Source organism: Vulpes lagopus, chromosome 8, assembly GCF_018345385.1.
Source record: "Vulpes lagopus strain Blue_001 chromosome 8, ASM1834538v1, whole genome shotgun sequence".
NCBI lineage: Eukaryota > Metazoa > Chordata > Mammalia > Carnivora > Canidae > Vulpes > Vulpes lagopus.
In genome coordinates, this window is record NC_054831.1 from 30,870,535 (window position 1) to 30,985,735 (window position 115,201).

Sequence of the window (115,201 nt, forward strand, 5' to 3'; positions counted from 1 at the left end):
CTGCCTGGAGTGCTTATTCTCTCTTAAAAGAAGCAACAAGAACCCATCTGATGTTGTAAAAGCGTATTTTGAACACGTACGTTTGAAGTTTACATTCCATGACTGGTTTTATTTAACCAATCTAATCTCCCTTTGTGATCTGTGGAAGGAGAAAGAAGATGGAATCATCTAGGATTAGGGTTGTCCAGAGGCAAGGGGATTGAGAGTGATAGTTAGCTGAGGTAGGGGGAGGGGAAAGGAAATGTTTTCATTAGGCACATTTTTTATTAAGTAAACTGTTTACCCTCCTTAATGTATATTCACTTACTGTCTTGTCTCTCCCTTAATATGGGTGTGCTACAAATACTTGAGGCTAACAACAACATAGTAATGAGACAAGGTAAGTGTTCAAAGCTCTAATACTGCCCATGAGAATACAAAATAAGAAACAGCAGTATGTTTGAAATGTAATCAGTGGTAAATTTAGGAGAAAATCTTAAATATAAGTGCCACATTTTCATTGCTCTGATTTTTCATTGAGTATGACTGATGTCTTCAAATATAACTGAAGCTCTTTTACTTTGGAAGCTCTTTTTTTTTTTTTTTTTTTTTTAGGAAAGTTGCTTAGAAATCGTTTACAAATAAAAGACCTTATTTCCTATCCGCCTTCAGAAAGTTATTGTCTAAATAAACTTACTTAACTTATAGATTCACTTTACACAAGCCTTGGACTTCAGTTAGTGGGTCCTTATGATATCCTTGCCGGAAAACATAAAATGAAAAAATCAGCAAGCCTGAATTTTAACCTTCACTGGAGATTTTACTATGATCCTCCGGAGTTCCAGACCATTATTATTGGAGATAATAAAACTCAATTCCACATGGGATATTTCAGGTAAAGGATCTTTTCTTCTCTAAAATGCAGCTACCAAGCCTTCTAATGAGTATAAATAGGCATTAACTGGACTCATCCAAGATGAAGGACATATTTTCTTTTGATTGATGGATACATAGTATCTGATGTTCTTGATATTGCCATTCTGACCTACCCTAAGATGAGTGGATTATTTAGGTTGAACCTCACTGTTTTTTTTCCTTTCCTTTTAAATTATGCTTTTTCCCTTTTTTGTTTTTTTTTGTTTTTTTTTGTTTTTTTTTTGTTTTTTTTTTGTTTTTTTTGCTTTTTCCCTTTAAATTAAGCTAAATTTTTAATATCTTTTGCTTGAACAGGGATTCTCCTGATGAACTTCCTGTATATGTTGGTACAAATGAAGCAAAGAAAAACTGCATAATTATTCAAAATGGAGATAATGTGTTTGCTGCAGTCAAGTAAGAAAATATTTTAATCTCTCATCTATAATATTTGGTTACAATTTTTGTACTATTATATCAGTCCACCTTTGAGGTAACTCCAAAACTTTAGATTTCTAAAAATCATTTCCAGGATTTTTGCAGATACTCTTATCCACATTACTGTTCTACTTTTTACCAAAACCAAAACCAAAACAACAACAAAAAAAAATACTCTTATGTAACTAATTACTTTAAGGAAAATATTAATCTTGACTTGATTTCATTAGTCACATAGCAAAATCAAAAGATTTTTTATACATTTTAAAAACCATCATTAAGAGTTTATTATAAAAAAAAAATAAAAAAAAAAAAAAAAAGAGTTTATTATAAGAACCCATTGGGTACAGTTCTAACAAAGATTTAATGCGGTAAAAGCAGATGCTCATAAATTGTTGAATCACTATATTGTACATCTGAAACTAATATAACACTATAGGTTAACTATACTAGAATTTAAAAAAAAAAAAAGTCAGGTGCTCATAAAATTCTTGGAAGGGCCAATGGAGCAGACCAAGCCTCCAGGAATGCCAGTTGTGTGGCAGAACTGGCTCACTCTGCCACTATGGGGAATCAAGATCTTCTGACATGAGTGGCTTTGGGATCTCATTGTCTTTGATTTAACCTGTGGTAGTAAAAGGGATGCCCTGCCTCTGCCTCAACTGTGATGGAATTTAAGGACCAGGCACTGAAATCTGCGCTGCAGTGCTATAGAACCATCAGGTGCCCCTAACTGTACTCACTAGTAGAAACAGATACACAGTGTCCACCTAGTATCTCTTCTGCCTTTTGGTTTTCAAGGGATTGTATCTGAAGCTAGGCCCCACATAGAGCCTGAGCTGAGGAGTAGTGTGGGAAATGTAGCAAGCTCTTATGTAAAAGGTGCTTGGAATGGAGTTGAGTGAGCCCGTCCACACTATACCAGCCACAGACTGTGACCTGAAGCCATCTGGCAGCAGCTATGCAGTTCACATTCTAATAAAATGAAGAAAGCACTCTTTGTCACCTTATACATAAGTAGATCATGTTTTCTGTGACCTCTTTTAATAACCTTATTTTTTAAAGATGTATTTTGGGACGCCTGGGCGGCTCAGTGGTTGAGCATCTGCCTTTGGCTCAGGTTGTGATTCCGGGGTCCTGGGATCAAGTCCTGCATCAGGCTCCCCACAGGGAGCCACCTTCTTCCACTGCCTATGTCTCTGCCTTTCTCTTGGTGTCTCATGAATAAATAAATAAAATCTAAAAAAAAAAAACAGAACAAAACCAGATATTCTGTGCGGCTTAATAGTGTAAATTTACAGTAAATAATTTACACCACATCAACCAGTGCCCCTTCTAGACTGCTGCATACGTACTGATGTATCTAAAAGAGCAACTATGTGGTAGATGTCCAAAACTCTGGTCTTCTGATACCTCTGAGTTTTTTATAAAATGTTTGTTATTTATAATCTATATACTTTTAAGCTGTTGAGATTTATTCCATTTAATTGGTGGTATCTTTATTAGAAACTGTAGTTGTTTACTTGTTTATTGTCTCTCTCTTGCATTAACATAAGTTCCATGAGAGCAGAGATGCTTTTCCTTGTGCACAATACTTGCTCTGTAATAGATACTCCATAAATCATTTATTTTTTCCACAAATACTTTGGGCATGCAAAAATGCCTAATTTTTCATTAGTCTTATTAGTCTTACTAAAAATCTCTTTAAAAAAGAAAGATACAATGGTTGTCTAAGATAGTCCAAGACTGTTCTGATAATTAAAAGAAAAAAATTTAAAACTTCTGGGAGAACACACACACAAAAACATTGGTAATAAATTTATAATTTAGGTGAAAACCAGAAAGTATTTGAGTACCTAATTTTATTTCTTTCTTTTACTTAATCAGCACACTCAGTTTTTTTTTTTTTTTAAGATTGTATTTATTTATTCATGAGAGAGAGAGAGTGAGCAAGAGAGAGGCAGAGACACAGGCAGAGGGAGAAGCAGGCTCCATGCATGGAGCCCGACACAGGACTCGATCCCGGGTCTTCAGGATCAGGCCCTGGGCTGAAGGCGGCGCTAAACTGCTGAGCCACCCAGGCTGCCCAGTTTATTTCTATATCAACCTGAGGAAGGTCTTTATAAGGAGGACCATTTGTAATAAACAAGTTATTTTTATGCCCAGAGAAACTAGTTTCTTTGTGCAAGATTTAACGATAGCTAAAGAAAGGGACGCCAGGGTGGCTCAGTTAAGTATCAGTTATGCTCAGGTCAGGATCTCAGGGTCCTGGGATTGACCCTTGGATCAGGCTCCCTGCTCAGCGGGGAGTCTGCTTTTCTGTCTCCCCCAACCCCTCCCCCCAGTGTTCTCTCTCAAATAAGTAAATAGGGATCCCTGGGTGGCGCAGCGGTTTGGCGCCTGCCTTTGGCCCAGGGCGCGATCCTGGAGACCCGGGATCGAATCCCACATCAGGCTCCCGGTGCATGGAGCTTGCTTCTCCCTCCGCCTGTGTCTCTGCCTCTCTCTCTCTCTCTCTGTGACTATCATAAATAAATAAAAAATTAAAAAAAAATTATAAAAAAAAAAATCAAATAAGTAAATAAAATCTTTAAAAATAATAGCGAAAGAAATGCAAATTCAGCCAGCAAAAATTAGTAGATTAAATAATGGTAATACTCAGTGATGGTTAGGATGTAAGAAATCTTACTGATAGAACTGTTAATTGGTAAAGCCTTTATAGAGAGCAGTTGGAATAGGTTATTTAAATATTTTTCACAGGGATCTGTGGGTGGCTCAGTGGTTTAGCTCCTGCCTTTGGCCCAGAGCGTGATCCTGGAGTCCCAGGATCAAGTCCCACATCAGGCTCCCTGCATGGAGCCTGCTTTTCTCTCTGCCTTTCTGTCTGTCTCTGTCTCTTTGTCTCTCTGTCTCTGTCTCTCTCTCTCTCTCTCTCTCGGTCTCTCTCATGAATAAATAAATAAAAATATTTTTAAAAAATAAAAAAATAAATATTTTTCACAGATTTCTTGACAAATAATTAACGTGGCCAGGTATTGAACTACATAAACCGTTATACTCTTAAATCAGCAATTTCATTTCTAGCTGTTTATCTTTTTTTTTTTTTTTAAGATTCTATTTACTTATTTGAGAATCGCAAAGGGGAGGAACAGAGGGAGAGGGACATGCAGACTCCATGCTGAGAATGTAGCATAACATGAGGCTTGATCCCAGGACCCCGAGTTCATGACCTAAGCTAAAATCAGGAGTTAGTGGCTTAACCACTGAGACACCCAGGCACTCCTAGCTATTTTTCTAAAGAAATTTTGGACAGGTACACAAATATGTGTATATATTAGAAATTATTTTAAAACAAAAAATTGGAGAAAACATCCAGCAATAGAGAAAATTAGGTAAATTAATATAGAATGTCAGTACACTTTAATGCCAGGTTATTGATATATCTATTTGGAAAGATGTTTAATACATTATGTGAAGAGATCAAATAAGAGTAGTGTGGGATGATTCCATTTTCCTATTGTCTATAAAATATAAAATATTTATCTTTGGACCAAATTTTTTAAGTGAGATTGATGGTAACACTGATGAATATGATTTTTTTCACATTGTGATATAATGGAGAGAATATTTTATTTTATTTTATTTTATTTTATTTTAATTCCTTTATAGTTAACACATAGTGTTATATTAGTTTCAAGTGTACAGGTCATTCAGCAGTTCCATATATTACTCAGTGCTCATCAAGATAAGTGTGTTCTTGGGGCAGACCAGGTGGCTCAACGGTTTAGCGCCGCCTTCAACCCAGGGCCTGATTCTGGTGACCCAGGATCGAGTCCCACATTGGGCTCCCTGCATGGAACCTGCTTCTCCTTCTGCCTGTGTCTCTGCCCCTCCCTCCCTCCCTCCCTCCTTCTCTCTCTCTCTCTCTCTCTCTCATGACTGAATAAAATCTTAAAAAAAAAAAAAAAAAATGTGCTCTTAATCCCCACCACCTCCCTTCTAGTGACCATCCATTTATTCTCTATAATTAAGGATCTGGATTTTTTTGGTTTGTCCTTTTTTCCCCCTTTTCATTTGCTTCTTAAATTCTGAATATGAATGAAATCATGGTATTTGTCTTTCTCTGAGTGGTTTATTTCACTAAGCAGTATACTCTCTAGATCCATCCATGTTGTTGCAAGGATTTCATTTGTTTTTGAGAGCCAAATAACATTCCATGGTATCCTGTACCACATCTTCTTTATCCATTCTTCTGTCGATGAACACCTGAACTGCTTCCATAATTTGACTATTGTAATTAATACTGCAATCAACATAGGGGTGCATATATCCCTTTGAATTAGTGTTCTTTGGGTAAATACCCAATAGTGTGATTATTGGATCAGATAGTGGGTCTATTTTTAATTTTTTAAAGATCCTACATACTTTTTTCCACCATGGTTGTACCAGTTTTCATTCCCACCAACAGTGCATGAGGTTTTCTGTTTATCCACATCCTAATACTTGTTGCTTCTTGTATTACTGATTTTAGCCATTTTGAGTGTTGTGAAATAGTCTCTCATTGTAGTATTTATGTATGTATACGTGTATGTATGTAAGTAAATCTCTACACCCAGCGTGGGACTCAAACTCAAAACCCCACAATCGAGTCACATGCCCTTCTGACTGAGCCAGCCAGCAGCCCCTCATTGTAGTTTGGATTTGCATTTCCTTGAGTGATGTTGAGCATCTTTTCATGTGTCTGTCGGCCATCTCTGTCTTTTGAGAAAAGAGATACTGTGTTTTAATTGGATTATTTATTTGTGTTTGGGGTGTTGTATCAGTTCTTTATATATTTTGGGTATCTCTCATGAATAAATCTTTAAAAAAAAAAAAAGTATGGGCAGACAGCTACTAAGTACCTTTAGTGGTGGAAGCCTTCATAGACAGGATATTTTACCTAGACGAATGTATAAGAACTTACTACAAAGACTGGGAAGAAGGGTGTTCAGGGCAAGGGTATAGAATATGAATGGAAGTATGAAAACAAATGGCACAGAGTACTTGAAGCTCTGTATCCCTATATGCCAGACAGGGTGAGGAAGACTTTAGAAAGATTGATTTATGTAGGCTTGATACGATCAATCTGCTTTTTATGGTTAATGTAAATACATTCTCTTGAAATCCAGCTGGTTAAGATTGAAGGTAATATTAAGTGTAATATATGTACTGTGATCTGAAGACAACGATTTTGGTGGTCTTTGGCTTCTGTGCACTTTAATCTACTTATACTAATTCTATGGTTTTGGGTAATTTGATTATGCTATGTGTCTTCAGTTTCCCTATTTGTAAAATAGGGATAAGAATAGCACCCACTCTATTCTAAGCTCTTTTACAGTGCCAAGCCTGTAGCAAACTGTCAAATATTAATAGTGAAGAGAAGCAAGTTTCCTCAGAGTCTGGAGGTGGCTAGAGAGGAATGGGATTAAGTTGTGTGTCCCAACTGAATGCTGTTGCAAGCTCTCTGTCTTACACTTGACCTTCTCTGCTGGCAGAGTCTTTTTTTTTTTTTTTTTTTTTTTTTTGCTGGCAAAGTCTTAACTTGGTTATGATAAAACATGAAGTTATTTCTATAAGTGGCATTAACGTATTCTACTGTTCACATGTTTAATTTTGGGGGTGCCTGGGTGGCTTCAGGTGGTTCAGCATCCAACTCTCGTTTTCAGCTTGGGTCATGATCTCAGGGTTGTGAGATGAGCCCCACATCAGGCTCTGTGCTGGGCATGGAGCCTGCTTGGGATTCCGTCTTCCTCTGCTCCCTGTGTGCTCTCTCTCTCTCTCAAAAAAAAGAAAAAAAAAATTAGATTGTGCTTTTGTTTAAGCTTATAAATTAGCTTTGATTTCTTTTTAGTTTATAAATTTGTCTTACAACAAACCTGTTAGGTAACATTTGAAAAAAAAAATCTGATCTTAAGTATTGTAAGTATCCTCTGGTTCTTTTTTAAAAATTCTTTTTGGTATGTACATACTATTTTCCTCTGTTATGCTACACTTCCCCAAAGCAGTATGCGATATGTGAATGTCAAGTGATACGGCTTAAAATTTATTCGAATGTCAGCTTTTTAAACATCTTTTATATTTTATTATATTGCTTTTCTCTTGTTTGAAGAAACCTATTTGGGATTTTGAGAGAGCTGTTGATAATTATTCTGCAGTCTTTTTCTTGCATGGAATTTGATGTCTATAACACATTCCCTTAACTTCCCGAGATCTGTGTACTTAGTATAGTGGCCTGCATAATAATGAGGGCTTTTACTTCTTTTTCAGATTATTTCTGATGAAAAAACTTAAGGAAGTAACAGATAAAAAGAAAATTAGTCTCTTGAAAAACATAGATGAAAAACTCACAGAAGCAGCCAGAGAACTGGGGTACTCACTGGAACAGAGAACCATGAAGATGAAACAGAGAGATAAGAAAGTATGGTTTAAATCTGTTAGTCTCAGACTGTTTTGCTATTTAATAGTCCTTCCCTCCTACACTTTATCCCTCTCTTCTGTTCCATCCTAAGAAAAGCTAGATGTGACCCCTCAAGGGCTCCCTCCAGGACTGCCCAGTACTGGGATTGCTAGAAGGATGCACCAAAGCAGGGCTTGGGTGGCTCTCAGAGGTGGTTAGCAGGCTGAGTCACTTGAAGAGACTGTGCTGCTCTGGTTGCTAGCTTATGCCAGGACTTCCTACTCTTTTAATCTTGTTTTACAGTTACTCATCTCATAAAATTGAGTGAAAGCATAGTATTTACTTAAATTTCTTTTTTTATGGCTAAGAATGGTTGTTTTAGCACAGGTGTTTTGGGGGAGTAGTTTTATGAAGTTGTGCCTCACTCTTTTGGAGGACGGTGTGCATTAAGATTTGCTCATTTTCTGCAGCAAATGTGTGTATAAGCAGTCCTGTCTCCTTTTCCCCTGTTGATCCTATTAGCATTTCCTGTTGCATCTCTTCTAAAACCTAGTATGAATGGAGTGTTTTGTAAACAGCAAAGACTTCTGGATCTTGGTTCCTTTTGGTTTTTCACCTAAAAATTTCAGAATAAGTTAACAGACAATATAGAAGAATTCTGCTTTGGGGCAAATAAGAATTCTATAGGATTTTACCTCTGGTAAAGAAGGATATCTGTCACTGTGGAATGAGGGCAGCCCAGTTTCCCACCATTATGTACTGTGGCTGGTTCATCTGAAAGTTCTAGGCCAAATTAAGTACTAGTTATTCCTGGGTAAACTAGCACTGGTAACTAAGTAGTTAGTGTATTTGGTTATTGAAAGTCACTGCGGGGGCGGGGGGGGGGCATTTTAAAATTACTTCAAGGTGTTATGTTGCCATTTACCTTCCTAGTTTCCAAAAGGAGCCTCTCCCACCCAATGAGTAGAAAGAATGGTAGCATTTCTTGCCTCATAATTATGTATTCCTAATTTATCTTAACTAAGTACTACACTTCTGTGGACAAAATAACTGATAGCAAATTCTTTCATCAGAGTCTTATTTTTCTACCATCAATTATAATTTATTTCAGATGAGATTTCCTCAGTTCTTCCCCGTAACTATAAGATGACATTGGAGTTTAAATTTCATACGTATGTTTGGCCTGGCTCCCTTCCCCATGAGGTTTCTTTTTAGTATATATTTTTTCTGTCCACAAAACTAACTGGTAAAAACATAAAGGGAAAAAAAAATAACTTAAGAAGACAACCATGATTTTATTCTCCCAGAGACAACAGGTTGATAATTTTGCTTTTTGTTCTTTTTCTATTAAAAAGTTTGTTCTTTTTTGTTGGATATTCATTTAATTCATATCTTTCTAGTTCTGAAAAATTCAGTTCCACTTGTATATGTGAGTTAGTGACTTTGTTCTTATGTAGTATTCTGATGATACCTTATCATGCTTTGGAATGCAAAGCCCTCATGAGTTACCTCATGTGACCTCTCCAACAAATCGCAGAGGAAGAATTGTCATCCTGTGTCATAGATCAGTAAATCAAGGTTTATAGAGGCTTTGTTTCTTGTTTAAACTTGTAAGTGACCTCCCTGAGACCAACATTCACTTCTTTGATATTTAGCTTTCTTTCCACACCATCTTACTGATTGCCTATATGCGCTTTACCTTTTTTTTATACCTAGATTTCATTTTTAAAAATGAACACTGATTTAATGTTGCTATAAAATGAGGATACATCATTCCATCATTCTGTCCTCTGATTTTGATGCCTTAATTCTAAGGCATCATCAAAATCCCCCACCTTTGCACAGGTTTTTCTGAATTTGTAATCCTATTTTTCATAATAAAATTAGGATTCTGGCACTTTGCTAATATCTCTTTATGGAAAATTAGGACAGTTAAACATCTGAAAAATACGAAACTATGTACAGCCCATGGTTTTGTTGTGTCAGCCTGAGTGGAAGAGAAGCTAGGCCAGTAACTATATCACTAGTTTTTTCTTCTGTCATGATCAATACTGTTCTGTGACCTGCCTTTTTTAGGCTTCCAATTATTATTTCATTTTAGAATGGCTACAGGGCACTGTGCTTATGTTTTAGCTTAGGTTGCTTAAAACTTGTCACAAATAGGGCAGCCCGGGTGGCTCAGCAGTTTAGCGCCGCCTTCAGCCCAGGGCGTGATCCTGGAGACCCAGGATCCAGTCCCACGTCAGGTTCCCTGCATGGAGCCTGCTGCTGCTCCCTCTGCTTGTGTCTCTGCCTGCCTGCCCCCCTCCCCCGTGTTTCATGAATAAGTAAATAAATAAATCTTAATTAAAAAAAATTTTTTTTTTCACAAATACAAATCCTGCCATATATAGCCTTCTGTACCCTCCTTTGCACACTTATTTCCTTAGAAGAAATTATTAGATGTAGTATTGCCAGGTCCAGAGTGATTTAGAGTGGCTTTGTGTGTTGTTTTTCTTTGCTGGTATTTCATTTTGTGGAGTTTTTTGTTTTCTTTGTTTGCAGAACTACCATGTATGAGTTAAGCTAGTTTACATTCCTACCAGCATGTATGAGTGCCTGTTCTCCCCATACCCTTGCCACTACTAGGTATTAGCAGTCCCTTTTAGTCTTTTCCATTTGCATAAATATAAAATGATGTGTCATTATTTTAATTAGCATTTCTTTGATTATAAAGGACATTAAGTATTTTTCATTTAGTTGTATTTCTTTGGTTAACTGCCTGAAGTTTGAACATTTTTCTGTCAGGGTTAGAACTCACCTTTGTTACTTGGGTTTTAAGTTGGATGTTAGCCTTTTCCTTGTAAGACTTCTTTTAGTTTAAAGACATTTTTCCTGTTTTTATTGTGATATATATTGCAGGTATTTTTTATCAGTATCTTTTGTTCTTGATTTTTACTTGATTTTTAAAATTTTTTCTTGTCAAGTCTATAAGTCTTTTCTTTGTCCAATCTAAAATTATTAAAAATAATTTGTCTTCTAGTAGTTTCATTGGTTTTATTTTTACATTTAATCCTGGTATCCAGCTGCAAATTATTTTTGTATAAAGAGTAAGATATGACTTTTTTCCTCCAAATGGTGGGCTATTGTCTGAGAACTTCTTTTGAATAATTTGTCCTTTATTAAAGAGTGAAAGAAGCAAGAGAGTGGGGTCATGTGAGTGAAATAGATTTTAAGATCTAGAGATTTAGGTGAGAAGACTTTAAAACAAAGAGATGATTTTGGGCTTTTATTTTTTTGATTTTTTTGATTTTGGGCTTTTAGCTAACTTTGAAGAAATAGTATTAAACTTTGTGGGTTCCAGATTAAATAAAAAGTCATTAAATGTTACATTTTGACAGAAGTATTGCAAGTTTGTGTGTGTGCATATATTTTGGAGAGTTTGTCGTTTTTATCTATCTACCATGTCTATTTTGTTTACCAATAGTTATATATATGTATATATATATATTTTTTTTAATTTAGGTCGTGACAAAGACCTTTCATGGTGCAGGCTTGGTTGTTCCAGTAGATAAAAATGATGTTGGGTACAGAGAACTCCCTGAAACAGATGGTAATGTATTTCTTATGTGAACATGTGAGGAAGGTCTTCTTTGTATGTATTGAGAAGATAAGTATGCCTTTTGTGGGATAGTCACTAGACTTTAGGGATAAAGAGCAAGCTCAAGTTTTAGGGTCAGTCAGGCCGTACTTTTACTATTGGATTATTCTCATGGAAGTAGCTTGTCAAAAAAGAAGTCTAGAGATACTGTTCAATATCTTTATATGCATCCTGAGATCTGATGTACACTGGCATCCAGAAAGTAGTGGGGGAAAAAAAAATACCAAAAGCCAAAACAAAAATATTAAGCCACTGGCTTTTTAAATCTAGATAAATGCTGAAAGTTTTCTATTTGTTCTTACCTCAAATTGTACTTTACTGTGACCACATTTTGGTAAAGATTTAACTTGGCAATGATCTCTTATTTCTTATATTGTCTTTATCTCTGTGTGTTTTTAGTACAACAGGTAGGACAGGGCAACAAAGAGAAAACTTTATGGTCTGTTTTGGAGGGTTTGTTTGTTTTAATCCAACTCCTAAAATGGACTAGCCCAGAGATGGACTACAAATGATCTCTGTTGCCGTATTTTTTGTTCTTTTCCAGCCAATTAAAATGGAAACACATTCTGTGAGTTCAGTTAAAAACAGAGGGTGGGTCAGATTTGGCCACAGTTTGTTAATGTATGGACTAGCCTACTAAAAACCTTTAAAAAGCTTATGTATAATCGTGATTGCAACTATATCTATGGTAAAATAGTCACCGTTTGCTAATACACAAATCTTTTTTGTTAAGTCATTTTTCTTAAATTATAAGTTGCCATTCTAAATTCTAGTACCACCCAAGGTGGCATTTGTTGCAATAGTTACAAAAATTGATGAGGAAAAACCCAACTTAGAATCTTTTTATCTTTGATGATGGGTGTAGATCATCTTTTTATATCCTTGGTTTCTTACAGCCAACCTCAAGAGAATTTGCAAGACCATCGTTGAGGCACCTAGTGATGAGGACAGACTAAAAGCTTTTGCTCCCATCCAGGAAATGATGACTTTTGTGCAGTTCGCTAATGATGAATGTGACTATGGTATGGGGCTTGAGCTAGGAATGGATCTCTTTTGTTACGGCTCACACGTGAGTAAGAAAAGAACAAAAACAACTTCCCAGCCATCACCAGACCTTCTCTTCCCTACTTCACCCCACATACAGGCATACCAGAATATGAATATTTATGCCCTCAGTAGCAGGGGTAGGATATAAATTCAGCTTTTGTGTTCAATTAATTTTTTTTCCCCAAAATGAACTTTTTGATAAGCAGATGTCTGAAAATACTTGAAATTAACTTTGTATTCTGCCAAAGGTAAATAACCAAGATTATTTGCCTGCCTTCAGGTTTACATTAAAGTGAATTTCTTATTAGATGTATTATAAGATGTGTGTTATAGGATTATAGGATATAATATAATTATAGGATATTATCCTATATCCATATATAGGATATATGCCCCTTTAGTTGGATGTGTGTATGGGTATGCACATACAACTTTCACAGGGCTCCATTTGGCTTTCTGTTGTGGTGGGGGGGTATTTGTTCTTATGTTTGAATTCCTAGATGAAAAATAAATACTACCTAGTAGTCCCACCTCCTTCAGCCCCCTACCGCGCCTTATCCATGGTTTCACTTCCTGTGGTTTCAGTTAACTGTGGTCAACTGTGGACCAGAAACAGATGATCCTCCTTCTGAGATACTGTCAGAAGAGCAATATAGTGACCTAACGTTGTATCACAATGCCTATGTCATTCACCTCCATCATACTATGTAGGCATTTTATCATGTCACACTGTTATATGAAGGGTTAGTACAATATTTTGAAAGCCACTACATTCATGTAGAACACTTACAACAATATACTGTAATAGAAGCTATCTTAGGTTCCCACTAATCTCTTATTTTGCTTAATTTATAAATTAAACTTTATCATACATATGTATAGGAAAACAGCATAAATAGGGTACTGTCCATGGTTTTAGGCATCCACTCGGGGTTTTGAAGCCTATCCCTTGTGAATAGGTGGGAGCTACTATATCTTAAAATAGGCTTTAAGTGAAATTATTTAAAATACAGTTTTTCAGGACATCTGGGTGGCTCAGCAGTTGAGCGTCTGCCTTCGACTCAGGGCATAATCCAAGAGTCCTGGGATCAAGTCCCACATTGAGCTCCTTGCATGGAGCCTGCTTCTCCCTCTGCCTGTGCTTCTGCCTCTCTCTGTGTCTCTCTCATGAATAAATAAAATCTTTTTTTAAAAAATAAAATAAAATATAGTTTTTGTTTTTAATCATCATGACCTTTGCTTATTAAATAGGAAAAACCTACCTAACAGTTAAATCAGTGCTTATTCACTATGGTTGCCTCAAGGTGTAGAGTCTGTAACATGTTCCTGGGGCTACATTGTTTGGTTTTAAATCACATCTTCCCCACTTAGTAGCTGTGTAAGATTGGGCAGTTTTTCCAACACCATTGTACCTGTGTCCTTTAACTGAGATGTCTGCATGTGTGCGTACATGCGTACGCGCGCACACACACACACACACACACACAGTTTCTCATTTATCCTATGGTGTCACCTACGAGGCACAAGAGGTAAACCATCTTGTTCAGGTTCACAGGCAGACAGTTCCAGAGTTAGTGTCTAAATCAGTAATTCCCAAACTGTAAACTATATAAAGATCTGAAGATAATGTTAAAATGCAGACTGCTTCAGTGCATCTGGGGTGAGGCTTGAGACTGCATTTGTTGTACTCCTGGGTACTGGTAATGCTACTGCCTGTAGACTAGTGTGAGCAGCAAGACTAAAGCAGCTGCTAACTTCAGCATGTATCACAGTCATGTGGATGGCTATTCAAACAGATTGGTGTACTTACCCCCACTGGCCCCCCCCCCCCCCCAAGGTTTGAGTTCTTGGGGGACTCTTAGGAATTTGGATTTCTGACCTGTTACCAGGTCAGGCTAATTAGAGCAGGCTATTTTGAGAACTCTGCTGTAGACCATGTTACAATATTTTTCTGCCTGCCTTATATATGGCTATTAGGAAAAATAGTCAAAATGTTTAACAGCTAGAATAAGTCATTGACCAATCAGAATAATGCTGGGCCTGCCAAAAACTGAATCAGTTTAATTGAAAATAATTGGCCTGAGTACTAAACAACATATGAAAAGACTTAGCACAGTACTGAGCATCTAGTAAGTGCTAAATGTCATCAACAGAAGCGTTCCCAGATTCTCTTCAAGTATATATATATATATAAATAGCAGTAGTCTATGTCACTTGATAAAACCAAGGCAGTGACAAGGGATGGAGCCTGGGTTACATGGTGGGTCGGGGACAGAAAATTTGAAGATAAAAGGGAATAAATGTGACTTGATAACTCAAATTCCGCATACCTCTTCATATAGTATCAACTAAGGAAAATGATGATTAAAATCTTAACTGGGGATAACACTAGAGAAGAAAAAAAGCATTTGGGCATATAGTTTGGGGCAAGTAAAAATGATGATCCTTATCCAAGGGAATTAAGGAAGCTTAAAATTTTAACTTAGTTTTCTTCAGAATTTTCTTCAAGATGTACCATTAAGTCTTTTAAAACTACAAGTTTGCCTCTTGAACAGAATGTGTCAATTCACTTCCTAACCAATTGAGAAAGTAGCTAAAATGATTTGGACAGTGCTTTGTTAACAGCTTTTTCTGTGTATTTTTTGCTACTTACTAGGGCATCTGCTATGTTCTCTGCTTAATGTTACATTCTTTTATTTTTCAGTATTTTCATAAAGTTGCTGGCCAGCTTTTACCTCTTGCATATAATCTGTTGAAGAGGAATCTCTTTGCAGAAATTATTGAAGAACATTTGGCAAACAGAAGTAAAGAGAACATAGACCAACTCGCAGCCTGAGAGTCGGCTTCCTTTCAGTGTACAGTACTTTAAAGCATTAGTATTAAACTTGTGATTTTTTTTGTTTTGTTTTTAAGGAATACAGAAAATAAATTGATGGAAACATGTACCAAAAACTTTTATAAAGTTCTTCTAGCCCATTTCTTTCATGTGCAGATAAATGGCAGTCAGTCCTCTGAATGGTGATGTTCTAATCCCATCTGAAAGACAACCAGAGTCTCCTCTGACATGTCACAGGAAGTCATGGTCTCCTGCCCGTGGATAACTAGACTGTTCTCTCATGAGGGAATCCTGTTTCAGTATTTAACATATGGGCAACTAAATATTTATTTCTCAGACTTGAGTTAATAATAGCTATAGCTTGGGACACCTGGGTGGCTCAGAGGTTGAACGTCTGCCTCCATTCGGCATTGAGTCCCACATCAGGCTCCCCACCGCAAGGAGCCTGCTTCTCCCTCTGCCTGTGTGTGTCATGAATAAATAAAAATCTTTTAAAAAAATTGCTATAGCTTTAGAGACTGGATTTATAGGCAGTGGGGAAGGCATACGGGAAGTAAATGGGAGGTGCCTGACCCCAGAGGTACCAAAGCTGCATTTTAACAGCAACTCCAGGTGATACATATGTAGTCCAAGTATCCATTAGGTATATTCTTTAAAACAGTTCCTTGACTCACTACATTTACTAATCAATATAGATGAGACTATTGATAGTATAGTGTACTACTATACCATTAGTTTAGATATTAAAGTTTTCTGCAAATTATATCCTTGGATTTCTAGCACAAGTCCATGATTACAGCTGTGTTTTAGCAGATTCACATCCTCCTCAAGCCTGACAAAACGTCCTTCATCTTAAAAATAGCAAAAACAAAACAACAAAACAAAAAAACCCCAAATGTAAAATAGCCAACTCTGTGGATTATGCTGAAGAGCATATAAAGTTTTTTTCCTTTGTATGAAGTTCAACACACACACACACAAAAAAGCCCTAGGTCGTCTCGTAAACCCCACATTTTGCAGAAGATTGACCTGAGTTACCCAAAGAACTTCTGTTGAATTGTCAGTCTCCAGAGTCACTTATCCTGTCAGCTGTCTCCTTAAAATAGTATGAGATTTTTATTTTTTATTTTTTTTAGTTTTATTTATTCATGAGAGACCCAGAGAGAAAAAGGCAGAGACACAGGCAGAGGGAGGAGCAGGCTCCATTCAGGGAGCCCCATGTGGGACTCAATCCCAGGACTCCAGGATCACTCCCTTGGCTGAAGGCAGGCGCTAAATCGCTGAGCCACCCAGGGGTCCTGAGATACTCTTTTTGATATAAAGTATGAGTAGACTATCGGCAAACACTTCCAGCCAGGATTTTTAATTTGAGCAGCTTGTCTCATCTCCCTAGTTAAGCTGCAAGCTTTCTAAGATGATGAATTTTTTCAGTATACATATCCCCCTCAGTAACACCTTTTACTATTTATTTGTCGAACAAAATGACCCTATTACATGCTGCTCACTAACTGCCAGAGAAAATCACACCAGTGATTTGGGAAACTTTTGAGATGCCCTTAAGGTAAGAATTCTCAAACAACAGAATGTCTTCTGGGGTCTAATATCCCCCAGGCTATACCTAGAATGTGTTCGTCCCACGGCCCATGCTCCCAAGGCCCATGCTGCCCTCATAGGCCAGAAGGCCCTGGGCCTTTCTCTTGAAGAAAGCCTAAAGATGGCTTTCTTCAGTCCACAGTCTGCTGAATATCTTCTATCTACCCAGGATGTGGCCATCCGATGGCTAGAGTAGCTTCCAAACACCACTTCTATACTTCTGAGAACACATTCTAAGGGCCTAGACTCCCAAGTGAAGTGTACCTTAACCCGGTAAGAATTGAACAATACCACTACCCTCCTCAAATTTAGCTAAGCTCATTCCTGGAGCTTAATAACGGAGTTTCTGTAGGACTTCTCAGACACGTAAGTAGAAAGATACACCCTAAAGATGGCTTTCTTCAAGAGAGACACTACGTAACAGCTTAGCCAAACTAAACCAAACCATCCTTTTGCGTTCCCTTTCATTACTGAACTGGAACTTGCATAGTGATAGGGAGGTCTCAGGAGATTTTCAGGAATTGCCCCATTTCAGGGTGTAAGCATCTGCAGCAGGTTCTGGCCGCATCTGAACTAAGCTGTAAGCTTACAGTGACAGTGATATTGGCTGCATCACACAATTCTTTGATTAGAAATGGTGACCAAATCACATTTGATCTTAAATTTTTGAAGCTGAGCTTTTTTCCTCAGATTTCCTTAGTTTCTAAGGTACTTAATATTGGGGTCAGTATTTAGAAATAGTTAACATCTTTTAAATACTGATGATTCGAATAAATCCACCTATCTTATATTAAACCAATCTGCTTAGCTAGAAATACTAGCCATTTAATACTGCCATCTCTTGATCCAACAGTTTCAAATATAGTTCGTAACTTTTTAAAAATCTACCTCCTTGTAATCAATAAAATGGATTCTAACAGGATTTCTTATCAAGCAACAAATTAAAATGAAGGAGGAACAAAAAAAGATCAGCTTTTCACCCATTCCTTACACAAACCTAACACGAATGTGTATTTTCAGAAAGCTAGGCATATGGTAGCCAAGACCGAATTGGAGACCAATGCCAAGTATATGGCCATTATAATCTGGATACTGTGGATTTACAGTCTCAAACTCCAAGCTGCATCAGAGGGCTGGAAGCAGGTGTCAGAAGGTACTGAACTTCCAACTACTGAACGTTTTTCATTAGAGCATGGTCCATACATACAATACCAAACCTTTCTTTTTCCTTCACCCACACACGGGCTGCTGAAACCTAGTTTGCTGAATATCTTCTATCTACCTAGGATGTGGCCATCCGATGGCTAGAGTAGCTTCCAAACACCACTTCTATACTTCTGAGAACACATTCTAAGGGCCTAGACTCCCAAGTGAAGTGTACCTTAACCCGGTAAGAATTGAACAATACCACTACCCTCCTCAAATTTAGCTAAGCTCATTCCTGGAGCTTAATAATGTAGGACTTCTCAGACATGTATGTAGAAAGATACACCCAAGGGAAAAAATTAAAGTTCTAAAACTTTAAGTGCTACAAACCACGTTGCCACAATGACAGGTACCCACTCTATGCAGATGATCCTTCTGATACCCTAAACCTCACAGTTTATTCAGTGATCCAGACCAGGGGTCAACAAACTAGGGCTATTTTTGTGAACAAACTACTATCCAGGGGATCCCTGGGTGGCTCAGTGGTTTAGTGCCTGCCTTCAGCCCAGGGCGTGATCCTGGAGTCCCGGGGATCAAGTCCCACATCAGGCTCCCTGCATTGAGCCTGTTCCTCCCTCTGCCTGTGTCTCTGCCTCTCTCTGTGTCTCTCATGAATAAATAAATAAAATCTTAAAAAAAAAAAAAAACTACTATCCAAAATACCACCACCCATCTTTTCACCTCTCTTCCTCTAGCCCCCGCTCCAACTGGTTCTCAACCCCACCAAACCCCACACCAATTCAGTGACCTAAACTGCCTTTTTCACTCTTCTTCCCTCACTTCATATTCTTGCTTCTTTACCCAGCCCTTATATTCCACTCTCCATCATTATAATCACTCCCACATCTACTCCACTAGCCCTCTTTCCATTAGTTGTACTTATGTTAGAACCTGAAGCCTGATAAAAAGCTGCCTACTCCTACTTCTCAGTATCAGGTGGTTGGGGAAAAAAATAAAACCATGACAACTGGTCTCCTCTTAACCTCAAGTTGGTCATACTACTGCCCATTAATCCTGCTTTCACATCTTTCCTCAAACATGCAACAATACCTCCCAGCCCTCTGTTCATTTCACTAAGAAAAACAAAGTAACTTCCACAAAATCTCACCTCACACTACCAACTACTCAATATGCTCCGCCTTTCCCACATTGCTAGGAATGTTGCTTAATGTCCCAGTGTGCGCCTGAGATGCCATTCCCTGCTGCCTGCTCAAAGACCTCTCTCTCCTCTCTTCAATTTTCCCTCTAAAGTATTCCTATCCACAACAAAAGCTATAATATCCTGCATCCAAAGACAAAACACCCTTTATCACACATCCCATTTCTGAAAAACACAGCAAGAGTTGAAATAACTGCCTTCAGGGGCACCCGGGTGACTTGGATCATGATCCCAGGGTTCTGGGGTCGAGCTCCCCGCTCGGCGGGAAGTCTGCTTCTCTCTCTGCCCCTTCCCATGTTCTGTCTCTCAAATAAAATCTTAAAAACAAACAAACAAAAAACTGCCTTCAATTCCTTTCATCAATCTCTGTCAAACCCGCTCCAGATTTTTGCCTGATCTCACTGAACCTGCTTTAGTCAAAGCTACCCATTATGTCTACACTGGACAATTTTCAATCCACATTTACTTCACTGATCAGCAATACCTGAAAAGTTGATCCTCTTTGAAACCTACTCACTTGCCTCAGGGGACCCACCTTTCTCTTAACGGCACCAATCTTCACCCTACCTCACGGTCTGCTCCCTCTTCTGGCCCCTCATCTCCTCGAATCTAAACATAGATGTATGTCAATGCTCAGGCCTCTGTCCACTCAATCCCATAGGGATCTCATCCTGACTCAGGATGGGACCTCCCATATTCCTTAGGTCTCTTAGGCTGGACCTTTCTCCTGAACTTGAGTCTTGTAAATACAACTGCCCAATTGACGTCCCCACTCGGGAGTCAGAAAGTAATTTAAAATTTCATGTTTAAAACCAAGATTTCTCTGTACACAACCTCAAATTTAGTCTTCCTGGAGTCATTCTCAATTTATTCGATGGCCATTGGAAACATCCTTTACTCCTATCACTCTATATCTGATCCATTAGCAAGTCATGCCTATGCCACCTCCAAAATGTCTAGAATCCAGACACTTGGAATGACCTCCACCTGCTCCAGTCAGGTTCAAGCCCCTGTCTTATCTTACACCTTGATTATTCCAAGAGCCTTCTAATTGGTCTTCCAGCTCCCACCCCTTCACTATTATAGTCTATCCCCAAAAAGACAGCCAGAAATCACATTAAGTCAGATCATGTCACTTTTGTCTGGTTTCCCATTTTATCCAGAAGTCAACTCTATCCCCAACCTCTTTCCTCCTCTTATACCCTACTCTAGCCAGTGACCTATTTGATATTCCTTGTACCTGTCAGGTGTATCCTACCTCAGGATATTTGCATATACGGTTTCCTCTTCTTGTAACATTCTTCTCACAGGTAACTGTATCATTCCCTGACATTTTTCAGGATTCTGCTCAAATGTCACTTTATCCCTGAGGCCCTTTATCATCACCTTCTATATAAATAGCAGCCTCCCCATTACTGGTTTTTCTCCATCAGAATGGGAATTTTTGCCTAATTTATGCATGCCTTGAACAGCGCATGGCACACAGGAATTAAAAAAAAAAAAGAACTAGTTTGTGATACGTACCACCATCTGACATATGATATATGTCTCTGTCCCTACTGGAGTGTAAGTTTCAGGAACACAACACAGTGTCTCTCACACAGATATTCAATAAAAACTCAGTGAATGGTCAAATGAAATGGATGATAAAAATCTATTCTGGACTTTTAAGTCAAGTGCTTTACTTTTATACTAAGAGTTTAATATTAGACTATTTAAACTGTTTAACAATTCAAATGTTACCACCTCCTTTTAGGCAGTCCTATTAGCCATTACAAAAATGTGCACTGTGGATATCAAATGTACAAAGTAGTATTAAAAAAAAAAAAAACATCTAGGGGCACCTAGGTGGTCCAGTCAAGTGTCTGACTCTTGGTTTCGGCTCAAGTTGTGATCGCAGGGTCCTGAGATTGAGCCCCACATTAGACTCCACACTCAGCGCAGGGTCTGCTTGCGATTCTCTCTCCCTCTCCCTCCCTCACTTTCCAAAATAGATAGATAAATCTTTTTAAAATGTTTTGAAAGTAAACTAAAGTGAAATCTTTCGGTAAACCTGCAGCTTTCACCAACAAACGGAGACTTTACTATTGCTGGTAGTATTTACATCCTGCTGTTCAACCCGGTATCTATTCTTTTGTTGCCCCTTGCCTGCAAAGTATAGAAATGGCTTTGTAACCTTAGAGAAACATTGTATTTATCACCCCTTTGAGGCTGCATGTGCCAGGCATGTTGGCCTACACTGCATAGAGCAGCAGAAGTGGGAGGACTATTACAGATATAATTAAAGGCCAAACCACACATTGTCATATAGATTTTAATAGATTTTCTGATTAACTCATCACAGTAATCATTTTTACTGTAATGATATGCAGCTTTACTACACTAGTATAAATAAAAACAGATAAATACAGCTCTAGGCAACATCACAGATTAACAAACTAAGCATTCTTCATGAAGCAAAACTGAAAACAATTATTAATAAGAGATGCTGACACCCTTGCCCATTCTCATCATACCTTCTCAAAAAGGGTACTCCAATAAGGCGCTCCACTTATTGTATTGGTCAATTAATTTGCCAATTAGCCAGGCACATATATTTCATGGTCTCCACTATTTCATCATTTGGTTGAAAAGCTGACACACCTCAACATATCAAAAAGAAAAGTGGAACAGGTAGTATTACTGAAGAAAACCACTGAATGCAATTAGAAATACACTTTTCCTGTATTTTAGCAGTAAAACCTAACAAGGGATAGAAATATACCAAGGAAAAAATTAACATCCGCTGTGAATATCCACCCTGAATTATCAGTCTGTGAAGCAGGATGGGCAATGAGAGGACGTGAAATCAAAAAGGAAGCACGGAAAATAAAATCCAGGTGATGTTTAATGTTATGAAGCTATCTGCAAAGAAGCTGGTTTCTTCTCTGAAGGCTTGTAACTCAAGACAAACAAGCTATTCAAGAACCCACGATGGAGTTCACACTGAAAATGCACTTATGACTAGATGAAGACAGGATATATCGAAGCATCATTAGAAAAGATTTCACTCCGGATGGCCAGATAACTTTAAAGGGGTTATTAAGAAAGCCCAAAGTCTGCCAGAGGGAGGAAGTAAAATAGGACAAAATAGTCATTTTAGAAAGGGAAGATAGCAAAATGAAGAAATGTTTCATGAAATTCCTAAAATGTTGCTCAACTTTGAACTGTCATTCTAATATGGCTTCATGATCTAATAAAGCTTCAAGATCTTATAGGTATATCATTTTTAAGAAAAAAAGTGGAAGTGAAGAATCACTTCCAAAATGTAAAAATGGCTCATTGCTGGATATGTTTCAGGAAATGCCTGTCTGCTAAATTCATTTCCTACCAAAAATGCATAAGCACAGAATATTCAGGCCAGTCCTTCAAGTAAACTGTCTTTGCTGATAGTGAATTAAGACCATGACTAAGACAGACATTTCCAAAAACAAAAATCCCAAACTCACCCCAGTACATTTTCAACTCACTCTGCAAAAATGTACACTGTGGATATTCAAAACATTAACTGAACACTTATGGATGTGACATACCCAAAGATTCAAAGGTTATGTTCAGATTAAAATTTTAACTGCTACCTTTGCAATTGTTTTCATTTGATTTTTTTTTAAAAAAGGTTAACGCTATTTAACTTTTGGTTTTAATCTGCAAAGTGATTTGTTGTGTTTTAACTTTCTAATTAATGAGTCAAAATGTACAGGTCAGAAGACATAATCCAGAGGATGGCAGTGAAAGATCAGAAAAAGATTTATGTACACATTGGATCATAGACAAATAACCACAACCTCTTTTTAAACCCTTGTTCCCAGTGTAAACTTTGTTCATATCTCCATAATTTTAAGTCTGAATTAGTCTATAAAAATCACATTAAAAAGGTAAAATTATTTAAGCGCGATATTAACTGATCTGTATTTTATAAATTTTAATCCATAAAAATATAAATAAGAATGGTAAATTTTTAAGAAAAGAAATATACATTTAGTGCAAGTTATGAATTACATTTCTTCTTCAGTGTCAGCAATAAAATATCTTGAGGAAAGAAACAAAAAATGATCTAATTTCAAGAAAAAAAAATTCCAGTGTTTAAACATGCAATTAATACCAGATACAGCTAAACAGAATACTTCCTTCTCTTTACTGTCAAAGCAGCAGCATTTTGTTTCCTTACGCTGAACAGTACGTGTAGATTATAGTTTTAGAATAGAAAATTTGCATAAGACCAGGTCACATTATCCATAAAGTCTGAGAGGAAAAAAAACAAAAAGAAAACTCTGTTTATCCTTACAAGTCGAGTTTCATTGTTGCTGATTCTGAACCACAATGCGCACAAGCGGAGAGATTTTGTTCACGCTTCACTCGAGATTTTACCTGTTGCGGTGCATGTGACTGCTCCAAGCATTTAGTGGTGGTGCCAACTACAAGGTTAATGGCACAAGAAACACTCCCTTCTTGTGATGAAACATCAGTAAAATCACAGTACATCTCAATATGAGAAAGGACTGTTTCAAAAGGGCACACCAATTTACAGAGGCTTTGTTACAGCTCAAGAGAGAAAGAAAAAGAGAGAGGGAGGGAGAGGGAGAAAGAAAAGCTCTTCTGGAATGTAGAAAGACAATGCTTAACTATAATAATTCATGAATTAAACAGAACAGTTTTGATACAAAAGGGCAAGACCTTGCAGTCTTATAGATGGCTCAATTCAAAGTAATCCCTCCAGAAATAGGGACTGCTAATGTGTCTTTGCGATGTCGGAGTAACAGGCCAGGTGCTCTGGGTGCTCCGGGGCTGGGGCTGTGGCACCCCTTCTGCTGATGCTCCACCCTGCGCAACTGTGGCACATCCTCAGCTGAATGCATCCAGTGCAGAACAGGAGATGATTTGCTGCTCTCAGTTAGATGGGGAAATACCTCACTCATTTCCTTCTCGCTCCTTTCCCTCCCCAAACAACTCCTTCATTCCACCAGCAGTATTTGCAAACTATGTTGCAAAAAGCCTGGCTTTTAGATTTTTTAAGGAGAAAAAAAAGTAGACGACTCCCTCAAGTTAAAGAGTTGTGCTATTCAACAAATGAACTTCCTCTTCTGTTTCCTCTCTCTCATCTATAGGATTCAGTTGAACATTATTGAAGCGGGGTCTTGGTTTGCCGTCTGGGCCATATGACGGAGGATATCTTTTTTTGTTATAATGCCAAGGAGGCGCCTGAAAGGAATAAACATAAGATTGCTATTAAAATAAAAGGAAAAGAAAAGGAAAGCTCAATCTATAACTGAATCCTTTTTGTTGACAGGAATAGAGCAAAGCAAGCACCGTGATTGTGTATTTTCAAAAAGTATTTTATTGGTAAAGATAATTAAATTATCCAGCAACCATCCTTTGATATGAAAGTATCATGGTCACTAATAGTACGATGTCCTTTCCACCAAGACTCTGAGGACCACATGCCACATTGAAGTAGAGGTATTTTGATTCGTGTATGCCAACAAAAAAGTAACAAAAAATGGGAGGATGTGTGAACAAGAAATGATACTGATCCAATGTAGAAGGAAAATTCATTCCCATGATATCGAGAAAGCAGTAAAATGTCTGATGACCAAATCTCCTCAATATTCCATTTTTTTTAAACCAAACTTAACCAACTTTAAGTAACTTAAGGATTGCCCAGTTGTATGCAGAATCTTCATGAAAGCACATACAATTGAGATAAAATAGTCAACAAAGAACTCCAATCCCAAGCTTCAGAGCCCTAAGAATAAATTGATAAAACAATCCAAGTTTCTAGTGCACTCATCAATATTTTCCTCTTTTGATTTTGGCCAAAAAAGTTAAGATACAGTGCTTTTATGAAAGTCTTAGTTGTTAATGCTTACATTAAAAGAGAAGTGAAAAATCAAGAAGCAGTCCTAACAGATTATTATAGATGAAGCAGAAAGCAGAATGAATGAGTAGCTACTTATTATTCTGGTTAGTAGTTTTTTAAAAAAGGATGCATGAAACACTTGTGAAATATTAGCTTACAACAGGAATACATAATCAGTTGTGTACTTAAGCAAACTGGGACAGGTTTTTTATAGAAGTATGACAATTGCAGGGCAAAATAATTTCAGGAATTGCTAAAGCCAGACAATTTTTAGGTTGTAAGGTACAGTAAGATAATTCAAAATCTATCTTTAGTCATGAAACCACTAGGACATAAAGCCAGTAAAACAAATGCATTTGACCCCAAAAAGCTGCTCACAGCATTCTGGACATACAAAAGGGGCACACACATAGTCTAGGTACAGTTCACTTAGTCTAGGTACAGTTCACTAATGAAATGGCAGGACACACATTCTTGACTATGAAGGTATGTGAGGTGTAGCAGAAAAAGATCTAATGCTATGATAACAAATATATCCAACATTACACTCTAGTTAAGTGTGCCCATAAAAAATATTCAACATTTGGCAATTCTAACATTGCTAAGCTCGGTTAAAATCACTTATGAGCTTAGATTTACTACAAGAGTACCGCAAGATTAGAAAACATAAAAAGAAAAAGGGTTTGGGGTGGGGGTTGGGGGCAGACATCTCTAACCAGTCAGGCATCTTCTGAGACCGGTGTATCCACTAAGGTAGACAGACTTGTGTTCACTTTAAGAACATCCGACAGTATTTACTCATTCAACTACCAAACTGTTTACAGTTCTTAAATGGCAACCAGTGATTCTGATGAGAGACGTTAACTTTTGCTAACTTCCTGTGAATGCGATTTTACAAATATCTAAATTTATCTTCCAGAGTTTATGAGATAAAATGGAATTGGCAGCATGTAAGGTTTTTTATTCAGCAGGCATCTGGGCCTGACAGAACTGAACAGTTCACAAGTTTCATGCTTCCTGACTTGTACGGGGTCTACTGAGGAGATCTGATATATCTAATCACCAAGGGTTCGACGTGCTGCTTTACTTGCTCGAGATGCTCTAATATGTTCTTCTTTGTGATGATCCCCAAGACAATCCTGAAACAGATCATGTTATGCTAATAACTGTGAGAAATTAAATTAAAAGAGGTTCCAATCATAATGATAAAGAATGAGAGACAAAAATAAAAACATGAACCATAAGAATGCTTTTAATGAACTTTAGAAAAACAGAAACAAAAATGGTTCGAAATCCCAGGTCCCATTTGCATCAATTTTAGTGACTTTCATAAGAGACATGATACTATCTTTAAATATCTGTGAAGTTTTTTAATTAAACATCAAAATTATAAAAGATCCCAATGAAGGTGACTATAAAGAAAGGTACAAAAGGAACAATATTAATACACAGCTATAAACCTCTAAGATTTAGTTTCATATCAGCGTTCCTTTGTTAGGGGAAAGTATTTTTCTCATCTCTAAAAAGCTATTATTTGGATCTACTTCGGAAGAGCAAAGGTCGAATAGCCTTAATGGCATTAATGAGGAGACTTAAGACATTTACTTTACTATTACTTGGGATTAAAACGAAAGGCAACATGCACTTCAATAAATAATGCCAACTCAATACACATGCCACCCCCCCCCCCCGAATTTTCCAGACCTTCTGAACACTACTTCTTAAAATAAACTAGTAAGATATTTATGACTGGGGATCAAAATGACTTTTACGTTATGCATGCTTTTTCCTAAATGATTATTTCTCAGTTAACCTATCACTATTATAGGCAAAGTGAGGGGCATAAATTCTCACAAGGATACTTGAAAATAATTAGATTTATTAGAACAAAATCCTGGGTACTGGTTTATAAGGGAAGTCAATGAATTCAACGGCATATACGGCAATATGTATAGTGAATGATTAAAACCTTAAAAAGCCTTAATCTTCAAACTCTAGAAGCCCATCCTGAATGCCCTTCAGGGTAACTGGACATCTCCCTGGTGACCTAGTTAAGTCAACTTTACTACTCAACTGCCTTTGAACATCCTGACTTCTTAATGAACATCACTAGGGCGCTTCACTTAAAGTAGTCCAGGCCTACAGATACATCGGTGTTAAAAAAAATTAAGGCTGACAACTGGGTGTGGGGTGGGAGAGCACAGAGGGCAAGCAGCAGGAAAGGCAGAAACAGGTTCTCTGCTAATGTTTTCTCATTATTTAAAATAACACACCGATCCTTAAGAATGAAGATAAATTGAAAAGTTGTCAGAGGATGTGAACAAGTTCTCCCTCCAAAAAGGCTCAGAAAATGCCCTCATGAAATAAAAAAAAATGTGTACCTAAAATAAGCACAGAATCACTCAATGGATGTTCTTCTCTAAGTGTGTGAGGGAAAACAAACAAAAAGACCATCAATTCACTCTATAGTTGGGAGTCAGGAAATGTGAAAAATCTTGACAAATAATACCACTTTAATTCTTATTCATTCTTTTCTTTCTAGTTATATACAATGATTAATTTCAGTTAGTATATTAGTAATCTCTGCCAAATCACAAGGTACAAAATGAGGAAAGTTACAAATTGATTAAGGACCAAATGGCAAATTTGGAGATTTATAAAGTAATCTCTATATTACAAAATAATGGCCCTAAAAGGAGGAAATACATATATTTCCTCTCTAATGGAGAAGAGTTATTTGAGAATAAAGCCAGATTCAGTGCTACTTTATTAATTTCAGGAAGTACAAAGAAAATCAATGCAAAATATAACTTATGTAAAGAGTAATTTGCTGTTTCTTTGTGGGGCTAATAAGCAATGATATAAGAAGTTAACAGACTATGGCCCAAGGTTTTCCCAAAATATGTTCCAAAAAACACCAATCCCAGGAGTTCTTCTGCCCTCTTTACTCCATCCAAAAAAAAAAAGGCTTCATGTTCAAACAAAACTTGGAATGTTTCCTATTGTCCTCGAGACTCAAATAATATCAACATTTTATTTTATTTTATTTTATTTTTTTAATTTTTATTTATTTATGATAGTCACACAGAGAGAGAGAGAGAGGCAGAGACACAGGCAGAGGGAGAAGCAGGCTCCATGCACCGGGAGCCTGACGTGGGATTCGATCCCGGGTCTCCAGGATCGCGCCCTGGGCCAAAGGCAGGCGCCAAACCGCTGTGCCACCCAGGGATCCCAATATCAACATTTTATAAGTTTTGAGACATTTCACAATAGAGAAACCTCAACTATATACAATCCAATACTTCCCAAACGTATGTGGTCATAAAACTCTTTGTGAGCAAATGCCTATTAACATCCTGTTAGTTCCATCAAGACTATAAAGATTTTGAGAAATTCTGCTAATTAAACTATAAAACATAGGAAATCTATAACTGACATACTTAAAATTTAGACACACTTCTCCTCACGTCCCTATTCTCATTTGCTCCTTGCAGCTAACAGTCTGGCCTTGTATCTCTCCCCCCAAAAAGTTCTTTTCCACCTCTAAGGACCCACTATGACTAGAATATGCTCACAGTTATCCAGAATTTCACACTCTCCACTAAAAGCTAGTAAATATGGCTTCTTTTCTAAGTTTAAATCATTTTTTTTTTTTTTTAATTTATGATAGTCACAGAGAGAGAGAGAGAGAGGCAGAGACACAGGCGGAGGAAGAAGCAGGCTCCATGCACCGGGAGCCCGATGTGGGATTCGATCCCGGGTCTCCAGGATCGCGCCCTGGGCCAAAGGCAGGCGCCAAACAGGTGCGCCACCCAGGGATCCCATTAAATCATTTAATTTAAAGTGAGAATAAAACATTCCACTTCCTTATATACTTCCAAGAAAATGAAGACCCAAGAGCTACCGTCCCAAATGATCTTTCTTTATATATATATATATATATATAAAATCAGTTTATTTTCCTTGAAGGACAAAAATAAGGAAAATATAACCAAGAAAATTAAACATATTCCTTTAGAAAAAGCTACCCCCCACTACAAGCTATCTTATAAACGGGCAGTATGAGGTAAGATTTTAGTTATCTATCCTCCTCCTCCCCTACATTTTGTTATTTCTACACTCTTTTAAATATTTTCCTTTTTAATATCTGTGCTGCCAAAAAACTGGGAATTAATCAGCAAAGTGAAATACAGTAATTGACCCATATGGCTTTGTGATCACAGGTAATCACAGGTAATCATAACTAGGGAATGACATATTTGTTAGCACACAAAAGGCCAAACTATGACAGGCACAGAGAATAACTCAAAACAAATAAAAATTGTAACAACTCAGCTTCTAATTGAGCCACTTATAATTTAAAGGGCCCTAAAACCTGTATCACTTCATAAAAAGTTACTCTATTTAACATGTACTTACTAACATTTTAAACAATAAAGTTTGGTAACTATTATTTTTTAATTAAACAATATTAAAAGAAAATATCTATTTTATTAGACACATCCCTTCTCCAATCAGTATTTATGATGTTTAATAATTCCAAACTTCCTGCCTTTCATCAAGGATTTTTGTCTTTGATAATTTATTTCACATTATTTAGAGTGGTTTTAACTGGTTAGGTTAGCACAGTGAAAACATTAAACATGGATCTAATTCTCTGTATTTCTATTCCTAACCCAACATGGCATAATATTGTTCAAGAAAATAAGAAATCACAAAGAAAGAAGATATGTTCTATTAGTCAATCACAGTGTAAAAACAGTAGCAAGAGATTGGGTTCTAAAATTAGAAAGGTATTTAATCCCCTGATCTGAGTTACTGAGGGACTGGGCATAGTATTAAACTCTTCCAAGTTTCACTTGTTATATCTGTGAAGTAAAGATGCTACCACCTATTTCGCAGAGGTACTACAAAGTTAAGTGAGAAACCTGAAGAAGGTGCTCAAGAAAACAAACCTCCTTCCCTTTTCTTCTTTTTTCCTCCTTTCCTTAGGGGTCATGTGTTTTGTCACTCAAAAGTCACTCTAAGCGTTTAGCATTTCAACCAGCTTAGCACTGAGCAGGGTTAAACCAGCTCATTTATGCACAATCCAGAATACCCTTTGCTTCTTATTTCCAGCCTTTCTGTCCTCAGCCTTCAGAGAAAACAATGTCCTTAAGTATTTCAATGAGGAACAGTCATAAAATGGAAATAGAGGGGACTGACTAGAGAGAGAACGGGCAGGGAAACAGATCCCAAGTGAAGGGACACAGGGGAGCAATGGTAATGAAGCAGGGGATGTTTGCAGAGGCATACTGTGCATCACAACCCCACTCTGTCCCTTGGACATCTGCCAAACAAAACTTTTCTATATTCCTATCCTGGAGAAACACTGGTAATTCATGTGCAAAGGGCAGAAAAAAAATCAATTTACACATTTTAAACACATGAGTGTTTGTCATTAGCAGTTTATATGAAAGATTTATGGATGGAAAAGGTTGAAAAGAGAAAAGAAAAAGCATTTGCTAAAGGAGGATTTTAGCTAATTTACAAATTTCATTTAATTATATTATTTCCCTTGATACATAAGTTAAAAATTGCTGAAACAGTAATCAGCAAAAACTCCAGAGAGTTATTACTGAACTAGAAAGTTATATTCAAAATATGAAATACTCACAAAAAGAAAACAGGTTTTTCTCTCTACTCCATACAGGTTAGGTCCATTACACCTCTTTCCCAACTCTGAAGTGTTCCTGACCAGTGTTACTTTGTTTTGGCAAAGATGTGGTAGTTGATATATATTTTTTTATTCTTAAGTGTCAATCTGATCAATACTGATCCTGGTTTTATACTAAAAGACACTTTCCCACTTGAAAGCTTACACTTTCCCCTAATAACTGAATATAAATTCCACTAAAAAAGTATCATAAATTCTGCTAAGTAAACTGATTTCTTTCACCAAACTTACCCATTGTGAGTTACAAGGCACTGCCTCAGACCCAGCTTTCGGAAAATATCCACCACGATCTCCATAGGTGTGTGATCTGTCACTGTAAAAGGGCTCATGTCAAGAATGCTCCGAAGCTTCAGTGGCCGTGGACTTTCTGCTGGAAGAGACGGGGTGTGCTGTGCAAAACACACACGAGAACTGCCCACAATACCTTCTTGTTTTTTTCTGGCACTTTCTGAAAAGAGAGAAGACCAAAAGTTGATTTAAGGGCAATCCGTTTATTCAGAGACTTTAAAAAAAAATAAACAAATGTATCCCATGAATTTGGTCCTTTCACTTTTTCCTACCTTCTTAACCAAGAAAGGAATCAACTAAAAGCTGATTTAGTCATTTCTTATATTTCACAGAATCAGAATACATCAACAACAAACCATCATCATGTAAATAAAATATTTTTAGTTTATAAATTTTCTTTAGTGAGGCTGAAGCTGTTTTCTAACTTTGGGGGACAAGGAAGTATGTTTAAATATGGGTTTTTAAAACCTGCACAAATTTGAGCATGGTTTATTATAGGAATCCATCATTGAATGGCACCTGCCCATGCTAAATGTCACTTATCCTGCAGAGGTAGAGTTAAAGAGAGCTTCATTCTTGTTTTGACTATGTTGTATACACTCCCCCTGTGAATTAGCTAGTTCTCTTTTTAATGCTAGGTGAGTCATGAGCATTAACAGGTGAGCATAACTATGATTATGCCAAAACAGACACAGACTTATTTTTCAGGTTTTATTTATAAAGGCTCTGTTAATTTCCCCTCTCTGGTGCATTCTGCTTCAAGTGCTTCTGTTTGCTGCCAACTACCTCACCTACCTTTCAAAGTACTAGACAAGTGGTTAAAGATGCAAAAAAACTGCAGAACACAGACCACAGGAGAAAGGAAACCCATGAAATGGAGAAAATAAAAAAATAAGTAGCTTTATGTTTGTATTTTGAGTTAATATGTATTCAAAACTGTGCTCACAAATATGATTTTTCTATACTGAAAATATTTTAAATATAAAATTTGCTATAAAAATATTTAAGCTAAAATAATAAGCATTAGTCCTCAGGTGAGCAGCAGATAAATATATACAGCTTATAAACAAACACTACAATTCTTTTTGCTCCTTCTGATCTCTAAAGCCTTATTTAACTGTTCTGGACCATTCAGGTAAGGAAGCACTAACTGAAGTTCTAATGACTAGCATTAATTAGGCCACTTTAAAAGCATGATAAAAGCATAGAAAAGAAGAAAGCCCATTAGCAAGTGATATACATGGTTTTGAAAGATGCTCCTTAAGGTGTTCTGAACCCACAGAAGCATCTGGCTAATGATCTATGAATGGTGGAGTGTAAATACTGTTAGCATGACAGATATTCTGAGTTAAAACTAACCCTACACATCAAACTTAAATACCTTAAGATAACAAATATTTTATTGATGAAAATATGCTGAGACTGTTTAAGTCAACACTTAATGCTTTAGAGTTTCAGAAAATTTTAGAAAAAGTTACTATTTATTATAATGTTCCTTTGATATACAACGCACAAGGCTAGTGAACACCCAGCCAGACTTAAATTTGTCATTTATATGAATACAGTAACTATTCTAATAAGCATCATTTATTGAGTACTTACAAAGTGCTGAGACATCTTCTAGGTTTGTTTTATTTGAAAAACAATTTCTTTGAATGCCATTCATTCAGAGGCTTTTAAAGCAGAATATATCATCATAGATTTCATTTTCTGATAGGATTCAGGCTTTTTTTTTTTTTTTTTTTTTAAAGTACACATGTAGCAATAGAGTTACACTTCCAGGAGAATGGAAATGGTTCTTTTCTCACATAAAATCCGAATGTAAATAATGACCTTTCTTCCCCTAAAGTTTATGCTTTACTTTTCCTGCTCATGTTAATATACTCTTAAGAGCTTGACTTCTCAAAACTTATCAAAAAAAAAAAAAAGGTTGCACAGGCTGTCCCCTCCATTTTTGACTATGTGAAACCTGGTAGTGACAGATGGCAAAAATATTCTCCAGGGCTCCAGAACTCTCATCACTTGTATTAATCTTAGAAAGCTATAAAGTCTCTAACTCCATAAAATGGTATTTCATCTAACAAACCAGCTATAAAGTTTACTACAAAGATAAACAAAAGGCTAGTGCACTTACTTGGAATACATATTAAGTACACTCTATTTTAGGGTTTTAAAATATTGATATGGAAAGAAAAAACTATAACAAATTAGCTCTCCTAGGTATGCAAACTAAAGCTTTATTCTGAACAAAAGATCTTGAGGGAATAGGAGATTAAGTACAGTTAGAGTAGCCTGTCACTGTGTCACGTACCTTACTATTATGTTCAATATGTCAATGATATTTAGGTTTTCATACACTAAGAGTCTCCCTGTAAAACTTACAGCTCCTATTATATAAATAGAAGTGAACAAGTATACTTTTATACCTTAAATTGGAATATAGGAAAGACAATTCAACTCACAATATAAATGTTAAAAATGCTTCATTTTAAACAAATCTATAAAACATTCAGCCTCACTTTTAATCTTGACATAAAATGCAGGAAGAAAAACAAATGCAGGAAGAAATGTCTCTCCATTTGGACTACACTTTAATATAGTAAACTGTCATTAACTGTTGGTGGGAGTACATGGTGTAATCACTACTTGGTGTGATGTGAAAAATATCTTACAATATTATAAATGCAGCTACCCTGTGATCCAATAACTCCCCTTCCAGTAATTTTTGTACATTTGCATGTAGGCAGAATGTTAAATATGTGAGACTATGAAATATATGAGGGAGCAATTTCTGTAACAGCGGAAAAATAGAAACATCTTAAATGTCCATCAATGAGGAACTGATTTTAGAAACCATGACATATCCCATGGTATATCTACTTAATAGAATACTATGTAGCTTTAAAAGAATAGAATAAGAAATTCATTGGGAAAATGTCTAACAAAACACTGTTTAGTGAAAAAAAAAACATAAAACAACATGTATTGGATAGCCTGATACAATGTTTAAATAGAGAAAAAAACATATGTACTTACTTATATAGAATAATATCTACAGAATACATAAGAAACCAGAGATGTCTACCTACAGACAGTTAAACTGATAACTATGAGGTCATGGGTGAGAGACATTTTTCACTGTATACTTTTAATCTTCTTGAATTTGAACTATGTCAATGTACCATCCATAAATAAACTAAAATTTTTAAATCATGAAATGACATAAAAATGTAGACCTTATAAATTAAGAAAACTGTGCTTTTAAAATCTTGAGTTTTCCCATTCCTGGATATGGTATACAGTTTACCAGTTACTCAAGCATTCTTTTTTTGTCTTTCATAAAGTATTTTATATAAATACATATAAATTACATATTTTATATTATCATACATATAAACAAAATCTCACGGACAGATCTATTTTTCTCATTCAAAAACGTAAACTTCATAAAAATTTATGTAGGTAAATATTTAAGGTGTATTCTAAAAATCATGTGATATATTCACGATGACATGACTTGACATTTCATATATCTAAAGTATACCCATTCCTTTCTTTTTAAGATTTTGTTTATTTATTCATGAGGCAGAGAGAAAGAGAGAGAGAGAGAGAGAGAGAGAGACACAGGCAGAGAGAGAAGCAGGCTCCGTGCAGGGAGCCCGATGTGGGACTTGGATCCTGAGATTCCAGGATCACGCCTTGGGCCAAAGGCAGGTGCTCAACCACTGAGCCACCCAGGCATTCCTATACCCATTCCTTAAACTGACATTATCTGCTATCACAATATTCTCTTTCAAGACAGTAATAAAACCTTGAAAAACATATCCACAGAATTAGTTGGATTATGAATAATTATTAACTTTTACCACTTTCTTCATCTTTTAAACACCCTGCTTTTTCCCCTTAAATTTTTATGTAAATTCTAAAATTCCAACCTTTCCTTTTCTTTGGCTGGCTACCATTAAAACCTAACAAACAGGAACCTAAACAATGAAAATTCTCTGACTGTAGGTTTGGCCATGGTTAATAGTTTAGAAACTGAAACACTTAAACACAAGAGCCAAGTCTGACCACATACTTTGCCCATTCTTGGCAACTGTTCTATTACCTACAGCAACACTTACAATGATAGAATGGCTAGTCTTTAAAAGACTCTTCCAAAGCTGTAGCCTTTTACTTAACTAAACAGGATATTCTCTGTAGGCGCTTTTGTTTTGTTTTGATAGCTCTTATAAACTGAGCATTTCCACTCTGATTTGAGAAATACTTCTCTAAGTCTTCCCTCTTCAAATGGGACAATCCTGTCTCTCGTGAATAAATAAAATCTTTTTTTTTCCCCAATATTTTATTTATATTCGTTCGTGAGAGACACAGAAAAAGAGGCAGAGACTCAGGCAGAGGGAGGAGAAGCAGGCTCCATGCAAGGAGTCCGATGTGCAACTCGATCCCAGGAATCCGGGATCATGCCCTGAGCCAAAGGCAAACGCTCAACTGCTGAGCCACCCAGGCATCCCTAAATAAAATCTTAAAAAAAAAAAAAAAAAAAAAAAGTAAGACTTTGAGGGACATAAATAAAATACACCTTTCACCCCCAGAAACCCAACTAATTATTTTTGCTTTTCTTTCCTCGAGAAATCTATTATGTCTATAGTTATCTAGATATAGATTCTGACAGATAAATAGATTTATGTGTGTGTCTGTATTTTTAAAAAGGGTACCTATTGCAATCGTCAGGTCTCTTCTGAGGGCAAATCCCACTAATCTTTGAGATTCCTTTGACATTATGACAGGAAAGCCATTGTAGCTGGTTTCATTAATCATGTTTTCTATATCATCCACTGTCATATTGTCCTGTGTTAGGACGGCTAAGGGAGGATCGTTCCTTCGAGGTCTCATGACATCAGCAGCCAGAGTGGTATGAGTGAATTCTTCTTTTGCATCCAAGAAAGGGTATCCATTTAGCCGGATGTGTGCTTCATAAATGCCTTCCCTACCAAAGGCATCACCAACCCATTTACTGGTCATAACTGCAGCCATAAGGGGAACAATGTATTCCAAGCCGCCAGTAAGCTCAAACACAATAACCACCAGGGAGACAGTCATCCTTGTCACACCACCTGAAAAAAAAAAAAAAAAAGCCCCATTGGTCAAGGAGGACAGGATGTGTTAGTAGAATTCTTGTACTAGGCAGTTGAACATGAGTTGTAAAAAGAACTGAAAAGGATTATCATAAAAAACTTCTCTCAGGATAATTATCACTATTTTAATAAGATCTAGAGAAATACTGATTTTCTTTATTGCTATAGCAAAGATATAATTTCTGTCTTATAAAAGCTGATTATTAAGTAAAGAATTTGGTGAAGCACATCATTGCTACCTTTTACATCAGCTACCAATTTACAAATTAAGCTCATATGTAGGTAGAATATTAACTTAATCCACTTCTCTGTATTATTTTCAAAATAAGTAAAATATTTTGATACTTTGTGATTTATGTTAAGAAGCTAATCATATACCCTCCCTCAGAAAACTCTATTCAATTTGCCCAAATTATCATTCTGAACTGGCACCTGTATGATGCCTTATAATCCACACCTCTCCACCTACTGTTGCATTTGCCCCATGTCTATGCATACCTTCTCTTACTGCTGTGTTTGTCTCACTTCCCAACTGTAAAAAGACTGGATGATCCACTGTCACAAAAAAACACCACATACTTAAAACCAAAGTCCTCTTCATCCCCCAAAGAGCTACCAGTTCCAACTTCTCAGACTCTGGCACTGGCACTGGACTCTCCCTGGCCACCTAGATAGTCATTCCAGGTTCATCCCTTTACTTTACCTCAACATCTTGACCCTCACTCAATCCCATTTGATTTGCTTTGCAAAACAGTTATCTATGGGTCCTTTTCTCAATATTGTCATGATTACCGAACTAGTCCAGACTCTTAAGACTTTGCTCCTTAATTTTAATACTATTTTATCTTACCTCCTTGACTCCAGGCCCCATTACCTTCAATCCACTTTATAAAGTCATGTTCCCAGGTTAATCTTTCCTAAGTACTACTTTCACCATGTTGCTCCTTTGCTCAAAAACCTACCAGGGCTCACCAGTTCATACTGTATTAAACTTAAACTCTTCCTTTATGTTTTTTAACCTAAAAATAGAGGGAAGAAAGAACCTACTATGTATTACATATCTACACTATGCCAGACATGTCCCTAGTCAGTTCACAAAGGTTTTTTTTTTTTTACTAAGCCACTAATTTTACCTGGCACTGTGCTTATAGCTTTACATGCATTTGATCTCATATAATCCTGAAAACAATAGATTAGTAATTATTTCCATTTTAAAGATAATAAAATAAAAAATCAAAGTAAAGGAACATTCCCAAAGTCATCAAGCTACAAATGCCAAAGCCACAACAACTCTGCTGCAGATCTGACCAATTACAAATACAAACTGATCCTGACACAAATCACTGCCTTTTCATAAACTGACTCCTCCTCACTAATCCAACTTTCCTCTTTCAAAAGTATCCAAATGGAAAAAAAAAAAAAAAGTATCCAAAATGCACTCACTACTTCAATATTATATCTTCAAAGCCCCACAAATACTCAATTTATTCTCATCTGGATTCCTATGCCTTCACATGATTATATTCCTCTTAAATTCTAACTTTCCGAAGTAAAGCTCATGTTCTATTCTACATGAACTACTTCAGCTTTTTTTCCCTCTAGATTCCTACAATCTTCAGAGATTCCATACTATATATAATCATTATATATTTCTCACTATTGTTTTCTCAGTTTTGGTCTTGTCTCCCCAACTTGATTGTACTTGAGGTTGGGCTCATATTGCATATACCTCTTTCTGTATCACTCACTGCACACCTCCTAGCACAGTGCTAAAGACAAAGAGGGATCACTATCAAATAATTGCTACTTTGGTGAAAATGATTCTGTCCTTTACTTTCACTTGATATTATACTTTCGAAGTTCAATAATTATATAATTTTGATTTTTTGAACAAAAATAAGTCAAAATACCAATTATTAAATATCATAACCAAAATTCAGCTGACATTTGAAATATAAAAAGAAATAATTATTTTTCATATCCAAGAGGACAATACATAGACTCTTAATTATTTAATGCAGATTTTCTTTCATTAAAACAGTAGTTATCTTTTATCATTTTGCTATAAATGAGCCTTAAGTGGAGGATGGCTGGTAAAGAAATCTTTCACTACAGCCAAGTATAAATCACTGCAGAGTAAAGCTACTCTGATATTTTGATAGAATGCTAATCTCGGGAACTGTGCTACAGTCATCATAGGTAAGCCAAGATCCTTGACGATGAAAAGAACAAAAATCTTCCTGGACAAGATTCAAATTAAGCCTATGTTGTACTGAGATGTTTTCTGTCACAAAGCATTACACTACATTTAAAAGATGCTAACTACCATTAAATTTTTGGCATTAACAAATGTTTAGATAGGCAGAATGAAAACTAGTGCTACATAAATACCATGCAATAGCAGTACTGTTTCATTTCTGTGAAAAGAGTCTCTTCCCTCTGTCCTGTCCCACCCTCACCACCTCACCAACTAAACATGCTCTCACACTTGCTCTTTCTTCTCTCAGATTCACAAATGTCCATTCACAGACTGTTACATTACCTAAGCATGCAGCAGCACCAACCATGGCATAAAGGCCAGGTGTAATGCAATCAGCTCCAACTTCACACCACTCCTTAAAGATAAACCAGTCATGATGATAATAGGCGAGCTGTTCCACTGCAATCCCCACAATCCTTCCAGCAATCGCTCCAATGGCCATGCTGGGAATGAACAAGCCTGATGGAACCTGTAACATAAACAAAAGCAGAAACTGGGCAGAGATCCTCTACTTATACGTTTGGGACCTACATCCTATGAACTTCTCTTTAACGCTTTTGAGTCTTTTCAACATTTTTATTTATAGAGCAAAATCCTAGTACAAATAAAACTACAGCAAAGTACTGTTCTAGGGGTGCCTTAATAATTTCATAAATTCATAAAAATAAATAAATAAATAAAAGAAAAAATAATTTCATAAATTCAGTTATAAAGTAACAAATGACATTCTCTAGGCCAAAGAGAAAATAACTCAAGGATTATTTATCCTTTAGTTCAAGGGTTCCTTAATGCCAGTCTCTAACAAAATTTTCACTAGTCTATGCTGCAATGGGGAAAGAAGAAAAGGACAATATGAAGCATTTTTCATAAAACAAAATCAATTTGGTGTGAAGTACTGTCCTCTACTTCACAATTATATCCTTCCTATATATTTGTTTTATCAAATGATAAAAATATTAGATGCTATTCCTCTTATTTTTTTTTATGATTTTATTTATGTATTCATGAGAGACCCACAGAAAGAGAGAGAGGAAGAGACACAGGCAGAGGGGGAAGGAGACTCCATTCAGGGAAACCCCGATGTGGGACTTGATCCCGGAACTGCGGGATCACACCCTGAGCCAAAGGCAGACGCTCAACCCCTGAGCCACCCAGGCGTCCCAAGGTGCTATTCCTCTCTCTCTCTCTCTCTCTCTCTCTCTCTTTTTTTTTTTTTTTTTTTTGATGCTATTCCTCTTAAGTGGTACAGTGTGAAGCAGACAAAAATATTGAAGGTCCATATCGGGACTTTCAATATTTTTTAGCAATACATCAAAGGAAAAAAATATTTATTCATCAATTAAATTTAATGAAGAAAACAAGAATAGTAAATACCTTAAGCAAGATCATTTAAGGATTGATATACTAAGAGCTCTAAAATGTTCTGGATATGAAATAAGCTGAGCATAAAATGATGGCAGTTGAACACTGCATCAGGATGATTGAAAGGTTATCCAAATAGATGAGTTCAAAATATGTTTTACTCTATTGCCAGCTGGGATTCTTCAGCCATAGCACAGGGCAACGTGGAACTTAACAAACCCCTGCCAGCTCTCTCTAGCATCCTACAGCTCAACTAAAGATGAGAAAGTTGGGATTTACAGAAAAATCAATTTACTGTAGAAACGGGTTTTAACAGCTGCTCTAACTTGATTCACTATGAAAAAAAAAATGTGAACTACAAGGTATTTCTATCATTTAACTCGTATATACCCAATGCACTAAATAGAGAACAGAAAAGACCATATTTCAAAAAACTATCATTAAGATTTTGTTGAAATTAAGGAATCATTCCACATAATTCACACCTGGAAAAGCATATTATCACTAGTGAATATTAAAGAACAAGGATTAGCTGACATTTGATCCTCATAAACAGCACTGACAGTCATATAAGAGAATTACATTTACTGGCAAATCACTAATGAATGTCATTTTCACTGTTGTAAATTCAAGTGTCCCAGGGCATTAGGCCTAACTCCCTTAAATCCTTATTGAAAAAGGCATGGTATTCACAGGCTAGGCATTTAACAATGAGTCTGCAGTGTCCTTTCAAGCTAATACCCTGTGGTTATATAATAGGTGGAGTATTGGCTCCCCAAAGGTATCTATATCCTAATTCCTTATGTTACACAATAAGGTAAGGAGGAATAAAATGTTGCAAGTAAAATTAAGGTTGTTAATCAGCTGACTTTAAAACAGGAGATTATCCAGGATTTCCTGGGTGGGCTCAAAATAATGACAAAGATTTCTTTTAAATGTGGGCAAAGGATTTAGAAGAGTTAGTGTCAGAATAATGAGATAAAAGACTTAACTACCCATTGCTGGCTTTGAAGTTGGGACGAGGCGGCCATGAGCCAAGGAATGTGGGCAGCCTCTAGAAGGCTGGAAAAGGCAAAAAATGGACTCTCCCCTAGAACCTCCACAAATCCCTATGAACACCTTGATTTCAGCCCAGTGAGATCCATTTTGGACTTCTGATCTCCAAAACGATAATAAATTTGTGTGATTTGAAGTTTGCGATAGTTTATTATAGCAGAAAAAAAAAAAACCCTAATGTAAGTGTTTTTAAAACATGATCATGAATTCCCTGACACTGCTCCCATTAAGAGGCAGGCTTTGTGCCCAGAAAAATAGAACGCAACAGAAAGCATGTGCATAACTTCCTTGGCCAGGTTAAAAATGATCCTCTTGGGACACTTGTTTTGGAACCCCGAGATACCATTAAGGACTCTAAATGCTCTGAAGGCACTGTGTCAGAAAACCGGGGCGGGGGGGGGGTGGTGGGGGAGAGGGAGAGAGACAAAGATATGTTCCAGGAGCCCAGACATTCTGACACAGTTGTCTGAATCTTCCCAGCCCAGGTGGCAGATGACTAGCCTTAGTCATTTTTGATGGCACATATGACAGATCACAAACAAAACGTGCTCAGCTGAGTCCTTCCCAAATTACTGACTCAATATCAAGAGAAAAATAAAGTTTTCTTAAATTGCTAGGTTTTGGGATAATCTGTTACATAGTAACAGATAACCATGCTTAACAATATATCCAAAGGAATTCTTTTTTCAATACTTAAAATGGAACCCAAAAGATAAGAACTTTTTCAACCTACATTTATAACCACCTTTAGGTAAACATTTCACTGTTCGTTTCACATACAAGTTTTGAACATGCTGAGATTACTAAAACCACCTCACATTAGCACTTACCTTGATACCAAAAGTGAATACTGTCATGATAATTTTAAATATGAGTGCTAAGCATAACTGCCATATAGCTGAATATACTCCAAGGCCTGCTGGACGATCAGGAATATCGTCAACAATTTTGCTAGCATTCATGTCATTTCTGTAGTCACAGAGAGAAGAGGATTCCAGAGGACCACAGTCTGTAAAAAGCTCTTTGATCAACTCACTGGTGTTGAGCCTGGTATATGGATTAGGGAAGGCGATCACCGCAGTAATGGCAGCAACAACAATGACTTCAAGAACAGGATACTTTCCAAATCTGGTGGATTTGCGTCGACGACACCAGGCAATATTCGCTCTAATGAAAAAGGCTCCCCAAAGCCCTCCGAATACCCCGAGGAGAATAAAAGGAAATAGTTCAAAAAGGTACCATGGTGTGTGATACTCCACGTAAAAAAGAACCAGACGGCTGTTACCAAATGGATTGATGGATCTCAAAACAAATGCAGCCACTAAAGCAGCAAAAAATGATCTCCATAAAGTTTTAAGAGGAAAATAATAGCTAACCTAAAAAAAGGAAAAGAAAAATTAATGCTATAATTTTATAAGATGTTTCTGGTATGTTATAACTTGAATGGTGAACATCATAGTCTAATTTTTGCTGCAGCTAGAGTTTACATATAAAAGATTTTACTGTAGTAAGAAAAAAATTTGATGTTTTATTAACCTTGGCTATCACATCATTACAAATTTCCAATATCAATTGATCAAAAATGTCTAATAATCACTTGAGATACCCAGCATTGCTTTATTTTCAAAATGAGTTTCGTTTTTTGTTTTTTCAAAATGAGTTTCACCTCTAATTCAATCATGTAGTAAAGAATAAATGACCATCACTAACTCCTATGAGGTCATTAAAAAGTATTTAATTTGCCTCTTCTATACTAAAGAAAAAAGAAAAGAAGAATACAAACTGGAAAAGTAAATTTTAAAACATTCCTAGTCACATTTTTATGTAAACATGTAAAAAGTCTTAAGCACTAATGAGAAAACAAAAACAAAATATGCCACTGATGCAATTAAAATCATTTTCTTTAAACATCAATAACTGTCCCAGAAATAAGCATACAAGACAAACTCATAATTTAGGAATTGATTAAAAATTTTTAAATAAAAAAATGGGTGATAATTTAACAGACAGTGGTTAAATATTTTCTACTAAGCCAAATCCATTTCTGCTTACTTTTACAATCACTAATATTTATACAAGAATAATATTTTTAAGGCTTTTCTCAAGGTAAAGAACATATGTAATGTATTACTCTGTAAGAATGAGCAAAAAATAATTTTAGAAAATTAAATCCAGAAAACTTAAAAACAAAGTCTATTACACTAGCTATAAAACTGAAAAGCATGCTAAAATATATTTGTAATAATAATTATACATAATGTTGTAAGTGCTTTTTTCTTTTTTAAACCTACCTCTTCCAGGCTAAAAAGAACTCCTCCAATTGGTGCACCAAAAGCTACAGAAACCCCTGCAGCTGAGGCAGCTGATAGCACCTAAAAAGAGGATTTGTTTTATTTCATATATTCTTAAAAATTTAAATATACCAAATAAAAATTCTTCGTGTTCTTTGAATTTTTGAAATGTCTCTTCTGAATTTAACTCCCCTCTATCCCTCCTCCCCAAGCAGAGGCAAATATTTACTTCCTCTACAAAGATATTTTTCTCTTCTGCTTTAATTGAAAGGTCATTCACATATTCAATATTCAGTCAAAAAATATTTGTGCAAGATACACTAATGTAAATAGGATGCAAAGAAGAAAAGGCAATGAATACAGACAATTCTCAAGATGTTTGAGAAGACCAGTAGAGAGAGTAGTTACTGGAGTTTGGGGGGGGTGGGGAGTAGTTTATTCTTAAACAGGATATAATTTCTTCAGATTTTAAAGCTAATTGTTTCATCATTAACAATTAATGTTTTCTAGGTAAGCTCTATCCCCAACGTGGGATTTGAACTCATGACCCTGAGGATCAAGAGTTCTATACTGACTGAGCCAGCCAGGCACCCCTAATAATGACTATTTTCTAAATCCTAGTAAAATATCTACAGGACTAAAAACCTTTTGAATTTTCTTATTTTCACTACTCTAAGTCCTCTAAAATATAGCTACTGCCAATATGGAAAGCCTTAATCTAAAGCACAAACGATGGCTACCTCTTTCCAAACTGGAACCCTACAATAAAGTTAAAGAAGACAAAAATATCCACAAACAGCTCTTATATATCCTCTCTCCAACTCCCCAATCTGTCACTGGGACATTGCCCACTTCTCACCAGCATAAAGCCAACTATACATATAAATTTATTGGACCTTAATTCTGTAATAACTTTTCTAAAAGTCTTTATTCCTTTCACTACTTCGTTCCACTACATATCTGAGGGTACCAAATACATTTTCTCAAATGGCCAAGTTTTACACTTAAGGAAAAGAAACTGGAAATAATCAAAATTAAATTATATATAGTTAAGAACATGATCTCCACTGTCAGGCTGCTGCTTGACAAATTAAAGATAAGCAAATATTTATTTTAATTAAATTGTACTTGGCTAGGGGCACCTGGGTGGCACAGTTGGTTAAATATATGACTCTTGGTTTCGCCTCAAGTCTGATATCAGAGTTGTGAGATGGAGCCCTGAGTTGGGCTCTCCACTCTCAGCTTGGAGTCGTCCTGGGTTTCTCTCTACCTCTCCCCCTGCTTGCTCTCTCTCTCTCTCTCTCAAATAAATAAATAAAATATTTTTTAAGGAATGAATAAATTGTACCTGGTTTTAAGAATGCATACTCTGCTTATTTGGGAGATGACAGCAAATTTAACAATTTTGTTTTTTACCACTAACAGGACTGTAGACAACACAATTAACTGAGTTCTCTGATTCTACATTTAAAATAATTTTACAGGGATCCCTGGGTGGCGCGGCGGTTTGGCGCCTGTCTTTGGCCCAGGGCGCGATCCTGGAGACCCGGGATCGAATCCCACATCGGGCTCCCGGTGCATGGAGCCTGCTTCTCCCTCTGCCTGTGTCTCTGCCTCTCTCTCTCTCTCTCTCTCTCTGTGACTATCATAAATAAAAAAAAAAAAATTTAAAAAAAAAATGAAATAAAGTTCGTATAGCGTACATAAACCGCTTTAAGGTGTGCAATAGGCATTGTCAATGTTGTGCAACCATAACCCCTGCTTCCAAAACCTTTAAAAAAAAATAAATAAATAAAATAAAATAAAAAAATAAAATAAAATAATTTTACAATCAAGCTAACACCCTAGTACCCAAAACTCATACACATTTTAATGTTTTATAAATATAAAAGAATCATTTAATTTAAAAATGTCAATGAAGTGAACATAGGAAGAAACCTGAAACACAAGGCCTTACTGTTTTTAACTAACAATTAAACTCTAGCCATTTATATACTAAGGTGAACAAAGTTAATGTCAAAGATATCACTAATCATCATAGTATATACTCAAAATTTAAGTGGATTCTATGACAGTTTCTAATAAATTCCATCTTGCAGTTAAAATAAAAAAATAAATAAAAATCTAACCCCTAAAATGCCAAAGTAGCACGTAAAAGAACTGCACTGAAGAGACAAATGCTATAGTTTCATTTTACCCACTAATCTGCAATGCTACAACAGTACAGTTTTAGGTTAGGTTTTGTTTTGTTTTTAACATACACATATCCACAGTCCCAGTAGAAATAGTAGTAGCAGTAAGGAGTACAGACTTTGGAGTCAGAGAAAAATAAATTTCAATCCATATTCTGACACTCTGCTCTGTAATCTTGGACAGGTTAGCAGCTCTACGCTCTATTTCCTATCTATAAATGGGGATAATAGTGCCATGTTAATAGGATTATTGTGCATCTAAATTTTAAAATGCAAGTAAAAACCTTGTCACAGAACCAGATAAGACAGTAAGTAATCAATAATATTAGCTATTTTTGTTGGACCATAGTGCTAGAGTCACAATTATCATTTGGAGGTGGAACTATGATGTTCTGAGGTGTTCCACTTTTAGACTACTGCCAATGCATGAATGATGCTTTAGTAGTAACACTAAAATGAACGAGGAATCATTTCATTTGAAGAATTAAATAGTTTGATAAAAGTATTCTACTTTTTTGTTATATTATTAAAAACAACAGGATGAAAGTTCCCGTGGTAGGGCCAGAGACCTCTGAGTTCTCCATATTTAATGATATAAAAATATAATACCTTAAAAACGCAAAGTGGTTTTGACCTAAGACTAGATTGGAAGGGACTGGGCCTCAAAGTAAATACAAAAGGTCTCAGGAGCCTATTTTTCTTCTACAAAATATCTACAGCAATTTAGAAACATTAGGGAATTCTCTTAAATTTAAAGGCTGCCTATAAGATCTCAGCTGGCTTAAAAAAAATAAAAAAGTAAAGGAAATAAATGCTCCCAAAGAGCTGAATGAAGAGGAATTCCTATATTCCCTTTAATGTTTATCTCTGATTTAAACCTCAGGAGGTCCTAAGGCCCTCAGAACATCTTCATGGTGCGAAGTAGCTCTCTGTAGATGGCACACCTCTTTCAGGGGCATTAGACACTTCCTCCAGAGGAAAAACATAGCTGTTAAGACTTCCCAACCCTGGAAAAATACTGATGCTGAGAAATCAGGGGAAAAATAATGTTGCATTTGAGAAAAACTTCAGATGAATAAAGGTGTAAGGCAAAGCAAAAACAAATGAAAAGAGCTTTGTGAAATTCAACTGAAACCAATGGACACCAAGTAGTCTATCAAAACTTCTCTAAAATATAGGGGTGACTGAGCAGTACTGGGGATGTAGTCTACAAAGACATTAAAGACACTCGAAAAGGATTCCTGCTTACATTTGAATCTGAATACAAAATTTATCCAAAAAGTGAAGAGTTAAAACATGATCTTTACACTAGAAAGTTCTCACAGACATAAGTCTATGTAATAGATATTTATCTGTCAAATAAACTACAAAAGACACTTACCTCCCTTTTTTTAGCTTCATTTGTGCTATACTTTGGAAAGAGGTAGGAAAAAATATTTCCACAGCAACAGGCAACATGTACCAGAGGACCTTCTTTTCCTAAACTCAAACCTGATGCTACAGCCAGTACTAATGTGATGGTTTTAATCATTAAAGTCCATTTTCCCAAGTAACCTCTGATGATGAATCCACTTAAAATAGTTTTAATCTACAAAGGAAAGATTAAGACAGCTTAATTTCCTTCAGGAAACAGGAACACTTAATTAATTTAAGTTGCACTCTTGTTTTACTCACAAAACCACCTTGCAAATTTTTTTGGTGGACCATGGAACTTACAATTTTTCAAAAGCTTTAACTATTATTCTAATTCTCTTCTCAAGCAAGGATTGAAGGCAACCCTATCTTATAAATAAAACTAGACTATAAGGCCATGCTAAAAGGAATACAGGCCTTAATACAAGGGTTGTAATTACATAACCAGGAAAAGGTATATTTGAATATTTCTGTTGTAGAAATACAGTTAGATATATTCCAGACATTCTGTGTCAGAAATTAGGATACTTTGTCTTCTCAGACAGCTATTATTATGTGTAATATTTTCCTATATATTAAGTATAAGTGACAACAGCTAAAATGCTGCATATTACCCCTTATTAAAGACATTCTTAATTAACAGAACTTTTAAAATCACTAAAATTAACTTTCAAAAGGAAATGCACTACAAAAAGCTGACAACCTACCTAAAACAGAAAAATTAAAAGGGGAAAGAAATGAATTCCCATCACACCATTCAATCCTAAGTATATTCTTTAAATTACTGTTGATAAAAAATAAAATCCAAAAGTTTGTACTATTGACTCACTATGGTCATATGTCTATTTCAAGCATAAAGTGGTTATAATTATTATCTGCCAAATTCAAGAATTATTAACTTATAATTAAAAGATAGTCATAAAAAAGAGTAAATATATTCAAATCAGGTTAATAGCAGCAAAACATCAACTAATCCATTGAAGAATTTTTGGCCACATAACACTTTTCCAGCTTTATAACCAAGTCTTTTTTTTTTTTATAACCAAGTCTTCTGATATTTGTTTAGCCGTGTGCTAAATTAGTGGTGGAAAAAAAAAAATCAACCTCCACCGTTAATAATGAAATGACCATGGGGAAGAATTTGTTGTGATGTCTACAATCAGCTTACGTTTTTTAAATTTTCTTTTTCAGATTACAATTTCCCCAGAGAAACAACTACTTTTCCCCCTAAAGGCAAAAAGATAAACATCATAACAATTACTAAATGTTCAATGATACTAAATATTGCACAGCTTACCTCTGGAATTCCAGAGCCACAGGCATATGGAGCAAATACTTTTACCAAGGAAACAGCAAGAAAGGCAAAACCCAAGGCCCAGAAGATGTACATTATGTAATTCATGATGTACGAGCCAGGACCCTAAAAGGCAAATTGTTTAAGAGTGTAGGAATTTAATGTACAGTGCAACCCGAATGTAAGTGCTTGCCACGTAAGCAGCTTGGGTGAAACTCATAAGAGTTTCTTGGCTTACTTCCACAATAGTAAAAGCTTTATATGAACAAAATACTTGAGTAGAATCAAGAAACATATTCATATATACACGGAGGCTTAATCTGTTTCCTGATACCTAAAGCCTTGTTGCCAAAAATCTGCTATACTTTAACCTCTGCCTACCCACAAACCACAGTTTGAAAACAGCTGAAGGCAAGATTGCATTTGCACTTAGATCTCATTCTGCTGCAATTCTCCTGAAGATCAAGGGAGAAACAGCATACTGCCCATGCAAATATTCTTTTTAGCTCAAAATTTCAGCTATAACAAAATTTAAAAAACATATCCTTATATGATCATGTAACTATATATATTATATAACATTCTAATTTCTACAATGTTCATTACTGAACATCAAGAGCAATAACATAATCACTTAGATACTATAATGCCACAAAGAAAATCTGTGGATTTCTTCAAGATAGCTCCAGGTACGAGGCTTATTTTAAATTTACTGATTTACTGATTTACTAAATTTACTGATAATTTATACTTCCTGACAATTGTGATATGTTAAGCAGCTTTAATAATTTGACTTCATATTAATTTTCTATGATTATACAGATCCTACTGCACTTCTTTTCTACAATAAGAAATATATTTAATGTCATAATTGAATAGACCTGAACGTGACTATATTGTTAACTAACATAAGAGATTCTTGTAACTTTACATTTTACTTGCTGCAATGTATTCTTCTTTTCCACTCTAACCGATTACATTTTTTCACATTTTTTTATTTTAATGCAGTTGCAATCATCTAGTAGTACATGATTCTGTAATTAAATGGAGACTCATCTCCCTATATTGATTATTAATTCATCTTCAGACCCAGCAAGACTTACTTCTGCTTGACCTATGATTAATTCTGCCCATGTTTTCCACTGTGGACATTTATCCCTCTCTTCAAATGTTGTTTCATTAGATCCCCAACAACACTGTTCATGGTTGTACCACAATGCACTGAGGCAAATGCCCTCCTTTAGGTCAGTCATCCAATCAGCAGCAATGTCTATTAATCCAGCCAATGCGCCTGTAAAAACATGTTGAAGGTAGTGTTAAAAAAAAAAAAAAATTAAGTCCACTTTTGGAGTGTTGAGACTATCAAGTTAAAAGGGTCAAAGAAAGCGGGGGGACTCCCTATACATAAAGGGACACATAGGGAATATCACATAAATTTAAGATTTTTAAGACTTAGGTATAAATAAGTTTATATTACTTTTTTAAAAGTATAAAAAGCAACTCTTTAAAATGGCTATTCTTTGTTTGAAATTACAACTGGTTACATCATTTAAATTAATTGTGATTTGTAATAAAGGTGGTTAAAAGATACTAAAATATCTTTAAAAGCAGATATCTGGCAGGAGGTTCAGGAATCAGGTTATTAAAGTTAAAACTTTAATACATTTGCAAACGATGTCAGTCAAATTACTTAACACCTCTCTGTGCTTCAGGCACCTCATCTGTAAAATGGTGATAACAGTAGCACTTATACCATAGGACTGCCATGCAGTTTATACTCATCAAGATTTTAAGGCAGTGCATGATATATAGGAAACAATAAATATTAGTTACTTATTATGACAATATTAAAAGATACTTTATTGTTTAACTGGCCCAAATCATGTATTTTACAGATAAGATAATGAACTGAGAAAGATCAACCAAACCAGATTGACACTTAAAGTAACAGAACCAAGACTAGACATTGAATCTACCTGCCTCCTAGTCTTATATTTAAGATTTCTTGAAAGAAATAAAACAAATGCTTTTAAAAACCCAACAGGACCTGAAAATAAATTGTAGGGTGAAGGAGAGAACTATTTATTTTTCTGTTAACCAAAAAAGGATTACATTAAGATTTTTCTTTACCTGATGCCAATCCTGTTAGTGTTACTACTAGCCATCCTGACCATGCATCATATAAACTTTTTGTCATTTCCCATGCTGATTCTTTCTTTTTGCTGTTGATCTGAAATTAGAAATGTTTATACCTCATTTTTCAAACTATGAACAGAAGCCACAATTTAGAATCTAACAATTTTTTTTTCAGTTACTATACACAAGACAGTAATGTATAAGCTAAATAATGGGAAAGGTGAGTTTGGGGCAGAATCACTATGTTAGACAATTGTTATACATGTAAAACAGATGATAAACATTTACCCAGAGATCTGCATTTTTAACAAAAACCTCAGGATTTGAGAGCAAGGGGTTCACAAACCACCTAGAGTCTGGCCTATGTTGTTTTAAATTGAATCAAATGTAGCTGATACACATCTTTTATATTAACAGAAATAAGATATTATTGCTTGAAATGTCTGTCATTCCCTGGCCATTTTCTGGTCCTAGCAATTAAGTGGATTATGATATTCTTCATTTTTTAAACATTTTTTAAAGATTTATTTATTCATGAGAGACACATAGAGAGACAGAGGCAGAGGGAGAAACAGGCTCCATGCAGGAAGCTTGATGTGGGTCTCGATACCGGGACTCCAGGATCACGCCCTGAGCTGAAAGGCAGGCACTTAACCACTGAGCCACTCAGGCATCCCGAATGATATTCTTTAAAAGGTAAGGCCAGTTAATAATAGTACTATGCCCATAAATACAATATAGAAAAGTCATGTGAATAAAAGGCCTGCCAAAACTTGTAGGCCTATAAATATGCAGGTATGGAGAGTTCTAATTCCACTTGGAACATCTAGAGGCTCTCTTCTATCACTGTGTAGGGCAGAAGTGTCCTCTACTGAATACAGTGGAGGGAGTGAAAATTAGCAGGATAGGAATACATTTGATTTCCAGATCTCACTCGACTAAGACACAAGAAAGCAACTCTTCCCTCCGTTAGTAAGAATGCAGTTTTAAACTTATCCCTAACTAGCCCAAACCTCTTCCATTCTATTAGGATTGTTGCTTTAAAAAGCCATATTCTCAGTCTAAGACTTCAATGCTCAAACCGTCCCACAGTATGGTTACAGCTGGAATTCAAACATCTGGTCTATTTTAAGCCACAAGATCTCACTAAAAAGACTCCGTTAGGTTCTGAGTTGAATAACGCAATTTTATATCTTCTATACTATAAACAACCAATCTCAGATACTAAGTATTCTTTAAAGACTGAAGGTAGGTTCATTTCTTTAAAAAATAATCATTAAACCCCATGCTGCTTCTTAATGAGAATAACTGTAATGTTTCATATAATATGAGGTAAAAATTTGGAAATCATCTAAATATTCATCAACACAGTACTGGTTAAGTAAACTGAAGTCTATCATTTGTAATGAAAAATTCTGCACTCACTAAAAGAATGAGATAGATACGTGTTATACAGGGAAAAGAAGCAAAGTGGACAGAAGTGTATACAGTATGCTACAATTTATCTAAGAAAAAATAAGTATATAAATATACATACTTGTATTTTTTAAACATAAAGAAATTAAACCATACAGTTTTAAAAGTAAATCATTATTTTAAGAGGAGGGAGGCAAAACAGGTTAGAAGAGATGGGGACTTTAAAACAAAGTAATTTGTATGTGTGACCTTAGTGGGATAAACACTAAGAACAAAAACGATTATAGAAAAAATAAAACACTACAACTTTTCAACAAGCACATCACTAATGATAGTATTGGTAATATTTTGAAACTGCTGTGTGTTGTAAAGTAAGTCATATATGTGATGTTGAGATTTTTGGTATGGCTGAAGGATGGTACAGATTTAAGACCCAAGAGATAAATAAAAGTCTTTCATTACTGAATTTAAATTAGAAGGTTCCTATAGACTTAAGAGGCTAGAAAACAATGGCCAACCCAGACATAAGTACCTCTAGCGCCCACATCACCTATAAACCTTCTCCCTTCAAAGGAACCAGGGTTCCTCAGTGGCTGACTCCCGGTATAGTGCAGGAAATGTGTAAGATGAGCTAGGATCATCTTGTTTTCCTAGAATACACCAATCTACTACAGATGTGTCAATGGACACAAGCACCAACCCAAATAAGTCCCTGCTAGTCAAAAATGGAATAACATAGGCATCAACAAGGATAATAATAGGGATGATTAAAACACATCAAATATATTGAAATCTATGAGTACATGAAGATGAAGAAACAGAAGCCAAACAAGCAAACCAAACTCTCACTGGCCAACTCTGAGGATTCTAGGGAACAATTTAATTTTAAGTTATCCCTTTTCTGTACAATCTAAACTTCAGGGAATCCAGATACTTGGTACGAAGAAGGTTCTCTTTGTAGAAATTTTCATGCTAATAAATAAAAAAGGAATGACAATTGGATTACTGACATTTTGCAAAATACTGAAATAGTAATTTTTGAAATGATATAATGTAGATTTACTTTAAATTCAGAGGTAGAAGGGCTAACAAGTATAAGAAAAAGTTTAGGGGGAAAAGAATAGGTATATGCACTGATATATAAAAGTTTTTCTTTTAAAAACAATAATAAGATACACTTGCACCCCAATGTTCATAGCAGCAATATCCACGTTAGCCAAACTGTGGAAGGAGCTACAATGTCCTTCACATTAGCAGATGAATGGATAAAGAATATGTGGTGTACACACACACACACACACACACACACACACACACACACACACACAAAATGGACTATTACTCAGCCATCAGAAAGGATGAATACCTATCACATTTATATTGACATGGATGAATTGGAGGGTATTATGCTGAGTGATATAAGTCAATCGGAGAAAGACAATTGTCATATGGTTTTACTCATACGTGGAATATAAGAAATAGTGAATGGGGCCATAAGGGAAGGAGGGAAACTGAGTGGGGAAAACTTATGAGAGGAAGACAAACCCTGAGAGACCCCTAAATCTGGGAAACAACAAAGGGCTGCAGAAGGGGAGGTGGGTAGGAGGATGGGGTAACTGGGTGACATGCATTAAGGAGCGCACTCATGATGAAATGAGCACTGGGTGTTATATGTTGGTAAATTGAGTTTAAATGTAAAAATTAAAAAAATAAAAAGCACAAAAAATAAATAAAAATAACATCCACGTACAGTTTCCCAGGTTTAAAAAATTTTTATGTTTATGTAAGCATAGATCAAAGTATGGAAAAATGGTATTTGGCCTATCTAGAAAGAGATGATTGACAAGAATAGCTAGGACAGTGACCACTTCATATTATTTTAAATGTTATATTATTTTAAATATTTTCAAGGACTAGGGACTATCTTTAAAACCAAAAGGCAAAAAATAAAAAAATGAAAAAATAATAAAACCAAAAGGCAAAAAAATATACTGTGGTTTCTCTTAGTTTTAATTCTCTTTAAAATTTTATGAACATGATGTCGTATGGATACTTCATACTACCTTCACTTTGAAACACATTTAAACTCCAATCTGAGTAATTAATGACTTTGTAAATGTATATACTTCTAACTACAACTGATTTACTTAATAATCATACAAGATGCAAGAGTGTGCCTACACTAGGCATAATGGGATTAAAACACTGGTTCTTATAGTGTGGCCACATACACCTTGAGGATCTCGGAGACCTTCTTAAGGGGACCTTCAAGGTCAAAACTATTTTTATCAGAATATTAAAATGTGATGTGCCTTTTACACTGTGTTGACATTTTCACTGGTAACACAAAAGGAAATGCAAAACGGCTGCTCCTCAGCACATATGGCAGTAGCATCCAAATGTACTGGTAGTCATTACATTCTTCACTGTCACATATCCCAGTAAAAAAAAAAAAAAAAAAAAAAAAAAAAAAGTAAGTAAATACCAGTTTCAATTAAGAATGTCTTTAATGAAGTAGTAAAAACTATGCCTCAATCAGAGTCTTCTTTATATTATGTGTGATGATTTAGGTATACATAAAGCCTTCTGATACATACTGAGGTATGAGGTATGCCTTGAGGAGAAGCATGTGATTTACTTGAGTTGCAAAATAAACTTTACACCTACACCCGGAAGATCATCTTTACTTGAAAGAAAGACATCAAACTATGGTTTTTCAGACTTAGGAATCTGACATTCATCTTCCCAAAGACAAACCAAGTCTGTCATTTCAAGTGAAATAAATGTATATTTGTTTTTAATGACAGAATTTGAGCTTTCAAGTAAAAACAAGAATTTTGGAAAACTTGTATCTATCACTGTTAAAGATGACAGATTCCCAATACTTAAAGACTTTTCTAGAGATCAGGGCTTATTAACAATTGTGATTTTTTTTTTGTAAAGATTTATTTATTGATTGATTCATGATAGACAGAGAGACAGGAGGGGGGAGAAGCAGGCTCCATGCCGGGAGCCCGACGTGGGACTCGATCCCGGGACTCCAGGATCGTGCCCTGGGCCAGAGGCAGGCGCTAAACCGCCGAGCCACCCGGAAATCCCTGATTTATTTATTTTTTTTAATGAAAGTGTCAACACTTGAAAGAACTACATAATAAATCAGTGAGTATTTTCCAAATGATCATTACATGATGTTATAAAATTATTCATTAGAGTTCAAGGTGAACTAACAGATTTTAATGTAACAAAAGGCAAAAAGTTCATTGATATAGTTTCAGATTACACACTGGCAACTAATCTTTAAGAAACTACCACCTGTCACTTTGGTATCAAAGAATATCCACAATGATATAAAAAGGTTATTAAAATATTCCTAGCTTATCCAATTACCTATCTGTATGAGGCTAGATTTTCTTCATATGTTTCAACCCAAATAACATATCACAACAGACTGAATGCAGAAGCAGATATTAGAATCCAGCAGTCTTGGGCAGCCCCGGTGGCGCAGCGGTGTAGCACCACCTGCAGCCTGGCATGTGATCCTGGAGACCCTGGATTGAGTCCCATGTCGGGCTCCCTGCATGGAGCCTGCTTCTTCCTCTGCCTGTGCCTCTGCCCCTTTCTCTCTCTCTCTGTCTCTATGAATAAATAAAATCTTAAAAAAAAAAAAAAAAGAATCCAACAATCTTTTATAAAACCAACAATGAGATTTATAAAAATGTAACATGTCACTCTCTCACTAAATATTTTTTATTTTGGAAAATATGTTTATTTTTCATAAAAAGGTTTTGTTTTCATAAAACTGTATCTTGATGTTAATGTGTAATGGGATTTTATTACTTTTAAATAAGTTAACGCATTAAAAATTTCTCAGTTTTTGTATCTAATATGGTAAACTAAGTTCCCTAGGCATTCTCAATAACTATTCAGAGTTTAGAGTTCAAAAGTGTTCTCAGGGATCCCTGGGTGGCGCAGCGGTTTGGCGCCTGCCTTTGGCCCAGGGCGCGATCCTGGAGACCCGGGATCGAGTCCCACATCGGGCTCCCGGTGCATGGAGCCTGCTTCTCCCTCCGCCTGTGTCTCTGCCTCTCTCTCTCTGTGACTATCATAAATTAAAAAAAAAAAAAAAAAAAAAAGTGTTCTCAGATGATAAAACAAAATAAAATAAATATGTATTTTTTCAAAAACTTTGAAAATCCCCACTGGATTGTATAGTGTCTTCCCAAAAAGGTAAATACCAACTGATGAATCTCAGGGGTTATACTTGTCATAAAATAATTTAATTCTATTTTCAATTATACATGTATATGTTAATATGAAAGGTTATAACTAATCTGTATGCAGTTATTTTCACTTATAAGTAAATTTCAGACTTCAAAGTTATAACAAGCCTTTTAGAATTTGGAATTTTAGTTTTCAAAGAGATTCTTTTTCTATTTTTTAAAATTTATTTTTGGACTACTTGTATCAGTATGTCACAACCCACAAGTTGTACTGTTTAGAAGCCATTCTTATTTTAAATGTTTTTTATTTAATGGATAAAATATTGATTTAATTTTAAAATTTTTATTTATTTTAATTTAGCAGGAATTTATTTTTTGTTACAAAGGGAACAAGTTTTTTTTTTTTTCTTTTGAAGATTTTATTTATTTATTCATGAGAGACACACAGAGAGAGGCAGAGAGATAGGCAGAGGGAGAAGCAGGCTTCATGCAGGGAGCCCAATGTGGGACTCAATCCCGGGACTCTGGGATCACGCCCTGAGCCAAAGGCAGATGTTCAACTGCTAAGCCACCCAGGCATCCCAGAACAATTTATTTCGAAAGAAATTTTAGCCCAACTCCTTAGCCCAAGACATAGCTGAAATATACATTTGCTATAAAAGCCACCAGAAATATTATTGCAATATAAGTAATACTTTTTTTGATTAGTAATTCATTACAACACTTAACATGCCCTTTACAGAACTCAATTTGAGAAATATCAGCATTTAAAACTGAGAAAGGAGCTAAAAGAAAACAGTAAGACCCCACGAAACTATCCCTCCATGTTTCTTCTTTCTCCATAAGAATCATATAACAAGTTTCTTCTTTTGCTGGAGCTCCTATGCTGTTCAAAGCCAAAAATCATGCTGACTTCTACACCTTGATTTTATGCTGTGTTTTCCCAGTCTTTCCTTCTTGTCTTATATTCTTCCTTGATTTTAAGCTACCTCAAGTCCTTTCCAGGGGTATAAGTAAACTTTTAAAAAAATTACACATAAAGGGGATCCTGAGTGGCTCAGAGGTTTAGCGCCTGCCTTTGGCCCAGGGTATGATTCTGGAGTCCCAGGACTGAGTCCTGCATCGGAGTCCCGGGATTGATTGAGTCCTGCATCAGGCTCCCTGCATGGAGCCTGCTTCTCCCTCTACCTGTGTCTCTGCCATACACCCCTTGCCCCCCCGTGTCTCTCATGAATAAATAAATAAAATCTTTTAAAAAATTACATATATAGAGAAAAAAACATGTATTACTTGTAAAATGTAGAAATTTACCTCAATGTACTTTAATGTATAGTAAGTATTTTGGCTGCTGGAGGTCAATGGCAAAGATATGTTATTAAGTGATCTAGTTGATCTAGTTATACACTACACTAAAAAATTACTGAAAATACTTACCCGTCTATGCCTCTCTCGGTCCTTACATTTCTCTCGCACCCAATCAATAGTATGGAAATCATCATATGTACCAACACCCGGAATTGGTTCATCCAAAAGATCCAGTAAGTGGGTAGAACTGTTAATGCTGCCTCCATTTGTCATTGTATAGTGAGTTCCTATAAAGCAAAAAACAACAGTAAGTACATTTTATGAGAGACAATGGTGAACTAGGTAACCTTAGAAATTCACTGGTAATTCATAAAGAAATAGTATCACTTGAAATGTAATAAAATAGGGGAAGAAAAATTATCAAGAAAAATTATCTAAAACTTGGAAATAAGGCAAAAGACCATGGCATGTCCTTTCAAACTCAGACTAGAGTATCAAAAATAAGCCTGCCTCGTAGTCATCTTTTGCTCTGAGGAAGAGAGCTTTGATTTATTATTTTCTATTGATTAGGACATAAACTCTATAAAGTTAGGTAATGACTTATAGAAGATTGATAAGTTGAAAATGAATGCTTTCATCTGGCAAAAAACATAATTCAATTTCATCTATAGAAAGGATATACTTAGAGTTGTAGTATTGGGGTTTTTTGTTTTTGCCCTGTAGGAAAATTTCTTTCACTGATATTTCATATCACACATCCTCTTGACATTTGCCCACTATATACTTTTAAGAGAACTTAAGGTATCAGAAAGGATGCTGAAAGACAAGTCACAAAAAAGAATTAAATTTTAAAAGTTCAATCTAACATAAATGGCTCTTAAAAAGTTCAATACAATACAAAAAAGAGAAATGCCAATCAAACCTATGTATCATTTCCCTCTATCAGATGGATAAAGATTAAACAGTTAATTAATGCACTGAATTGGCAAAGTTATGGGGAAGGAAAGCTTACCACAAAATTAGTTTTAAGTATAAACTGGTATAACTCCTTTGGGAAGTCAAAGCTACCAAAATTTAAATACACAGACACTCCCTAACCTAGCAAAGTCCACTTCCATTTTTCTCGCACTTACAACTGCATAAATCCGTAAGTTATACACAGTGTGGTGAAACATCTTACTGTGTGCTCTAGAAGGAAAACAAAAACAAATTAATGTCAAAGTGATCATAATCCAAAAGAAGAATCAGCAAAAGAGCCAGAGAGCAAATACATTAGGCTCTGGAGGCCACACAGTCACAATAACACAACTCTGCCATAGTAACACAAAGAAAATCACAGATAATATGAATAGGTATGGCTATGTTTTAATAATACTTTATTTACAAAACAGTTGAACAGCAGCATTTGGCTCAACCCCTGATCTTTTCCTTTTTAAAGATTTTATTCATTTATTCATGAGAGACATAGAGAGAGAGAGAGAGGCAGAGACTTAGGCAGAGGAAGAAGCAGGCTCCATGCAGGAAGCCCGATGTGGGACTTGATTCTGGGACTCCAGGATCACGCCCTGAGCTGAAGGCAGACACTCAACCACTGAGCCACCGGGCGTCCCTCAAACCCTGATCTAAAGTCTCTAGAGCACGAACCAAACTCAACTGAATATATTTACTAGGAATTTTCTACTTAATGGCACTCTGCTAGATGTATAAGAAATACAAAGGTAGAGCACCTGGGTGGCTCAGTGGTTGAGCGTCTGCCTTTGGCTCAGGTCATGATTACAGGGTCCTGGGATCAAGTCCCGTATTGGGCTCCCTGAAGGGAGCCTGCTTCTCCCTTTGCCTATCTGTGTCTCTCATGAATAAATAGTCTTAAAAAAAAAAAAAAAAAAAGAGAGAGAGAGAGATGTGCAAAGGTAATAAAAACATCCCTGACTCAATGTAATATTGAATATTGTATTAATAAACAATGTTTATTTACTTCCACCAGATCAAACAGGGTTCTCTCTTCCTTTCCTATTTAATACAGTTGAATATTTGCCTTGGAAAGTATAAAACTTCTAAAAGAAGAGTATATTGATCTCAGCATTTTGGCAGATGTACTCCAGGAATGAATAATTTATCATTCTTGGCCGAGGGTTTAAAAGGCCAATCCCTGCAATAGCCCATGTTGATTTACATAAAACAACTTTATACTTTTTACACTAGCTCTTTCTTCCTCTCTCTGCCCTGATTTTACTCAGCAATTTCCACTTGGTAAAAGCTGGCTGAAAGGCCAGAAATTTTTTCTTAAGAAAAAAACTACAGAGAAAAAACACAGTGAGTACTTATAATGTCTTGATAAATTTGAGAATCTCTGACTCTGCTTTCCATGTGATAATATTAAAATTGGCAATTTAAAAAATCTTTTTTGCAGGACATATCAAAAGCCTCTATAGCCTTCTGATATGATAACATCACTTCTGGCCAAAAATGCATAAACTGAATCTTAAAAGGAAAAACAAGATAAACACAAATTGAGGGAAATTCTACAAAATAAACGGCTTACATTCTTCAAAAAATGTCAAAGTCATGAAAGACAAATAACTGAGGAACTGTTCTAAAGCTATAGGAGACTCAAAAGATATGACAAATAAATATAATCATGCTCCTGGATTATTAGAATGTGGAACAGGAAAAAAATGGGTTGTGGGTTTTTTTTGGGTTTACATTAAAAGACAGAGTAAAATAACTGAAAAATTTGTAAGCAGTCTGTAGATCAGATAATAATACATATCAACAGTTTTCTGATTTGGGAATGTCAATATCAGTTTTCTGATTTCATATAACGGAATGTCTATTCACAAGGGAATACACACTAAAGTATTTATATATACATGCACATTTATTTTATGTATTATGTATACATACACAAAATAATTTATGTCAGAGAATAGCATATATAACAGTGAAAGAAAGAATAAGAAAAAACAAACGTGGTAAAATGTTATTTCAGAAACCTGAGTGAAGTGTATATAGGACTCTTTTCACTATTTTCAACATCTCTAAGCCTGAAATTAAAAGAAAATGTTTTTAAAAGTCTACTATGATATATTTTGAGAACCTCCAACTCCCCCCACCTCTTGTTGGTTTTATTTGGGTAGAGTTAAAGAAACATGGGCTGTTGATCTTAATTATTACTCTTCTATTCAAAAAATAAAAAGCAGGGTGCCTGAGTGGTTCAGTGGTTGAGCGTCTGCCTTTGGCTCGGGTCATGGTCCCAGGGGCTCCCTGGGATCAAGTCCCGCATCAGCTCCCTGCAGTGAGCCTGCTTCTCCCTCTGCCTATGTCTCTGCTTTTCTCTCTCTGCTTCTCATGAATAAATAAAATCTTTTCAAACATAAATAAAAAGCAAAATTTCTATACTGCTTAACATATATCCACACAATATGTCACCAGCCTCATAAGAATTGTCAAGTTGTTTGCACCACAAAGAAGATAAGCAAATGGAGCATGTATTACTCTAACAGACATAAGCCAGGAAATAGAAAAGTAGACACTTGTTTTTATGAGGTAGCAAAAAGTACAGCAACAAAATAAACAATATTTACATTAACTATGGGTCTTGTCTTTAATGATTTTCAAATACTCTGCAGAAACTACTTTCACATCTAATTTACAAAACTATGCTGCAATTCAAAATACCTGAAAACCAGAAATAAAGGATTCAAATTTTTTAAACCAGAGGACCCTGTGAACCAATGTTTTGTGCTTTGGGGCTTTCAGGTTGTGTCCCTTAAACTTCTGTGGCTGCTACAGAACATGTTAGCATGAGAATTAGCCAGAGCAGTTTGTGTCTTCAACAGACTGTTTGTAGGTCAGTGTGTCCCTTTATCCCTATTCGCTTCTACATACAGAGCAATAGTGTTTGAAAAGTATTCTCCCCAGTATTACAGGGAGAAATACTAACTGGTGTTTTTGGTTTTAGGGGAGCCCACAGAAACAGAGTCACAGTTTCCCCTCCAAATTATTTCTAAAGGAAATCTGGGGCATTCTTGCAACTCCTGTTACCCAACTGGCTTGGACAGTAACCAGGGAAGATTTTGGTATGAAAGTAAAAACTTTTTGCTGAGACAAATGATTAGAGTATTTCTTTGGCTCTGATATATATAATTAAATTGAATCCCCAGGAAGAGAAAGGGAGACATTTCAATTTGGCTTTAATTTCTCTCCTTTTACCATGTTCCTTACTCATTGTACAGGGCTATTACCAAAAACTGAAAGATACCATACTGAATGTGAAATCAATTAACATTTTTTTTTAATTTAAAATTTGTACTTGCAGAGTGTCACATTTAGTGGTCTGTCCTCTGCTCTGCTTTCTCTCATTTTTTAATAATACAGAAGTGGGAACCCGTCCATTTACAAGAGACATTTGACTCACGGATCTACTTTCTATTTCTCATAGCCTCTGAAGTCACCACACTCTTGGCAGGGATTTTGCACTCAATAGTTCAGAGGCCCCCAGACAGATTACAAATTGTGACAAAAGGTGTGAGTTGTACAGACTGGATTCATCACAAATTTTCCCAGAATTCCAGATAAAGTGTTTCAGCCTTCATCTGGATCATGAAAAATATGGTGGGGGATCCACAGTACCCTCCCCATAGGTTGCAGGTTGTTACCAGAATAAAAAAGTACAAAGAGATGTCCAAATTGCTGGGGCATCTGGGTAGCTCACTTGAGCTCAGATCATAGATCAGGGTCCTAGGATCAGGCCTGGCATCAGGCTCCCTGCTCAGCAGGGAATCTCCAAGTCTCTCTCCTCTTGCTTGTACATGCTCCCATTCTCTCAACAGAATGAATAAAATCTTAAAAAAAAAAAAAAAAAAAAGATGGGGCGCCTGGGTGGCTCAGTGGTTGAGTCTGCCTTTGGCTCAGGTCGTGATTCTGAGGTCCTAGGGAGCCCCACATTGGGCTCCCTGCAGGGGATCTTGCTTCTCCCTCTGTATGTGTCTCTGCCTCTTTCTGTGTGTCTCTCATGAATAAATAAAATCTTAAAAAATTAAAAAAAGATGTCCATATTGGGAAAAAGATATAATAAAGATGCTTGAGTTAAAAAAGAACATACTCCTCAAATTCACAAAAATATCCTCTCAGTGAATGAAAAAACTTTCTGAAAGTGGTTAAACATTTGATAAGAATCAAGCCCCTGAAGTTGTCACAAGGACTTCCAACAGAGGAGGACATGCCTAACACGTGCATCAAGAGTACTGGGGAGTCAATAGTGCAGAGACACCTAAACCCTATAGTTCAGGAGGCAGTTAAGTCCTAATGCCAGAGCAATTTCATATTTAGAAATGTAAATCATTTTTATTTAAAGATAATGAGAAAGTGTCCTTCTCAATCTATCCTGAAAAATAGAAAAGAAAGGAAAGCTTTCAGTGCTTCCATTCTAGGAGGCCTAAATTATCCTGATATCAAAGCCAGACAAAAACACTACAAAACAAGAAAATTACAGACCAATATCTCTGGTAACCATAGATGCAAAAAAAAAAACCCCAACAAAATATTGGGAGACACCAAATTCAAAAATACATTATAAGCATGATTCACCATGATCAAGTAGACTTTATTCCAGGGATGCAAAGATGGATCAATATCCACAAATCAATGTGATGCACCACATTAACAAAATGGAGAAAAATCGTATGATCATCTCAATAGATGCAGAAAAAGCATTTGACAAAATTCAACAATAAAAACTCAACAAAGTTGGGGACAAGGGGATTATACTCAATATGGGACAAAACCACATCATACTTCATGGTGAAAAGCTAAAAGCTTTCCCACTAAGATCAGGAACAAGACTGTGCTTATCATTTTTATTCAACACATTACTGGAAGATCTAACAACAGCAATCAGACAAGGAAGATATAAAACTGTCATTATTTACAGGTGACATAATACTATATACAGAAAACCCTAAAGACTCTACCAATAAACTATCAGAAGTAATAAATGAATTCAGCAAATCTGCAGGATAAAAAAATCAATACACAGAAATCTGCTTTTTCTTAATTTTTTCTGATTTTTTATTAGTCTATAGAATGCAACAGATTTCTGATTCAGCTGGCTACTTAAAAAAAAGATTCCAACTTTTACTTTAATATGTGTGACATTTCATATATTTCTTTTATAGTTTGTTCTGCTAAACATGGAAATCTGAGTAGTATGAAGAAGGAGACAGACTTCCTATCCTACTCTAAATTGGGTAGGGAACATTCATTTCTAACAGTATAATAGAAGTGCCTATATACCCCACATTAGGAATAATTTTTTTTTTTTTAGGAATAATTTTAAAGATATAATGCATCCTAATAATAACGATGGTTTTTAAATATTCCTAATGTATCATTTTTTATTATTAGTTTCAGAGGTAGAGGTCAGTGACTCATCAGTCTTATATAACACTCAGTGCTCACTACATCACGTGCCCTCCTTAATGTCCATCACCCAGTTACCACATCCCACCCCACCTCCCCTCCAGCAGTTTGTTTCCTATGATTAAGAGTCTCATGGTTTGTCTCCCTCTCTGATTTCATCTTGTTTTATTTTTTCTTCTCTTCCACTATGATCCTCTGTTTTGTTTCTTAAATTTCACATGAGTAAGAGCATATGATCATTGTCTTTCTCTGATTTACTTATTTCGCTTTGCATAATATCCTCTAGTTCCATCCACGTCATTGCAATTGGCAAGATTTCATTTTTTGATGGCAGAGTAATATTCCATTATATATATATATATATATATATGAACCACATCTTCATCCATTCATCTGTCAATGGACATCCGGGCTCTCCCCACAGTTTGGCTATTGTGGACACTGCTGCTATAAACACTGTGGTGCAGGTGCCCCTTTGGATCACTACACTTGCATCTTTGGGGTAAATACCCAGTAGTGCAATTGCTGGAGCATAGGGTAGCTCTATTTTCAACCTTCTGAGGAATCTCCATACTATTTTCCAGAGTGGGTGCACCATCTTACATTACCACCAACAGTGCAAGAGGGTTCCACATCCTCAGGAACACCTTATGTATCATCTCTGTGTATAGTTCACTGCAACCTAGCTTTTATAAAGTTTAACTTACATATATTAAAATGAGATAAATACAAATAATTGTGTTAATAAAATTTTTATGAATAGTACAAGTTATCTAGCTTCACCTCTCAACTTCATCTTATGTATGAATGAAGCATATATCTTTTAATACCACAAGCACAAATTAAAGTATATACATTCATGAATATGTATATAAAGTAGATTTCTCTCTTGCCTAAAATAATACTTCAATGGTTGGTTAATTTGAAGATTATAATTTAGCTTTTCTAAAACTGATATCTGGAAGGGAATCTATAAGACAAAGAATGAAAATGACAATGAAATAAAGGTAGTCAGGCAATCCTTCCCTGATCGTGCCTTTGTCCTTAGGAAATGCTCTTCTTATAGTTGCACTTTGTTAACACAAAATGACATGATTTACCTACCCTGGCCTTTCCATTTCTCAAGGCACATACAGCTTGCATTTACTTATCTGTGAAGACAGTAGTAGAGGTGCACCAGAATACCTTCTGAAAATACTAATCAAGGTTCCTTACCCAATACTATTTCCTTGTCCTCTCCACATTTTTCTCCTATTAATTCGGTGAGGCATCAATTGCCACAGGAAAAGAAATACACAACAGAACATAGAAAACAAGAGCCATTAATATGGCTTCCGAGTTTCATAGTTAGATTTTTAAAATCCATTAGAAAAGGCAAAATTTTAAAAGCCAGTACCTTGGAGTTATAAGAGATAGGTTTCTAGGTTTCAAAAGGCTTTAAATACAATGGCTTCGACTTTCTGCAATAAGACATGGACTGAAAAAAGACTAGATGAAGAACCAATCCTATATAACTACAGGAAGTTTGCTGGGAAGCAAGGAGGGGAACTGAGTAAACAAGAGTTATGATAATTAAATTGACAAGTGGCTTCAGCCTTTAACATTCTCCTATAATGAAAAAAATACAGATGAGATCATTCTAGCCACACTTATTTACAAGCCCTTTATTACTAAGCATACTTTCTAAAAACTATCTTATATCATTGAGTACATATGCACATCATTTTCAATATACTTCAGATTACTTTAACTGCTGTGACCTACTGTAATTTAAACTTCCAGGTTAGTTTGCATTATAAACAGTACATGCAATAAACATATGTGAGCCTAAACAGTCATCCTCTTTCCCAATTAGTTTTTAAATTTTTAACTTTTTTCTTGTTCTTAACATTTTTCCTCAAACAGGTACCCAGATAGTAAATATCAATAACCAGGTGTATCTCCAAATTTAAAATGACCACATTAACCAGCAGCTGTCCTCAGATTAGGATTTTTCTTTGTATAATACTCCCTTATTGTTTCTACCCACCTAGAAACCCCTTCCCTTTCTTTCTGTGATAGAACCCAATTATTTTAGGAAGCTTCATTGCATGTAGTCTTGTGGAGAACACTGATCAAGGTATCCTCCCCTCCCCAGCTAAGAAAAAGGCACATGATCCAAGCTAGACTGATAAAATCCTCTCCTAGAAATGTAAATCTTGAACACTGTGATACAAAGACACTGGAGTCTGTTAATGTCAAAGACTTAACTTCAAAAGGATATACTACTTGGACTGTAAGAAAGTACAATCTGAAAGTAGTTCCCAAATTTAAGAAAAAAATGAAAAACTTTTCTGGAGTCTTATCAGATGCCAGCAATTACCCTTCTACTACACAATGGCTGGGAGAATAAAAAAAAAAAGGCTGCCTTCTTTTCAGAGTAACCTAGTAGAGAAATTCCATGATCTTAATGAGCTTGGAGATCAGGCCTAAAGTCATTCTCCAGCTCTGCCATTTATTAGCTATTTAACTATATCCTTCACAACTTACTTACAAACCTCTTAGAGGTACCTGGGTTTTTTTCACCCACTTTTACAGTACGATGTGTAAACTGAAGATATATCATGTGAAATATCTAATGATAATCTGACAAACAGGAATTCAATAAGCATGACCTAGTGTTTCTGCTCAAATATTCTGGTATTTAAAACTGCACCAGGCTGCATTATTCATATGGCATCACTCTTAACCCAAAGATTCACAAAAAGACACAGAAAGGGGAAAATACCTTACAAATTTGAATGATGAGTTCTTCTACAATTGTATATTAAAAATCCTGTAGTTTTTAAAAAATATCATTTAATTCATTATGCCCAACTGGCATGGACACAAACAGATTTCTAAAATCTATGGTCAATAACCAATCTTTCCATGAAAAGGACATTTTGTAATTAGAAAACACTAACATTATTTCATAGTTCAAGTATTATCAACATTAAAACACCTCAGTAAGCAGGAAAAATTATCTAATCAATGAGCTGTTAACTGGGTTGTAGTTTTCTTGGAAAAACAATTTTATTGATAAAGAACTTTACTTTTTTCTCCAGATGTAGAATTTTATCTCTTCAACTTCCCAGTCCACAGCAACTACTCATCTACTTTCTGCCTACATGGATTTGCCTATTTGCCATTTTATTTATATCAATGGAATCGGAAATACATAGTTTTTTGTATTTGGGTTCTTTTATTTAGTATGTATTCAAAGTTCATCCATGTTACAACATGTATCAGTACTTCATTTCTTGAGTGAATATCGCATTAATGGATATTCCATAATATTCCATTAAACCACTGATGGACATTTAGATTGTTTTCTCCTTTTAGCTATTATGAAAAATGCTTCTATAGGCAGTTAAGTACAAAAGTATGTACGAATTCATACATACCTATGTAAACAGAAACTCATTTACCAATATCTATAATCTAAACAAAAAAAGAGTTTGTCTTTTCAACAAATGATGCTGGGACAACTGGCTATTCACATGCAAAATAAAGCTGGAACTGTACCTCACACTATACATAAAAAATAACTCAAAATGGATCACAGATCTAAATGCAAGGGCTAACTAAAACTAGAAAACTCTTAAAAGGAAACAGAAGAGTAAATGTTTATGACCCTGGGTTAGGCAATGGTTTTGCAAATAAAACACCAAAGCACAAGTGACAAAAGAAATAACGAATAAACTAGACTAGATCAGAATTTTAAAAATTCTTTCCTACCTCTATAGAAGCCAGATACTACTATCTATCTGGTATCTAACAACAATAAAACATTACCTACATTGTTTTTGGCACTTTATATATATTAGCTCATTTAATCCTCACAACAACCCCATGAAATAGGTATTACTCCATTTCATAAATTAGAAAAACAAAACCCAAAGAGTTAAGGTCACACATCTACTAAGGAGTTAACAGAGATTCAAATTCAAACAGTATGATTCTAAAGGCATATCTTACCACTAAGGAATACTGACTAAAAAATAAATTCATGGTTAGTCTGCCTGCATACGTATACTGTAAGATATGTGGACACTCCTCTCTCCTAGTGGGTCTAAGAACTCTTAGGTAATGCCTTCTCCCAAAACACCTGTGCACACACACTTTTCAGACGATTAATACAATCCTACCCTTCACCGTTATCATCCCTCTTTGCCTTTGGTTTCAAACTTGTCCTATATTATTTAAAATGCTGTAACGAAAAATTATGGCAATAGCAGTCATGGGCACTGCTTTGCTACCAGCACTCATGTTCCTATGCTATAGCAGGGGCCTGTGACAATAAATCTATTCCATTTTCAGCATCAGGTTTTTACAGATTCATTTTGGGCCATTAGAATCCTACTTTACCCCAGGGAGAGCTAACTGCCCCTCCATATGTATACTTAGAAACTGGTTTTCAAACTTTTGTGACTGTGGCCCATAGCAAGAAACATTTCTCACTAACATAGTGAGAAAGGTATACAGACATGTACCTAAATAAAACCAAAGTTTAGTATACTTACTTTCTGGCAAATACAGTCATACTTTACTATTTTCTTTCTCTTTTTTTTTTTTTTTTTTGATACTAGTCACAACCCAGTTGATTTCATGACCAACACATTAAAATCTGCAATTTGACAAACACTGAACTAAAATATAGACATTAATAAAATTATCTGCTTTTCCACAAAAAAAACCTTTATATTCCGACCCACTTGGCCCACAATATATACTTGCCAAACTGAACTAAAAAACAAAAACAAAAACAAAAACAAAAACAAAAAAACACTGGGGGGAAAAAACTACTGTTACACCTTGAACTGAATTTATTAGTAAATTTCACAGTCACACATGTTCAGCAGCCTAAGTCTTTTCTCCAAGGGGAATAGCCAAATACTAGGCTGGGATGAAAAAGCAGGTATGCATTTATTTACTAAGACTAGTTCTTAACTACTTCTAGAGTCCATTTCAAAAGATACAAGAGCTGTGATCCTTGGCACTTAAAATCATAATGCAGACTACTATCCTATCACAGACACACCACACACACTTTTTTTTTAATTACGAAAAAAAAGGCAGCCAGTAACCCAAAATTCTACATATTCTGACTACTCAGTTTCTTCTGTATATTACAGGAAGTCTAGTCCCCATTGTGCTTTTTTTTTTTCTTCCCTCTGTGACCTTACTGATAAGAAATGATCATCCTGGTGAGGGAGGGGAAAGTAAATGTAAGTTGATAGTGGAAGTTCCAGAATGTTAACAGGCTCCCAAATGAAAGATTAAAAAGGTTAATGGCAAGCACAGTGCAAAGTTCTTAGTAGGTGGTCAATTAAATGTCCACTGGATAAATGAAGAAACTATATGCTCTTGAAATTTGTTCTGCCATCCACAGTCATATTTAAGATTTAAACTATAAAGACTTGGAAATTAAAACCAAATTCCAAAGAAGTTGACCAGAGATATACAGGCAGTCAAAAGCAATGCTGAGTCCATTACCCAATTCAGTGTTTTCTTCTCTGTTCCGTTGCCATCCCAAAATAAAAAGCCACATCCTTAGGTAGAAATAATAAAGTGGATATAAAGACACCTGTATAACTGGAAACAAATTCCATGTTTATTTGTTATCTCTGAAATGTAAGAGAATGTGAGTCTCTTACATTTGTAAGAGTCTTTTATTATATGAATAAAAGACTTATGAAATTTGCTTTCTTGAGTGGCAAGAGGAATAAACTGAAAGAAATCTTTTTGATTTAATTAAGGTTTTAATGGACTCCCAACAGTACAAATTAAACATATGCTTATTTAAAAACAAAAACAAAACTTTCAAATATAATTTAAGCCACCAGTCTCCTGTGGCTTTGTGTAGTCACAAAGCAGAGATCTCAATGGCAGGCAAATGGCCAAAATTACAAACCTACTCTATATGGCAGGAAATTTGCTCACATTTTGAAATCTTGATACACAAAGCATTTCTGACTTAACGACAAGCCATAAGATAAAAAAATAATCATAGTAAAATGCCCGTTATTTTTAGAAAAATAGAGCTAGAGATAGTAATATGAACCAGATTTTTGTGAAGGTTTTAAGTTCCGATACTGTGAGCAAAATAAATTTAAACACAGGCTTTGTTTTTATACTATTGTTTTGGAATACAAAGAGTTCCTGACATCAAATAAAGAATATTTGTTTTTTTAATTTACACTTATATGAATAAATTTGTAAGAAGAGATTTAAAATTTTTCTAATTGGCAAAAAGAGGTAATGGAAGTACAGTAAGGACCTGCATCCGAACATCATTTTACAAAGAGCCTAAAGAACGTCCTTTTGGCAGTAAAAATATCATCTAACACCTGGATTTCCAAATAATGTGCAAAAAATGTTAATGATACTTTTTTTGAGGAGATAAAAATGAACAAGTTCATCTATTATACTAGTAACAAAAGCGGCAGCCTGGGTGGCTCAGCAGTTTAGCGCTGCCTTCAGCCTAGGGCCTGATCCTGGAGACCTGGGATCAAGTCCGGTGTCCGGCTCCCTGCGTGGAGCCTGCTTCTCCCTCTGCCTCTCTCTCTCTCTCTCTGTCTTTCATGAATAAATAAATAAAATAAAAAAATATATACTTTACCCAAATACATTTCTGAGCTAATGAATATCAAGAACGACTTCAGGGAGAAATTTAAGACCCCAAAAGTTTATCTCATTAGGAAGCTCCCCACTTTTTGTTCTTTAAGACCATAATTGGTCTGGCATTCAAACTCCTCTAGGATCTGGCACTCTTCTGCCTAGCTATACTGCCCCCGAATAGCCCCATGGATAAGCAAAACTAATCAGGAAACCACATATTAGGCATTTACTCCCATCAGAGCATTTACTCATTCTATCCTCTCTCTACTAGGAATGTCCTATCAAATTTCCTTGTGTACTTGAAACCTTGGCCTACTTCGACAGCACTCATCAAAAGGAGACTGATCTCTTCCTCCCCTAAAATCCCACAGACCAGGCACTCTATACCACTCAATAGAAACTTATTAACTTCCTTGGGCTTTGTTTCTTTGTTTTTAAACTTGGGAAGCTTTCTAATGCCCCTGCCAGGCTCCAAATGCCACGAATTAGCATGGATATACAGAGTGAGAGGGACTATTTCACCATAACTGGAGCATGAGCCAAATCATTTGGATTGAATCCTAACTTCCCTTCATGATTTCTTTACCTCAGTTCTGTCAATAGGAAAATGGGGATTCTAACAGGACCTAAGTCACAAGTCTGTGAGGAGGATTAAATGATTTGTTACACATGAATGAATATACCAAAGCACTTACAAAGTATCTGGCAAACAGTACATTCTATACTAAATATTAGCTATTATTAATATTACTATTACTACCACCATCATTCTCCACAGCACCTAATAGGACCTTTTCCATACAAGAACTCAGTAAATACTTGAATGAAATATTTAATCTTCAATAATTTTTAAAGGGCCCTCATGGTGTAAAAGAAAGGCCCGATAGAAGAAAAGAATTCAACTCCCCAAACTGCTTGAACTTCATGAACAAATTAAGAAAAAGTCAAAGTATTAAAGCTAACATCCAAATTAACCAAGTTTTTTATTCTTTTCCTTATAAAAATGGAACACACATTTTATGAAAAAGCTTGATAGTTTCTGTATAGGAAATTTACATCAGACATAGCTATTTCTAAAAGGCATTTTAGGGCATTTCTTAATTTCTAATCTATCGACATATTAACTAATTCTATGTTTAATCTACTTACATTTCCAGTCTTCTCTACATTATCAACTTAAGTAGAAAGCTTCATCATTTACCATCTCACTTTGAAAAATAGAACTGAATTTTATTTACTCCACAAAGGTAATCCCTAACTCTAGCATTCAGAGATTCAGTAACAGATTCATATCTATTTTGTTGATACCCTTTACAATTTTACATTTTGATTACCTGCCTCTTCATTCTTCATCAGCCTAAAGAAATCTTTCTAGTTATGGTAATTTCATCCTCCTAAGAAAGCTGATTCAGTTTTCTTGATTTATGCTAGCTGCTTGTTTCTACATCTCCAGTTCCTTTGTGTTGACCCATGGCTACAATAGGTCATAAATTACGGAAAACAAATAACCTCTTATCCATAAATATCAGGATACCACAGTACAGTCAAGTGGGCCTAATAACTGACTGATCTGTACTACAAAGACACAATGTTACTTTCAAATAACGTTGGCTTATATTACAGTAAGTCTCATCAAGGGATAAGGAACCTATCTGGGCTGCTAAGAATGTGCCTGATTTAGACCTTAAGCAAGATTCCTAAAAGACTATTCATGAAAATATAAGGGAAACAAAAAGCTTACGTTTGTTTTAGTAATAACCATGCCTTACTCTCACATAAGCTTTGGCTTCTTATTATTTGCATATCTCATAGAGATCGAGTCCATATTAAGTTCAAAGACTGTCAAGCCCAACACTGAGAATCTAAATTTCCCAAGCCCAGGTTTTCTGGTTTATCACCATCAAGAAACAGATGTTGTAATAGCTCAGAGAAAACACAGTTTGTCTTGTTTTACAGTTTAATTACTGATTAGCAAATACTGTGACATTTGAAGAGTCACCATTCATTCACATTGCTTCCTATTTAAAGAAATCCTTACCAGAAAAGGAGTGATGAAAACATACGAGAAAGGAGAGTTTATGAACACATTAAAAATTGGAAAATTAAAAGACAAACCAAAAAAACCCAAGTGGTAAGATAATGAGAAATTTTTATTTTCTTCTTTATGCTTTTAAATATTTCCCCAAATGTTTAAAACAATATGTATACATACTTATATAGAAAATTTTTATTGAGAAAAACTCTGTAAGAAAAAGTACACTATATGTTAACATGATCTTCGTATAGTTTTTCTCAAAATTGAAAAGCTTTTACAAACAACAGAATACTACAGGATAGCTAATGTTACAACTGCTCAGAGCCTAAATTGTGTCCAACAGACATAATGCAACCAGTAAATATCTGCTGAATACCTTAACATTTTCTAATCCTAACAGAACTTAGTACTAAAAAAAAAAAAGTTATCAGAATACAAACTATATTTTAAATAAATCAGCTAAATATGCTCATGACTTCCTTATTTGTTTCATAAACCAAAGTTTGGGTTGAACCATAAAATGAGTTTATAATATCATGCTGTAATTCAAATTAATGTGGCTCATAAATGAAATCATCTAGTTGAGATTTTTCTTAACGTTCAATTGCTTTTCTAGAACTACCAACTAGTCTATTTTTAGATTATTTTAAGAAAAATTTTAAAAGGACAGTTCTATTAACAAGTAATCAGTTTTATGAAGACCCAGGCAGTGCATTCCAAAAGATTTACATGAATGCCGGGTGCTTTTCCAGTTTTTACAAACTACGGAGTATTATTTTTTCTGGCGTGTAAGAATTACCCTAAATGTTTTACTCGTATCAGTTTTCATAAAATACCTGTAGGAGACAATGTAGTTAATGTTAATCAGCTGAAATAGATATTAAATGAAAAAAAATAATTTAAGAATTTGTTCATCTTTATTGCCATCTTCAAGTGTTCTAAAATGTAGACAGAGAGCTTTTACTATAAATTTACTTCGTGGTGGCAAAAGCTACATAGGAACTGGCAGCAGTTGAAACACACAGGTGCACAGACACATACTTGATTTCTCTGTGTAAATGAAAGGAAACACGTAAGTTTTTTAAAAAACATTACTTTTTAGGTGCTAACATGACACTAGTTAGCTGTAAAAGCAGATTAATTCATTTTCGCAGTTAAATAGCAAGAGGATTTTCACATAGAAGATGGAGTCAGAGTACGAGTCCAAGTCCGATGTGATCTGAAGCAGTACTAATCTGCACAGAGAAAACAATCAGGGACGACTACAGAGCCATTCAGAAGGCGGCATTTGCCCCTTAAAACATTATAGGGCAACTAAACAACATACTGCAATATTTAAAGGACAATCCGGAACCTGTTTTAAACTACAGAACCGCCCAGCCACATGCAAAACATACCAACAGAGGATTCACAGCAAGGGGATGGTATTACCTCTTTTATGTAATTCCCTCAAGGGAATACAGTCTCCTCCCCCGTCATAAGGCAAATAGGGATCAGAAGCAGCATCCATGATTAGAATTTTTAAAAAGAAGACGAAAAAGAAAAAGAAAAGCTCACTAGCTTAAAAAAAAACTGGCATTTCTTCCACCCCTGCTGCAGCAAGCGAGGGAGATGCCATATTTGATGAGGGTTAGAACTGTATGTAGTTCGACTCACTGAAGCAACTGGGTTCTTCCACAGTGAATGATGTCATCAAAGGGAAATTATTGCAGCCCGGTTGCTAGTGGCTACAATCTAGCAAGGCTTAGAGGCGGAACAGCCTTCTTAATCAGGTCCTGCTACGTATGATGATGACTAAGCTCCAAGTACAACAGACAAAACTGGTTTGAGAATTTTAAAGCACTCACAATACAGCTTCTATAACATCAGTGGCAAGTACAGTAAAACAAAAGAAACATTCTTTTCCATTTTAAGATAAATATAAGGGAAACAAAGTATGTAATACGGCAATGTGAAAAGGAAATACTGGATGTGGACAATGCCCCTTTTTATTTCTGATGTAGAAATATGGGAGGAACATACTAGTAAGAGTGTATGGTTTTATTATAAAAATTCTCATTAAAATTTTAATTTAAAAATGGGTTTAAAAGTCTATTCTTAATTATCAGAAATGTACTACAGACTTCTGTAGATTAAAAAATTTAGTAACTGAACAGTTGATTAGTGTTTTATCTCCCTAATCCCCTCCAACAGCCTCTTGTTTCCTTCCTTCAAGGAGCTAGCTAGTAAGACATTCTAGGTTTTGAGAAGAAAACTTAACATACCAAATAACTTAGCTATTACTTGTGAAATTATGCCAAAAGGTTTACTACATAGGAGATTTTTTTTTTTTCTCTCTCTCTCTCTCCTATCCTACTTTTCCTACCTCACGAAGATTTTGTGCTCTCAGGAAAAAAAAAAAAAAAAAAGGCTTTTAGTAAAATGTGTCTCAAAGTGTTCTCCAACAGTCTCTTCACTAAAAATTTTTATGAAATTCAGAAATAAAGTAACTTTTTGTTTCAATCTATTATTCCTAAAAAAAAAAAAAAAAAAAAAAGCTGACGCTCATTTGAGTGCACATTTTTACAGCTTCTCTGAGGTGATTCCTCTGGACTAGGAGATTCTTCTGAAATAAGTTATGTTGCTGCAGTGCCACTAACTAAAAATGTTCTATTGGCTAGTAGCAATACCATACGACTAAGGGTTTCTGTAAAATCTGTTTTCCTAAGTATTGAATGAGCCAATCTTTAAGGCCCACTCCAAGTCAAGGCATTTGTATAAGAACTAGAGTAAGAGAAGGAAAGGACTCAAGTGGCAGTAAAAAGAAGAGAGTAATTCTATTTGGTACATTACAGTTATTTGGGATCCTTTTTTAAATTAGTTTAAATAAAGTTTTATATTTCAAAAAGTTTGAACCTCAGAGAAAACTAGCCCTTCTTATAAAATCTGACCTGATTTGGGAAAAAAGGATTTTAAGAAAGAAATACAGGCTAGATAAAAGACTACAATAGGAATATTTTATTTAATTCTGATTTTGGCTATTAACACTTACTATAAGACTGTGCATGAAAAAAAAAGACTGTGTGGTTTTTTTCCGTTTTCTGTATTTTTCTAATTTTCTTAGGCTTTTTTTTTTTTAAACAAGTTTTGACAGTGAGCTAATTTTACCAAATTAACTAAATGTAAATTTCTTCCTTTGAGGTCTTTTGGTATATAAATTCTACTGTTTTAAGACTTTTAAAAAATACATGCTATATAGCATTCATGAATAACTTAGTTGTTATGATACTATTGTTCCATACCTTTATACAAAAAAATTTATCTGTAAATTTTCCTGGTATTTGTAGGCACTCTCTTAACTTGTTTTTCCTGATTTACAACTAAGTCTTAAAGGAAAAATGAAAATTATAGCTACCTAGCACTAACTAGAAGAAGAATACCATCCCTATAAAATATACTGACCATGTTGCATAAGTAAGTTGTGTGATGTAAGTCCAAAATTTTGAATTGTCTTTAAAGAACAAAACTTTGGGGACGCCTAGGTGGCTCAGTGGTTGAGCATCCGCCTTTGGCCCAGGGTGTGATTCCAGGGTCCTGGGATCGAGTCCCACATCAGGCTCCCTGCATGGAGCCTGCTTCTCCCTCTGCCTGTGTCTCTGCCTCTCTCTGTGTCTCTCATGAATAAGTAAATAACATCTTTAAAAAAATAAAGAACAAAACTTCATGTAAGAGAATATATAATATATAAACTGTATTTGTATGGTTAAGTCTAGAATGAGACACACCAAACTCCTAATGATTGTTATCACTGAGGAAGGAAAGAGATAGAAGAGAGGATCATCGTACATTTGGTATTTATGTTTTAAATTTTAAACAAATGTATTACTTCCTATTGGAATTTTTAATAATTATTCTACTTTTGTAATAAAAAATCTAAAAGTCAAAAAAAATTTTCAAAAGTAAACACATCTCTCATGCTTAAGGGGGCCATGGCTATGCTTCTGCTTATGGTAAAGGAATTATTACTCAGGCTAAAGCACTCTCCAATTAAACTTTAGGGAAGGGCACATAGATTGGAAGGTGTGGCAAAAGAGGACTTTGACACAGTTTAGGTATTATCAGATTAATAAACTGAATTATAGTCAGCATGGGGCTCAAGTGGAAAGAGAACAAAAGACAAATTTAAGAATTTACAGTCACAGCTGGGAGGTTCCACAGGGGATGATACTCTGAATGGAAGGTCTGAAAATCAAAAACACTAAAGTGGCAACACAACAAAGGACTTGAACATTCAGAAGAGGGGAGGGCACCAGGGTAGTAGCTCAGTCGTTGGGGTCTGCCTAAGGCTCAGGTCATGGTCCCTGGGTCCTGGGATTAAGCCCAGAATCAGGCTTCCTACTCAGTGGGGAAACTGTGTCTCCCTCTCTTCTCTGCTCATGCTCTGTCTCTCTCAAATGAATAAATAAATCTTTAAAGAAGATTCAGAAGGGGAAGATATTTCTACTTCCAAATGCATCCTCAATTGATGTGGAATTTCAGATAAGCCACAACCTCTCCTAAACCATCCCTAAATCAGGGATGTAGAATAGATGACTACGGTATTCTAACTATGCATATATAACCACAGTTATTACAATGTTCAATCTTCAAGTCCCTTCTAACACACATGATCCAAGAAATCTACAACATTAGAAGTACTTAAAAAACGGGGGTGTCTGGGTGGCTCAGTCTGTTAAGTGTCTGCCTCTGGCTTAGGTCAGGGTCTCAGAGTCCTGGGATCAAGTCCCACATTGTGATCCCTGCTCAGTGGGGAGTCTGCTTCTCCCTTTCCCTCTGCCTCTCCCTGTGTGTTTGGTCTCCTTCTCTTGTGCTCTCTCAAAAATAAATAAAATATTTAAAGAAAGAAAAGATTTTTTTTTTTTTTTGCCTTTAGATCTAACTACCAAATTTACAGAAAGTAACAGGAAACAGTAACATGTTAAATGACAGCTCAGAACATAATCAGGAACACCCAAACTGGGAAACAAATGACCTGATTTCTTCAACAAATATATAGTAAGGGTAAAAAAGGAAGGGGAGGGGGGAAACCTATAGAATTAAACAAAAGACTTAAAAGATATGCCAATTTCAAAGTATATTTTTATGAAATAATTGAAGAAATGTAAAATCACAGGATATGTGATTTTATACAGTTATATTTTAGATGTGTTATTTTAGATGTGATAATAGCCTACAAAAGAATTCTTATCTTTTAGAGGTATGTAATGAAATATACAACTGTACAATAGTTAAAAAGGAAAAAAACATTTTATTCAGGACTACTGCAAAAGGGGAAAAAGAGATCTCCATATAGAAAGTGGCTTAATTCACAATACAAGAAAACAGTAGGAATTAACATCCAAGGAGAAGGGATGGGGGGGGGGGTGTTCAGTAGATGAAAAATTACTAAGAGGAAACATCTGGGGTAAGAAGGATTCTGGCTAAACAGATCTAACAAGATTCTTGCTGAAGGCAGCCCAGGGTGATAGGATATCACCTGGAAGATGGTGGGGGCTAAGGAACCCGGGGGTGTTGAAGGTACAGAATTTTAGCTAAACCAAGCTTATCACCAAAACTGAGCAATACAAAAACAGACACATAAGACCAAAGTTGAGACCCCATTCGGAAGAAAATCCAGATGAGCATGACTAAAGTTTGATCAAGGTGAGTATCAGTGTATCTGTTTTTTAAAAAAAGATTTTATTTATTTATTCATGAGAGACACAGAGAGAGGCAGAGACACAGGCTCCATGCCCTGGTCTCCAGGATCACGCCCTGGGCTGAAGGCAGCACTAAACCATTGGGCCACTGGGGCTGCTCCTCAGTATATCTATCTAAAATGATATGATGTTTCAGATGTATCTCAAATTAATAGAAAGTAGTAGAGATGAAGCAAAATTACCCATGAATTGATAATTATTAAGTGTTGAGAACAAAAACATCTCTTCCCTATACCTTTGTCTATGTTCTAAGTTTTCTATAATAAAGTACTTTTTTTATAAGTAAAATCAGTTGTATGATATAAACATTAACAAATAATTACATCCTTTCCTCTCAAACTTAATATATTGCTACTAGAAGTGTCAAATGAACTTTAGTTTACATTCCATTAAGTATAGTTGCTTTACATTTACATTTGACACACCAAATGGCATTAAACTTTAACTTGTGTTGTCAATTCTCCTCCCAGAGCAAAAGCATCAGAGGAAAAAAAAGAGGTAGTAAAGCTTTCACGAAAGATAATAAAGTCAAGCTACACAGCTGCAAAGCTACTGCAGCACAAAAAAAGAGAACGTGGAAATTCTTCAGACATGACAAGCCAAAAAATAAACAAAAAACACAGAATGTTTTTGCAATATTCATACCTCACAAACATAAAGCATTTCGTTCTCAACATGGCTATCTGGTTACCCAAATAATGTATCTTAAGATGAAAAACATGAAGAAAAGTATCTGTCATAAACATCATACAATGAATCACTTTCTCAAAGTCAGATCCAAAAAAATTAAAAAAAAAAAAAAAGAACCAAAATGGCCAATATTTTTAATGTCTAAGCAAATCCTTTTCTAGAAATTTGTCAAGGGCTATCTGAGTAGCACAGTTGATTTAGTGCCTGACTCATGATATAGGCTCAGGTCATGACCTCATGGTTGTGAGATCTAGTCCTATGTTGGGCTCCAAGGTCAGCACGGTCTGCTTGAGAGTCTCTCTCTGTCTCCCTCTGCCCCTCCCCCAACTTTTTCTCTAAAATAAATAAATAAATCTTAAAATTTTGTCAGATATCCTTATGCATGTATAAAAACTGGTATAAAGACTGAATAAAAGACTATATTAAGATTTCTAAGTTTTAGAAATACTGAAATGCAAACATAACAATATGTACATTAAGTGTAAATACACTAAAATATTGTAACTAAAAGATAAATACTACCGCATTGGATTTTTAAAAGCCAACTATGTAATTATAAAAGTATCAGCTAAAACATACCAATGTAGAAAGGCTGAGAGTAAAAGGATTAAAAAAAATAGAGTATGCAATCCCTAATCCAAAGAAAACTGGGTAGCTATGATATCAAAGGGCATTTGATAGAAAATAGTATAATTGGAAAGAAAATGACTTCAAAGAAAAAGTAGGGTGGTTCAATTCACCAGAAGATATGACCTAATAACTTGAACTCTAAGTAAAAGCAAAAATTTAAAGAATGACAAGAAGCTGTAGTAGATAAGTCTACAAATACAGAAAAAATTTTAATGCATTGCTATTAAATACCTGATGGAAACACACAAGGAGAGGGGCACCTGGGTGGCTCAGTGGTTGAGCATCTACCTTTGGCTTGGGTTGTGATCCCAGGGTCCTGGGATCGAGTCCCATATCAGGCTCCCTGCAAGGAGTCTGCTTCTCTCTCTGCCTATGTCTCTGCCTCTCTCTCTGTGTGTCTCTCATGAATAATATTTTTTTAAATCTTTAAAAAAAAAAAGAAACAAAGAAAAATCAGTAGGGAAACTAGAGATTTCAACAGTAAAATAACAAACTTTACATGATGGATACATAATGAAAAACATTAACCAAAAGCTTCACATTACATACTCTCCATAGCATAGGTGAAACACTGACATAAAAAGACTTTCTCCCAGGCCACAATGCAAGTTTCAAAAAATTTCAAAACATCAATATTACACTATATATATTCTTTGACAATAATGCAATAATGTTCAAGATCAACTTGAAATAACAAGGAATTCATCATGTTTGGAAATTATTTTTAAATAAATTCTAAGTCAAAATAGATATCATTATGGAAGTTACAAATTGTTTTTAATTTGTAATAATGATAATAAAGGCACATGACATGGAAATAAAAACAATATTGGGAGGGACACTGATAGTTTTAAATGTATTCACCTAAAAAGAAGCTTAAAATTAAGAAGCTAACGTTTCATTTCAGTTAGAAAAAAAAACAGCAAAATAAACCCAAAGAAAGAACAAAATATGATCAGAAATTAATGAGGCAGAAAACAAATACAAAAAAAAAATAAATAAAACTCCCAAAACAAAGGCTATTTCTATTTCTATTGGAAAGAGTGAGTGATAAATCTAGAGTGACACCAATAATAAGATAAGGAAGGGGAAAGGGAGGGGAGGAGAAGACAGAATACAAATAACCATTATCAGGAAGAAAAAGACTATGGAACCTGTAGGCATTCAAATGACTTTATAGCAATAAAATTGAAAAATAAAAAGGCAAATTTTGAAAAACTACAATTTACCAAACTGACCTAGAAGGAAGTAGAAAATCAGAATAGTGCTAAAACTATTAAAGAATTTGAAACATACTTTAAAACCTTCCTACAAAGAAAATTCTAAGCCTAGAGTTTCATTGGCATATTCTATCAAAATTTAGGAAGAAATAATAATGCTAGTCTTTCATAAACCATGCCGGAGACTAGAAAATGAAGGCATCATCTACAACTCACTTTATGAGGGGAATATAACCTTGAAACCAAAATGAGAACAGTATGACAAAGGAAAGCTACCTGTGATCTGTTATGAACAGATGCAATAATCCTAAACAAAACTGAACCAAATCCAGCAATTTATATATAAAAGAAAAACCCAAAACATTAATACATCAATGATCAAATTAAGTTTATACAAGGAATACAATTTGGTTTAAGCATCTGAAAATCAACTATTTATTAATATAAAAAAAAGGAGACTGGGGATCCCTGGGTGGCGCAGCGGTTTAGCGCCTGCCTTTGGCCCAGGGCGCGATCCTGGAGACCCGGGATCGAATCCCATGTCGGGCTCCCGGTGCATGGAGCCTGCTTCTCCCTCTGCCTGTGTTTCTGCCTCTCTCTCTCTCTCTCTCTCTCTCTCTCTGTGTGACTATCATAAATAAATAAATAAATAAATAAATAAATAAATAAATAAATAAATAAAAAATTAAAAAAAAAAAAAGGAGACACAAATCAAATGATCATCTCAAAAAATGGAAGGAAAATGATAAATTCAACAACAATTCACAATTTTAAATTGTATATTAAGTCAACTAGGAATGGATATAAACCTGTTTACTCTGATAAAAAATAACAAAAACATCCAGATTAACATCATACTTAAATTTGGAGGTAAAATTTCAGGATCAGAACAAGAAAAAAGACACGGGCAATTGCCATTTCCATTCAACTGTTTACCAGAGTCCTAGGCAGTACAGTCAAGCAAGAGGAGAAGAGGTAAGGAAAACTATAAAGAACAGGAAGAAACAAAATGGTCACTATTTGCCAATGATATGACTATTCTTAAAAGACATCACAACAGGTCAGTATAATTAGAGTTATGCAAGGTTGATGAATTTTAAAAATCAATATTCAAAAGCTGTATTTCAAAATATGCCAGCAGACACAATATTAAATTTAAAAATAAAATTAGCACTAAATACTAGTAGCATTATAAAAATCACCCTGGAATGAGTGTAACAAATAATGAAGACAAAGGTCACTAGGAATGACTAAAACTTTATTGGAAGACATTTAAAAAGATTCAAGTATATGCAGAAGTATACCATGTTCATGAATTAGACTGATCTACAGACTCAATTAAATGCCAATCAAAAACCTGAAAGTAAAAACAAAACAAAACAAAAAAAAAACCAGAAAGTAGCCTTTACCTCTGTTTTGACATTAGTCTGTACTTTCTAAGTGATTAATTTCTTCTTTCCAGCTTACCATTCAACTCAGGCAAAAGACCCAATGGGGAAAGCATCTTATAATAGGAACTGAAAGTACCCCTCAGGCAATAACAACTGCCCTGACACCAGCAAGACCCCACATTTTTTACACCAAGAAAAGGATGGACCTGACCGACCTTTAAGGCCCACATGCATGTATGTACCCATCAACCTCTGTCCTATATTTTTCTTATATAAACCTGTAAGAATTTTCTGCACTTTGGAGATACTCTTTGAAACAGTAGTCCACTATCTTCCTGGTGTTGGCTTAACTGAAATAAAATCCCTTCTTGTTTTACCATCATTTGTCTCACTGTCTTTGAATTTTGTCAGTGATGAGTGGGTGGCCAAATCTGGTCTGGAACCCTGAAGCCAGGTGCTCCTGTATAGCTTGGGCCCTAGTTACAAACCCAACAGGCATTTTTATGACAAATTACACTAACATTTACAAAGAAATAAAAGGGCCACGAATAATCAAGATAATCTTAAAGATAAAGTGAAAGACTTTACCAGATACTAAAACTGTTTCAATCACAGTAACATTATAAACAGAATGAATGCTTTTGGCATACAGCTAAATAAACAAACAAACCAATCACACAGAATAGTCAAGAAATAGACCCTCCTATACATGAGCCTTGATATATAGCAGATGTTGCACTGGAGAAGAATGAGGAAAAAATGATTTTGTTAGTAACTGGCATAGAACAACCGGCTGTGTAAATGAAAAAAAAATTAAATACACCCTAATCCATTCACATACACATACACCAGTTAGGTAATTATAGACCGAAATGTGAAATGCAAATAAAACTCATACAAAATAATACAGGAAAATACACCCATGATCTCAGGGTAGGAAAACTTTTCTTAAGACGCAAAAAGCATTAGCCATAAAGCAAGATTAACACAAAGGACCACATTACAAGTAAGAATATTTGTTCATAATTTGTCCATTAGGAGAATGCTACAGACTGAATGTTTGCTTGTATCCCACCAAATTTTTATGTTGAAAGTTAATCCCCGATGTGATGGTATTTTGATGTGGGACCTTTGGGAGATGATTAGGTCATGGTCAGGAATGGAATTGGTGCTCTTATAAAGTTCCCTCAAGGACACACCAAAAAGATGGCAGACTGCAAACTGGAAGCAACTCCTCCTCACCAGACACTGAGTCTGAAAGTGTCTTGCTATTAGACTTCCCAGCCTCCAAAACTGTAAGAAATAATCTATGAGAAATATATAAAACTGAAAACTGTGTTTGTTGTTTAAGCCACCATCCAGTCTATAGTATTTTTGTTATAGTAGCTCAAATAGACTAAAGCAGAAAATGAAACAGCACCGACAGAACAGAAAATATTTATAACATGACCAACAAAAAGCTTGAATATAGAAAATAAAGAATCTTTACAAATTTCTCAGATGCATCAATAGAAAAACAAGAAAATGACTTAAAATAGCTACTTCAAAAAAGTTTTTAAATGGCCAATTAGCATGAAAAAATGTTCAACCTCCTTGGCGACCAAGGAAATGCAAATTAAACCACAATCTGAATCCATTACAGAGACAACAGATGGACAAAATTAAAAGTGTGACAATAGGGACACCCGGGTGGCTCAACGATTTAGCGCCTGCCTTCCCAGGATCGAATCCCACATCAAGCTCCCTGCATGGAGCCTGCTTCTCCCTCTGCATATGTCTCTGCTCCCCCTCGTCCCTGTGTCTCTCATGAATAAACAAATAAAATCTTTAAAAAAATAATAAATAAATAAAAAATAAAAGTGTAACAATATCAAGAGGTTGGTGAATGTGGGGCAAAGGAAGCTCTTGTACATAGCTCACCCAAGTGTGAACTGGAACACCACTACAGAAAACATAATTTATGCTCCAACAAGTTCACTCCAGATGAAATTTATGCATGTATCCACCAGAGCGAATGCAAAATATTAAATTCTGCCCATAATTGCCAAAAACTGCTGATAATTCAAAGATCCATCAGTATTCAAATAAACAGGTAAACTGTGGTATATTCATAAAAAAGAATAATACAGTCTAGAGCAACATGGCAACAAATACCTACTGCCTGCAATATAAAAGATTCTTGAAAACTACACTGCATAAATGCAAGCAAGAAATACATACCATATAATTCCATTTATGTAATAATCTGTAATTTCCTAAAACTGCCAAAACATTCCAAAAGTGCTAAATTATAATTTTAAGGATATATACTTAGCTCATTGAGTCATAAAGTAAAGCAAAAACAACAACAAAAAAACTAGACAAAGAGAAAATTATATTTACCTCTAGGGAAAGGAAAAGAATTGTGATTGTTAAGGTACATGGAGGAGGCTTCTGAAGTATGGTAATGATTTCTTTTCTTTTTTTTTTTTTTTTTAACAGACTTACTTATTTTAAAGACAGAGAGAGCATGTGCATGTACATGAAGGCGATGAGGGACAGAGGGAAAGAATCTTTCAAGCAGCCTCCCCCTCCCTGAGGTCCAGGCAGCCTCAATCTCATGACCCAAGAGATCATAACCTGAGCTGAAACCAAGAGTTAGATGCTCAACTGACTGAGCCACCCAGGCGTCCCAATGCTTTATTTTCTTAACCTGGTTGTGCTGCAAAAGTGCCTGCTCTGTGATAACTCATTAAGCGGTATAATTATGCTTTATGCATTTTTCTGATATGTGTTACATTTTGCAATTCAAAAGTCTTTGAGTTAGAAATTTATTCTATCTTTAATTCTATTAACATCTAATGTGGATTTATTATTTTTTGCTTCCCTACCCTAAACCACTCTAGTTTATTTATTTTTTTTTAATTTTTATTTATTTATGATAGTCACACAGAGAGAGAGAGAGGCAGAGACATAGGCAGAGGGAGAAGCAGGCTCCATGCACCGGGAGCCCGACGTGGGATTCGATCCCGGGTCTCCAGGATCGCGCCCTGGGACAAAGGCAGGCGCCAAACCACTGCGCCACCCAGGGATCCCAACCACTCTAGTTTAATCTTATTTACAGTATCAATCAGTTAACAGAAAACGAGTTTGTAAATTTCTACGTTAACTCTTCTTTGTCCTAAACACAGTTTCTTCCAAGGAATTTCCTCTAAATGACAGCATTTTGGAAATGTTTAAACAGATCCATAGACTCCCCCATGATTTTATGTATTTACATCAGTGTAGGATTTTATAGGCTTAGCACATAACTCCCGAAAGTTTTTTCAAGTAGAATTCTTAATAGGAACCACAACACAAAAGATGATTTAACCATATTTTCTCAATTCTCCCAAGAACAGTTCATAGGTTATGTTCTGCATGCACAGGAGAAATGTTAATTTATTACTTCAAGACATTATGGTGAGAGATGTAGAATACATACATATAGCAATTACTCCTTAACTTAATTTCAGTTAACTTTCTGTGGACTTTTAAAAAATAATTTTTTTATAAAGCAATGACAATAACTATAGGTGATATTTGAAGTATAAATCATCAGGTTCTATATATTACAATCAAGGTTCTATATATTACAATCAAAACTAAGCTCATTTCTTTCTAGTGGCTTTTTAAAAAGGATTATTTATTATTTTAGAGAGAAAGGGAGCACACACGTGTGTATGTGCTGGGGGGCAGAGAAAGACATAGAATCTCAAGCAGACTCCCCACTGAGCGCACAGCCCAAAAACCCTGGGATAATGACCTGAGCCGAAACCAAGAGTTGGACACTTAACTGACTGAGCCACCCATGATCCTGAGAACATGACCTGAGCCAAAATCAAGAGAAAGACAACCTACTGAGCCACCCATGTGCCCTGTCAAATTCAAATTTATTTTTTTAAAGATAGATTTATTTGTTTGCTTGTTTGTTTGTTTGTTTATGACAGACACACAGAGAAAGAGGCAGAGACACAGGCAGAGGGAGAAGCAGGCTCCATGCAGGGAGCCCGACATGGCACTGGTTCCCGGGTCTCCAGGATCACACCCTGGGCCGAAGACGGCGCTAAACCGCTGGGCCACCGGGGCTGCCCCAAATTCAAATTTAGAGCCAAGTGCCTCATTACTAGAACAACGCCATCAATGTTATCTCTACATGCCAGATAAAACAGTAAGACAACACACACAAATATAACCTTTGAAACACTGTAGCCAAGTCAGATCATCCTAACTCAGAATACATTTCTTGGATTTCTAAATCCTACCACAACTTTACACTAAGTAATTTCTTTTTGCCTATAAATCTACATACAAGGACACTATATTTACTTAAAACCTACTCCTGGATTACTTTATTAATGTTCTCTACCTGCAGTTGTTATCAAAAAACTCTGTTATTCTTATTCACAGAAAGCAACCAACTCCAATTATCTCAGCAGCATTCAGACTTTTTACCTTAGCAACAATTCAATCACCAACCACTGAACAGGGTGTCTGGCCCAAAAGGAGCCTAATAGTTATTTGCTGAATGGAATATGCATAGAATTGAGTCTTGAAAAAAAATACCAAAATTACCAGTTATCTATGGGTAGTAGGATTATGAAAGATTTTCATTTACTACCTTATATTTTTATCATTCACATTTCCTACAATAAAGAGACTTTGCTTTTATTATTTAAAAGTTAACTCTTCCCATCTCATTTTTTTAAAAAACTTTATTTTGGACTAATTTTAGATTTACAAAAAGTTGCACAGACAGTAGAAAGAGGTCCTATATATCTCCCACTCCATTTCCTCAACTATTAACATCTTGTATTTCCATGGTACATTTGTCTAAGAAACTGACAGTGGTACATTACTATTAAATAAACTCCGGACCTCATCCAAATTTTACCAGTTTTCTCTTTCTATTCCAGGTTTCTTTTTTTTTTTTTTTAATTTTTATTTATTTATGATTGGCACACAGTGAGAGGGAGAGAGGCAGAGACACAGGCAGAGGGAGAAGCAGGCTCCATGCACCGGGAGCCCGACTTGGGACTCGATCCCGGGTCTCCAGGATCACGCCCTGGGGCAAAGGCAGGCGCTAAACCGCTGCGCCACCCAGGGATCCCCTATTCCAGGTTTCAATCCAGGATACCACAATGTACTTACTTAACATGTCTCCCTAAACTCCTCTGGCCTACGACAATTTCTCAGTCTTTCCTTATTTTTCATGATCTTGACTGGTTAAGTATCCTGCAAAACAAGCCCCCCCACCACCACCACCTGCCCCTGGTCCCAGTCCAGATTTGTCTATTGTTTCTCTTGTGGTTAGAGTGGAATTATGGGTCTTCGAAAAGAACACAAAGGTAAAGGGCCCTTCCTGTCACATTTTAGGTGTATGTAATATCCATATGATATCACTGATGACATTAACCTTCATTACTTGGTTCTAACAGTGTTTGCCAGGTTTCACCATGCAAAGTAACTATTTTCCCCTTCTTTTCTTACTCTATTCTTTGGAGGTAAGTCACTATGTCTAGCCCACCCTTAAGGGAGAAGGAAGTAGGAAATAAGCTCCTCCTCCATGAGGGGAGAATATTTACATAAATCATTTAGAATTCTTCTAAAAGGGAAACTTGTCTCTTTTCCTCCATTTATATCAATTTATATCATTTACATCACATATACATGCTCATTTATATTTATTTTACACTTTGGTCACAATCCAATAATTGTGCACTATTTATTTTGTTGCTCAAATCATTCCAGTTTGAGCCGTTTGGAGCACTTTCAGGTTAGTTCCTGTGTTCCTTGCACAATCCCTCATCCTTCTGTTTTTTGACACCTCCTTACTTCTGGTACTACACATAATCTGGGCTCTTCTTATATATTCCCTGTCCAATTCTAGAATCAGCATCTCTCCAAGTCAATCCATTATTAAGTCCTGGAGTTAACCATTTAAGATTTTTATGAATCCAGGGTAATCTATCTGAATGTCATGAGGTAATCTGAAAGGTGTACAAAGTGTAATTAAGTTTAAACTTTAAGTACCCAAGCCAAACTTGCCACAAAGGACTCTGATACATAACAGCGACACTTCCACCATTTCTTTTACTATACTTTTTAATTTCCAAAACTGAACTGAGTAGGGTACATAGAATAGATATTTTGCATCCATTTTTCAGATGAGAAAACAAACAGAAGTGATGGCAGGGGCACTTGGGTGGCTCAGTTGGTTCAGTGTCTGCCTTCAGCTCAGGTCATGATCCCAATGTCCTGGGACTGAGTCCCACATCAGGCTCACTGCTCAGCATGGAGGTGGCTTCTCCTTCTCTTTCTCCCTCCGCTACTGCCCCCTGCTTGCTTTCCCTCTCTTTCTCTCAAATAAACAAATAAATTTAAAAAAAAAAGAACTGATGACAATCAGTAACATCAAGGAGCCAGATACTGTTATAGCCATCCTGTGCCTTCTTTTTCTCAGACAACACCACCGGTGTGCTGGGTCCCTGTGCAACACAGCTATAACAATATGAGTATATGCATAGTTCCTGCTACTTCACTGAACGTCCCACTGCAGGCTTCCTGGGTATCCAGTTAAACCACAATTTTTCTCTATATAGCCATTATTGGTTCAATAAATAAAAAGGAAAAAATACTCCTAAGAATAATTCCAGATGATTGGCAAATATGTTAGATTTTTTACAAAACAGCAACCTTTTAACGAGCTTCTGTTATATGCATGCCAATATATTAGGCATTGTAAGAAGAGGGATAAAATAAACAGCACAGGGGGGATCCCTGGGTGGCTCGGCGGTTTAGCACCTGCCTTCGGCCCGGGGTGCGATCCTGGAGTCCTGGGATTGAGTCCCACGTCGGGATCCCGGCATGGAGCCTACTTCTCCCTCTGCCTGTGTCTCTGCCTCTCTCTCTCTCTCTCTCTCTCTCTATGTCTATCATGCATAAATAAAATCTTCTAAATAAATAAATAAATAAATAAATAAAATAAACAGCATATATGGCTGTCCATGATATACTAATATTCTGTCCTCCCAAAGGGCAGAAATAAGGGAAATAAGATTGCTCATCAAAGGTTAAGATACATAATCATAATCATAATGGATCAGCTCTAAACAAAACTAAGAAGACATCAAAAATAAATGACATACAAGCCAAGAAGATTTACTGGTATAATTATACGGAAAGAAAGTGCAATTTAATCTAGGAGGGCAAGCTATAAATTTAATCTAGGAGGGCAAATAAAGAAAGTCAGAAAACAAACACAGTAAAAGCAATACAATTTACTACATAGGAGGGGACCCTACCCCAAAAAGCCTGGTAAGGCCTTCTAGAGGGAGTAAGGTCTAACTTGAGAAGTAAAGTACAGGTAATAATTGGCATATGGGCAAAGGAAACATGTACAAAGACCTGGAGATATGGCAGCTGGGCACAAGCCCAACCCTAACATTTACATTCTTGCCCAGAGTAAGAATACAAAGGAAGACCCATTTGCCATGTGATTAAATATTTAAAAGTTATAAAGCAAGCCAGCCAAGCTATTAAAGAAATATATTATATCCTTCTACATTGACAAATATACGTTATAATGACTTGTAACTTTCAGCTCAGTTTTATAGATCTGCAGCCAAACTGGTGACAATTTGGAAAACACTACAAAGCGTGAAGAAAATTAAAAGCACTCAAATTCCATCACCAAGAGAAAAATCATTATTTCTCTAAAGTTGTGTGAACACATATATATTTTAAGAAAATTATATCACATTACATATAAAGATTTTGCCCTTTTAATATAAGCCCTTCTACTCTTGTAGCTTATAATACAAGTCTCCTTATTCAGTTACCAAATATGCATTTTGTAACTGGCTTATTAGTCAAGTGTGTTCTATAGACCCCTGGAAATCCCCAAGGTCTTTTTCAGGGGATTTATAAGGTTGAAACTTTTCATAAGACACTATTATTATTTGAGTGGTGTATTTGTATCAGTTTCCTAACAGTAATGTAACAAATTACCACAAACTTTGTGGTAACAATACAAATTTATTCTCTTACAGTTCTAGAAGTCAGAAGTCTAAAAATCAAGGTATGTGCTGGGCCACATTGCTTCTGGGGGCATCATTAAGTATATACTAGAGCCAATTATTTATGATATTCTGGCAAGATACTCCATTAGAGTATCTTGGATAGACAGATTATATAGAAGGATTCAGAAGTCATTAGTATGTGTATTTATTTTTAAGTTATTTTTATTTTTTATTTTTGCTGAGGTCTGTTATATATTAGACTCTCATCAGTGGTGGTTTTAGAATTATCTTTTGGAATTATAATAGAACTATTTATTTATATTCAGCCAGTTTTCTTTAGGAAATTGAAGAACCTAACAAAGCCTAAGACTGAATAGAAGCCACCAGAAGGCCTCTTAATGAAAAGTGGAGGTTAGGTGCCTTGGGAAAATATTTTGTATCACAGCCAGAAGATAGAGTACAATATATCCAAAAGGAAAGGAACAGAGAAGAAAAAGAAACAGCTACGATACACTGAGTCCTTACCAGGAGTTAATCACTATGCTAAAGATTCCACATACATTATTTACGTATTAAGGTCTCTACACATCCTTAATTCTCAGAGCAATCATTTAGAGAGTACTACTTCCCTTTAATGATGAAAAAACAAAGGCATAGAGGGGCTAAGCGGCTTGCAGAGGGAGTAATTGGCAGGGCCAAGATGTAAATTCAAGTCTACACCTTAAAAGCCACTAAACCTAACAGATTTTCATCCAACACATGTGCCAAAACACTCTCAGTACTTCCCGGTGATTAACTCATTTTTTGTATACTAAAAAGATACTGATTCATGAAAGAATATCTAATACCCAACTGCTTATTCTACTGTCTACTTCCATGCTCCCCAGATATTGAGCAGACACAGAAACAAGCTCTTCCCCTCTGACATCTGTCCTATCCATGAGAGTAGATCTAATCTAAGGCGCCCATTTCTTCTAGGATGTTCTGCTTCCAATCACTGTTAACAGGACGACATGAGCTATGCCAAAAAAAAAAAAGGGTACCAATACCTTACAAAAAAATATTCACTGTCTCACAAGATAATTACGTTTTCCTATGGCTGGGACTTCATATATTATCTTCCCTTCCAGACCACTCTTTGCAGTTCTGAAGAGATATCAAAATAATATCCTTTTTCATCGAAGTGTAACATCTAAAATCTGCACCACCCAATTTCACGCTTATATAGTTACTGTCAACTGTGGTTCCACATCTTACACCTTCAACTAGACTAACTTTGAGGACAGAATCTATATGGAAAACACCAATAGTTGCTTACCTTACAGTATTCCAATTTCTTCCTTGCTAATAGAACTTTAATTTTGTTTGGTTGGTAATGTGCCTAATTCCAAGGAACAAATTATGATTGTTCTAACCAGTAAGTAATCCCATTCCTCCACATCAGTGATCAGTCCAGGTATGGGCATGTGACCCAATTCTAGCCAATGATATAAGAAGTCTACTGATAGAGTACTAGGAAAAGTATTTTCTTTGATAAGAAAAAGATCAACAAAAATATCCTTTTTTGTAACCTTGCCCCTTCCTTCCTAATTGGTACTCTTTCCTATTGAAAACCACAAATAAAGACATCATCAAACCTTGATGTCAGTGTGCAAAGATGCAAATAAGGTGTTTTTACTTCCTTGAGTTAATCCTATATCCCACATAAAGGGCCAAGAAGCTACTTAAAACACAGAAAAATGGGTATACTATCAAATTTCACCTGATTTTCTTTTTTGTTTTTATTTTTTTTAGATTTTATTTATTCATGAGAGACAGAGAGAGAGAGAGAGAGAGAGAGAGAGAGGCAGAGACACAGGCAGAGGGAGAAGCAGGCTCCATGCAGGGAGCCAGATGTGGGACTCGATCCCGGGTCTTCAGGATTACACCCTGGGCCAAAGGCAGGAGCCAAACCACAGAGCCAGCCAGGCATCCCAAAGAGGAGTCTTAGTAAACACACAGCTTTCTACTAAAATCCTCAAGTGCTATGCCCTACGAATAAAGTAAGTCAAAATATAGACTAATGCTTAGAAAGTCTGAAACTATGCTGCAAATTCTCTTGATCGTTGTTAATAGGATATTTAATGCAATTTGCTCATCCACTACCCATCCACCAAGAAAAAATTAAATACACCATGGTGAATGAAGATATCATCATCCATAGCATCTATAATTTTTTGTATATAATGCCCAGTATTAATCAAAAATTACAAAGCATACCTGATGTCAGAGCCGAAAGGCTGGAAAACAAGAGAAAGAATATGCAACAGATACAGACCCAACATTTATGTAGAATATTCAGGTATGGACTTTAAACAAGTGATTAATATGTTAAAAAAAAAAATTTCTCCCAGAGTACAGAAATTTATAGGAAATTAATCAAATGGAAATTCAATGGCTGAGAAATATCTGAAATTCAAAACTTGATGAAAACAATGAGATACCATTACACACCTGTTGCAACAGCTAAAATCCAAACTATTGACAACACCAAGTGTGACATGTACGTGGAGCAACAGGATCTCTCTCATTCACTGTTGGTGGGAATGGAAATGGTACAACCACTTTAAGAAATAATTTGGCAGTTTTTTTACAAAACTAAACATACTCTTACCATATATGATCCAGCTATTACATTCCTTGATATTTACCCAAATGAACTGAAACATCCAAATGAGAAGAAAAAAGATAATACAGAGAAAAGCATAAGAAACACAAGAATCTCAGGGAAAAGATTTTATGCATGTAATTGGAGTCCTAAAAGGAGAGGGGAGAGGGAATGGCAGAAACAATATGTGAGGATACACTGGTCAAAATTATCCAAAGATTTTTTTTTTAAAAAAAAGAAAAAGAAAAATCAAGTCACAATTCAGAGGCTCTAATAACCCTAACCAGGATAAATACAAAGAAAACTACACTTAGCAACCCTGATTTACTGAAAATCAAAAACAAAGAAAAAATTCTTAAAAGCAGCCAAAAGGGAAAAAGATACAACTGATAGCTGACTTCTCAAAAGAATGGAAAGCAAATGACACCAGAATTATATCTTTAAAGTGTTCAAAGGAAATGACCATAGATCTGGACACATATATCTGCAAATATATCCCTATAAAAATAAGGAGGAAACAAAAGTTTTTACAAACACTGAATGAACTTATTGCTAGCAGTCAGTAACAAAATGAAAATTAATGAGAGTTGTTCAGGCAGAAAGATAACTAACCCAGGCAAAAACATGAAAATGCAGTAAAGGATGAAGAGCAATACAAAATGTAAAGATGCAGCTAAATCGAAATAGATACTGACAGGGACGCCTGCCTGGCTGGCTCAGTCAGTAGGGTGTCTGCCTTTGGCTCAGGTCTTGATCCCAGGATCCTAGGATGGGGACATGTTGGCCTCCCTGCTCAGTGGGGAATCTGCTTCTCCCTCTCTCTCAGTCCCTCCTGCTGCTTTTGTGCATATACCCTCTCTCTAAAATAAAATCTAAATAGACACTGACATAAAACAATAATATCTTGTGAAATGTAAAATATACACAGAATTAAAACAGACAACAGCAGCACCAAAAGTCGGAGGGGGATCAAATGAGGGAAAATATCCTGAGGTCCTTACATTTTCCATGAAGTGGTTAAAGTACTAATTTATAGAACTAAAAGTCAACAGTGTATGCTACAATCTCTAGAGTAATGCAGCAAACAAAATATAAGACAGTGTCTAACAAAGTACTGCAAAGAACAGAAATAGAGAAAAAGGGCAGCCCTGGTGGTGCAGTGGTTTAGCACTGCCTGCAGCCCAGGGTGTGATCCTGGAGCCCTGGGATCAAGTCCCACGTCAGGTTCCCTGCATGGAGCCTGCTCCTCCCTCTGCCTGTGTCTCTGCCTCTCTTTATCTCTCCCTCTCTTTCTCTCTCTCTCTGTCACTCATGAATAAATCTTAAAAAGAAAAAGAAAAAAGAAAAAGAAATAGAGAAAAAGAACAGCTATGATAAACGGAAAGCAAATACAAAAACAGATCCGAACTCAAATACATCAGTCATTACATTAAATATAAATGGACTACATGGTTTACAAGTCAATAAAAGACCAATGTGAAAAACAAAACTCATATATATGCTAGGTTTTGGCATATGGAGAAAGAAATATTTCAGTACAACAGAGCAGAAAGTCCAAAAACAGGCCTAAAGAAATATATCCATTTGATAGATGATAAAGGTACCACTGCAATACACAGGAGAATGGAAGGTTTTTCAATAAATGGTGCTGAATCAACTAGTTATCCATATGGGGAAAGAAACAGAGTCTAAATCTTTAACTTACATCACATATAAAAATTAGTTGCAAGGTAGATTATAAATCTAAATGTGAAAGACACACACACAAAAAAAACTTCTAGAAAAAAAATCAGCAAATTTCTTCATGGTCCTGAGGTATGGCAGGAGATCTTAAACAGAACACAAAAAAGACAAAAATAAAGGAAAAAATTAACTGGATTTCATTAGAATTGATGGCATCTTCATCAAAAGATTCCATTAAGAATGTGAAAAGGCATACCAGAGTGAGAGAAGACATCTGTAATACAGGTATCTGACAAAGGACTCTTTTTTTTTGACAAAGGACTCTTAATCAGAATGCATAAATAACTCATAAAATAGGCAAAAGACTGAAAAGGCAATTCTAAAGAATCAATCTAAAAAGTTAACAGGCAAGAAAGTATTTAAATTCATAAGCCTTCAGACAAATGTAAAATAAAATCAAAATGTAAGAAGACAAAAAAAAAAAAAATGTAAGAAGACTGCACCCATACTAGAATAGCCAAAATTTTTAAAACTGAAAATACCAATATTGGTGAAGATGTGATGGAACTAGAAATTTCACACGCTGCTAGTAGAATGAACATGCTATATAACTACTTTGGAACTATCTTTAATAAGAGCTAGTACTACTGAGATCCACATACCTATCACCTAAGAATTCCATTCCAAGGTATAAACCTCACAGAATTGTATATATAATATGCACTAAAATACAGGTGCGTGAAAATTCATAACAGCATTATTACTGGTAGCCAAAATTTGAAAGAATAGAAACCTAAATATCAACCAACAATATATGATGAATAGAACAGAGAAACTGCAACATATTGACACAATGAGATACTATTTAGCAATGAAAATAAATTAAATAGAAAGCAACACAGATGAATCTTAAAATGTAAATGGCACCAGACACAAAAGAGTATACATAGTATAATTCCATTATATAAATACCTGTAAACTAATCAATAGAAGTCAAAATAATAATAGTTACCTTTGAAACTGGAAGAGGGAACAAAAAAGAATTCTGAAGGATCATGTAATGTTTCATTTTTCAATTAAGGATAATTATACAGATGTCTTCACTTTGTAGAATTTCCACACATAATCTGATGATTGTTAGGATGGTTAATTTTATATGTTATTTTCACTGACCTAAGGAATGCCCAGATAGCTGGTCAAATATTATTTATGTGTGTGTCTGTGAGATTCCAGAAGATTCCAGATTCCAGAAGAGATTAGCATTTGATTCAGTAGACTTAAAAACGGTACCCTAAACAATGGCAAGTGGGTATCATCCAGTTAGTTCAGGATCTGAACAGTCCAAAAGGCAGAGAGGAAGAGTGAAATCGCTTTTTGTTGGACATGGGACATCTATCCTCTTCTGCCTTCAGACATCAGCACTTCTGGATCCAGGGCCTTGAGACTCACACCACTGGCTATCCTGGTTCTCAGCCTCTGTGTTTGGACTAGAACTACAACACCAGCTTTCCTGAGCTTCTAATTTGCAGATGACAGATTGGGGGACTCAGCCTCCACAAACATGTGAGGCAATGTTTCATAATAAATCTCTTTCTGGATATTTATGTATGGATATTAGGTTCTATTTCTCTGAGGATCCCAATTACCGTCATACATCTCCATATTATGTTATATTTAAAATTTTAAGATTTCCCATATACAAGATTTTCTTTTGGGGTAATGAAAATGTTTTGGAACTAGAGAAAAGTGGTAGCTGCACTGTGAATGTGCTAAATGCCACTGAACTGAGTATCTTAAAATGGCTATTTATGTTATATGAATCAACTCAATTCAAAAATAAGTAGTTACCCAAAAACCTTAATAATATATAATTAGTAGTCATTAATTACTACAAATATTAAAAGCTGTAATGCCAAACTTACCAACTGCTGTGTCACCATCTAACAAATTGTCATCTTCAGAAGTTTGAAAGTCCATAATAACACCTGCTCCATCTAAAAGCTCCTCATCACTACTTGCACTTGTTATACTATTGTAGCTGTTTCTATAGTACCCTCTATGGAACAGCTGCTCAGACTCCATTTAGCTGTCTGATTATCTGAAAAAAAAAAAAAAAAAAAGGAAAAATGGTTTTAACATTTTCCCAACATCTAATAAAAATCACCTAGTTTAACATGACAAAAAGAAACTTCTGATTTCAATATAAAAAAATACTAAGGTCATACACTGTAACAAAAGCTAACTCTATGTCTTTGAGGATGATTTAATCATTCTATTCTTACCATGCAGCTACAAATAAGAGTGAAGAATTTCTTCAGGTAGTAGTATAAAACAATCTGCAAGATCAATGGTTAAGTTAAAGTACAAAGAAGTAGGGCGCCTGGGTGGCTCAGTCAGTTAATGATTTTGGCTCAGGTCATGATCTCATGAATTGTGAGATCAAGTAGGCATTGGGCTCCATGCACAGCAGGAGTTGGCTTGGGATTCTCCCTCCCTCTCCTCCTCCCTATGCCCTTCCCCCAACTCGCACACATTTGTACTCTCTCAAATCAATCAATCAATCTTAAAAAGAAGTACAAAGATGTGTTTAAGATATACTACAATATATGTGGGGGGGTTTTACGAGGAAAAAAACAGGGGAGTTGTGGGGAGAGGAAAAAATACAATGTATAATTAATTGCTTGTGTACATATAGACTGTATCTGGAGGGATTCTCAAGTTGCCTACAGGAGAAAGGAACAAAATGGCTGAAGTACCAAGTCCAAAAGGGAGACTTTTTTTTTCTCTTTTGTGTATTTTATCAGATGCAAGTACTAATTTTAAAAATGCTATCATTAAAAATTGTTTTTAATATTAATTTCATTCTTTTTATTTTAAAATTAAAATTTTCAGAGTTCATAGTCAAATATCAGGCACTGAAAATATAAGTAACAATTTTCATTTTTTCAAAGCAGATAATACCAAAAATGCTTGTTTTCATTGTTCTTACTCTCTATGCTTTAAAAACAATAATACTCCTAGTTTTTTTTTTTTTAAATACATCTTCCTACTTGCTCAATATCTAAACTAAATGAGAGGGGATCCCTGGGTGGCTCAATGGTTTAGTGCCTGCCTTGGTTTGGCCCAGGGCCTGATCCTGGGGTCCCGGGATCAAGTTCCATGTCGGGCTCCCTGCATGGAGCCTGCTTCTCCCTCTGCCTGTGTCTCTGCCTCTCTCTCTCTCTGTGCCTCTCATGAATAAATAAAATCTTAAAAAAATAATAAATTAAATGAGAGTTCAAGATATTAGCAATAGACTTGAAAGGTTCACGTGTGGGACTTGAAAGATACAGTCATAAAAGCAGTCAAACGAGTAAGCCTTGTAAGACAAGAATAATATGTAATAAATACATATGAAAATAAAAGATAATGGCAATAAGCATACTCCAATTCTAGTGGTGAATTCTAACACTGAAGACTTTAAGTGTTTTAAGACAATCTCCTGTCCTCAGTAAACTGTCCTTTTTGCACAGGGAAAAATAACCTCAAAGAGCTATAACAATCAAAATTATTTGTACAGATTTTACACTTCAGAAAAAATAAAATATTGCCAAAAACTCTTTTTAACAGATTATACAAAATTCCTAACTTACAGACTTCTTTACAGAAGGTGAAGGTTTGTGTACTCCTTGAAAACACGTCTATTCTCAGCATCTGGTATAGTGACTAGTACATAATTGTAAATGTCAAAACATCAAATTGTTATTCAGTCATGGATTACAAAGAAAAACATATATTAACTGCTTTACAACTTCATTAGTTTTATGGTTACCTCTACCAAAGACAGCCTAGTATAACTTACTAGAGATTTGTTAGAATATACTAATAAAGCAAGTGTTTTATATTTAAGGTAAATGTTAGAATAGTACGAAAATAACCATTCATGCTAAGAACTTTGCAGTGTCCATAGAGGCAATCAAATAAAATACTGTGGCCGTTGAGTAAATAGCCAAAATCCTTTAAAAAAAAAATAAGCATGAAAAATTCCAAGAATCATTTTAATTTTGCTGTATCAAAGCATGTATGCTAAGATCTTGGAGAGAACACAAACATTCTATTCTTCACTTCTTTACCTCATGATCAGACTAGAAGGGCTTAAGACATGTGATAATATACATCAATGAACATTAGTTGGAAGCTATGTATCACTAAGAAATTAAAATAATTACAAATGTCCGTGTACTGGGACCTCAATCAGCAAGTTCCAGATATCTTCTCCATTTATCCCTCAAAGTCCCTCAAAAGCAATGATAACTGACAACTTAACTCTTTCAAAATGTTTTGAAAACTTATTTTGGGGGCATTCGGATAGCTCAGCCGATTAAGCATCCAACTCCTGATTTTTGGCTCAGGTCATGATCTCAGGGATAGAGATGGGTGTGGAGCCTGCTTAAGAGTCTCTCTGCTCCTCCAGCAGGAGTTGGCTTGGGATTCTCCCTCCCTCTCCTCCTCCCTATGCCCTTCCCCCCAACTCGCACACATTTGTACTCTCTCAAATCAATCAATCAATCTTAAAAAGAAGTACAAAGATGTGTTTAAGATATACTACAATATATGTGGGGGGGTTTTACGAGGAAAAAAACAGGGGAGTTGTGGGGAGAGGAAAAAATACAATGTATAATTAATTGCTTGTGTACATATAGACTGTATCTGGAGGGATTCTCAAGTTGCCTACAGGAGAAAGGAACAAAATGGCTGAAGTACCAAGTCCAAAAGGGAGACTTTTTTTTTCTCTTTTGTGTATTTTATCAGATGCAAGTACTAATTTTAAAAATGCTATCATTAAAAATTGTTTTTAATATTAATTTCATTCTTTTTATTTTAAAATTAAAATTTTCAGAGTTCATAGTCAAATATCAGGCACTGAAAATATAAGTAACAATTTTCATTTTTTCAAAGCAGATAATACCAAAAATGCTTGTTTTCATTGTTCTTACTCTCTATGCTTTAAAAACAATAATACTCCTAGTTTTTTTTTTTTTAAATACATCTTCCTACTTGCTCAATATCTAAACTAAATGAGAGGGGATCCCTGGGTGGCTCAATGGTTTAGTGCCTGCCTTGGTTTGGCCCAGGGCCTGATCCTGGGGTCCCGGGATCAAGTTCCATGTCGGGCTCCCTGCATGGAGCCTGCTTCTCCCTCTGCCTGTGTCTCTGCCTCTCTCTCTCTCTGTGCCTCTCATGAATAAATAAAATCTTAAAAAAATAATAAATTAAATGAGAGTTCAAGATATTAGCAATAGACTTGAAAGGTTCACGTGTGGGACTTGAAAGATACAGTCATAAAAGCAGTCAAACGAGTAAGCCTTGTAAGACAAGAATAATATGTAATAAATACATATGAAAATAAAAGATAATGGCAATAAGCATACTCCAATTCTAGTGGTGAATTCTAACACTGAAGACTTTAAGTGTTTTAAGACAATCTCCTGTCCTCAGTAAACTGTCCTTTTTGCACAGGGAAAAATAACCTCAAAGAGCTATAACAATCAAAATTATTTGTACAGATTTTACACTTCAGAAAAAATAAAATATTGCCAAAAACTCTTTTTAACAGATTATACAAAATTCCTAACTTACAGACTTCTTTACAGAAGGTGAAGGTTTGTGTACTCCTTGAAAACACGTCTATTCTCAGCATCTGGTATAGTGACTAGTACATAATTGTAAATGTCAAAACATCAAATTGTTATTCAGTCATGGATTACAAAGAAAAACATATATTAACTGCTTTACAACTTCATTAGTTTTATGGTTACCTCTACCAAAGACAGCCTAGTATAACTTACTAGAGATTTGTTAGAATATACTAATAAAGCAAGTGTTTTATATTTAAGGTAAATGTTAGAATAGTACGAAAATAACCATTCATGCTAAGAACTTTGCAGTGTCCATAGAGGCAATCAAATAAAATACTGTGGCCGTTGAGTAAATAGCCAAAATCCTTTAAAAAAAAATAAGCATGAAAAATTCCAAGAATCATTTTAATTTTGCTGTATCAAAGCATGTATGCTAAGATCTTGGAGAGAACACAAACATTCTATTCTTCACTTCTTTACCTCATGATCAGACTAGAAGGGCTTAAGACATGTGATAATATACATCAATGAACATTAGTTGGAAGCTATGTATCACTAAGAAATTAAAATAATTACAAATGTCCGTGTACTGGGACCTCAATCAGCAAGTTCCAGATATCTTCTCCATTTATCCCTCAAAGTCCCTCAAAAGCAATGATAACTGACAACTTAACTCTTTCAAAATGTTTTGAAAACTTATTTTGGGGGCATTCGGATAGCTCAGCCGATTAAGCATCCAACTCCTGATTTTTGGCTCAGGTCATGATCTCAGGGATAGAGATGGGTGTGGAGCCTGCTTAAGAGTCTCTCTGCTCCTCCCCCACATCTGCCCGCCTCCCTCCCTCTCCTCTCTTAAAAAAAAAATTAATTTCACCAATACCTCTGAGACATCTAGACTTGACATCTTTATAACAAGAGCAACCAATTCTGTTTCAAAAGTTTATTAAACTCAGGCCTGCAGGGGTTATTATTTCTATAAATTTGACAATTTAAAAACTATATTTTTCTTATTAACCTAGGAACCTATAGGGCTGTACACTGATCACTCTCACTAGCCTTGGAACATGGCCAGTCCAAATTTAGATGTGCTCAAAGGTAAAATACCTACCAGATTTCCTAAGGCTCAATACAAAAAAAAAAAAAAAAAAAAAAACAACAGTCAAATATTCTAATAATTTTATGTTGATTATATGTTGAAATAATATTTTAGATATATTAAATAAATTAATGTTTTCTTTTATCTTTTTAATATGGCTACAAAATTTTAAATTACATGTGTCTCACAGGTGCGGCAAAAACATTGTACTCAACAGCAATGCTACCTAGTAAAGAAAGCCTCTCTGACCTACTCATTACCTGGGCAAATCTCTCCTGACTAGGTCAAATTTTCATTGTTAGTTCTTAGATCTTTCCTTATATCACTCACTACAGTTGTTACACTACGCTTATTTATGCAATTACTTAATTAACGTCTTCCCAACTATGATGTGTATCACGAGATCTGGCACAGTGTCAATTTCTGTTCAATATTGCATATTCTATGGTCATTAGCACATTACCCGGCACATATTAGGCGTTCAATATTTTTATTCAACTTTTAGAAGTAATTAGGATTTCACACGCAGTTATAGTACATCATACAGATATCCTGTGTACCCTTTACTCAGTTTCCACCAATGGTGATATTCTGCAAAACTACAGAACAATATCATAATCCAAATCCTGACACAGATAGTACAGTCAAGATACAGAACATGTCTATCACCACAATGATCCCTCATGTTACCCTTTTATAGCCACACCTATTTCTTCCAGCCCCACCACCACCCTCTCTTTAACCCCTGGCAACTCATAATCTATTTTCTATTCTTAGAATTTTGCCATTTCGAGTATGTTATATAAATGGAATCATACAGTATGTTACTTTTGGGGATGACCTCTTTGCATTCCGCATAATTCTCTGGATGTTTGCTCATGTTATTGTATGTGTCAATAGTTCTTCCCTTTATATTGTCGAGTAATAGTTCACGGTCTGGATGTACCATGGTTTAACCATTCACCCAATGAAGAATATATGCCTCTTTTCTAGGTTTTGGGTATTATGAATCACGCTGCATGCCCATAGGCTTTTGTGTGAACTTAAGTCTTCATTTCTCTGAGACAGAAGTCGAAGAGTGCTGGGCAGCCCAGGTGGCTTAGCGGTTTGGCACTGCCTTTGGTCCAGGGCGGGATCCTGGAGACCCAGGATCGAGTCCCACATCGGGCTCCCTGCATGGAGCCTGCTTCTCCCTCTTCCTGTGTCTCTGCCTCTATCTCTAATAAATAAAATCTTAAAAAAAAAAAAAAAAGTCGAAGAGTGCAATAATTGGGTCATATGGTATGTTTAGTTTTTTAAGGAACTGCCAGTTTTACATTCCTACTAACAATATATTAGTGATCCAGCCTCTTCACATACTTACCAGTACTTCCTGTTAATATTTAAATATTTAAAAAATATTTGAGAAAGAGAGAGAGAGAGAGAATGTGCAAGAGGCAGCATGAGGTGGGGTGGAGACAGCAAAGGGAGAAAGAGAAAGACTCCCCACTGAACAGGGAGTTCAACTCAGGGCTTGATCCCAGTATCCTGGGATCATGACCTGACCCCAAGAAAGACGCTTTTCTGACTGACCCATCCAGTCACCTCATCAGCATTTTTTATTTTAGTCATTCTGATAGGTGTGTAGTGATAGCTCACTGTAGTTTTCGTTTGCATTTCCCTAATGGCTAATCAGGTTGAACATCTTTTTATGTGCTTATTGCTATCTGCCTATCCTCTTCAGTGAAATGACTATTCATATATTTTGCCCATTTTCTAACTGGATAGCTTTTTTACTGCTAAGTTTTATACTTTAGAATACATATTCTAGATGCTAGTCCTTTGTCAGATATGCTTGCAAATATTTTTTCCCACTCTGTAGTTTTCTTTTCTTTTTTTTTAAAGTAATCTTTATACCCAACATGGGGCTCAAACTCACAACCTTGTGATCAAGAGTTTCATGCTCCCCCAACTGAACCAGCCAGATACCCCTGACTTTCCTCTTTTTGATAGGGTCCATCATGGAACAAAAATATTTAATTTTGATGTAGTTTAATTTATCAACTTTTCCTTTATGGATTATGCTTTGTCATCTAAAAAATCTATTTCCCAGGGACGCCTGGTTGGCTCAGTGGTTGAGTGTCTGCCTTTGGCTCAGGGTGTGATCCTGGAGTCCCGGGATCGAATCCCAAATCAAGCTTCTTGCATGGAGCCTGTTTCTCCCTCTGCCTATGTCTCTGCCTCTCTCTGTGTCTTAAAAAAAAAATCTTAAAAAAAAAAAAAAAAAAAAAAAAGACACAGGTTGAAGTCTTTTTTTTTTTTTTTTTTTTTTTAATGTGTGGATGTCCAATTGTTCCAGCAGCATTTGCAGAAAAAAGGTATCTTTCTCTCACTGATTTGCTTGTTTTTGTACTTGGGTTTTGTTTTGTTTTTGTTTTTTTGCCTTTGTCAAAAATTAGTTGGGCATATTTGTGTGTGTCTAGTTGAGAGTTCTATGTTCTGTTCCACTGATCTATTTGTCTATACCTACAGTAATACCACGCAGTCTTGATTACTCTAGCTCTGAAATAAGCCTTGAAATTGGATAAATTTGTCACACTTTAGGGATGCCTGGGTGGCTCAGTGGTTGAGCACCTGCCTTTGGCTCAGGGCGTGATCCCGGACTCCCGGGATCAAGCCCCACATCGGGCTCCCTGCATGAAACCTGCTTCTCCCTCTACCTATATCTCTGCCTCTCTCTGTGTCTCTCACGAACAAATAAATAAAATCTTTTAAAAAAATTGTCACACTTTATTCTCATTTTTCAAAATTGCTTTACCTATTCTAGTGTCTTTGCCTTGCCATATGAATTTTATAATCTTATCTACATCTACAAAATCTTGCAGGGTCAATTTTTATTTCTACTATGAATAAATAACAAATGCATTACAAACGAATGGCCCATCACTACTCGCATGCTATATGCAAGCTCGAATCCAACAAGACAGAAGCTGAATCAATTTTGCCCCAAATTTGCTTGTCCTTCTACACTCCCTATCTCAGCTTACAATATCATAATCTCATAGCCAAAATGAGTTTTTGGAATCCCTTATTAATTTATTTGACAACCATTTCCTCAGTACCCATCATGTACCAGGCATAAAGCCAGGTACTGTGATAATAAGTAAAATACGGTCCCTATTATCAAAGCAGTGAAGGTAAAAGACATACAAATAACTACAGTATGATATAAATTTATCACAGGAGAGGTATACACAGGTATTTGATAACAATGAAAAGGAATAAGCATGCTACCTAGAAAAGTCTGTGAACATTTAATAAAGGGAATGTTTAAGCTGAGTATTGAAGGATTAGGATGAGTGAACTGGGCTAACTCTGAGGTTAAAAGTCAATACAGACCAAAAAAAGTACATGCAAAAACACAGCAACAAAATAACAAAACCTGCTTGGGCAGTTTAATTAAGAGATAAGGAACTGGAGAGTATCTGGAGAGGTGGGCACAGGCCAGATCAGAAAGTTAGGAGCTGATCCATTATGCTAAGGAACTTATTCACTCATTTATACATAGAAGAAATCATTAAGAGTTTTTAAGACCAACCACATGGCCAAATATGAATTTTAACAGGCCAACAGTAGCAACAGTATGGAACATAGAAGAGCAAGAGACTGAAAGGGGAGTTAGGTGATCGTAATTCCAGCAGAACCTTGAACAATCCTAAATATGAGATACTGAAGGCATAATTAACCTAAGAGATCAAAATATGGAGTAAAATGAATTTTGAGAAGTATTTAAGAAGACATGGTAACTAATAAACTGTGAGGAACAATGAAGAAGAAATCTAAGATATCTGCTAGGTTTTCTGACTTGACTAAATTGATTCAAAACAGTTGGAAGAAACAAATTTCAGTCTCCTACATCTTATGGGACTTAAGATCAGAGTGTTCTTTCCAACTATAGAATTACACATCCAGGATTTTTTCCTATTGGGCCAGACTACGATGAAAGGAATGGTTACCTTCATTCAGTACACCAATCCAGCACCCAAACACCAGAACTGGGAGGTAGGAAGCAGAAAGAGGAACACCTTGTGAATCTGTGGCTAAGCGACTCACATAATTTATCAACTTTTCCTTTATGGATTATGCTTTGTCATCTAAAAAATCTATTTCCCAGGGACGCCTGGTTGGCTCAGTGGTTGAGTGTCTGCCTTTGGCTCAGGGTGTGATCCTGGAGTCCCGGGATCGAATCCCAAATCAAGCTTCTTGCATGGAGCCTGTTTCTCCCTCTGCCTATGTCTCTGCCTCTCTCTGTGTCTTAAAAAAAAAATCTTAAAAAAAAAAAAAAAAAAAAGACACAGGTTGAAGTCTTTTTTTTTTTTTTTTTTTTTTTTAATGTGTGGATGTCCAATTGTTCCAGCAGCATTTGCAGAAAAAAGGTATCTTTCTCTCACTGATTTGCTTGTTTTTGTACTTGGGTTTTGTTTTGTTTTTGTTTTTTTGCCTTTGTCAAAAATTAGTTGGGCATATTTGTGTGTGTCTAGTTGAGAGTTCTATGTTCTGTTCCACTGATCTATTTGTCTATACCTACAGTAATACCACGCAGTCTTGATTACTCTAGCTCTGAAATAAGCCTTGAAATTGGATAAATTTGTCACACTTTAGGGATGCCTGGGTGGCTCAGTGGTTGAGCACCTGCCTTTGGCTCAGGGCGTGATCCCGGACTCCCGGGATCAAGCCCCACATCGGGCTCCCTGCATGAAACCTGCTTCTCCCTCTACCTATATCTCTGCCTCTCTCTGTGTCTCTCACGAACAAATAAATAAAATCTTTTAAAAAAATTGTCACACTTTATTCTCATTTTTCAAAATTGCTTTACCTATTCTAGTGTCTTTGCCTTGCCATATGAATTTTATAATCTTATCTACATCTACAAAATCTTGCAGGGTCAATTTTTATTTCTACTATGAATAAATAACAAATGCATTACAAACGAATGGCCCATCACTACTCGCATGCTATATGCAAGCTCGAATCCAACAAGACAGAAGCTGAATCAATTTTGCCCCAAATTTGCTTGTCCTTCTACACTCCCTATCTCAGCTTACAATATCATAATCTCATAGCCAAAATGAGTTTTTGGAATCCCTTATTAATTTATTTGACAACCATTTCCTCAGTACCCATCATGTACCAGGCATAAAGCCAGGTACTGTGATAATAAGTAAAATACGGTCCCTATTATCAAAGCAGTGAAGGTAAAAGACATACAAATAACTACAGTATGATATAAATTTATCACAGGAGAGGTATACACAGGTATTTGATAACAATGAAAAGGAATAAGCATGCTACCTAGAAAAGTCTGTGAACATTTAATAAAGGGAATGTTTAAGCTGAGTATTGAAGGATTAGGATGAGTGAACTGGGCTAACTCTGAGGTTAAAAGTCAATACAGACCAAAAAAAGTACATGCAAAAACACAGCAACAAAATAACAAAACCTGCTTGGGCAGTTTAATTAAGAGATAAGGAACTGGAGAGTATCTGGAGAGGTGGGCACAGGCCAGATCAGAAAGTTAGGAGCTGATCCATTATGCTAAGGAACTTATTCACTCATTTATACATAGAAGAAATCATTAAGAGTTTTTAAGACCAACCACATGGCCAAATATGAATTTTAACAGGCCAACAGTAGCAACAGTATGGAACATAGAAGAGCAAGAGACTGAAAGGGGAGTTAGGTGATCGTAATTCCAGCAGAACCTTGAACAATCCTAAATATGAGATACTGAAGGCATAATTAACCTAAGAGATCAAAATATGGAGTAAAATGAATTTTGAGAAGTATTTAAGAAGACATGGTAACTAATAAACTGTGAGGAACAATGAAGAAGAAATCTAAGATATCTGCTAGGTTTCTGACTTGACTAAATTGATTCAAAACAGTTGGAAGAAACAAATTTCAGTCTCCTACATCTTATGGGACTTAAGATCAGAGTGTTCTTTCCAACTATAGAATTACACATCCAGGATTTTTTCCTATTGGGCCAGACTACGATGAAAGGAATGGTTACCTTCATTCAGTACACCAATCCAGCACCCAAACACCAGAACTGGGAGGTAGGAAGCAGAAAGAGGAACACCTTGTGAATCTGTGGCTAAGCGACTCACATAGCCTGTAGGTACACCAATTTTCCATAGCTCCCAACAAAGTTTTGCCTCTTTCATAAAGAAGAGTAGGTAGGAGGACACCTGGGTGGCTCAGCAGTTGAGCATCTGCCTTCGACTCAGGGCATGATCCTGGAGTCCCGGGATCGAGTCCTGCATCGGGCTCTCTTCATGGAGCCTGCTTCTCCCTCTTTCTATGTCTCTGCCTCTCTCTGTGTCTCTCATGAATAAATAATTTTTTTTAAAAAAAAGAGGTAAGGCTAAGGACCATGGCTAAGTTTCAAGGGTGTATCAGTCAGCTATCTGGCTGGCTAGTAAGCTAAATAGAAAAAAAGGCATAATCTCAGTGAAAACAGAAAAATCCCAAATATTAGCAACTAGAAGATGGACAGAAGTTTCATGAGCAATGATGGCAGAAAAGTAAAATGATGACCAAGCTAGCCTTTTGTAAGGAGCATTTTTCATATTAATACTTTTAGCATCTCACATAAATATTCTAACAGTATTGCTAAGTACTGATTAACAATCAAAACATGACACTGAATTTCAATATAACCACTCATTCATTATGTTTACAGAATAGCTACTAATCAGAAATTAAAAATTAGTATTAGAAACTGTAAAAAATATAAACACAATTTTTATTTTTTAAAGCTTTATTTTTTCAAGTAATCTTTATACCCAATGCAGGGCTCAAACTCACAACCCTGAGTGCAGGAGTCATTGCATGCTCTACTGACTGAGCCAGCCAGATGCCCCTACACACAAGTTTTACCAATTAATGGCATCATATTTGCATAGGCCTTATAGCTTTCAGTAAAGTTCAGCATAAACTTCATTACATACTGTCCTCAAAAGAGATGTAATGCTTTCCTATAGGGTAATGTACAACCACACGATAAAAAGCAATACGTCAGAGATGTCACAGAACACACCAGTAGTGTTCTAAGAGCTCAGAAAAAAAGAGTTCTCATCCCAGGGTGACTGATGGTGAGAAGCCTTCTCTGGAAGAGACACACCTAAGTTCGACCTTAAAAGGTAAGTGGGATTTTATGGGGCAGAGATCAGCGAAGTTAACTGAAGCAAGACTACTGACATGAAACAAGTTTTGGAGCCAAGAAGGCAACAAAAATATTTGAAGATGAGTATGTGCACAAAATACAAGTCCAATAAAAAGTTTCATGGTCAAATATGCTTGGGTAATAATAGAGCATACCCCATTCTAGAATTGTAAAGGCTAACAGCATTGGAAAAGCTCTCGAGAAAACCTGTAGTAAACACTAATTTCATGAATTAAAGTTATGAAAAGCTTTTCAAATGTATTTTACTAAAGAATGAGCCCTCCGCCTCCTACAACATCATGAGACTGAGGTCAGAATATCACAGTAGCAAGGAAGAATTTATTCTGTACAAATTGTGACTACATACAAGATATGACCATAATGAAACTGATTTCTCCCAAAAGCAGTATTACTTGATATTTTATCTCTATTATTAAGTTAGCTGCATGTACAAATTGCTGTGCTGACATTTTTCTTCAAAAAAAAAAAAAAGTATTAAATGGGCAGCCCTGGTGGCCCAGTGGTTTAGCGCCGCCCTCAGCCAGGAGTGTGATCCTGGGGACCCTGGATCGAGTCTCGCGTCCGGCTCCCTGCAGGGGGGCTTCTTCTCCCTCTGCCTGTGTCTCTGCCTCTCTCTCTCTCTGTGTCTGTCATGAATAAATAAAATCTTTTTTTTTAAAGTATTAAATGAATAACCCTCTAAAAGAAGGAAATATCTTCTCTGAAGAAAGTTTCTTAGATTCATAAAAATTTTTAGAGCCACCCATAAGTTAAATAGTAGATAATTTTAAAAGTAAAAACACAAATATAAGGCTTAGACTATGAGACAAAAGAAAGGTAAACAATAATCCCACAAAAAAAGATGATGTGGAAGACTTACACTTTGAAAACAAAATAATCTTGACTTTACAAGACAGAAACTGTTTACTTCTCAAAAGATCCCTGGGTGGCTCAGCGGTTTAACTACTTCTCAAAAGAGCAAAAAATATATTTAGTTAACTGGTTCCAAAGTTGCAGATAAAATCTCTCTGTATTTCCAGCCGTGCAAAATGGGCAGTTTCCCTGCACAGGTTTGATCCTACATTTTATACTTAACTGAGAAACAGTCATCTTTAAAAATCAAAATGAGTCATAGCCACGTTATATATACATGTGAATGTGCGCATCAGAAAACACAAAGAGTATTATTTTAGAACGAAAGTTTCAAAAATTATTTTCCAGAGTTTCTGTAACTTTACATAACTTTTATAACTGAAAAATAAACGAACTGATGGTGCCGTATCTCTCATCCTAAGTTTTCTTCTAGCATTTTGCCTAGCCTTATGTGAAATACAATGCAGCCATTGAGAGCAAGAGCTCTAAAATCACACTACCAGTTGTGACACTTACTGAGACCTTGGGCAAGTTAACTAAATCCTCTATGCCTCAGTTTCCACATTTCCACTGTATGACAGGAAAACAAAATATTTCCTGGGGTTGGTGTGGTAGTTGAGACAATCCACAAAAAACACTTAGGAATGGTCCTAAAACATAGAATTTGCTCAATTAAAAAAATTGCTCAATAAATATTAACACTTATCATATGGTTTAGATCACTGCTGACAAGTTTGACTAGAAACTCAGATGAAAGTTCTACAAAGCAGTGAGAGTGGCCAAATGCCACAGGATACTGCTTTGGTATGTGACCCACCACAGAGATCAAATCTGGCTTCCTGAGCGGTCTGAAAATTATTACCAACATGTCACAGGACAGGAAATGGAAAGCCTATCATCGACACAACCTGGAAAATAGCCAATTTATTAATATAAAACTACAACCTCAGCAAATCTGTTCCTCTGAACTGTATATACCCCTTCCCAAGTTGGATTTTTACATTCTTAATGAGCTATGTATGATTGAAAACACATGCTTAAAACACAATTTCCAAGCTATAAGTACTATACATTTATATTAACTTAAAATAATGTGACCCATTTTCCAAGCAAAGAATCAGTCTTTGAAAAGTGTGGGAGTCAGGGTGTGGGAGGGAGATGCCTTGGATTTTGCCAATAGTGGCTGTTCCTATCAACCAGAGGTCATAAAAACACTCAACTTGAGAAAACATCTGTAGGTCACACATCTGATTTTTAAGCCACACTATGTAACGGCAATCAGCAGGATTGGTGAAAGATGAAAATTAACTTTTATGATGAAAATCAACTATACATTCACATTCTTATATGTACTCTTGAGCTACACAGATCATGTTTCCTAGTGACTCACAAAGGCACATAAAATTCACTAATTTTAACATCAGTTAAATTATTTCCATACCAACTTCCTCAAGAAAAGAATCTTATTTTAAAAAAAGAATCTTATAAATTAAACTGTTCAGAAATTAAAGGTAAAGCATTTCTGGAAAGATTCAATAATCAATGACAAAGCCACAATGATGCTGCAGTAACTAAATTGTATGGCTCAAAAAAGTTTACAGTTTGCAGAACTGAACTTTCAAATTACAAGAAAAAAAAAAGATTCAATTCTTAAAAACAAGGTTTTTTTTTCCTCCAAAAGAAAGAAGAAATCTCAGAAATCTTATACACATATAAGGTATAATCTTCCTGTGCTCCAGTTTTAAATAATATACAAATAAAGCCCATTATATGCAAAACTAAAACTTGAGATTCTAAGGTAGTTTCTGATCCAGGTTTATGATCAAAACAAATGTTTTATATCTACACGAACTAGGTCTTGATATACACATAAATTCAGGCTAAAGATAGAAAAACTGAATAATAACTTTAAATTTTGGGCAATTTTACCGCAAGTTAAAACCCACTACCTTGAGTTCAATATTAATCTTATCTGGAACCTACTTCCACGGTATTCAAAGGCCCTTCGGCAGTTCCTAAAGGAAACAGGAGAAATCTTCAGGAATGTCGAGGATGCGCATACGCCTGATCATTTAGGCTGCCTGTTCTAAGACGAACCAAGACGAGAGCCCTGGCATCACAGCTGGCCCAAACCCGTGAACGTGCCAGGTCACTCACCTTGCAGCTCAGAGGCATAGCAAAATCCGTGGCTGTTTTTTGCGCTGCCTTTGGATTCTGCATCTGTTCCAAACCTAAGAACCTAGCTACCCTGGGAGCTCCACCTGGAGACAGCGGGACTCCACGGACACTACTGCAGTTTAAACGGTACCTTGGGTTTTCTACTGATGAAGTTACGGAAATTTTGCCAGGCGGGACCTTTTTCGTCCTCCTCCCAACACGGGAGCAGCATTAAGTTCAATCCGCTTCCTTCGGAGGGCCCTAAAGTCAACTGCTTCCACCCCACATTAAAAAATAAAAATCTCCAACCTCACTTCCCTCTTAAGAGACTCAACCTGAACCCATGCTCCGACTCGGAAATGAAAGAGAATATGCCTTTCAGCCCAGCACACCCTCCGGCCTCATTACGCAACCCAACTCCCGGCCGCGGACCGACTGGGACTGGGAAAAGGGGCTGTGGGTTCCGGACCAGCCCGGCCCCGAGCCGCGTAAGGGGAGCCCGACAGGTGCGTCTGCGCGTAACGTCAGCGCGCCGACGTGAACGGCCGCTCGGCGTCCGGCCGTCCTCCGCCGTCCTCCGCCGGCCGCGCCGATTGGGTGGAGTGGAGGCGGTGGGCGGGGCTGCGGCGGGGGAGGAGGGGCCGGGCGGGGAGTGCGCCCTGCGGGGCGGCCCGGGGCGTGAGACCTCCCGCCGCCAGCTCCCGTCGCTCGCGCTTCGCGGTTTGCCCCGCCGGTGACCTCTCGGAGGGGCGGGAGGCGGCCGCCTCGGGGAACGTTCTCGGAAGGCAGTTCCCGGCGTCTCCGGAACTCCCCGCTCCACGCCGGCGGGAGAGACCGGAGCCGCGCGGAAAATCCCCGCCAGCTGTGGTCCCGAAACAGACGGAGAGAAGTGGCCTCCGGCGCCGGGTTTCGCCTGCGAGCGGGCGGCCGGCGGGGGTGCAGCGGGCTCGACGCGCTCTCCGTGTGGTTGAGGGTCCTGAGCCCGACACACCTGTAGAGGAAGCTGATGACCCAGTTTAACCCAGTTCAAAAATGCTGCTTGGAAATCAGCTACTGGGAAAATGTGCCGTTCGAGGATTTTACACGGTGGACTTGAATGTATTTACCTTCATTAAGTTAATGTGCGCCGGCCAGCATTCGTGAACCCGACCCCCGAGCTCATGGGGGTTTACATTGCGGTGCAATCCTGAGCCCTCCCCTGGGACAGCAGTGTGAGAAGAAGCCTTCCCGGAGGAGGTGACGTCTGATCTGCAATTTGGGAAAAGTTGGGGCAGAGGGAGGAGCAAACAACCTGGCCGGAATGGCGAGCAAGGGAGGAGGAAATGGAAAGTTAGTTCTATGTTATCCTGGCGTTACTTGGATATAATATGCACGATGTAGCCTGGGGATAGTGAGTCTTCTGCTGATGCAGAAGTCAGCGGTTATGCCGAAGAGTTTGTGTTTTACCGTAGGTAACTGCATGGTTGGAGAGCTTTGTAAGTAGTTTTTCCCCCAAGGTTGTTTTGAAAATATCCGTGGGGCACCTGGGTGGCTCAGTGGATTAAGCCTCTGCTTAATGATCTCAGGGTCCTGGGATAGAGTCCCACCTTGCGCCCCAGGTGGTGGGGCTCTCTGCTTAGCAGGGAGCCTGCCTCTCCTCCCTCTGCCGGCTGCTCTCCCTGCTTGTGCGTTGGCTCTCTCTCTCTCTGTGTCAAATAAAATCTTTAAAAAATAATAATAATAAGGGGATCCCTGGGTGGCTCACCGGTTTAGCGCCTGCCTTTGGCCCAGGGCGTGATCCTGGAGTCCCGGGATCGAGTCCCGCGTCGGGCTCCTGGCATGGAGCCTGCTTCTCCTTCGCCTGTGTCTCTGCCTCTCTCTCTCTATCATGAATAACTAAATAAGTAAATCTTTAAAAAATAAAATTTAAAAATAAAAAATATCCAAACAGCCAGAAAACCTGAATCATGGACATTGCATGCCCATATTCAGCGGGTTTTCATTTCTTTAAAGTATATGATAAATACTAAAAACTTCTGTTTGTGATGTCTAAATTCCACTTAAAATAGCTGAATATGACTTTGATATGGACATGACAGGATCAGTCACCTACATTAAAAAATTCTGCAATATTTTGCTTCATCTACATTAGGATGTTTTCCCCCTGAAGCATGTAGAGTGGGATGCAGACATTACACATTATCCTTAGATAAACATGCATCTCCTAAAAGTAACAACTTCCCCAACACAACTAGGACAATTAGCAATAAGTCCCTGATATCTAATAACTAATCATATTTAAATTTTGCCAGTTGTTAAAAACATTTGCAGCTTTTTTTTCAAACTAGAATCCAATTAGGTTTCAAGCATTGCATTTATGTTTCTTAAATCTCTTTTAATCTTCAGCTCCTCCCCCAATTTTTCATGATATTGATGTTTTAAAGGGAGCAAGAATGTTGTCTTGTAGAATGTTGCACATTAGTTGTTTTTTTTAGGTTTTTTTTTTTGTTGTTTTTTTAAAATTAAGAGTAAGCAATGGCTATTATAGGCTATGTTCCCTCAAAAGATTCTCCCCCACCCCATAAATATGACTTCATTTGGAAATATATTCTTTACATGTGCTCTGGTAAGGTAATTAGGATGGGCTAATTCAATGTAATTAGTGCCTTTATAAGAAGAGACACAGGGGATCCCTGGGTGGCGCAGCGGTTCGGTGCCTGCCTTTGTCTCAGGGCGTGATCCTGGAGACCCGGGATCGAATCCTACATCGGGCTCCCGGTGCATGGAGCCTGCTTCTCCCTCTGCCTATGTCTCTGTCTCTCTCTCTCTCTCTATCATAAATAAATAATTTTTAAAAACTTTAAAAAATATATAAGAAGAGACACAGAGGAGTATGGCTATGTGAAGATGGAGGCAGAGATTGAAGTTAGGCTGTCAAAAGCTAAAGAACAATTGGGGCTACCGAAGCTACCGAAGCTGGAAGAAACAAGAATTCTTCCCTAGAGCCCTTGAAGAGAGAGTGTAACCTTATGGACACCTTAATCTTCAGACTTCCAGACTCCAGCACTGAGAAAATAAGCTTCTGCTGTTTTGAGCTCCTCAGTTTGTGTTACTTTGTTACAGTAAGCTTAGGAAGCTAAAATAACGACTTTAAACATTTTGAAACAACATAGGAAATACAAATTGAAAGTTGATGTCCTCCACAACCTGACCAACCTTAGTGTCACTGCCCACAAAAGAATACTAAAGTATATCTTGGGGAACTTTCTAGGCACATACAAAGATATACATATTAAAATACAGGAAGATTTATTCACCAGAAGCCCTGTTGAGAGATATCTGCCTTGGCTTGACCAAATACACTTTTTTAAAAGATTTTATTTATTTACTTGACAGAGAGCACAAGCAGGGGGAGCAGTGGCTCCCCGCTGAGCAGAGACCTGACAGGGGGCTCCATCCCAGAACCCTGAGATCATGACCTAAGCTGAAGGCAGACACTACCCAGCTAAGCCACCCAGGTGCCCCTTGGCCAAACATTTTGATAACTATTTAGGGTAGAAGACCCTAGATCTGAATCACCTGGTTCCTAGAATTCAGGGAAGCACGTGAAGCTGCTTGGCATGAAGTAAGAAGACTTTTCCTTTTGAGAAGGGAAAGGGAAGAAAACGAGCAAGGTTGCCCCAGAGAAGGAATGGAGTAAATAAAGTGTTAGAAAATAATTTGCCATCAAGTGTTTTACAATGGGATGTGCAACAAAACTGTCTTCTTTGACTCCCTACTAAGTTTTTATTAAACTGTGTATTACACACCAGTGCTTTTGACTGTGTACACTTCTTGGGCCCTCCAGTACAAGAGAGTAATGAATATCTGACTTACATATTTATCTTGTATCTTCAAGGCACATAGC

The 115,201-nt window shown here is 36.1% G+C and overlaps 2 protein-coding genes and 1 pseudogene across 6 annotated transcripts in view; 2 read left to right on the forward strand and 1 right to left on the reverse strand.

Annotated features, from left to right (window-relative positions):
- LOC121497058 (histone PARylation factor 1) overlaps positions 1-15,404 on the forward strand; it is a 20,506-nt gene extending 5,102 nt beyond the window's left edge. Inside the window, exons 3-8 of the mRNA XM_041766104.1 lie at positions 688-874; positions 1,210-1,308; positions 7,636-7,786; positions 11,270-11,357; positions 12,302-12,474; positions 15,157-15,404. Coding sequence (XP_041622038.1) covers positions 688-874; positions 1,210-1,308; positions 7,636-7,786; positions 11,270-11,357; positions 12,302-12,474; positions 15,157-15,288 — 830 coding nt within the window. The 3' untranslated portion in view covers positions 15,289-15,404. The remainder of the gene's footprint in view (positions 1-687; positions 875-1,209; positions 1,309-7,635; positions 7,787-11,269; positions 11,358-12,301; positions 12,475-15,156) is intronic.
- Positions 15,405-21,546: 6,142 nt separating this feature from the next.
- CLCN3 (chloride voltage-gated channel 3) lies at positions 21,547-111,826 on the reverse strand. Of its 5 annotated transcripts, none has more exons than XM_041766477.1 (14): positions 111,467-111,826; positions 96,287-96,462; positions 57,359-57,516; positions 50,283-50,382; positions 49,256-49,443; positions 48,156-48,278; positions 46,827-47,033; positions 43,254-43,334; positions 41,793-42,338; positions 38,827-39,013; positions 35,865-36,263; positions 31,090-31,306; positions 26,206-26,281; positions 21,547-24,484 (listed from the first exon to the last, which is right to left on the reverse strand). In XM_041766477.1, the coding sequence occupies exons 2-14, from the start codon at positions 96,444-96,446 to the stop codon at positions 24,329-24,331; spliced, it is 2,598 nt and encodes an 865-aa protein (XP_041622411.1). In that variant the 5' UTR covers positions 96,447-96,462; positions 111,467-111,826; the 3' UTR covers positions 21,547-24,328. The 5 variants fall into 5 exon arrangements, with proteins under 5 accessions (XP_041622411.1, XP_041622409.1, XP_041622413.1 ...); XM_041766475.1 differs by having other exon boundaries at positions 111,316-111,826; XM_041766479.1 differs by lacking the exon at positions 26,206-26,281 and having other exon boundaries at positions 111,316-111,826.
- LOC121496951 lies at positions 60,056-62,693 on the forward strand (annotated as a pseudogene).
- Positions 111,827-115,201: the final 3,375 nt, after the last annotated feature.

Coding starts and splice junctions, on each gene's coding strand:
- CLCN3 (XM_041766477.1), bottom strand. CDS start 96,446: ATGGAGTCTGAGCAGCTGTTCCATAGAGGGTACTATAGAAACAGCTAC. Junction 48,279..49,255: donor TAATCATAGGTCAAGCAGAA/GTAAGTCTTGCT, acceptor TTTGCCTTTTAG/GGTCCTGGCTCGTACATCAT. Junction 24,485..26,205: donor AGCAGCACGTCGAACCCTTG/GTGATTAGATAT, acceptor TATTCCTTTCAG/GCGCCTCCTTGGCATTATAA.